Raw genomic sequence first — 117,099 nt, 5'->3', positions numbered from 1 at the left:
TTATTGGTAAAAACAATTAAAAACTAAGATATGTTTCATTTGTCATAAATATTTATAGCAATACTTACCAAGTTTCATGGAAATTAAAAAGGAACATGGTATTTCTACTATAAATTTTAATTATTTATCGCATTATGTGAACAAATAAGAGTAGTGGGACATTTTTATCACATTGATATTTTTTAATTTCAAAAAGTTAGATTCCAACTTCCCATATGAGAACAATTTTGAAAAAAACTTGATTTTCTCAAAAAGGTTATTTTAAAATATAAACAAAGCATTAGAAATTTCAACTTTAGATTCCTCGAAAACTAAAATGTTTTTGTGTACCAGGCATCCATAAATATGAAAGGAACATATATATAGAGAGAGAAAGAGACTTAAACTAATAATAATTATCCGATTAAAATTAAAAACGATAAATTGTTAAGGTAAAAATACTTACACTTATTAAATAATTTGCGCCATCTATGATGAACACTATTTTATAATATGATAAATTAGAAATCGTGGAAAACAGTTAATAATAATAAAAAGTTACAAAGCACACAGTGCTAGCTATAGGAAAATGCTAGCTATAGGAAAAACCAGTACAATTGGTAGCATTCAAAATTTGAAAATTAAGAAGAATCCAATTGTTACTTCTAGGTGATGAATGTATGAATTGTGGTTATGATGTCAAAATGGTAAGATACGTTTCACCTTGTATTATTCCCTCGAGTATGGCACAATATTTTGCAAGTGCCGAATTGTTTTACATAAATAATTAATATTTGATTGTCTTCAAGAAGAGTTTCGACATGTACGAGACTGTCAAAAACTGATGCCGATACCCTTTAGAGTAATGTTAACTCGTATTTGCTCTCGTTGCAAAGCAATTCAAGCAAATCCAGTCCCTAAATTTTGAGTACATTAACCAATACTTTGATTTTTACTAGTAAATATCACGGTCTTAATGGTCATTTTATGATTATATGAAACTAATGTATTCATTTTAGGGATCTCATTTCGAAACTAATAAAACAAAAAATAAAACTTCAAAAATATTTTTTAAAAATGTCCAGCGAGAACAATAGGCAGCAGAGCCGTGTTGAGAGAGCCTTGGACATGAGAAGCCAAAAAGCTAAAGGGTAAGAATAAAAGATTATTATATCCAATCCATGGCCATATATATAAAAATAATTACAACTTTTTCCCAAAATACAGCACTACTATTATGTACATTGTCATTGGGAATGCTTCCTTCCACCTCTAATACTATTTTCTATTTTCGGTCTTATTGACGTTTACTCGTTATTATCAATAAAAGAAATCACACCAGGCCCTTGGACTTTAATAGGTGAAGGAAACTATAAAGAAGAAAATGAAGTATCAATATTTGAATCAAGTGCTACTTCACCAAGCGTGTGCACAAGCAGCAACTTCGGAAATAGGATATGCTAAAACTGTCTATAATAAGTCAATGAGGGATTTAAATTTTAGTCATTGTTGTATAAATTTTCCCACGAGGATTATATTTGAATTTCAAATGCATACTTTTTGCCATTCAATGCCTTTCACCAGAAAAACTTGCAACGAAAACCAATGCCCCTTTCCACACCAATATTGGCAACCTGAGGAGGGCAGAAGCATGAACAGAAGGCACTTCTTTATCACCTTGATTTCTACTGGGGTATTTTAGGCATAAACCTACAAGTTGAATACTTGATTGCATCTTTTCGGTTGATGGTTGATAATCGAGGTCTACCCATAGTGCAAGGAATAAATACAGACAAAGCATGTCACTAAATAACTATTCTACTCACAAACTCACTTCAAAACTCAGTTCTCTCTACGCAACAATGATAATGGCAGTCCTGGTTACGAAAATAAAAAAGACAGTAGTAATTTATCAGCATGTGAGCTTCAAATTTGCGTTCAATTAGTGATCATTTTAAACTGGAATCTGGATAGCTGCTGAGGAATGGTGGATATAACTGGACCGTATCTCTGCAAACAAATGATACACAAAATTCATAAGACACGGAAAAAAGTTTAACATATTTTGACTGACAAGCATACCTATGTGGATAAGTTTAAAAATTAATACCATGATCAGTCTGTAGATGAAAACTTCGAACATATGCCCAAAAAAATAAAACATTTGAGATGGGTCCTATAATCTCCCAAATCAATTGAAAGCATCCCCTTACTTGAAATAGTTTCAGTTATTACACGTTGTTTTCCATTGGACAACCAATGATAATGAAGAATTCTTCAAATTATAAACAGTTCATTCAACAATCCAGTAACGGAAAAGAACTATAACACCATACCTGAACATTGTCATAGAGTTCAAACAATGGCACAGCTAGTAGTTTTAAATTTTTGGGCACTGCAAAGTATTCCCTTTCAGATAAGTGAACAAGGAAAAGTTTTTTGCACTCCTGCATACAAGATATTCAGTGGTATTATTGTAAGCACAGACCAACTAACCAACTAACCAAGGGAACCAGGAATCCAATGTATTAATGTCATTCTTTCCCAAAATTACCTTGGGTTTTGTGATATGAGGAGGGCATTATGGATACATTATGGTTTCAAAATTACCTTGGGTTTTGTGATATGAGGAGGGCAGTATGGATACATTATGGTTTCAAAATTTGGCCTCCACCAGATTGCAACACACTCACCTATCTGAAGTTTTCAAGAAATAAATGCAAATGAGCAACAAAAAACATGTGGATTGTCACAGAATGGCAAATTTAACATGGCTCTCCAAAGTACATGAGTAAAGAGTAAGTAATAATACCTGCCAGTCAGGCACAAGAGCTGGTGAATTAGCACCAAGCTTGCTAGTCAACTTTCTCTTCAAGCCCTCAATTTCTGTAAACAGCATTAAATAACCCCAAAAACAAGTAAATAAGCATAATCACAAGCTTCTATTTTCAAACTATCCAGTTCGCAATACAGAAGATAGCTTACCATTCTCTCCTGGTTTGAGACGACCACCCGGGAGTTTGCAAAATGTGTTTCCAATTTGCAGAAGAAGTATATGTGGATGATTATGTTCTTGAACCTGCAACATTGAAGGCATAAAGATGAGATAGGACACACGATCTTAAAGGAAATTAGATGAAACTCTTTTCTTATGAAAGTAATGCCATAGATGAGAGAATTAACAAGAACCCAGTGGGAAACCGTATTATAGGAATAAGTAATTGAAAAAGTAAAAATCTAAGTGTAGATGATGAATTCAACGCAGAACTAATCAGCTGTAAGTAAAGGATCCCACCAAAAGAGGATCAATTTTTTCTCCACCTAGATGGATATTTATGGTCTTAGTGAGCCAAAGTTCCAAAGGGGGGTGGTATGTACATGAAACTCTCATAATGTGGGGTTGGGGAAGGTCAAATATGTACACAACTTCATCCCCGTGACCAGAGAGGATGTCTCCATGATTAGACCTAATAACTACGAGGTCAACTAGAGAAACACTTAAATGCAATTTTATAGATCTACTGATATAGTCAATTAGCTTCAAATGTTCAACAATATTAAAGTTGCACAGGGGGAGTAGATTATATAACAGTGGAACGTCTCTTCAGTTTAGATAATTACGCATCCAATTATTGACATACTAATCTTACTAATCTCATAATTTCACCTGAGTTATTGAATTCAATTAACACACTTCACAAGTATAATCAAATCCCAACCAACATTAGCTCCAACAATAGAACACTGTAAAAAGATCTAAACATCTATATTGTCCTGTACCTACTGCACAATCTCTCCCCCATCCAAAAAAATCTTAAATCAAAACCCCTAAAACCAGGTAGAAGATGACACCATATGTCATACACTGTTTTTCAATTTAATACAAATAATTTTGTGACCAACCATAGATTTATCCAACAAGTATTCAACACTGGCTCCTAGTCTAGTAGCCAACTTGAAAAGATGAGTACCATGCATATGCTATGGTCACTTTCAATTTAAACAATTGCCTTCAACTTGGCCCCTATACTAAAAGTAAATCTCATGGTGTCATAATAACAACAGATTTATTAGAAGAAAGCAGGCAAACATTGTACAAACACAAAATAACCAGATAAAAAATTAGTGTCGCCACCACCTACGCTGATAAAAAAAAATAGAAAAAGAGAAAGAGAAAAAAAAGGTTAACATACATACCAGTAAAATCCCTTCCACACTGGTCCTCATTCCCTCCTTCATATAGCTGAAACAAAGGAAATGATGATATTTGAGAAGCCTTAGGGTATGTAACTAATTTGAGCAACACATAGGACAAAGAACAGGTTAAATTATAACAGGAGAAGGTTATAATCTCTTTTCTACTCTTCCGTTTTGAAGCAGGAGGGAAGAGTAGTCAAGATTTCATATCATGTCTAGAAGAAAACTAAAGTAAAAGGGGCTGTTTAATCTAGGGTTTGGAAAAGAAGAAGAAAAGCAAGAAGATACGCACTTGACTTTCATGCGAGCGAGACGATCGGCGACGGAGGTGTCCTTCTCCATCTTGGGCTCCTTTGTGCCAAACGTGTAGCTCGACAACGGGTATGTATTCACAACTTGCGACGACACCATTTTTTCTTCTCTTTTCTTTTCGATTAGAATCGAATTGAACTGAATGGTGAGAAGACACAGATTGAAGAAAAGAAAAAGAGACAGAACACTTCGCTCGATTGCGCTTTTGAATTAGGTCTGTAATATTTTTGAGATTAGGATTTGGATGTTCATTTTACTCTTGTCAACTCTCATACTGTTAAATCTCAACACCGGGTCATGGGCCCTATCCCCTCCCTCTCACGTTGCCAAACTCGCATTAATTAATTAATTGGATTACACTCTCATATGAGTTTCATCATGTTTTTAAAGAAAATAAATTCTACTTATGCATTATAAAGATATTATTATTTAAAAAATATAGATATATGAACCTCTTGTCATCATGAATATAATACAAGTTTTATATTTAGTTCACATAAATTACTTTTCTATTTTATTTTTAATTCTCTTTGAAAATTATATTTCTATTATATATTAGTGCACCTATATGTTTACTTTGTTTTTAAAATAAGAAAAAACAATAATATTTTCATTATAAGTATAAAAAAATATAAATATTTTTTATAATTTTATTATAGGAAATTTTATTTATTTTATAGATTATTTTTTATTATAGACAATTATTTTAATTTAAAAAATTAATAAATTTTAAAAAGTTAATAAATTTTAAAAAATTTCAAAAGAAAAAAATTAAGTATAAAAAAATAAACATTGAAATTGATAATGTAATTATTTTAGTTTAATGTTATATGAATTATTTTTCTATTTTAATTTTAATAGTGTCTTAAATTACAACTTTATTCCAGTGACAATCATGTGTTGTATGTTTATTTTTTTTAGGGTTAAATGTGTTTTTAGTCCCTAAACTATTCGCCGTTTCTGGTTTTCGTCCCTCTTTCAAAGAGTAAGGTACAATTTGGTCCTCATTCTTTTCGAAATGTTCGTTTTAGTCCTCGAAAACTAAACACTGTTTAAAAATTTGGTCCTCGTTTAGCAACCAATGAGGACTAAAACTAAAGTTTCGAGGACTAAGACGAACGTTTCTCAGGACCAAATTATACCTTACTTTGAAAGAGGGACGAAAACCAGAAACGGCCAATAGTTTAGGAACTAAAAATATATTTAACCCTTTTTTTTAAGATTGGAAAAATAATTTAAATGATTATTATGTATAGATATAATGGAAATCGCAAAATATTTATTATTTATAGATTATACTCGTTTATAAATAAATTGGGTGCTAGTATTATATTATTTGACATGTGAATATTTGTTATCAACAAAAAATAAAAATAATAATTTAATTTAAAATAAAGTTAATTGATATTTTATTAGATTAAATTTAATTAAAATTAAATTTTAATTTATATTTTATTTTATTTATATTAATTTTCATATATTTTTTAATAATTTTATTTAAATTTGATTTTTAAAATGTATAAATTATATATTTTTAATATTTTCCTGTGAGTATTTTCAGATTTTAAAATATTAGTAACTTTTTCAAAATAGGTACACGTAGATTTTAAAATATTAGTAACTTTTTTCAAAATGGATACCCGTACATGGAGGATGAGTTGACGGTAAAGCTTTCTGTTTACGAATCCAATTACAAATAGACACTATGACTCGTTATCATCCATAGTATATAGGATATGATATTTATACATTTATTTTGAAGATAATATATATATATATATATATATATATATATATATATATATATATATATATATATATTGATTGAAAGTTATACAATAGTTTTAAAAATATGATAAATATTTGAATCCAAATTAAAATTATATATATTAAAATTGTTAACATCACAATTTATAAATCATAAAATACTACTATAATTAGATACTTTAATAAATATTGATAAAGTATTATAAAATATTAAGTACAAACATTCATTAAATACGGATAAATGATTTAAATTAAAATATCAATTTATCATAATTAGATATTATTATGAAAAATTTAAGAATTATTCAAATTAACCGTGTATTGAACAAAGAACAATTCTCCTTCGTAAAGTTGTAAAACTGAACCTTCTCTAATCCAGGGTGGGAAATACTTTTCTACAAATATTGTTTTGAAGTTATAAATTCAAGGAAGTCTCCAACATAGTCATAGGCACCTTAAAAATCTTCTTTTTTAAAATGTGACTTAGTTGTAGGCTGTAGCCTTTGGTTAAATTCAATGAAAGATTCTCCTCAAATACGAAAAATCCAAAATTAGGTTTCATTCTTCATCCAACAAGTGGCAGTGGAACTTTAAGTGATTTTTATGGCACTCATTGTTGAAGTGTTTGTTGCAACTTATTAGAGTTGAAGTGTTCATCTCTTTCACATAGTCTATAATACTTTGTGAATGTGTTATTAAAAAGAAAGATGAAAATGTGAGAATATTGAGACAAGGAAGCTAAGAGGAGCCGTTTCACAGGGTTCATAATTGCAAATTTAGAAACAGACGGGTATTTAATATAATAAAATTATATAATTATAAAATTTTAAAATAATAAAAAAACAAAATAACATGTTGTGATAGATCAAGATAATAGTAATATAAGTCATTTAACTCATTCAATTAAAAAAATTTAACAACATTGAATGAAAAATATAAATTTATTAAATATTTAATAGATTATAAAAATTTATTAAAAACTTAATTGAAAGTTTCAAAATTTATTAAAAACTTAAAACTTAATTAAATATTTTTTTTATAAATTTATTAATATAATTATTTACTATTTTTAATTATATATTTGATATTTTAAATAATAAAATGTTATTAATAGTATTTAAATAGTTTGGATGTATAATTTATTTGTTTATCAAAAAATTAGAGCTGTCAAAACAAGCCACCCCGTCCACCACGGGTTGATCAGTTAGTGAGTCAACCCAATCCGACTCATTTATTAGCGAGCCATAAAAATTCAAACTCAGCCCGACCCACCACGGGTTGGTGGGTAAACGGGTTGGCTCACTGACTCACTTAATTATAATTTTTTAAATAAAAAAAATTACAAACTTTCTATAATTCAAATCTAAACAAATTTCACTCTCATGGATGTTTAATAAATTTTGAAAATAAGGAACTTAAATAATTTTTTCAAGGAAAAAAACATAATAAATATTTTTTTATAAAATTAAAATTAAATTTTTAATAAAATAAGATTAGGTAAGTGGGTTGGTGGATTAACCCGGTCCACCACGGGTTCAACCCGCATGAACCGAGTTTAAATGAGATGGGTTTAAATGAACTGGGTTAAAATCTGACCCGTATAAAAAAAATATAATTTTTTCAAACCCAACCTGGCCCGAACCCGTGGTGGGCCAGGTTGACTCGCGAATTGTGACCAATTTTGACAGCTTTACAAAAAATACTATAATTTTTAATTGATATTTTTATAATAGTTTTAGTAAAATAAATAAATATTGTAATTGTATTGTTAAAATAAAAAACTAATCGTGTCAATTCACTTTAATTATATTATAATAAATATATAAAATAAATTAAAAAAGTAAAACATTATTAAATGAATTAACCACCAATCTATTAATCCAGTGTTAGATCAAATCAAATTATAAAATTGATGATTATAAAAAAATGAGTTAAATTAAGCTGATATATTTTAACTGACGTGTGAAGTTTACCATAGATAGAAATTATTTGTATTTCGTATGAATCAAATTCTGAAAACGTTTATGTAAGAGTTGGATACTCTTTTACTCAAGATTACCAGCAACACAAGCTATAACAAATATACCAAATTAATTAAATTTATTCAACCACAACAAATGAAAAAAAAAAATCATAATTACATATCCCGTGTAGCAGCAAAGGTCATCTATATAATCCTAAAACGATCACTTTCGTGAGTTTATTCAGTCACATACAAATAATAGATTATATTTTTTGAACCATTAATGAAAAGTAATTAATTGAATATTGTCCTTCATCAGAAGTGGATGCCCCCTACGATTCATTCACGCATAGCTACACAAACCAAAAACGCAGGAATCCCCTTTGGTGCACTTGTTGCCGCATTTTCCACAATGGTGCTTGTCAACCATAGGATTCACACATTTACCTTTGCAACACACTTGCGAGTACTTGCACTTTTTTCCGCACATGCCACAGTTATTTCTGTCCGTTGACACATTCACACATTTCTTCTTGCAACAGTCAGGTCCTTCGCTGCCCTTAGTGCGACAAACTCTAGGGTATTTATCACAAGTCATGGCCCCATGCACAGTTTTATGGCCATTGAGGCTTTTGGCTCCACGGAGAGACGCTAATTCTTCACTTTCAGAAGATGGGGTAACAGTAGAGTTCTGGCTTTTGATGGTGGTCAGGAATGCTGATTCTTTTTTGTGTACTGTTTCTGAATCAGCAATGACCAAAGCCATTAGCATAGCCACAAGGAAGAGTATCTGAAGAAGGAACTTCATATCTGAATCGAAAGGTTTTGTTGCAGTGGAATGAAGGGTTCTTGGGTGGCTATATATACAGATGGAATGGAGTCAATTCAACGAGCTTCAAACAGTGTGCAAGTGGAGCGGTCTAATTCAACAGCTAGCTAACTAATCTGTGCTGAATTAACGAAATTAGATAGATTTGTTTTTTTTACGTATGAAATGTGAATGTGTAGCATATGTTGTTGTGTTTTGTTATTCAGATCGCGAGATTAACATGTGCCGAACATTTAAGTACAAAAGTATTAAGGAAAACGCAGTCTTTCCTGAAATAAACCAGAAAAACCGGTACTGAGGCACTGATATATGCTCTTTCTTCCTTCTGACCTTCTCATATAAGAAATAGAAATAAGTATATTACACACACATAGTCAACAACTACCTTAACGTGTTTCATTTCATATACCTTTTACTGGTTTAAAGTATTTTCAAGATTACAAATTGTACTTTTGCTTTATTTTCATTTTGTTTGATTGTCTCATGTCTATTTCAAATTACTTTATTCTATAATTTAATAAAAATATTGTATGATTTGTCATAAGGTTAATAATAAATATACAATATGAAAAATATATTATAATTGAAAGTAAAGTAATTTATCTATAAATAAAATATTATAAGATTTAGGAAAAATAATTAAAAATTAAATCATAAATACTTCCGAACTATATTTCATCAGTCAAAATGAAAATTCATACAAGAATGTCGTATAAATACACGCAATTTCACTGAATATTTTAATAGATGAACTTAACAGTTGCCAATGTTACCAATTTTAATTGGTTCTCCTTTTAATTAAATTTTGTTCATGTCAACACAAGTCATAAGTTAGTTCAGAAATATTTTTTTATTTAAGTACATATATCATTAAATTGAATTTACCTTTATCATTTGCTAATTGAGGAGATTCTGTCACAAAGAAAGTCGATGTTTACAAAACAAACTTTTCCATGTGTAAAAAAAAAAAAACAAACAAACGTGTTATCCTTTTACATGAATGATAAAATATAAACCGTAGTCAACATTTTCCAAAGACTGTTCTCTGCATGAATGACAAAGTCTTATTATGTCTCCTATTTGCATGAAAAAAAATATATTAACCTTACTTTTTGAGGCAGGTATATTCCAACTAAATTATTAAGTCAATACTTTTTAAAAATTAGTCTTTAATTCAGAAAAAAGTCTCAAAATCATTAAATTTTTTTCCAAACTTAATCATTTTTTAAATGAATAAAATAGCACTGTTATTAGTATTTTATCAATTTTTGTTATAATATTTTGATGTTAGATTTATTAATTTATTTAAAAGTGTAAATATGTTGGTCTACTACAAATGTTTTCCAAAGTTTGCTTAAATTACTAGTTGTGTTTTGCTGTAAAGTGCCTTCGTGGAAAAAAAGGTGTTTATATATTATTATTCTTGGAAAAATAAACTTGGACTTTTCTTTATTCTAAATTTATCTTTTGACTATTGGTGTTAAACACCTTGGATTATATATTTTTGAGTATTTTGATTAAATTCAATTTATAGGCCAAACTGTTTATTAGATTGAGTTTTCGATGTTTAGCTTATAAAAATAACTCGTTCATGATATATTATATGTTTAATTTTAATTTATTACATGTATGTTTTGTAAAAAAATAAAAATTGAGAAAAATTGGTACATTAAACATAATTTTCTTTCTTTCTTTTTATTTAAAAACGCTGTATAAATTTTACTTCTATTATAAATTCAACTTGTTTATTTTTTTTTATCTTTATAAAAAAAACTATTTCTTTTACTTGTAAGGAATACAGATATATACCGTCGAATTCAAATCGTAATATATATAAACTGAATTTTGGACATTTTCTCTAAAAGAAAGCTCTAACTTTTGACTTTTGCATTACTTTTTAAGTTTGAATTTTGATTTAATAATTTTAAATGCATTTCTTAATCACAATATATACAATATAAATATTTAAAAGGCTATATTAAACTAATTTGGTAAAAATTCATAAAATAAAATTACTTTAATGTCAACTCATTTTTAATTGGTTCATTCGCTTTTGATTTAATAGAAAAATGATTTATATCAGTCCACTCAAATTATTTTAATTGAGTTGGTTAAGATAAAATTCTATTTAGCATTCCTTATTAATTTTGTGTTTAAGATAGTTATTATATTTATTATACCTAAATATTATCTAGTTTGTAATTAGGTAATAGCATCACAATTTATCTTGACAAAAATGGTGTTTACTGATTGAGAGAAAAAATATATTAGATGTTCCGCTTACACTTGTTAATTTGATTTTTTCATATGACGTGGTCATGAATTACATAGATTGATACTAGAAAAATTCATAGAACCAAAAAAACCTCCCTATTAAAAAAAGTTCACTATTCACAAAAAATCTTATGAGTTAAGATCAGCATATGAGCTTTTTTTAAAAAAATATTATTTTAAATAAAAAAATACAATTAACTCAATTTATTGTAAATCTAAGTGTTTTTAATATATACAAACGTTGTAATTAGTATAACATAAACTTGTGAGAGATTTCAACAAATTTGTTTTCTTTTATATAAGAAAATTACGCGATAAAACATTGAAATTTTTTAACTGGCTAAACATATTACATAAGATAATCATTTATTTTTTTTTACTAAAAAATAATTTAAATCTGAATTTATAAGTCATCTCAATTTGAATGTTTAAAACAATAAATTTATAAATAATAAGTTTATAAATTTTTTTATTATATGTTGTTTATTTTTTTTGTAATGTATGAATTAACTTAAATTCTACCAATTATTTATTTTTCTTTATAATCAATATATATATATATATATATATATATATATATATATATATATATATAATACATATATATTTAATGATTACAAAATCCACAAAAATATTTTAAACAACATTAATCAAATTATCTTTATAAATATCCCGATTGTTTAGACATAAGAGAATATGAAGAGAAGATATTTCAACCTTCACAGTGAGTTAACTTGATACTTCTTAAATTAAGAAGGAGAAAATAATTAAAATAGCTTATAGACGTATCTTGTGAGTACACCTCAATTCCATACGAACAATTTTTAACAGGTTTCTTACAAAAATGTTGCGTAAATTTTGTTAAATTCTATAATATATTTATAGAAAATGTGTAGTCAAATGAAAAAAATCCTGTAAAGTAAGTAGGCATTCAAATATCAATATCATTGATTAAATTGAATGAATTTATATAAGTTAATCACATGTTTTTATAAGATTCTTAATTTTTTTTTTAATTTTTTATTCCTTTTTACGAAAACTTAGTTTGTTTTGCTCAACTATTTATGTTTTGTGGTTCTACATTTTTATTTTTAAATTAACAACATTTTCGTTAATGTCCCTCTTGTAGGAGATTATATCATTCTGTACCCGTTGATTATAATTTATAAACATTGGACATGTTATAGTTGTTATTAGTATTATTATTCGTATTTTATTTTTTGATAATATCTATTCAATAAAAGCTCAATCCAATTCATTGTTTTCTTTTTCAATAAATAAACTACCCAATCCATTCATGAAACAACATTTTAAAAAAAACTCAAGAAAATTATAAAATGAATTTGAAAAAACTAAATAAAAAACAAATTTACGAATTATTTAATGCTGAAAAAATTAATTACATTAAATTAATTAATTTGGTTTCGATAGCATAATCCACTGAAATTTGGATAAACAAAAGATGAATCATTATTTTGATAGGTAAATGTGATCCGTGTTTATATTTTCATTTCTTTATATATGCAAACTAATGAATAATGACAACTGTCATGTGAAGAGCATCACTGATTACATACAACTAATATTTGAATTGAAAATCTTATCATATTTGATGAGAGAATTACATAATAAACATTTCAATAAAAAATAAAGAACATACATAATAGTTTCACCAATTACAAACTATTTTGAAAACAATAATAAGGATATTCAAGAAACATATATAATTGGTAAAAACCAAGCAGATAACCATTGCAAAGAATAATAATGATGTTTGAGTGTTGTAAACTCTATGCATAGTTGCACATCCCCAAAACACAAGAACCTTTGGTGTTGCACTTGTTGCCACATTTGCCGCAATGCTTCTTGTTAGTGTTAGGGTTGACGCACTTCCCTTCGCAACATATCTTTCCGAAACTGCATTTCTTTCCACACCTCCCACAGTTGAGTCGATCTGTCGAAAATTTCACACACTTGTTGTTGCAGCAATTAGGCCCTGCACTACCTTTAACAACACATATCTTCGGATTCTTTTCACATGTCAATGCCACCCTTCCATTCTCGGAAAGGAACCGCCTTCTTCCCCGAAGAGACTTTACCTCTTCATTCCAATCTAAGGATGTTCCTGACAGAGTAGTAATGGCCAAAGCCATTATCAAGACCACACAAAAGAGGGTCTTCAACAACTTCATTGTTGTTTTTTACGTTTCTGTTAATGTATAGAAAATTTAAGTATGGGTGAAGGTGAATGTTTTTGGATCAGAATGCTTCAGGTATTTATAGAAGAGGAGGTTGATGAGTTTTGCTTTTGCATAGATTACGTGCATGAGCGAATAGCCTACGTGTGTGTTATTAGTGGACTGGTCTAAATCAATGGCCAAATTAATGGGATAAAGTTAGGCTTAATTTTTGGCAGGAACTTCTTCAACATAACTAATAAGTTGAAAATGGAAAGATTATTCAAGAACAACTAAATTCTAACAGCTGCTCTTTTAATTATGTGCAGTCTAAGGAAACTAAAAATTCGTTACAGAACCACCATGCTATGCACACATTATCCGATCGCCTAGTTTGACCTTTGTTTTCTATAGCTATATATTTTGACTTCGCATTTTGTAAATAACATACTAATTAGGTGACAAAATTCTCATATGATTCATTTTTTTTATTTTTTTTTCACTTGATTGAGTTAATATTTTTAAATAAAGTCAATTTTAATCTTTCTTTAACTTGACATAGTTTGAAAAGAGACACGTGTTAAACCAAAAGATACTAAAATAAGTAATTCAGATTTTAATACGTGATATTTATAATGACGTTAACTTAATGAAAACAATTAAATTAATTTATTTAAAAGATATTAAGATTAAATTTAGTTAATAAAATATAAAAACTAAAATAAATGACAAATCCAATTATAAAATAGTCAAATTAAATAAGCTTATATAAAAATATGAATTCGTATTTGAACTTTATTTTCCCATTGTATATAGCTCATGTCATATTCACACGATACTATTATTAGAAGGATGGCACACAAAAATATTAACAAGTATTGAAAGTGGTTTATGTTAAAAACCTTCTATTTTATAAAATTGTTTCAATTTATTAATAATTTTTTATCATTATCCATATTATATATATATATATTATTGTCTAAAGAATTTGATTAAAATAAATTGATATTATCTTAATAAATACAACTTAACTCTAATTTAGCTTTATAAATCTATCTTGGAAGATAATTTCAGTCCATTAAAAAAAATCAATATAAAATAAAATTACCCATTAACCAAAATTTTGAGTGTATGCAAAAATAACATACACATTTATGAAAAAAATAATTTATTACTTAATTGTCATGGTGCATACAATGCAATGTAACATTATTTCATTCATCCAGCCCAAGTTACCTCATTTCTCCATCTATCAAGAGCAAGAAAATGAAGTCTAAATCTTAGAAAACATGTATAGCATATTACTGATTGAGACTAACAGAGTTAGTAATTCAACATTAACCTATATGCTTTGTTTGACTTTGGTAGAGAGTGAAAGAGAAATAAAAGAAGGTATAAATGTTTTTTTTGAATTTGGAGGAAAAGAATGAAAAACAAAGAATAATATGATAGAATAAAAATTAAATTAATTAAGTAACATATTAAACTAATAAAAATTCAATAAATATAATGACGAATTAAACTTTGGTTAAAATAATAAAAATAATGACGAATTATAATTAAAAAATTATAAAATAATTATCTTAAAAAGTTGGAAAAAATATAAAAAAGTTTACTTAAAAATTAATTTTCAATCTTTTTAAATAATTAATTATAAATAACTATTTGTTTTCTACATATCAATTTAAAAAAATTAAAATTTAAAATTTAAAAAAATTGATTTATAATTTAATTAATTGAATTTAAATTTTATTTGTAAAATTAAGACCTGAAAATTAAAATAATTTATTTTAAAAAAATAATTTAAATAATTTTATTTATTATAATATAAATTTTTAACTATTTGTTATAATAATAAAAGCTTAAATGTTTTTATATTTAAAAATATTAAATATGATTTTATTCTTCAAACTAACATTTGAAATTAGAATAGATTCATATTTCAAATTTTAATAAATTTCCGCTACAAAAATCATATTAATTTATTCTTAAAATTCGAAAACCAAATAAATGAAAGTTAAAAAAAAACTAATTACTATTTTGAATTTAAGACTTCAAACATATTTAATTTTATTTGAAAAATTATCATTTATATATTTATATAAGTAAACCTAAAGGTTAAAATATAATTTAAATTTTATGTTTGGTTAATTGAGTTTTAATTATACCACAAATTTATATTTTTTAATTTAATTTTTATTAAAAAAATTCATTTGTTTAAAAAAATAAATTCTATCCTAGTACCCACTTATTTAATTATTATTATTAACAAGATGATGACGTAATGGTTACTTGTATTTATTTATATTTTGAAGGATTTCTTTTTAATAAAAATTCAATTAAAAAATATCAAAATTTATAATATAATATAAACTTGATTGAAGTTTAACTATCTTTTTTTCTTGGAGGTTTTCATGGCCTTGTACAAACACGTGGATTAAACAATATAAAACCAGGTAGTATTAAAAAAACAAATAGCTGGGCCCACGTCCAATATTCCAAATCACCATGTCCTTTTACTACGCCAAAGAACGGTGGTGAGCGAGAAGGGCCAAGGCAATGGCATCAGCAGCAGCGCCGTCGCTGAAAGCGGTACTGGACCGCGTCCAAGGGGCTACTGAGCGCTCTGGCCGGAATTTACAAGAGATCCGTGTTGTGGCGGCTAGCAAGACGAAGTCAGTTTCTGCTCTCCGTCAGGTATACGACGCGGGCCATAGATTCTTCGGCGAGAACTACGTTCAGGAAATCCTTCAAAAAGCTCCTCAGGTTAGTTAGCTCTTTCCCTTTCATGCTTTTTGGATTCAGTTCTCAGTACTTACATTTCCTTTCCCAATCACAGCTTCCCGATGACATCCAGTGGCATCTCATTGGCAATTTGCAGAGTAACAAAGTCAAGCCTCTTATCGGTATCTATTATTCACTATCCCAGCTTCCATTTCTGCAACGAAAACGACGTTGTTTCATTATTATTGTCTCAATTTCGATTAATTTAGAGTTTAAGACGTGTTATTTCATTCTCAAACTTGATTTAAAAAAAATATGGGCACTTGTAAAATAACTTTGCCTAATTGTTGATTAAGAAACATGAGGACAACTTTGCTAAATGGTGGATTTTGGAAATTTTGTTTTGTGGAGTTCATATTTACCACATTAATAAATGGGTTCAATGTTGAGGTGATGATTGGGGATTCTTATGCTTTTCTCTTTTGTTTCACAGCTGGTGTTCCCAACCTTGCTTGTGTAGAAACTGTGGATGACGAGAAGGTAATTTTTTTTTCTTCACAATTTTTTTTGGTTGTCGAGGTAGCATGTTTTCACGTGTATGAGTACACAGATAAGGAGCTAAATCCTGAGTAAATTTTAAATTCTTTGAGGGGGGACGGAATATGGAAAATTCTTCATAGAACCTGGAAATTAGGTATAATATGATAACGAGTTTCAGGCAAGATTTTTGGGTTTCAATTGCAGTCTTTAGGATTGGAGCATCTAAACTAAATGGTAATTTTGCAGATGGGCCTCACATTCTAGAATTAATTTGTGGCGCCACCTCTTAGTCAATGGGTTCTCTGGATTTGTGCAAATAAATTTATATTAAATGTTAGGCTTGTTTGGATGAACTTCTCTGTCTAAAAGAGTAAAATAAGAAGAAAACTTGAAATTAGCTTCTTCATAAACTATTATCAGCTTATGTATAAGTTAATATATAGAAATACTGTCACAGAGTTTGTCTATTTTTCTTTAATTTTTGGATAAGCTAATTTTAATTTGTAAATGTCAAAATCATTTTTTCTTCTTATTTTCTTTCTTAGAAGGGCTTATTGAGAAACTCATCCAAGGAGAACTTTAATGTCCGATATCAATTCTTTACAATTCTGTTCTGTAAAGTAAAAATTAATTTCAATTTTGAAATGATACAGAAAATAGTTTACGTCTAAAATGTGCTGTCAAACAAGATATTTTTTATTTAGTGCATGCGATCTTAGTATTCTATTGCAAATGGTGTACCAATTATTGGTATTCCATTGTCTGACAGATAGCAAATCTTCTCGATCGTGCTGTAGCGACTGTTGGCAGGAAACCGTTAAAGGTTTTTGTTCAAGTGAATACGAGCGGAGAAATCTGTAAGTTGCACTTGACAGATTAGCCAACCAATTCACTAGTTACTATATGCAGTACGGTATCTTAATAATGTTGACTTGGTTGTGTTAGATTATTAACCCAATTTTTTTTAACACGGCTTGTCTATAATAGATTTAATGTGAAAATATCATCAAAATCACAAGAAAATGTTGCTTCTAATTCTTTTATGGAAGATATGTTTGGAAAATCATTGATTATAACTGATAGATCACTATACCTAAATATGTAAATGAAACGAATATTTATTAGAAGGATTACTTGACTTTTCATTTGTTCCATTTTAAAACATAGCTGCTGTTTTCAGTTTATTATTGGTATCAAGAATGATATGTGACTGCTATTTCTTGCCAGCCAAATTTGGTGTTGAACCAGCTCTGTGTGTGGATCTTGTAAAGCACATCACAAACTGCCCAAACCTTGAGTTTTCTGGTCTAATGACAATTGGCATGCTGGATTATTCATCCACCCCTGAAAATTTTAAGGTGGAGACTGTACATTTTGGACATAGTTTATTGGTCTTTTTGGGTCTTCCTATCTGTTTACTTTTGTAGATAATTCTCCAAACTGAATATTCTTCTGCACTATCAAGATGTTGTCCAATTGCAGAAGTGAAGTTTGTAAAGCACTTGGAATACCAGAAACGCAATGTGAGCTATCGATGGGCATGACTGGAGACTTTGAGCAAGCTGTAAGGAATCATATTTTCCCCTTAATAGAGATGGCTTAAACAGGAAGAGATACGTATGTGATTTGTGATTATATTTTTTTAACCAGCTAACTCTAATTTTGCAGATCGAGATGGGAAGTACAAATGTTAGGATTGGGACTGCCATATTTGGAGCCAGAGAATATCCAACGAAAGACGAGAAGTAGCTATCCTAATTTTGCAGTCTCTTTGTGGGTTGGTATATTGGTGCTGACATTCACATATCAAACTCAGAACAGCACGAGCAAATTATTCAAGCTATAACTTAGTATATCCGTGAACATGAATTTGTATTCGGAATAATCTTCTAGATTGAAGGCTGTATACATTTTCTGTCAAACATAAGAACCAACCTATTCAGCTGAAGCTGAACCAAGATAATTTGAAAGAATAATGATGTGCAGCACCGAAAATAATTATATGAAAAATAGCACATCTGGCGAGTTACATATGTATTAGAAGTAACTTTGTTCTCTTATCTAAATGGTCATACTTGTTTTTTACTAATGAATTTGAATTCCCGAACTTTCGCGCCTATCGCTTCTGCGTCAAACATGATGCGCGTCCCAATCTTCCCAGGTAATAAAATTTCTCAATCAATTCCTAAACGAGTAGCGCTGTACTTGTAAAGAAAATAATTTTGCTGCAGATAATCAAATATGCATAACATACTTCAAGTACTCATATGGTTTGGTTTGGTATGGGATGGAGCCATAAAAACTCACAAAGACTAAAAAGCTTTCATTGTAAAAATTTTCATGATCAAAATCTTTACAAAATCTTTAAAAAAATATTTATTTTGAATATAAGAAAAATATAATTAAATCTTAATTTGTAATAAATTTAAATACTTTTAATTTGTTAAAGAATTATATACAAATATTTTAATCAGATTAATATAGATTTGTAAAATGTTTCAATAAATTTACTTGTTTGAAATCTTTATTTGACTAAACATATTTAATTTTCCCTAAACAAAGTTTTAAGATATATAAGATAATCATTCAATTTTGTTGTAAAAAAAATTTATTAAAACCAATAAGACATTTTAATTTAAAAGTTTAAAATAATAATTTTATGGATTTTTTATTACATGTTTTTATTATTTTTTTATATGACTTAAATTTATAATTAAATTCTATCAATTATTTATTTTTCTTTAATAATAATAAAATATATATATATATATATATATATATATATATATATATATATTTATAATAAATATATATTTAGTAATTATAAAAACTTTAGTGTGAGTTTTATCATAACTAATTCAATATTTTCATATTTTGACTTAGAGTCTAGGTTTTTTTATGTCTTTATCACAATATATTATATGCATCTTTATTAAACATTATAATATTTTTTCTAAAAAATTAATAAATAAATTATAGCCAACAATTATATTAAATTAAATATTATATTTTTATTTAATAATATAATAATAGGTATGATATAAAAATATTAATTTAAATCTAATAAAATTACAACATTTTAAACTATCTAATAAAATATATAATTTGATATATATATATATATATATATATATATATATATATATATATATAATAAATGATATTATTTTTTAAAATTAATTAAAATATTGTAGGAAGACAAAATTTTCCTTTACCCTTATTCTAATATGCTTGAAGATAGACTTTGATAATTGAACCGTTTTTTTTACCCCATTTAATAACACTTCCTAAAATAACTTTTTCAAACATAAACTAACACTAACCCATAAGCATTGAGTTTCCAACTCTAGATTTTACCTCCGCAAAACTTATTCAAACCTATAATAAATATAGATTAACATTAGTCGAGTATTTATTCAACTTTTTCTTATTGACTTTTATACATATTTTTCAATTTTTCTAAGCTTTTACTCACACGAGTTTAAGACCTCCTTAGTCTTCTTTTACTTATGTTATTCCCTTTATCCCTTGATTTTGATTAACAACTCGGTCTTTTTAAAGTGTTTATTAAAAATCTAAGTATAAGTCTAAATTTTACATTAAATAAAAATGAAAAAATAAAATATTATATAAAAATAAAAAATTTATTAATTAATTATTTCAAGATTTTAAGTAGAAAGTAATATGAATCCTTTATATAATTAGCTTCAAATAAGATTGATGTTTGTGTCTATAGGCAAACTTTCTTTACTAGATCCAACCATACGAACTCCAAAGAAATTTCACTTTTTTATCCGGGAGAACCGTATTTTTTTTCCGGTAGTAATAATTAGTTTTCTTTACAAAGTTATAAAATTATAATCCATTTAATATTGAAATAGAAGTCTTTTCCAAGCCGCAACTTTCTGCAGCAATGCATGAGGAGTCACTGAACCCTTTAATTTAATCCATGTACACAAAGTGGTTTATCAAGGTGAGATATTTAGTGAATTGGTTCAAGCTTGGCGGGGCAGCATGAAATAAGAATGGATGATGTTTTCTTACAACCCAAAGCCGCAATTACTGCCGAGTTTTAGTGTCGTAAAACGTTGTGTGGTGTCACTACCACACCCAACTTCATCTTCAGCCACCACAAACTCCCTCAATGCCATAATCAACCACCATTCATCCCAAGGTGCTCACCGGCAAGTTCTTGTTACCTATGCCTCTATGCTCAAAACCCATGTCCCTTCTGACGCCTACACCTTCCCCAGCCTTCTCAAAGCTTGCTCTTCTCTCAACCTCTTTTCCCTCGGTCTCTCCCTCCATCAACGGCTCCTTGTTAAAGGCTTGTCTCTTGATCCCTACATTGCCTCTTCTTTGATCAATTTCTACGCCAAATTTGGGTGCGTCGATGTTGCTCGCAAAGTTTTCGACTTTATGCCCGTGAGGAACGTTGTACCTTGGACCACCATTATTGGCTGCTACTCGCGCATGGGCCATGTTTCTGAAGCCTTTTTTCTGTTTGATGGAATGCGTCACCAGGGAATTCCACCCAGTGGCGTTACCGTGTTGAGCTTGCTGCTTGGAGTTTCTGAACTTGCTACCGTGCAGTGTTTGCATGGTTGTGCAATTTTGTGTGGGTTTGTGTCTGATATAAACTTATCAAATTCTTTTCTGAATGTGTATGGGAAGTGTGGAAACATTGATGATTCTAGGAAGTTGTTTGATCACATGGATGAAAGGGACTTGGTTTCGTGGAATTCTTTGATCTCAGCCTATTCTCAGATTGGGAATCTATGTGAAGTTTTGCTACTTCTCAAGACGATGAGGGTACAAGGATTTTTGCTTGATCTGCAGACTTTTGGGTCTGTCTTGTCTGTGGCTGCATCAAGGGGTGAGTTGAAATTGGGAAGGTGCTTGCATGGGCAGATTTTAAGAGCTGGTTTTGACTTGGATGCACATGTTGAAACATCGTTAATTGTAACGTACCTAAAGTGTGGGAACATTGACATTGCATTTAGAATGTTTGAACGGAGTTCAGATAAAGATGTAGTTTTGTGGACAGCAATGATCTCAGGCCTTGCGCAGAGTGGGTCTGCAGACAAAGCACTAGCTGTTTTCCGACGGATGTTAAAATTTAGAGTGAAGCCATCTACTGCTACTATAACTAATGTAATCACAGCTTGTGCACGACTTGGGTCTTGTAATCTGGGGACATCGATTCATGGCTATATACTAAGGCAGGAATTACAGATGGATATTGGTGTTCAGAACTCTCTTGTTACCATGTATGCTAATTGTGGTCGCTTGGACCATAGTTCCATAGTATTTAATATGATGGACAAAAGGGATTTGGTTTCCTGGAATGCTATGGTTGCTGGATATGTTCAAAATGGTTATATTTGTAAGGCCATGTTCCTTTTTAATCAAATGAGAGCTGGTCATCAAACACCTGATTCAATAACCATTGTTTCCCTCCTACAAGGGTGTGCGTCCACTGGACAACTTCACTTGGGAAAATGGATCCACGGTTTTGTGATAAAAAATGGCCTTAGGCAATGTATCTTGGTTGACACTTCTTTGGTCGACATGTACTGCAAATGTGGCGATTTGGATACTGCCCAGAGATGTTTCAACCAGATGCCAAGTCATGATTTAGTCTCATGGAGTGCCATAATTGCAGGATATGGCTATCATGGCAAAGGGGAGATTGCATTGAGGTCATACTCAAAGTTCCTGGAAAGTGGGATGAAACCCAACCATGTGATATTCCTCTCAGTCCTATCTTCATGTAGTCATAATGGACTTGTAGAGCAGGGCTTGAACATATACGAATCAATGACCAAAGATTTTGGGATTGCACCAAATCTTGAACACCATGCTTGTGTAGTGGATCTCCTCTGTCGAGCTGGGAGGGTAGAGGAGGCACTCAACGTGTACAAGAAAAAGTTCTCAGATCCCGTTCTCGATGTTTTGGGCATAATCCTTGATGCTTGTCGAGCAAATGGGAATTGTAAACTTGGTGATACAATAGCTAATGATATTCTCCTGCTGAGGCCTACGCATGCTGGAAATTTTGTACAGTTAGCGCATTGTTATGCTTCAACAAACAAGTGGGAAGAAGTGGGTGAGGCATGGACTCATATGAGATCTCTTGGCTTGAAAAAAGTTCCTGGTTGGAGCTTTATTGACATACATGGGACCATCACTACTTTTTTCACTGATCACAACTCACATCCTCTGTTTCAAGAAATAGTTGATACACTAAAATTTTTGAGAAAGGACATGATCAAAATGCAGGAAGTGGACATTAACCTTGAAAGCAGCCACATGATATCACAATAGCGTGCTGAAATGTTATATCTAATTGGAATTTTGTCCACTTATGAAATGTCCTGTGAGCCTCAATGTTTTTGAATTTCCGTAGAAGATTGTGACCCATTCACTTTCTTTTCTTTTACAGTTTTGGGTTGACATGGCATCAGGTATCTAGGCAGATGACTTACCATAAATACATTCAAAAGAGCTTTTAGCAACATCCCAACATTTTTAGCATGGAAAAGGGGTTGCACAAGACAAGGATGCAGAAAGAGGAAAACAGATAGATTTGTAGATTATATAATATGATAAAAAGAATAGAAAATAAAATATAAATATAGCTAAGATGAAGGTACATGTGTATCATTGTTCAAGAATAAATACATGTAACTTACTCCTACTCTGGAAGAGACAGCTTTTGGGATTCGAACCTGCAACCTCCAAATTCCAAACCAACCTTATTGTTTTATCAAGGCTCCCTCTTATTTTCATTGAATAATTCTTTATAAATTATCTTCTGTTCTTTCAATGAATCATTAGATAATATTATTATCCTCATATTGCTTTCAGAATGTTTTTAATTATTAAAAATTAATAAAGTGTATATTTGAGGAAAATGTTTTTGGAAAAAACTAGAATTTATTTTAGGAAAAAATTATTTGACACCAAAAACAAATAACCTATTGGAAGGCTTAAATATCATAAAATAGAGAGCAAACTTTTAATGTTAAAATATCATTGTCCATTTTTTTGAGATATGTCTACACAAAATAAATAAAAAAATGTTATAAAAATCATATACTATTTAAATTAATAATATGAGATAAAATAAGTAAACTACCGGAAAAAAACAGTCTTCCAAAGCATACCTTTTTACAATTACTTAAAATTTATTAAAAATTATAAAATTATAAACTACACTCATCAAATAAAATAAAAATCTAAAATTACAAGATTCAATCAATAAAGAATAGAGAAATTATATATGTAAAATAATTTATATGTATGCTATCTTTTTGTTTGTATCTTTCTTTCAATAATATATATATATATATATATATATATATATATATATATATATATATATATATATATATATATATAGTTGTAAAAGTATCTTAAATTTAAATATATATTTTTCTTAAACAATGTATTTTAAAGAATATAATATATAAGTGTCATGACCTCACATAGAGAAGATTGGGATGTTAAATGAGGCAAGAAAGCAAGGTTAAACTTTTTAATTATGAATAAAATGACAGAAAATAAGGAGAGTATGTGTGTGTGTGTGTATGGGACGTAAGAGAGAAACACGTAAACATGAGGGTGCAGTTTGGAGTATGCGAATCTTGAAACGAAACCAAGCTTTAAGAAATAAATTATTATTCGCAGTGAAGATCCTCTTCTTCTGCAGCTTAGCACACCACATCGTTGCAATTTGCAAAGATGAATAGGAGGCAGCAAAAAGCCTTCAGATTTGTGATATGGATTCTGGGACTCTTTCTCATCGCTTACATTGCAGGACGACCCTTGTATTGGCATCTCTATGAATCCATTAATTCCACTTCTTCTCCTTGTCCTCCTTGCCAATGTGATTGCTCTCTTCAACCCCTTATTTCTCTTCCAGAAGGTATTCATTTTTCTTTCTTAGTTATCATCATCTTTCATTCAAAACATATACGAAAACTCTTCCATCTCTCGCTCATATTAGGTTATTAGGATACTTAGGTTACGACCCATCCCATTCTAGTATACACACTCTCTTAAACACATTTTTTAAGATTAACAAAACATTTTTAGGCTTAATGCTTATTTAATTATGACTCTCATGATTATTAACCACATTTTTTAAGATTAACAAAACACTTAACCATGTCTTGTTACACTTGCTTGTAGATTTCATCTGCAAATAGGAAGGGTTATTTTTCTTTCTTTTACCTTTACAAAGTGAAAAATGAAACACCGTATGATCAAATTTTGAGTGTTTGGTCCTTCATTCTGATTATGGTGAATGGGTTGTTTGTTGTACATATATTTCGAGGAACATGGTTTGTAAGCCAAGGAGTATTCATTAAGGGATTGGCCAATCAAATTGTGTGATCAAATATTGAACTTAATTAAACAGACTCTTTGGCCGTGCAATAGAAAACAAGACAGCTGATAGGGTCTTCATATATAGATATGTTTTTTATGGTCTGACAACTGCTAATTACTAACATGGTATCTCTGGTTGATTCTGCAGGATTGACCAACAATTCCATTTTAGGTTAGTTCCTCCACCCTTTTGTACAATAGAGAAAAGCAACATGTAGAAGGTCATGATTATACATACGCCTCCGTTTAAGTATCCCATGTTGGATCATGCTGCAATTTTGGGGTTTGGAGACTTGGTAAAAGATAGGGAAATTACTAACTTGCACTTTCCTCTAAAAGAAACGATGTTGGATCGCTTTTTTATCCCAGCCTTTTGCATCTACTCACATCCTAAAACGGTGTAACACTTGATTTACGTCATGTAATTTATTGAGATAACTTTGACACAGTGGTGAGGTAGTCACAAAATGTGAGATATCTAATTCTCTCCCACTTTTTAACGATAACATTGGTGGTGGAAGCAGAAGCATAGACATAATTGAATATTTGGAGAGTCTTAGAATCATGTGTCCTTCCAATTAAAAAGTGACATGTGCTTGCAAAATAACACATTCTTAGTTGTTAGTCAATTTAGCTGAAATGGAGGAGAACAAGAGATTTAACTGTGACCATATATAATGTGTTATAATTAACTATGTTCATGCAGTTAAAAGAGTAAGATGATGTTAACATTTTAGTCTGATATGGTGGATGCCAGCATATCTTTTTCGAGGATAATACTATGAATATCCAAATTATGGTACTTTTGATCATATACAATTTCAGAATTTACACATTAGCATATATATGTCGTAGATTGCATGAGGCATGACCAAGAGGTGAGTGAAGAAATGGGGAAGAATTTTTCAGACCTTTTAGCAGAAGAAGTAAAGGAAAAAGAAGCTGAAGCTGAGGAAAAACAAAGAAAGGCAGATTCAATGCTTTTAGAGGCTAAGAAAATAGCATCTCAGTACCAAAAGGAAGCTGACAAATGCAATTCAGGGATGGAGAGTTGTGAGCAGGCAAGGGAAAGAGCTGAGACAACACTTGAAAATCAGATGAAAGAAACTGCTCTGTGGGAGCTCAGAGCTCGCCAAAGAGGCTGGAACAAAGATGCTTCGAAGAAAGCTCGAGCACGTTCTTGATTAGGTTATCACACTAGTTCTACACTCTTCTATTCTTCTTTTATTATTCTCGTTACTTCATATGTTATTTAGTAAAAATAAATGTACAAGGATACTTCTGCTTTTAAATTTGCCTTAGATTGAGCCATGTATTTCTCAACTTAGCACTCAACCATTCAGTTTGCTCATGAATCGTTAATTTTGGTTTGTTGTCTAGTGTTCGAAAAAAGTTGCATCATTTGTTTCACTGCGAGTTATGTATGTATATGCATGTTTGCATTTTACTCACATTTTCATGTCAAATGTGAAAGGTGCAGAGGTTTTCCTCTTTCTGGAAACACTTCGCGATTGAAACTTTCAAACACTTCGCGATTGAAACTTGAGACCATGATTTTCTGGAAATAGTTATGGAATGAAAATAAAGAGAGATAAAAGAAAAAATAGGGACTAATTAAATAGTACATAGAAATAAAGTATATTATTATATTACATTTCTAAGTTGAGATCGTTTAAATTTATTGCAAAATTTATAAAAACACATATAATCCTATCAAAGTTTATATATGTTATAGGAAAAACAACGTCTAATTCTCCTCAAATTATACTAAATAAAAGTTATACCCTTTTTAATTTGAAAATAAATATCTATTTTCCAAATATTTTTAATAAAATTACAGTTATATCTTCTTTAATTTTTTTCTCTGATAGTTTTTCAATAAAACAACATTCAACTTTTATATTTCTCTTAAACAAAGCTATTAGCTCGTATATTATCTAAAACTAATATATTGATTAAAATTTAAGTAGAAAATATTGAAAACTTAAAATTTAAAATTATAAAAAAATGAATCAATTAGAAAATTAAGAATTTTTTTATTTGAGATATTCGTTAATTTTTTAATTAAAAATGAATTTCAAAAAGTCAAACGAAAAGTTCAGTCAACCTTTTATTATGAAAATTCTTAATTTTTTTTTAATTTCAAATTTTATTTAAATTAAAAGTAAATAAATTTCAACTTCGTTATTTTAAAATGAATAAATTGTATTTTAAATATTCATTCTGTTTTAGCTATACCTTTCCACAGACAAAACATTTAATGAGTTGACTTCACTATGTCATGCTTTTTATATTCAAAAGGCTATAGAATAAAAACCAAAAATTAAGAAAAAAATCAAACTGAAACTTGAACAGCTTTAAACCAAAAGATAGCAGACAAAAGTGCAGATAAAGAAGGTTAACTACAGCAAATTTAGACTTCTTCAAATCAAATCTTTTGAATCTTAAATGGCAAAAATAATAGAGGTTTTCGGAATTATGGATATAATATAGGAAGAAAAACAAAGAAAACTAACAGGGTGAGATTATGAACAAAATTTCAGAGAATGTTCAGCAAATGAAACTGAATAAGCTGTGTTGGTATTGAAGATTCTGTGATGAGAATAAATGACAGTGTAGTATGTTGCTAGCATATACAGATGAAGAATCTAGAAATATAAGTATGCCATAGGCCATCGTACCAAAAGGAGGCTGACAAGTGCAATTCAGGGATGGAGAGTTGTGAGCTAGCAAGGGAAAGAGCTGAGGGCGATGCTTCAAACAAAGCTTCAGCACGATCTTCATTAGTTTCTATTTTTTATTTATTTTTTAATTATTGTGATTACTTGATATGTTTCTCAAGTTAGTACTCAAACCATTTCCATCTGCTCATGAACGACGGTTTTTTTTTTAATTATTTATGCAGTAGACTTGTGCTATGAAAAGTATTGTATCACTGTGTAAATAGTGTGGCTAACCTTAATTAACTTAAAAAAGGAGTTATATCCTCTTTAAAGGTGAAACAACTTGAAAAAAACAATACTCCCGTTACTACTTTGTCTTTATAAATTTTAATTTTAAGAAAGGTTAAGGTGAATTAAAATAAAACGTGTAAGTTATGTGATTTTTTTTATGTGGAGAATTAATCTTAAAATTGAGTCTTTTAGATATTAGACATATGAAACATCAATAAATAATTAAAAAAATTATACTTCAATACCTACAAAAAAAAAACACTCAAGATTACTCATCTTATCAATATAATAATATATATTAACAATTAAAATATTAATATATTGGATTACTAAATTGTTTTTCTTATTTCTTTTCAATCATCCATTCTCTTACTACATACTTATAAAACAATAAAGTAACAAAAGTTTCGTCAACAATATTATTAATTATAAAAAGTTTCACATATCTTAATACATAAAAAAATATGACAAAATAAATTGAGTCGAGTTATTTAATTAATATTTTTCTTATTATACTGTAGATGGTGATAAAGGAAAAGATGTTTCAAAAGAAAAAAATATTATAAATTTATCTATTTAAGATTCTAATATTATAAATGGACAAAAAATACATAATTATTTTAAAAACTTATTTGTTCGCCTTTTATACATGTTTTTGAAGTTTAACATCATTTTAATGTAAAATTTATTAGATTTGAATTAAAAAATTATAATTTTTTTATTTAAAAAAAATTTATAATTAAATTAACCAGTAAGCCAACTAATTAAACTCACCAACCTGTGGTGGATCAAACCGAGTTCAAATTTTTCAACTTGCTATAATAAGTGAGTCAAGTTGGATAGACTCACTAAGTGACCAACTCCTGGTAGACTAAACTGAATCGAGCCAAGTTACCATTTTAACAACTCTACCACTATCTTTTATATCTTGCATCTTATGTGATTATTATATATATATATATATATATATATATATATATATATATATATATATATATATATATATATATAATTTCCTTGTCAAAACTATGATACAAATTATATAATATAAACAGCCCAATTAAATCGTGTGCTAACTATACATTAAATAAATAAAACTAGAAAAAAAGAATATTAATTTAGAAATAGGGTACTGACTAAAAGCTAATTTGAGTAAAAGCTTACAAGTTGAGACCCATACAACATGAGAATGGAATTGTCTGCCAGAATTATTCCATTAAGTTTTACAAAAATCGTTTTTCAATTAAAATTCCTTCTAAAAGTTACCCATGACAGGGGATGAGAAAGTGAAATTTCTCAAGAAGAAAAAAGAGGTTTTTTTATAATTATGTTTGAAAATTCTTCAAAACATTTTAAAACATCAAATATATTTGACATTTTTTCAGAAATATGATTTCCAAGAAAGATAACAGAAATCGAGGATGAAAAAAGATTTAATCTGGTTTGGCAAACACGTCACCAGCAAGGCCTTTCCTATTTGAGGATAAGCAGAGGTTAGGCAGAGAGCCTTATTCTCAATCTGCCATGGAACTCCAACTATCCAAAATAAATTTTCCAGATGTCACTGAAAAATTATTCTTTTTATATTACAATAACATATTACTTCGTATGATTATCATTTTATAATTGTGGTATAATGTATATAAGACCTCTCACTAACATGATAAAATGGTCCCATCAGAGCTCATAATCCGCAGCTACTTTACCTTCTCCATTAATTAACCGTAGCGACATTTGTCTTCAAAATCTGTCTGTGTGGTGTATGCTGTATAGAAATCTCATCAAAATTTCTTTACATGGAGTATCTATCTTCGTAAGTCAGTCAATAATCAGTTTAGGCTAAGTCATGGAGGAGTGGCTAACAGTGCAGAAACTTCAAAGTGGTTAACAACTTCCTGGCTCAGCAAGCGCATAGCAGCTCCCTGAGAGAATTTCCTTGCAAACAAAAAACATGGAACGGACGTGGAATTGCTACGACACCATTCTATCCTGTACTCAGTCTCATAATAAACATGATTGATACCCTGTTTAAAGAAAGGATATCAGGCGAAGAAAATAGTGGCATAAAAAACATGCACTAATTTGTAACTAAAGAAACATGTAATAATCACCTAAGCAAAAACAAACGACAAAATTTATCTTCGAGCACAAAACAAAATAGAGGAGTTGTGATTAGTAGCCAAAAAGTAGCAAAATAGACGAAGATAGTTTTCATTTGAACTTTATTCAAGCCTTCCAATAGAGGGTGAGCCATGACACAACGGTAAAGTTGTGCCTTGGTGATTAGTTCATTATGGGTTTGAATCCATAAATAACTCCTTGCACATGGGCCCATACCATCGCGAAACAAATAGCCTCTAACACCTGGGTACGTTGATTAGGTTATTCAGGTCCTTAAACAAAATCATTATTGGTTTTCAACCTAAGAAATCAGGCACTTCAGTCTTGTCATGAAAGGTGGCAGTTTGTCTATTGACTTAATATGAATTGCACCATAATTAACCATTACCAAGACTAATTTCAAGAGAGTCCTGCTTTCGACCATCTAAGTTCCCATCCACAGTTAGTGCCAGGACAACAGAAGACATTAAGATTTCACTAACTGAATCCTCCTCCTTTGTATCAATAGCCCCTAAAAGATTGAACCTTCTCATTTTCCTACCCCATAAATGGCCTAAATCTATGCTTAAGTCGAGTATGAAGCATCAGAAGAAAACCTTTATTTCCATTATCCTTTGAGGGCCGGCATTTGAATAGCCGAAAGTAACAGGATGCCAGCCTTTATTCTCCATTTTTGTAGTAGACTGATTCCATAGGGTATAGGTTATCGTTCTACGTTCAAGTTCGCTTTCGAGGCCATGCATCTATAAAGAGAAGAGAAATGCATATTAAGATTAGAAATAATATCCATGCAGATTGATCCTTGAAAAGTTACTGGACACCAATTACAACATTTAATCAAAGTACTTTGTGAATGAAGCAGAAGCAAGAATAAATTCAGTCAAGGAACACATTCCCGAAACCAACATAGATATCTAAGTATCTTACTGCAAGCAATGTCTGCACATAGTGTTCATCTGGAATACAATTGTGCAGCTTCTGAAGTTTCTGCACTTGCACCAAAATCATAAGTATCGTATTGTAAGCAATTATCAGTATTGAAATAAAAGAAAAATATATTATGAAATGAGTAGTGAGTAGCATCACAAATTATCACTGTAAACAACATTATGTCTCTCAGCAGCATACCCCGTAAAATTATACCATTGAACAGTAACCACCAGAACACACTATGCAAATTAGACATAAATAAAAGAAAAAATAATAGATGGGGCCAAAGGGAAAAATTTAAATAGAAATATCCAACATTGCTTAAATAATCACTGATCAAATTTTAAATCTCACACCCAGAACTTTAAACAACTGCTGCTTTAAAAAGTCACAAACTATTGGAAAAGGGTAAAGAGGAACCTACAACCTCCCGGTTTCGAGAAATAAGACTTTACAAAAGAATTTCACTAACTACCAAATCCATATCAAGATTTTGAACACTATACCAAAGGGAAATTTCCCCAATTAACTACTCTCAAATCCAGCTTTCAGTATTGCAGTTCTTAGTTAATCTGAAAGCGTGACCTAACAAGCTAGTTCAACATTTCAGACCGTCAGTTCAGTTTCCAAATGCAGTGTCCCAAATATAACCGATTTTGAGCACTAAATTCAAAGCCTTTGTATAATGTTGCATCAGTATTAAGCCTGCTGTTGCTTTACCATGATCACCTATATTCTACTAGTGAGTTACAATTATTAGAAACTAGAAGCACAATCAACATAACTTCAAAGTACCCAGTCTGTCTTGACTTGATTTCCACTCAAAAGAGAAGGGCGTGACTATTATGCATAACATGTTAGGATAACACGATACCCTTCCAATAACACACTAAAATAGAAAACTAAAATTAGAAAACTTACCAGATTCAGCTTTCCCTTGCTTGTATCAATTGGTGGACGTCTCTGTCAAGTTAGAACAAAATTAGGTAGGTGTTTATTAATTATGAACACGGTACAGACTTACAATTAGTATTTAGAGCAGTATTGTATGCTAAAGCATACAATTTTGAATTCCATGACAACTTTCATTATACAATTGCCAATAAAATTTAATAAACCAATACAGTAGTATCATAAACTTAATAGAATTATAGTTAAACAAAATTGAGATCGATTACACACCTTACAATATTTCTTAAAGACAGAAAAGATTACATCATCATCTACAATCGCTTCTGCATGCTTACGAATTACAGTGATCCACTGGAAATTCAAAAATAAATTCAAATCAAGACATACTTTCCAGAAACAAATGTTAAAAATTTTATGCTGCAACCTTAATGAAATAATATCAATTTGATATTCACAAAAGCAACTCGGCTAAACACCCAATAGGAAATTTCTCCCTTTAACATGGAAAGTGGAGCTTCTTGACTTTACTAGAAAGCGCTTAGTATTGTCAAACCAGTGAGCAGCAATGGTTTTCAACACAACAACCAGAAACCAAGTTTTTTAAACTGATCTTGCCTTTATATTTTGAATCATTAATAAACTCCACTAGTTGAATTAGTCAATATTACCACCTACAGGAAACACAGCTTAAAACTACCTCTACCACAAGAGAAGAATGAAGGTTGAACCTTGAGTGCGGTTTTGCAACCCTCACTGGTTTAGAAATTTTTAAAAATATCATTCTATAAATTCAGGCTAATTTGCAACTAGTTTGAATGTATTCTTATTCCAGTTAAAATCTGTAACCAGTTCAAAAATTTGTAATCATAACAGAATTTAAATACAGAGAAAGATAGAAAGAAGCTTATAGTTCAAATATTAAGACAAATTAAACAGACAATGTTAAAAAAAAAAAAGGGAAAAATAAATAAAAACTAACTTAAATAAGACCAACTTCACACATTGGTTTTTCCTTAACTACATTTAACCTAAGTTGGATTAAATAAACACTAGTTTAAGTTTTTGGTACTTTCAAAGATTAACAATTAAAAAATTGTTCCACTATATATAGTTTATCTAGCTTTTAGAGTTTAGATAGCCATGGCTAGCCAAATTGATTCTTCTCCTTCAGCAAGTATAAGATAAAACTATGTGTTCACAAAAAAAAGGCCTGTCTCTAACCAGTAGGTTCTGACAGATTGCAGAAGATATTCTACTAAGAACCACTTGATCGAGAGATTCAAAACATGTATGATTGGAAAGAACAATATTAAGGTATGACAAAGAAAAGAAAAATAACCTGGGACCCTTTACGCCATTTTTCTCTTGGTATTTTAGGTGACATTTTTGGGTTGTAGCGGCCCTCTTTTACATCAAGAAAACTGCAATATAAACAGGCTCGTTTATTCCACCTTTAAAGCATATCCCTTTCACAAAAATGAAACAGATGCAAGTTTAAATGATTAAAATTGAACATTCGAAAAAGAATTAGTGCCAAGCACCTCAAGACCCAAAGCCTTCTTCTACCTGTCCACGAAACTCTTCGGAGAAACCATGACATAATTGTACACGTACGAAAAGTTGTACAGAGGAACACAGCTGCACAGGGAAAATAGAAACTCAGATTGTTACCCAGATAAGTGACTTTGCACAAACGTACAAACCTGCCTCTTCCTTCGAATAGGAGTGAAAATAAGAAAAAAGAAACAGAAACAGAGAAAGAACCAGAATTTCTGAAGGAAACTTGTACTGATGTAAGAAGAGTAGAGTGTAATACCAACCTGTCCGAGAGAAGAACAAATCTTTGATTTGAAGGGTCCTCTAGGGCTGCTTCCAGTAACAACCTCTCAGCCTGAATCATACTTGATTCTCCCCATAAAACCTAAAATATGCAACACTGAATTTATATAAAGAATAAAACAACATATTAATAGCACTACAGTATTACAATTTTACGCTTTATCATATCTGCATGTACTATCACGCTGAAGGCATAAATCCTTGTTAAAACAATGTGTATAATGTTTGGACAAGTACACTCTTTCTATAACTAAAAACAACCACAAGTTAAAATAAGGTTTTTAGAAAAGTTAAATGACTTTAACTTCTCCAAAAGGCTTATTGAACTTGTGCATTTAACTTCATTTACTTACTTTCAAAGGCACAAATCCTTTCCAAAGAGAAAAGGTGCCAAAAATTATCAGATTATTACAGAGTAATACCATCACTCCATTGGCATTCGGTGCTACAAGTTGGTATTCTGGTGATTAAGCCAATATACAAATAAAAACATAAATGCAAAAAAGACCATGTTGTCAATTTCTCCATCCTGTAAGCTATATACCACTAAACCAAGTAGAAAGAATTCGCCATCGACGGAGAAGACAAAATAAAAACGCATCCACTTTCCCTATTTTTTAGGAAGCAAAACTTATCATAGAAGCAACATTTCAATGTTTCACAATTTCGAAACGGAAGGCAAGTTCGTGAATAAGTTAGTGGTATCGCTATCTCAACAACCGATTCGAGAGAGAAAAGAAAAACCTGAATGCTATTACTGATTTGTCGACCGTAGAAGAACTGCGACCTGGTGGTTGACTCATCCAGCACAAAGCCAGGCGTGGAGTGAACATAAATCGAGAATCTCGAAACGTCACCGTTCTAAAAAAGTACAAAAAGTTCAGACGTTCCCCAAATTTCAGATTATAAGGAAATCAAAGGAGAAAGATGCGAAACCTGGAAAAAAGCGTCCCAGAGGAAATCAAGAGGAAGGTTGCGGCGAACGAGGAACAAGAAAGCGATCTTGGGAGGGCCGTCGAAGACGCGAGAAACGGAAATTGAGGGTTTGGGAGAGTGGAATCTGAAGAGAGAAAGGAGGAGTAAAACGACGACGCATGAGAGGGAAGCGGAGAAGAAGATCAGCATTTTTCTACTTATCGCGTGGCGTCTCTTGGCGCCTCTAGCCGCCGATGCCATTCCTCCCACCCTGATTCAGCTTCAGGTTGGTTAACTGTAGCACTAGTAATAACCGTCGCTAATCTGTTTAGATATATGCATAGCATAGCGTGAAGAAGAGGTTGAAATCGAAGCTTATGCACATGCAGATGCTGGGAGAAACACTGACTCTTTGTTTTCAGTAATTATTAATAATAATTTGGTTCTCTTTCTCTCCGCTTTCATGGAGACAGGTGTTGAGACTCTTCTGAAGCCTCACACGCAACTTCGACTACATCAATACGTCGTCGTCGTCACCAGCACTTTTGACCTGTACAGCTCGGTGGGTCCCACAGCTGCATCCTTTGCACGTCAGCGCGTGGTAGCACTGAACGCGGCACCGCCACCGCCGCTCCTCAGTGCACACATTCCTCAGTGCACACATTGTTATCTACCAAACACTCAGTGCCGTTTTCCTTTTTAACAAAACAAAAAGGAAAATACTATTGCTTCGAACTGGTGAGAATTAATTACATGTTATGCTATGTTACTTACCACCTTCAATTTTATCCAATATCCATATTTAAGAAGAAAATTTTAAACTGTAGATGTCTTCTTTTCTTTTATTGTGTTTTTTAACTGCAGATCGAAACACTAGATGTTGTTTTTATGTCTTAGTAGAGGATTACTTTTTTTATGGTTGATGATAAAACTATTAAAATAGTAAAAGAATAATATACTTTAGCATATATAAACTTTTTACACTTATTTGAGATTATATTTTTTCTTTTTTTTATTTTCTTTTTTTAAATATAAAATTTTATTTTTTATCATTATTTTATTATTACGTTGTATGTCAAATAAATATAAACATATCATATCTTATAGTAATAGTTAAATTTTGTGTTTAACTTTTTCACCTTTTTATTTTGTTTTCAATGATTAATTACTTATATAAACTCATTACAAAAAATAGTTGACTTTTTGTAGTTTTAGTTAAAATAAATTTAATTAATTCAAACAAAATAATTAATTTTGTATCGTTTTTTCTTGACACATATAACATCAAATTTATTTAAATAGTTAAATAATACACACACACACACACACATATATATATATATATATATATATATATATAATGATAATATTTTTATGAGTTTTTCTTTAACTAGAATTTTTTTTTTCGATTTTTAAAAAAGTTCAGTGCTTTATAAAAATTTCTTAGTCTTTTTTTTTTCATTTCATTTACCTTTTTTATTTTTTAAATCTAATTTTAATATTTTCTACAAAGTTTATTAGTCAAATATAATCTTTATCTCAATATAATTTTTTATCATGCATAAATCAAAAATATAATTCATATGTTAAAAAATAAATATTTTTTACAATTTATATTTATAATATATTTATACATAAACTTATTTATTTATTTCTCATCATGACGTCCATGAGTTAATGATTCCAAAGTCAATGTAAGGCCTACTTTTCATTTCCGGAAAATATGAGACCAGGCCCACTAACCTTGTTGCTACAAATGAAAATTTAAAGCCGAAACCCATAAATGAAACTGAAAAAAGGAAAACACAACCGAAAAAAAATAGGTTTAATTGAGTTTCAATTTTTTTTATAAATTTAGATATTTTAATCAAGTTTGAATTATTATTTTTATTTATTAAGTAATAAAAAAATTATATTTTTTTACTGAGTTATTGTAATTTAATTTTTTTTTGTTAATTATAGGATATAATTGTTATCTTTTCTTATCTATCATCACTTATAATACTTAAAAAAGTATAATCTTAATTAGCAATGTAGGTGACGACAATTAGTCTTTTATTGTCCAACATATTTTTAATTAAAGAAACAGAGGTGATTTGTCATTTATATTAACTTTTATTAACCACACAATTTCTCTCTCTCTATATATATATTTTTTAATATGTAATGATAAATAAACGGAGAAAAAACAAACTAAAGAAACAAAATAATAATCGTGTTACCAAATTAATAAAAAAAATAAATTACCGTAAGATTCTAATTCAAAAATATATAAAAAAAATTAAATACAGTAATAAAATAAGAAAATCTAATAAAAACTTGATTAAAATATTAATATAAAATTGAGTAATGCAATAAAATAAAAATATCTAATGGAGATTAATATATTATAATCTACTAGGAACTTAAAATTTAATTATAATTTTTTAAAAACATAATATAAATTATTATATATATTGTAGGACGAATAATATAACATTTATATAAATATACTGCGTTACTATTAATAATATTAAATTTATGTAGTGATTTCGTCTTCTTTTTGTTCACCTTTTAAAATAACTCATGATTTCCTTATCTTCAAAGATAATTTATGCTTCAAATGATATTAATTTATAAGTTATTTTAATGAAATTATCTTATTCAAAAGTAAACATCGTTGTCATTTTTTTAATATTTAATTTAAAGAGAGGGAATAATAATGTAAAAAAGAAAAAGGCACGAGTATATGACATGAAATAAAGTTGGAAACCCACGTTAGATTTAAGTTAACTTCTAAAAGTTCAACAACATTAATAATTCACCAGCTCTCAAATAAACAACACTTCTAAAAGGTAGTTGCTGCTTAGTGGTGGAACTAATAAACAACTCACTTTTATATTATTTATTATTAAAATAATAGTTTATTTCAATAAAAATGTAAATCTAATTGTCAAAATTTCATCACCTTCAAATATAACAACGTGGAAAACTGCATATCGGAATTAATTGACATTTTCAAACATATAAAATCCAGTTTTAATCTTGAATCCCAAAAACAAAAAAAAACAAAAAATAGTGCTTATAAAAATAAAATATTTTTTCCTGAGACGATTAAAATAAAAGAATTGCTGAATTTTATTCTTACCTGTTTTCAGTTTTTCTAATGAAAAAAAAATTGACAGATTTTTTAATAGTATTTTAATACAGCCATTTTTTTTATTGATTTATTATTTATTTGTTATTACAGTGACTTATTCTAAACCTTTAAAAAAATATGTTAACGTACTAGTACTCTTTCCGTTGTAGTAGGTTGTTGACTTTTAATGCAGTGATTAAAATTAGTACTTAGAGTACGTACTTAGTCATATTCTAAGCTCAACTTGACACTTGCGTTCTGACTGAAATTTAACCAAGAATGGGTAAAGAACAAGTGTTCATACCATTTGTTTATCTTTGCAAGTAACCAAGTAAGGAACCGTAACTCATGTGTGGGATTTTAAGCAACCAATGAAGAAGATATTGCAAGGGAAAGGGTCAGCAAAAGGCCAAGTCCTCAACATTTCACGACCACTTCCTTTCTCTCCAGTTTTGGTTTTGTGTATAAAACTCAGATCACCATTTCGTATGTAATCCAAAACTCTAATTCCATGGCCTCCTTACAAATCTCATCTATGTATCTTTCTTCTTTTTCCTTCAAGACAAAACATGTTGCTGTGTCCAAATTCAGACCAATGCCTTTGTTACTTCCAAAGATGTCATTTCAGGAAACGAACTGTGAAGAGAACGTCAAACCAAAAACATTGTACGATGAAAGTATACGTAATCTTGATACTCCCAACAACAACAATAAGATCACCACCACCACTAAATTCCTTGCAATTTTAGAGTTGGTAACCGACAGGATAGAAATGCACCACAACGTTGGGGAGCAACGTGACAATTGGAACATCCTTCTTTTGAACTCCATCAACATGATTACTCTCTCAGCCGCAACCATGTCTGGTCTTGCAGCCACGTGTCCAGGTTCAGGTGCACCGTTGCTGGCTCTTAAACTATCTTCCACGCTCTTGTTTTGTGCTGCCACAGGGTTAGTACTCGTGATGAACAAGATCCAACCCTCACAGCTCGCCGAGGAACAACGAAACGCGACGAGACTGTTTAAGTGCCTGCAGAGAAAAATGGAAGGCACCGTTGCTCTTGGAAGTCCTTCGGAGGAAGATGTGAACGATGTGATAGAGAAGGTTTTGGCTCTTGATAGAGCTTACCCACTTCCCCTTTTGGGAGCTATGCTTGAGAAATTCCCTGAAAAGTTTGAGCCTGTTGTCTGGTGGCCTAGGCCTGATAAGATTTTACAATCCCACAAAGGTAAGGCAAAGAGAGAGAAGATGGAAGAAGAGTTAATGAATGGATGGAGTGAAGAACTAGAAATGGAACTGAGGGAGGTTGTTGAAGTGGCAAAGAGAAAAGATTTTGAGGACTATGAAAGGTTAGGAAACATGGTGTTGAAGATCAGCAAGAGTTTGGCCATGTTAGGGCCTTTGCTCATGGGCATTGCAACAATTGGGTCAGTGTTTGTGGACAATATAGGGTGGTGGTCTTGGACATATTTGGTGACCCTTTTGGCGGGGTCTCTGGCTGCTGTAGTTAACTCATTTGAGCATGGATGTCAAGTGGGAATGGTGTTTGAAATGTACAGATTCTGTGGAGGGTTTTTTCGTTTGTTGGAAGAAACTGTTGAGACAACACTGGAAGAGAAAGATATGGAGAAAAGGGAAAATGGTGAAGTGTTTGAGAACATGGTGGCTATGCAATTGGGAAGAAGCGGGTTTCAGCTGAGAGAGCTTGCCTCCAAATCTGCTTCATGTCGTAGGGAAGGAATTGCCATAGATGAATTTGCTAGCAAGCTCTTCTAGTAAACGTACATGTTATGTTTATTATTCATAGTTTTTATTAATAGATATTTATATATAGAAATAGTTAGTCCACCATTCCATATTGTTATTGATAAGAAAATGTAGAACTATTCACGACAATGAATGAATTTACTAACTCGTGGTTAAGTCAGGTATGATCCCTAATTAGACAGAGAAAAACAGTGCTTATACCCACGCATTCATCGCACATCACTAAACCTTCGTAGCATTCTTGTATAGTGAAAAAACAAATAGCTACTAGTTTTATCCTACTTAAACTTTTTATTTATAGAAATTGTAATGGATTTTTATTTTTCACTATGACTTAATTATGATCAACCATATCTTAATACAATTATCTAGCTTATTTGTATTAAACTATTTTTGAAATTATTAATCACATCGAACATCAATCAATTTAACCAACGTGAATCAGAGAGATACCACGAACAACGAACCAAAACGCAAGCATCATAATTAAATAATGTCACATCATAAATTAAACATTCAATTCCACATCATAATTTAAATCCCATTTCTACATAATAATAAAATCATCATCATGTGTACTGTGCACCATATCAGCATATATCGAGGCTTTTTTTTTTCACTAACGGAAATGACACATTTTCAAAATTGAGAATCCAATTGAATTTAAAACAAGAGGTCTGAATTGACATTTCAATCCAAATACACATAATAATAAAATCAGGATCATGTCTATTGTGCACCATATCAGCATAGAAATGACACATTTTCAAAATTGAGAATCCAATTGAACTTAAAACAAGAGGTCTGAATTGATATTTCTATCCAAATACAAAGACGATACGAGAGTTTTAATGAATAAATAAATATGTTAATTTTAATTAGGTATTTTTTAAACTCTTAAGATAAATTAATTACTTATAATTTAAATTGTAATAAATTAATTTAGGTTCATCTACTTAAAATAAAAGTAAGATTTGAATCATTTAATGAATTAATAATGTGATTGAAATTTATAAAAAAAATACTTTTAAGTAATTTATATAAAAAAAAAAATTTAAATTCAACCAGTTACATTTCATATTTTAGTTTCAATTGGTTACCATATTTCAACTTGAAATTTAAATTATTATCTTCTATCTTTATAATCCTAAAATTGGTGGGTAATTGTTATTATTGAATTTTTTTTCTCTCCTTTCTCTTCTTTTTTTCATCTCTCCTTTACTTCCTCTTTTTCACCTTCTCACCTGCATTGTTATGGTTGTCTTCTACTTCATTCCATCCTCCTTTTTTCTTTTCCTCTTTTTTCTTTTCCTACTCATTTACCATTTATTCTACAAATTTTCAGACATGAAAATCTGTTAGTGAGAAAAATTATAGATTATTAACAAAATTGACTGTAAAAATATACAAAATTTGACAAAAGTATCTATCATAAATTTTAATTTATCAACCATTTAGTTTTGATAAAATTGATAATTTAAATTTTAAAATTTATTAATAAAATTTATTAGTAAAAAATTTCGACAAAATTTAGATTTTTTAATAAATTTATTTTTACCGATAATTTTTTTTAATATTTATGAAAATTTTAAAGCAAGTCAGAATTATGTTTGTTAGTGCTCATATACACAAGTATTCATGACTGAATAAGGAAAAAATCATTTAATTATGAGTAAAGTTAACTCTCAAAATAAAACTAATTGTTTGGTCACTAAATTCTAACACATTTCAAAAAATCATCTATTAGGCCAAAATGAGCATACTTACATCAGATTCAATCAAGAACGTAAAGCTTCTAATTCTTTGACAGCACTGTCAACTGCATAGACTATCATTTTCTGCATCTGTTTCATCAAAAAATGAAAACATTAAAAAACAAACATATTATAAGGTTGGCCAACATTTACCTTCTCTTCAATTTGATCTCACCTCAAGTTTATCTTCTCTGGCCTTGTGATTCTTGGGAAGACAACGGAACTCTTCAGTTAAATGCAGGCACATATGAACATTTTCTGGGGACACAAAATCTACAGCAACTTTTGTGCATGACTGCAAGGTTTATGATGTAGATCTTGGTGTTATAAATACAATCATAAATGCTGACAAAATGACTTAATTCAATGAGTCAAGACAAGTTTCACCTTAAGATTCCTGACTTGGTGCGCACATCCAGCAGGAATAAATACTGCCTCCCCAAGTTGTTGCTCAAAAGTCCAAGGTTCTACACCTGGGAAATTGAGATTCATGTTAGTAACTAATTGCCTTCTTTGAGTAATCAATTTGCAAATATTAATACTAACCAAACTCCTTCTTCAGATTCTTCTTGTGTTCCAAAGTCAGGTAAAAGCATTGGTCATGAATTGGATGGACAACCTAACCAACATAGAAATAAATGAGCCAAAGCCAAAAATAAGGATAAGAAGAAATTTAGACTGACTAAATATAACATTACCTCTTCAACTCCAGAGCAATAAGTATGCCTAAATTCTTTAGAGTGCTTTCTTAGATATGCTTCTAACTTTTCAGTATCCTCTCTCCGAAAGATGTCCCAAAGAGCACCACCTGATTCTTTAGAAACAGCACTCTTATATTCTTCTCTGTTGTCTTTGCAAAGTCCTTCATTCAACCGTTCATCGACCCTTTCTCGAGCACGTCCCTCTTTCTCATCTTGGGCAATGTGTGCTTTTTTCAGTTTTGGAATAACAGAATTTTGTTCATCACTCAATGTTACCTCAGTCGTGTGGATCAAAATATTCACCTTTGGAAATTATTGAACAATAATTAGAAAAATAAAGCAAATGTGCAGTAAATTTCTACACGAGGAAGTATATTTTGATCCCATGTGCCATAGTCTATAAGTTCAAATTAAATTAATAAGAAACACGTAGCAATCATTGTCCCATCTTTACACATTAGGAAACTAAACTTTAAGTTACTACCATATGAAAATAACCTTCAAACTAGGTTAAGTAATACGGATAGTAAAGTTAACCATAGGAAGGCTCATAATCCAGTGATACAACATGCGCAATAGGAAATCTGGGGTTTGGTTTTAATGTTCAAACAAAATGCAAGTTGTAAGTTCTCAAAACAACAAGGCAAGGATAGAGATTAAGGTTGTATGTTGCTTACAGCATCAGACATATCACAGTGAAGTTTTGTTACTGAATCTCCCCTGCCAAGTTCCTCTTTAATCCCATAAGCAATATATGTTTTTGGACCAAGGTCTGGCTTTAGAACATGAGATGGCAACTTTACAGCAAGGTTGAGTATCCCAACTCGAGGATCACAATACTCTTGAAATGGCAAGCAGCGGATAAACTCGTCACAATGGCGAGGCAAAAGATCATCAAACTTGTCAGAGGGAGGCCAGTCTTTTAACTTCAGCATCTCGGGCCAGAGATTTTCATATGCTCTTCCTTGGGTATAACCCTTGAAGAATGTACGAGCATTGATTTCTACCTGTAAAAGTTTGGAATAGAATGGTGAATGCTGGTCCAAATTCTTGTAATATTAATATACAAGCATCAAAAACATTGTAAAATGTTACAGTTTGATGTAAAAAAGAAATTGCCAATTGAAGTCGTCAAACGTGCATTCCAAAGCATGAGATAAAAAACTAAAAACATTATCACTTTTGTTATTTGAAACTTTAGAAGCATATTTTGGTATTAAAAACCAAAAAGAGACAATAGAAGCAAACCTCACAACAAGAAAGACAATCAATGGCCTTCAATTCAGTAGTATTTGAGCTGATTCCTGGAACCGCGTTTTCACATAGGGCTCGCAATGTGACCATTGGCTCCCAACTAAGACCTGTACCCTGCTTAAGAACATCACGAACTATGATTGGTTCCCCTTGAGTCCAATGTTGTTGGAAGAGAAGCAGTCCTTCATTTATGAGGTCACTTGACAATGGACAGTATAAGTTATTATCACTTGTGCCATCTCTAAAAGCTGCTCTTATCTTAGAATTGCAACCTGATATTCCTTCTTTCTGAAGAACTGTTTTATCAGTTTTGGAAAAGCCTTTCAGCATGTTACGAGCTTTGGCTTCCAATTCTGATATCCACCCATTTGAAAAAATACGCTTCAGCTCCATCACAGGGCCACCACAGCCCCCCATTTCTTTTGGTGCACATCTAATACTTCCATCACTGTTGGCTTCCCATTTGCTAAATATCTTAGAATGACCTCTTAAAATCCCAAAATTACTACACATTGGTAATGGATCACCACCATGCATATAATCACACCCCCTATTCACATACTGAAACTTCATATTACACCGGGGTGATATACTTCCATTGCGTATTTCTCTGCAACAGTTAAGGCAGATTTCAAAGGAACACTCGGGGCAGCTTCGATAAAGATCAGTAAATGAAACAGCACAATGGTCACTGCTCCAAGAAAAAAAAAAACTTATAAAAATGTGAAAGGAATCAAACCAGTATAATTGGCACGTGGAATAATACCATACCAATAAATACGTTCATTCTCACAAGATGTTTGTGGTATCTCAATCTCAGCAGCACTTGATTTTTCTGGCAAGACATATTATTGTTAGTTATGTATTCAAAGTTAAATTACCCCCACCGATGCTGAAACTTATAATACCTTGTATTTTAGCTTCAATCTCGAGCTCTTGACTTTGTTCTTCACAAATGTGTTGTATAAATGGAATGAGTAAGTTAATCATGTATTGGAGATGCTGAACCCTTTCCACGTCTGTGATGCTGCTGTTAGATGTCTGAACACATGAAATCAGATGGGAAAAGTAGAGTTAAAAAGTACTGAAAATTCTTCTGGGTAATGTTTTCAATTTATGAAAGGAATTGATTTAAGGGTATCTACCAGACAGCACAGAAAACTAACCTTAATGGTTCCTCTTGAGCGTAAGCAAACACTGCAATTGCAATTGTTTCGGCAAAAGGGACACTCGTGTGAAATGTCTGATACTGTAAGATTGGGATACCTGTGTGTAAAATGAGAAATGGTTATATTTTGCAAGTATCTCATAAATTGGAACAAATACACAGCCTTTCAATGATTATTTAAATGTGAACTACTTTACCATCTCTTGATGCACCACAAACAATACATTTTCGGACATTTAGTACAAGGTACGAATGCTGTTCTTTCCTTTTTCCTACACTGATGACACTTTTTAAAAGTTGTCTCTGCATCCTGTTAACACAAATACATGGTTCAAAGCCAGAAAAAAATATTACGATAAAGTACTTCAGGTTTTGATTTTATAGTATAGTAACCTTTCCCGTACTTGAACTTCCAAAACCTCTTGAGCATCTTGGGATTTCTCCTGATTTTGGAAACTTAGATAAGTATTGCTCATTTGATCTCTTCCGAATCCCAGAGGATTTTGTAGGATTTGAGAACTTGGTCTTATACTCAGTATGATCCTTTGACTTCTTTTGTCTCATTCTCACTGCAGAAAGAACACTAATTAGTATCAAGACATTGCAAAGGCTCCATTACTGATTAACCATGAATGCATCACTCATTAACTATGAATGTCAAGAGATTAATTAATTTTGTTAATTCTGTTAGAGATAGTGGTTAACCGTATTATAAACACAATTACATAATTCAGAATAAAATGTAATCCTCTTCTTCTTCTCTCATAATTTCATATATATTTCTCTTATTTTGTGCACCTGTGTTTCAAAACATGCCAACTTTTTTTTATAGTTTCTTGATTTCATCCAAAATTTACTCTCAATATAGAATCCTTTATATACTGATACTGATACCACAATCATAGATTAATGAACATGAAAAGTAACATAATAACCTACCCTTAACATAAAAAATAATGAAGCAATTTCTGATAAACCAAAATGCAATTCATAGATCTAATGTATTACTGTTAATTGTGTGTGCGATTGTAATAAAAAAAAAAAATACCTACTATATATCTTTAGAGTAAATTTTAAACTTTTGTTACTTTAGTGTGATATGCAGCCTTCTTCTGTGAAAATAAAGATATGATGAGAATATATAAACATGGGTTAAATGTATTTTGATCTATAAGATATTGCAATTATCTTAAATAACATAATTAATAATATTCTATCCTATTTTTTTATAATTTATTTTGCTTAATTTTAAAATGTGTTAATTAATTTTAATTTTCCAAATGATTTTGAAATAGTATTATATATATAGATTTTAATTTTAAATTTTCATCTTTAGAAAAGAAAATGTTTTCTAAATATAAAAAAAAAGAATTTGATTTTTTTTAAAAGAAATAAAGTTCATTTTAAATATTCATTCTATTTTAATTATACTTTTTCAAATTCTGCTAAAAATAAAACATTTAATGACCTTTTAAATCCAAAAGCCTAAAATAGAAAAGAAAAGTTTAAAAAATAGTGAAACTGAAATTTCAATCCCCTAACTAAAAGATATCAGAAAAAGGTGGAGACAGATAAGGTTAACTACAAGAAATTCATATTTCTTCAAATCTTTTGAATTTTAATTGACAAACTTTATATAAAATGTAATAATGAGATTTTCTAATAATGGATATAGTAAAGGGATAAAAGAAACAAACCTGATAATTATGTAAAAAAAATTCGGAGAAAGTTTAACTCAATATTCTTTGCTGGTATGAAGATTCTGTGATGAGAATAAATGGCCCTGTACCACTTTGATAGCAGATAAAAAAGTAAGAATGTAGAAATATAAGAATTTCGTAAGTACATGATGAATGGCACAATAAAAAAGAGAGATTTTATGATAGAAAAAGTGTAATATAAGGAAAGAAGGTAACTCATTCAAACCGTGCATAACAGAAAACAATTCATTCATCCTGCTGTCTGTTTGGATCCATTCAAAGATATGGTATCTGATATAATCATACATATTGAACCAAAAGGAATGCGAAAATGAATTTACTAAAAAAAAATGTAAAAAGCAAAAAAATATATATAAAAAAATAAAAATAATATATATATATATATATATATATATATATATATATATATATAAAATTTAACATCCTTGAATAATTGAGAATATATTTAGGAAAAGGTATACACATAATAATTTCAAATAAGAATTATACTACTATTAATTACGACATAATAATTTCACTTTAATGTATATAAATATTTTATCTTTATTGAAGTTCACAGTATTCTATTATTTAAATAATTATATTATTAATATTAATATGTATAGAATTTGAAATCATAAATGTTAATTTACTAGTTATTAATAAATATTTCTATATTATACAAATACATAATTAAAAAACAATAAAATACTATTATATATATATATATATATATATATATATATATATATATATATATATAGATAGATAGAAAGATAAATGGATCTTTGATAATGTATCAAATCTTGATGTAGTATGTAAGACCCTAGAAAAACGAGCGCCATTAATCTCTGTCTCATCCTCATTAATTGCCCTAAAAACCCTTCTGCCGTGCATTAAAAACGCACTTCCAGACTCACTGCCTTCCTGCCAGGTGTCGTGATGGAATGTTCCTAAATCAGTAGTGGAAGACAAGTGGCAGCAAGAGAACGGACGTTGGTTTTTAAACAAAAATGAATTTTCTGAAGTCCGCATCACTCTTTGCATGCACTCTTCTTCTTCCTCAGATTCTAACTTTTCATATTCTTCACCTTCTCTCTAGAAACCTCTACCTTCTCTCTACTGAAACTTCTTCTTTCTCTTCTCCGTTCACGTTTCAGAAACCGTAGAACCATTCCTGGTGTCGTGAGCTTCGTTTTGAACCGATCACCTCAACGTTCTGATACTGGTAAGTCTCTCTTCTTCGTCGAACGTTTTCTGTCTCATGCAAAGCCAAATCCTGGTTGCATGAAGGTTTGTGTTCTTAGTATTTTTGGTTTTTATGGTTAGATCGGGTTGGAAGAATTAAGTGATCCTGTGTGAGTAGAGAACTGTTAGCGGACGAACCAAACACCTGAGTTAGGACGTTCACTTCTGATCCAGGTAAGGGAAGCTTATTAAATTTAATTCGTATGTTTGTCTTGTACTGTATGAACATTATGTGTGTCGCATGAAGTATGAACGGTGTTATTTGATTGTTGGTATATGATCATAAGTATGAGGTGTATATTGGTTGAGTATGCATGATCGAACGTTGCTGTACTGAATGAATATGATATATGTTGGTTGAAATGTATGATATGGGTGATACGTGTGAATATGAAATATACATGTTTAGAAGCAGTGAACGTAAGTGAAACTTGAATATCAACTTCCCTATGATAACGTATTTCCGATATTAAACGGTTCTCGACCGTTTGGTGTTCCAGTAAACTTCTTTGAATTGGAATACTTTCATTTGGGAAGGATTCTGGTCGAGCATGAGCTATGTAGGTCTTTTACTTAGAGCTCATAATGAGCAGTGTCGATCTTACACATAGTAATCGTATTGGGTAGTGTTCGGTCTTACACCAAGCGCTCTTACTCTTTTCTGGAAAAATCCTTGATAATACAGATCCTTCATCTGTGTCGACCAACAGTGTCGAGCGTCCTTGATAATGCAGATCCTTCATCTGTGCCGACCAACAATGTCGAGCGCCCTTGATAATACAGATCCTTCATCTGTGTCGACCAACAGTGTCGAGCGTCCTTGATAATGCAGATCCTTCATCTGTGTCGATCAACAATGTCGAGCGTCCTTGATAATGCAGATCCTTCATCTGTGTCGACCAACAATGTCGAGCGTCCTTGAGAATACAGATCATCCATCTGTGTCGACCGACAGTGTCGAGTACCATTGTAATACTGATCATTCATCTGTGTTGATCAACAGTGTCGAGCACCCTTGATAATACAGATCATTCATCTGTGTCGACCGATAGTGTCGAGCAACCTTCTTAATACAGGTCGTCCATTTGGGTCGACCGACAGTGTCGAGCACCCGTGTTAATACAGATCGTCCATCTATCTGGTAGTCGGTCCTATTCTGTTTTGGAACGAGGTAAATTCTCCGGTCTCGTTCCTCATGGTTGTCCTCGTTATAAAGAGGGCTGGACGTTGTGATTTTATGTATTTGGACTGAAAGACAAAAAAATGAAAATAAAAGTGAAAGATTATGAATGATGAACATTATATGAGATGAAATAAACGGTTGTGGATTTTGGACGAGCGTTCCAGGGAGGAACGACTCATGGTTGAATATGGAATTTTGTAAAGTATGACTGTGGGCATGCTAATGCTGGCTTGGTCCATCCTGATATTCTGTGATACTCATCTTCACGTAGAGGAGAGTAATTCATGTGTGGGAATGGCAGGAGGTCCTTAGTCCATAAGTTAACATGGGCGACGTAAGAAACGGACTAACCTCGAGTGGCAGCTGTTGAGTGTAATACAGTTACTACACCACTCGGGTGCAAGGACGCCTGTAGCTACACAGATTCATACAGTCCGGACGGTCAGTCTAGTATCAGGAATTGATTTGAGTTAAGGATTGATTTAATTATATGTTGTGAAATATTTGATATGTTGATGTACTATGAAATGAATGATTTTACTTGAATTAAATTCAATAAGCTTACCCTGTGTTCTCTTCCTTGCGTTGTCGATCGTCTCTGTACATCCGTCCTGTTTATGCAATGATCATCCGTGTGGATGTGAGCAGATGGTGAGGCGTTGCTCGAGGAAACACTGGAAGAAGAAAATTTGGAGGAAGCAATCCTTGTAGATGTTGAAGTGAAGGTCGAACAGTAGACGTTCGGTTAGCTGTTTGGACTAGATGTTTCATTGTACTAATTTTTGGATCGACCTTTATATTATTTGGTCGATCGATTTATATCTGTGCTTTGTAACCATTGGTTGGGTACGTTTATGTCGAGCGTGTTTTTCTTATTTGACTTCTTGTAAGGCCGATCAGCCTAAACCCTTGCTTTCGTTAATTTAAGACTGATTTGTTTATCATTAAATGTAATTAATTCTACTATATGGTGTTACTGTATTTTGGGATGTTACATAGTATTAGTCAATCTTGAGTAGATAAGCTAGTCTTTTTTTTATAATAGTTCTATTAGATCTCAAAAAGATATTAATAAATTTCCTTACTTTTAATAAATTGCAAAAATTGTTTTATTTATTAATAAAAAGTTTAAACTAAACTATTTTTTCACACAAAATTTAACCATATAATTTTGTTTACATAGAAATAATGTTATATATACAACTTAGCAGTTAAGTTTAAAGAACAAACTAAATATGCATCTGTCCAATTTTTACTATTTTTGTTATTTCATTAAAGTTAATTATATACTGTTGTGTGTAAGTGAGATAGGTTAGGCCAAGTGACACTTAATTTAAGCATATTAACTGGTAAAAGAAAATAAATACATTTTTTTAATAAAATAAAAATATAAAATTATATAGCTTTTGTTAAATATAGTTTCACATTCATCATTTTTCAATAATTAGTTTTCTTAAATACTTCAAATTTAATTAATAAATTTGGACTACAAAATTACGTTTTATCTTATTGGTTAGTTTTTATTAAATAGAAATTAGCTACATTTAGGTAATAGTATTTAAACATTAAAATATGTATGAATTATTAGGAGGAGTTCCTAAGAAAGGGAAGGACAATAATGGATTTTGAATATAGACTCACTCACATTTCATAGAATTTTGGTTAAGTTGGACAGAATTTTGCTTCAATATAAATTACAACGTCTCTACTGATAATATATTACTTGGTTAATTTCATAAATTATTGCAATATATTAATTATATGTTGTATTACGAGTAATATAAATCTTAAATAGTTATTTTTTAATTTTGTTATTGCCAATTAAATGAAAATTAGTTACATTATTGTATTTTTAAAGATTGAAAAACTTGATTTAACCTTTTATTTAAATCATAGAAGTAATTGTTTAATGTTTTCTACATAAAATATTGAAATACTGTTATTATTTCATTATTTTTAATATTTTTTATTTCATAATATTATTATTTTTACGTTTAATCAATTATTTAATATTAATAATTTAATAATTATATTTGTCAGTCTGTATACTTAAAATTCATTTATTTTAATCCATACACATTATTTTTATCTTAACCTTTACGCACACCATTTTAATGTCTATCATCTAAACTTATAGTGACTAAAAAAGTTTAAAATAATATATAAATATTAAGTTATATTATTTTTAATATAGTAAAGTTTATTAAGTTATAACTACCAATGAATAATTAAATCTTATTAATTAAAATCTATAAGATGTAACCAAACTAGATTAACAGTTATTCCATATTGATTTAAGAATTAAAAATTATATATCAAACTTTTAATTAGTGAAATCACTATATACCTAATTAAAAATTTAAATTTTGAGTCACGTACGTCGATAAATATTTTAGTTTCCTATTAGCACTTTTATGTTTTATTTATTTATTCTACACTCTTTTCTCTCTCATTGTTTTAAACATATTTTCAATTTTAAATAAAAAATAATATTTTGACACGGCTAATTTTTTTCATATTCATTTCACAGTCCCTTTTCTTATTTTTTACTTTCTTCTTTTCTAAAATTACAAAAATTCACTTTTTTTACAACTATTTTATCTTTTGTTAAGTGTGTCAAATTAATGTAAATATCTCTCATGCCATTATTATTTTAAATAGTCAAAATAGATATAATATATAAATCTTAAGAAAAGAAAAGTATATGAGGTTTGGCATAAAATTATGTTAAGGTTACAATTTTTGTCCCGAAGCAATCATATTATCCTTTATTTACAATAAATTATTTTCTGATTATTAATTACTGTTCAGGTTAATAATACAACTTTTCAAATATAATTAATAAGAATTTTTGTAAAATGTGTCGTATACATATATCCTTATTTCGTTCCTTCTTAAAAATATAATGTAATGATGAACATGAACTCTAATGTGAGTTGGAGAAGTAAATATCTGCGTATTTGGTTTTGAAGAAGAAATTGGTAAGATATGTAACATTTATTTACAATTTAAATATTCAGAAAAATGAACATGAGCTACCTTCCAGACATAAGGTGCACTAAAGCTTGGTTTTCATAGAAGGAACCAACATCCCAATCCTCAGTTGCAGATGAAAGTGTCATTAAGGCAACAACAATTGATCTCATGCTTGGCCTAAGTTGCGGGTTTTCATGTGTACATGCTTTCGCAAGCTGAGACACCTGCAAGACACCAAAATAATCACTCTTTCTCATACATTTTATGCATCAAAAATCATATCTAATACAATATATTCATGATAATTATTCTTGAGATCTACATGTTTACCTTACTTTAAGATTGTTGATGCATTTTTATTAAATTGATTACCTACCTTAAATACAGAGTCAAGAGGGTAGTTATCACCAAGTCTAGGGTCAACAAGTTGACGAAGATCTTCTTTTGGATCTGAGAGACCAAGAACTTCTTCAAACTGCATTTTGTAAAACAAGTCCAAAATTTAGCAATGAAATATACAAGTGATGAGTTACAACTATTGTTGAGTTAAGAGCAGCATGAAAAAACAACCAAGGCGACCAGTCCTTTTGATTCACCCTCAGGATCGTTTGTCTTGACAATAGCTTCCTTGCCTGAGATGAGTTCATATAGAACAACTCCGAAAGCATATACGTCTACTTTCGAGGAAACATCGCCATATTGTGCATATCTACATCAAAACCCCCACATTTGGTCAAAATGGTCATGCTGTTATTGAACATCAAGCGAATAAAACTTCAAACACTTCCAGTACTACATAAAATAACTCAATCATGCATCTACTGTACAGTTGTATGCTATAGATTGAAGTTTCCCGTGTATGAAGTGAGAAAAACAGAACATTGTTATCGGCGATGCTACAAAAATAGGTTCAAACTTTGTAGAAATGAAAGTTAAGGATAAGTAGTTCCTTACTCTGGAGGCATATAACCAAAGGTACCCACAAGACGCGTGTGTAATGAAGAACTACCATACTCAGTCAATTTTGTGAGACCGAAATCTGCAACCTGTGGGAAGAAGATTGGACTCGGTATTCAAATTTTATTTATGAAACATCTAGAAATCTATTTACAAACCTTTGCACGAAAGTTTTTGTCTATCAAGATGTTTGCTGATTTAATATCTCTGTGGATGTAGACAGGAACTGTATGCTCATGGATGTATTCCAATCCTCTTGCTGCATCAAGAGCAATTTGCACTCTAGCTCCCCATGTTAACGGATCCCTCCCTGCAACCAACTACATTCAGACCCTTGAAATCAAAATGATTTCATCATTTTACGATCAAGTATATTTATGAGTAAGACAAAAGAAACCTGAGCCTCGCAAATGTTGGCTTAAATTGCCGTTCTCAATATACTCATAAACCAGAAATAAGGAGCCCTCAACACAATATCCAATTAGCCGCACCTGTATAGAATATGTTTGCAAGAAATCATGTATTGTGGAAATCCACAACATTGAATGTAACAACTGTATAGAAAACATGATAACAACTACTCCACCCAGGAGTTTTTTTTTTTCTTTTTCTTTTGTGGGGTTATGACTGTACATTTATTAAGGTAAAAGATTTTAGTATCAGCACAGCGATAATGTCATACCAGGTTCAAGTGATGGACATGCGTTAGAACCTTGAGTTCTGCAAGGAATTCATTTGATGCTTGCATATCCATCTTTTTAATTGCAGCTTTCTGCAAAAAGGAATAAATGAAGCGTTGGTAATAACTTGAATTTTCCATTTCTTACAAAATATCAGTCTTAGACCTGCATGATCAGACTTTGAAGAAATAGGATTCAATACAAGAGATAAGTATATGTTAAGCTTAAAGAAAACGCTAGTCTTATTAATCCTAATTTTAAAAGTGAGTTTAAAACATCATGACAAACCTCATTCCGAAGCTCAGCATAGTAAACAGATCCAAAGCCACCTTGACCAATTATATTAGCCACACTAAAGCCATCAGTGGCCTTGTCTAGCTCCCCATATGAGAACTCCACTGACTTGTCCACTGTAATCCCTGTCATCCTTGGAGAAGCAACAACAGAAGATTCCGATGCCTTGTCCAAGCTGCTTCCCAAACCTAAATCCATTTATCAGATAAGACCTACAGTTTCACATTTCATTTAAACTGAAAAAACCCTGAAATCTAGAATCAGTATTCCAAGTAATAAACAAGAGTTTAATTCTAACACTCCATATAAATATTTTTACATTATTAACTAATTAGAAATCACCCTTCATGCAATTTTTTAAGTAATAACAATAATCTTACAACATGTGGTAATCAATGATTGTTGACAAGATAAGGCAAAGAGATATGTTACTAAATCATGCATCATTGAACAGTGTGCAGGTAAATATTTATGGAGGATAATTGATAAAATAAGAAAGGGGTGTTTTAGAAGTAGCATTGAAACAAAAGACATACCAATACCATGATAGAGTGGACTACAGTGATCTTCAGAGGCTCCTGGGAGTGTGAGAAGGGATACCTCAGCCACTTTTCTTCTTCTGTGTAGTCCAACATATAGAACAAGTGCCAACATTAAGACCCCAGCAGCTCCTCCAACCGATATGCCAGCAATGGCTCCACCAGATATTCCTACTTAAATTTGCATAACAATGTCAGCATGTCATAGGAATTTAACCCACCATGATTTATGAAGCAGCAGTTTGCAGTGTCCACGTCACCTGATCTGCAAAAGGTTGGAACAAACATAGGATATTATTTCAGAGAGTAAATGTCAAAAATCTAATTAAATTGGCCGACATAGGATTGGGATGTAAACTTAGTATAAAATTCAAATTACCTCAGCTTCATAGGTGGAAAGTTTCCATTTTCATCTGCAAAATAGGATTTAAAATATAGAGCATCAGAAGATAATGTATCAAATAGCAATTCTAAACAAAAATAAGAGATAGCGAACCCATTGATGCAGTGTCTTCTTGCAAATGAATTTGTATCAAATTTGGACTGTCAAAAAACCAGTTGGCACACATGCATTTTGTATTAACTCTTTAAAAGAGAACATTAGATGATGATTCTCGTACTGTATATATGCTTTATTACAGTAATTTATTCATTATTTTTCTGTGGGAAATATCAGTCTTACATGGTGACCGTTTGTGCTTCAACCATTTAAGCATAGAAAATGAAAATGGAATACGTAATTCTAGTTCTAAACCAGCATTTGTTTCTCAGATGTTACCTTTCCTTCTTTTATACTTTTCTCATACAAACAATTATTTAAATCAGTATGTAGGTGTGTTTGTTGTGAGGTTTAGTTCGATCTTGAACTAAAAAGCGTTCGAACCAATAAAAAAGAAACATGAAGTGTTCTAGTTCGAGTTTTAGAATATTCCAAAACGATTTTACTATGCATAGTATATAACTACATTTTTGTTCTTCTCAAACATAATATTATAACAATCACAGTGAAATAATTATGCCAAAAAGCCAATTAATTTTGCACTATACTAATTAAAGTACAAAAAATTTTAAAAAAGCCAATGACATTGTAAAATTATTTTTTTAAACAGAAATAACACAAAGAATAGTTCTAATTAATAAACACAAAAGCTACATCTATATAAATTAGAATGTAATCAAATTAAATAAATAGTTCAACTAAATGAAATTTAGTTATATTTAATATATATATATATATATATATATATATACCATAACTATAAACACAGTAAAACTAATGAATTCACTTGATTTTTTAATTGTTTTTAAAATATACATATCAATAAAACTAATTAATTACTTCGTTTTTTTATTTTTAAAAATGTTTTACCAATTAAGCTACTTTTTTTCTTTTTATAGATACTCAGCTATACCTATTAGTGGATAACCCAAATTGATACAAATTAATTATGGCATCCTTCTATCTTGGTGTTTATTTTACCTTATAACTGACCCCTTTACTTATATCCGAATAAAACTATAAATATAAAAATTCTTCAAAAATCTTATTAAAATTCTGATTTATTTCACATTATATTATTTATGATGGATAATTTCAAATGTATAACTGACCCCATTCCGTACTGTTTCTAACTTTTTACTTGCCATTCAATAGGTAGAAAAATATAACTTTAAAAATTAAAGTACAAAATAATAATAATGTTGTTTTATCATTGCATAAAATGAATGCATTTGCTTACAATTATGTGTTACATACATAATTTTAATTAGATAATTAAATCGTTAAACAAATAAACAGTTTATTTAATAAAAGAATTATTTATACAAATTTTCTATTCAAACACATAACATATTCGCTTTAAACTAACTACTGTGTATCGTTTGTAAACTATTTTTACAAAATTATATATTTTCTTGAAACTATATTACTTTAATAAAATAGAAAGAAGATAATAATAATAATGTTACTTTTATGCACTTAACTCGTTTTCTTTTGTTTAATCGCATACAAGAGTGCATTAGGGTGTATCACATACACAATTAATAACGAAGTTGCCAACAAAAGGTTTTGTCAACTAATTTGGAATTTGATCTCGATCCTTCTAAAGAATCAGAAAGTGAGATAGAACCAGTATAATTGTGTACATTATCATTGCAAAGTGACAAACTTTATTGCATGGATGACCTATGTCTGTTTGTTTTCTATCAAAATTATCTTCAAAATAAATAATTCTAAAATTTTACTATATCTGTCTAATAATGGTTATGGGTCATGCATGGATCAACAAAATAATCATAAGAGAGTGATAACATATGAACAAAACGTGATCTGGATTCTTTTGTTTTATAGCCAGAGGACTAATCATCCTTAATAAAATATAACTTTTGTGTATTTTTTTAATTTCTGTGGTTAATTGATGTTTCCAAATATGGAGAGAATATACCAAATCTATGTAGCAAATACTTCAATATTCCTCGGACAAAAAAAAAATCACTGTTCAACACATGTATATGAAAAAGAGTCATAAACAAGGTTGTTAATTACCTTTAGCCGGCACGAACACGAGTCCACTCCCAGAACTGAAATTTGAGGTGGGGTTGTAGCGTGCCAGCAGCTCCGCCGGCACACCGGATTCCGCCCCAACCCCTTGCAAGTCATCACCCAACCGAAGCGGGTACGTCAAAAACAGCCCATAATGCTTGGACACGTGTCGGTTTCCGCAGGAGCAGTTGATGGTGACGTTGATGTTGACGTTGCCGGGAATATGACTGGGCGGGTAACTGTTGACCCTTCTCACCCAATCCTCGGTTGTGAGGTTGGAGAAAGTGGTATCCGCAACAAGCGTGTAGGTGTCCCCGTGTTGGATCCGGTAGGAGAAAGTGTGCCCCAAAAACTGCCCGTTTAAGCAGTCGCAGGAGAACGGGACGTTGATCCGCGTTTGGCTGTGAATGACGTTGGAGTCTTTGACGCTTGGGTTGTACTTGAGAATCTCCGATGTGGGCTTTCCAAAAAGATTGCTGATGAATGTGAGGTTGGTGTCCTCCGGTATGTAGTAGGAAGCTAGAGCAAGGTTGCAACCAGAATCACAGTCAGCTTTGACTCTTGTGGAAATTAAGAACTGAATTAAGAGAAGGAAAAGATGGTGTGGCTTTGGTTTTGTGGTCATTTTGTGTGTTAGGGATCAGAAGAGTTAGAAGCTTGAGAAGTTGTTATTACACTAGTGCTTATTTTATGTGCAGCTTCATTGATTTGTTATATTATTGCAGATGGCACCGATTGATGATGTTATTGACGTCAATGTTGTGTGTTGAATGAGTCTTCTCATTGTTTTTGTTAATATATTGTGGTGTTTTTCTAATACTTTTGGGACGATGATGCTTATTTTTTAAATTTGTAGATTACGTGAAGAATGTGACTTCCAATTACGCTTCGGATGAAAAGGTATGGAGAGCAACTCCAAATGGCCGTGTGTTGGATTTTTAAAGATTAAACTATGAATCAAAGTTTAAGGAATTATACGTCACTTTTCAATTTTCATAATCAAATAATGGTACTAGCTTTTATTTTATATGAAACTTTAGATCTGTGCATACGTTTAGGCTGTGTATGTTTTTTTTATCTTAGTAAATATATATTATATTAAAAGATATTTAAATAAATATTATATTAAAAATATTTAGAAGTTGAAAATAATAATAATAATATTTTTTAATTAATAATTAAATTTTGAATAACAAATATGATGGTTTGTTAGTTTCTTTTTGTTTTTACTTGGGCCAGGTATTAAAATTTTGGTTAGAAGAGACCTTTTTTTTTACATTAATTATAATCATATTCAATTGATGGTAAGAAATTAAAGTTAAGCAAGAATGATAAATTCAAAAAATGAGGCCAGATGTAACCTTTTGGACTGCAGTGAGATTTTTGAGATGATAGTTGAAGAATAATCTTTTCAGAAAGAAGGCATACAAAGGATGTTTTCAAGAAATAAATAGAACTTTGTTAGATATATAGGAATAGCAACAAATGTGTCTCTTGTATGGGAGAAAGGTTGCAGAAAAAAATTCAGAGCGAAAGAGGTATGTCCTTGGAAGAACTGAAAAAGAAGAAGTTTCAAGTGGGTTCCACCATGGATGTAAAGGTTCTTGCTTAATTTTCCACGTAAGCTCAAAGATATTTCTCTACGTGGATAGAAGCATGTAGATATTTTTGGTTTTGCAGTGATTACAACCTCACCATGGTGGTCACATGCTTAAATTGGCATCATAAAAATTAAGGCCTTTTTCCAATATACATAACACAAATTTTTAACACTGCTTAGCCATGGAATCCTCTGCAACTCTACCTCTTTCTCAGCTTCCTTTTGTGTACCCTGCAACACCCAGGAGTAACAAAGCTTACCCCTTTTGGCCTTGCAAGCGAAGAAGCTCGCTGCCAACACGCTTACGCTGCAACAAGATGTATGTACCAGGTAATTGGTTCGGTTACTTTTCTACTCTGTTCCTCTTCTCCATTATGATTAAAGGAACTAACATTAACCACAAAAATACTGGCAATGAAAAAGAATTTGTCACTGATACATTGATTTGTGACCAAATTAGCATTAGTTATATGTGATAGGGGTTGTGTTATATCGATTGAGATGCAGGATTTGGAGAAGCATCACCAGAAGCAAAGGCGGCTAAACACCTCCACAATTTCTTCACCTACGTAGCTGTGAAGATTGTTGCTGCTCAACTTGAGGTTCCTTCTCCTTATTGGCTTTGACAACCCCTTTATTGTTGGATGAATTTTTTGTGAATTTATATAGAGAGAGATTTAGACTTCCAACGTTGTCAATCTGATCCAAGGCTAAATAATAATAACAATGATTTGTCAGTGGATTTACTTTGATCCACGTTGTTCAACTTAATTCAGTTTTTTTCTTTTCTTTAATTTAATATCTATTTCTAGTGATTAATACTTTTTTGTATCTAATAATGTCATCTGTCAAATAATATTTCGCGGAGCAGAGCTACAATCCTGAGGCATATGAGGAGCTGATTGAATTTCTTGGTAGACACTCGTTGAATGATGGTGACAAGTTTTGTGCCGCCATGTTCAGAGAATCATCAAGACATAAGAACTTAGGTAACGGCTATTATCAAGCCACTCAATCCTCAATTGGTATCTAATTATTAATATCTGACAAACAACTTTGTTGTGTATTGCCATTGTATGAACGAAATCTCCGAACTAATCTGGCACGTACATGAATAGCCCTACGCATAATGGAGGTAAGCAGATTTTTATATTATCCATCACCTGTTAAGGAGTTATGATTAAATACAAAGACGTATGATTATAGGTGAGATCAGCATACTGCAAAAATGATTTTGAATGGGACAACTTGAAGCGCCTAGCCCTCAAGGTTTGTAGCACAATAACGTTTATGTTCAGGAATCCTGCAGAAATTTATTCAACATTCTGTATGATTGAATAATGTTTATATTTCTGCCCTTATCTTCTTGTAGATGGTCACAGAATCTAACACGAGGCTCATGACGGAATATGTCTTAGAAACCAGTCATGTTGAAAGTGAGAAGTGAATAGTCTTCAACCAAAGCATTAGCCGCTTTATTCCTTCCGATCGAAGAGGAGCTAGGGCAATGTACCTATTTATATGTACAGAAAGAACTGACACGTTTATCAATCAATTTTATACTCCAGCATTAGCAAGGTTATGATTAAAAAAACAGTTAGATCATAGAATGGTTAGACAAATTTGATATACAAATTGATAATCAACAGATATATTGTTTGGTTGTGTTTAAAAGCTTCAAAATTTTAAATACACATTTGACGCATGGAATGTGTGAAATCCCTTTCGATTTAAGTCAAACCGTTTATAGAAACACACTTTTACTTGGGAGTAAAAGAATTGTCTGGTCCAAATATGTAAACATTCAAGCAGACATAAAGTATCATATTTCAAGACAAATATCGGTGCTTTCTTCAAGGCTTGATTCTGAAAACATATAATGCATAATTAATTATCCTTTACATCTGAAATGAAACACTGTCTAAGGATGAAACAAACAAGCAACAAGCATTACCTTCAATTCTCAATGTTCAAGGAAATAGTTTCTCTTTGATAGTTTACAGTTTACACTTTATGATTTCCAACCAACACAACTAAAATCACCTTCTTCACTAAGATATAGGGTTTTCTTGTCAGAATACCAACTACAAATATCACATGAGATGTATAGCTTGAGGTTTACCAAGCATAGTCTATTCAATATAACTTGTCTACTTCGCACCTCTCGTGCTATGCCATATAAAGTAGTGCAGTTTAGCAAATGTCTCCTACCCAATTTTGCCAAAGAATTGGATTGGTGACACAGTGTACTCCGGCAGAACTAATCAATGATTAAAGATACAAGCATCCTCGGTTTTAGAGTTCAATGCATTTGTCCTATAGTTTTAATGAAACCTTCCTTTATGCTCCGATCAAGCAGACTTCACAATTATTTGCCACTGTGGCTGCAAATGACAGCAAAGAGGTTGAGACAAAGAAAGGTAAAGGTTAGTGTTAATAAGGTTGTCCGCTGCCGACGACATTTGTTTCTAAAGCACATGCGCATATGATATTGTTGAAAATACGTTGAAGTTTATCTTCTATCAAATTTGAATTGATGCTAAGCAGTATCCGCTTCATCAACATAGTGATGTAGATCACTTGAGGCGTGAATTTCACCATTGCTGAAGTATGAATGGGCATATTCTTCTATGTGATCCGACCTGCAAAATTACGTGTCATTAGCAGCATACACTTCAAATTTGACCAAGTGAAGTGCAATTTCAAATTTGATCAAATCAATATATATATTGAAAATACTGTTAACCCTCAAAACAATGAAATGACAAGTACAGCCATTGCTCCTTTCATGTTGGTAAGATTTCCTAGCTTCACTAACAGAACCAAAACGGAGTGAGAGGAATTTTCATCTTAGCAAACAAGATTTCTTTGTACGACCAAAAAAGCCTTCACAAAGTAAATTGACTCTATAAGTGTAACTATGGTACGAACAACACAACACCCAGAGGACAATTACCTATACACGTAGTTCACCATGATCCCTCCACTTTGAGAAAGACCTTTTTCTGATCGATCAGCCATCCAATTTATTCTTTCAACCATCTGTCCACATCGAGAAGCAAAATTTTATTCACGCCAATTTAATCAAATTACAACTGAAGGATAGTTGCAGATAGGACACAGATTTGCTACATGAAAAGAACCATTTTACCATATTGATTATAGAGAAAGAAATACCAAGAAAACAACCCATACAATGACTTCCGCGAAAAAGCCATCCAAAGAGTATAACGTATTATATGGAAACTACTGCTTTCAGAATGAAAATAGCATTAACAATAACAATGAAATTAATTGGCTCTACATTATGGTTGTAAAACATACCGCTCCATTTTGCAAGTGAAAATTTGCTACAGAGTCCAAAGCTTTTCCTCTTTTCTTCTCTTTTAGAAGGTACCTGTGATACCAAAAGAACCCCATATGCTTCCAGATTACTTTGACTTATAAATTATGAGTATTAGCAAGCGACCTAGCTCAATACGATGTTTCAAAGAAGTCATTTCTAACATGGCTTTGTTTTATTTCCCATAATTTGTTTCCAGCATTCCAATACCTGGCACACAAACGCATCAAAGGAGCTTTTAATGCTGAACGAAGTTCTGGAGAATGTATCCACTTAGAGGATGTAGAAGTAAGCAAGTTGAACATCAAATCCATTCCATTTTTTCCCGAGGCAATATCCCTGCATCTCATATTGACATTAGTCACTTGATAGTAACCCAGATACAAAGTAGGGGGGAAATCAGAAAGCAAAAAAGAAGAGAAAAAAAACTTAACCGCTGAATGTTGCAGTTAGTATTAATGATAGGGAATAATAACGGTTCCCGCAAGCATGACACGTTTCAAGGTCATATTTTGATTCATCAGACTACATGAATTGTGAACTTGCCAAATCACACCATATCTAATCATGCAATCTGAAGCTTGAATAATGCACTTTTAATAACTGCACAAATTTTCTACATTTTTGTTCAACACATAAGGAGCCAATTGGGCTCACAATAAAGGAGAAACAAAAGAAGACAAAAAAAATGTAATGCAGCTAATAGGATAGTTTACTTGATGATATATGAATATGCGATAGTGGTGTTGCCAAAAAATATCCAGAAATATCATAACATAAAATATGAAGATAGAACAGTATATATCTTACTTAGATAAACTCATAAGTGCTTCTTCTTCCTCTGGTTTAAATATATTTTCATAGAAAGTGGAACTAGATCCATCGGCTTGGGATTGAGACAAATTGCTTCCTTCAGCAAGTAGTGTCTGAGATACTGCTAACTTGGATAAAAGCCATGACATGAATCCGGGGATGGGACTTAGAGTTGCAAAGGTCTACAGCCAAAAAATGATCAGCAGTCTTGGATGTGGTAGGGCGTAAGTAAGATATTGCAGTATCCTAAGAAATATGACATTAATCAAGAAAAATCCATAACACATGGGCCCAATTACTAGTGGGATTAAGCATATTACTTTTAGATTGCACTACAAAGAAGGGAAAATATCAATCTGAAAGAATGGTCTTTTCGGCAAAGTGCCACGTGTCTATAGTTCTATAGTGCTTTTGCAAACAATGACTCCAGAAATCTGCATCTTTCAGAGGAAGGAAAGATTTAAAAAACCCAGGGTTTAAAGAATGAAACCATAAGGTTGTACTGATATACTTGGAAAACCTCCCATCAAATGAGAAGATTTAAAGGGAAGACAACACATTTTGTTTAGCCATTTCCATTTATAGCAAAAGCATGAAAATAAAAGGTCAGAAGCTGAGATTAAAAAAAGAAAAAAAAACGTAGGATAGAATTATGTTCATTAATTGTTGTGCATTCACAAAACCCATGAATCTCCGTATAATTGATAAAATACTTACAGAAATGTGCGGCATCTCTCTTTTCACCTGTGTTACAACTCGTTTGATAAGAAATTTTCCTAAGTTGATCCCTGCTAAGCCAGGCTGCAAATTATACCATATCAGATATAAAACTATCTCCATCGTTATTCTTCTTCAGGGAATCAGGAGGGGGAGAAACTGACAATGATATAAACAGAAAGCAAGCAGATCAAAGGTGCGAGCATGAATAAAAACAGAACATAAAAGAGAACGGGAAAATTTAAGCAAATTGTAGCAATAATTCCAGTCGGAGAAAAAGCCAAAGAATAAACAGTTCACTTTGCACTAAGAATGGTTGTACTGAACTTCACCGAGATATTTAGTTAAATCTCCACTAGTCATAACTTTCATTACTTTTATGATACATAGCATACCTGAGTTGATGATATAGAGTAGAACAAGGCACATGTTGCCTCACTTTCAGGTATAGGAGGACTATCCCACAAAACTTCCTGTGGAATAAATAAATACTGTTAAGTTACTGAAAAAGGGTTTGATCCAGTTGAATTTTAATAACATTAACCTGTATAGTCTGAGCAACATCCTTCAGCAGTGCAACTTCAATGAAAATTAGGGGTTCACCTGAGGAAAATATAGAAGACCACATAATGTACTTTAACACACTTGAAGCTTTAAGAATAGACCTCTTCAAATGAGACAGAAGTTAAGTGAACTGTTGGGTAGGAGCACTCAGTAACCTTGATGTTTATAACAATAAATTATTTTTGCATTTACAAGAATAATAATAATTATCATAATAATAAAGAACTAAACTATTTCCTTTGACCATCTTACCAATGTTACATTAACTCCTACAATTCTCAGTGGCATATTAATCACAATCACAATTTTCAAACAGCGGATTTGAGAACAGGTATATAACGACATATTTTAAACCAATGATATGCACTGGATCACAAAGGGGAAAATAGCGTAGAATATAGAAAGTATTAGCACCAAATTTAATTTTTCAAGCTCAGGAGAATAATGAAATTCCACTGTACTGCCTACTTAATACGATCACTAGAAAGCATTTTGACGTTACTAACTTCCTGAGCCGCTGATACAAACTCAAAATATTAAATAGAGGTGAAAACAATTACTGCTAGGATGTTGGTTAGTGCACCAGTACAAATTATAAAACTGTGAGAGGTAGAGAACAATCTTTCAGTAACAAAGGATTAGAGGAACTGCTGACCAGGGATAGCTGGATGTAAATACCCAAAACAACGACGGCCAACTCCCAGCCTTCTCTTAAGATCTAGAAGGTTGCTAATTGGGTGAACAGCCTACATAAGATATGAAAGATTATGCATACAGTGGAAGACCAGAGCTACATTGAATGACAGTTCAAGAAAAAAAGAGAAAAGTACTTCATAAGCAACAATTTTCTCCAGCAAAGAAGCAGGATCATCCCATGTAATCTGGTGAAGCTCTAAGGCAGCAGGACTAAGCCATGTAACAAATTTTTCCTTTAAATAAGAATCCAATGCTCTCAGAGATGCAATATTTTCCTCTCTGTGTAGTGGAAGAATTGAATCATTATACTCAAAATTTCAGGAAATCAGTTTGAACTCTTGTTCTTCTCTTATCTTTCTTTCATCATTTCCTCCAGAAACGTTATGAACTACAGGTATCTAAAATTCGTACTTGTATACATTTATTTCATTTTAAGGTTCTCCTAGCAAAAATTCCTTGTGCAGACAAAGGTAACTAAATTTCAAAAAGCAAAACGATGAACTAAGATTTCTTTTATTTGCTCCTTCCGTCATTGCCAGATAAGAAAATTAAAGGAAACAGATATAGCAGAAAAATTGTTCAAAATAAAATCGCGTAGCACCAGTCATAAACTTACGCTAGAATGGTTAGGATATCTTCTCGAAGAATGGATAAGATCCTCAACCCTCCTGGATGAGTGTTGAGACGCTCAAAAAGAACTTCATAAACTGGCTGAAGGGCATGTCTCAAATTCCTCTCAATGCGATAGAAAGGAGAAAACAAGCTTTCATCTTCGTAATCACACACTTGAGTTTTGTCTGCCAATCCAATAATTTTTCTTTCACACAACAGTTTTGAAAGCAATAATTGAAAGAGTTACACAAGCGCGCATGCCCACGCCCACGCCCACGCCCACGACATATAATAACTCACCAGCAGGTGGTTCAAGTCCAAGGTACTGCTTTATCAGGTCACGCACTTGTGATCGATTGAGATCATACTCTCTGGCAAGGACAAGAAGCAACTTGCGACGGTTTTCATGAGAAAGACTAAAATAACCCTACATCATCACACCGGCATATGGAAATGAAATAAGCAATGACAAAAAAAAAATAGAATTAAGAAAGTTTCACCACATTAATTAAAATATAAAATCAGACTACCTCCGAGAAGTTGTTAAGAACATCATCCAGAACTTCTGTTTTGTTCATTGATATGGCAGAGTGCATTGAGGAACGGACACGCTTAAACTCTCTGTGAATAAGTTAAAAAAACAACACATAAATAACAGAAGAAAAAAATGAGCCAAAAAACGTAAGCAAAATCCAATTCCAGGTATGTGAAACAAAAATTAAGAAAATAACTAAAAAATAGGAACCTCTCGGAGTTGCCGGAGTCATTAGGCACCGCATTTCCTTCACCTGGAGATCCGTTTTGGCGAGAATTCTGCTGCTGCGTTTGATTCGTCACGTTCTGTTGTGTATTCATCGCAATCGAAAGAACCGTAAGTCGGCAAGAATCAAAGTCTAAGCTAATTCATGCACATAAAATATTATGGACTTGATTGAATAATCGAATCAAAACAAAATGTTTGTATGAGAAAAATCTGCACAGAAAAATCAGGGGAACTAAAAGGAACGAATGGAAGGTAAAAGCAAGATTATTTTACTCACGGCTAGAGGAATGGGAGAGAGAGAAAGGTTTGTACGATCGTTGGGCTTCATTCTGGCGCGCATCAAAATGGACAAAGCTTTTTTGCTCATTTTCTTTTATTATTATTGTTCTCCTATTTATTTGGTGAAACATATGTGCGTTCCACAATCGAAATCAACAACTGGTATAGTGAATGAAGTTTGCTTTCTGCTTTTGGATCGCGTGTTACATCGCTGTTTGGCAACAACCCCTACTGTTTTTGTTTTTAAGTTCTTATTCCGAGGTAGAAGCGCGTTGCTTGCAAGCCACACATTTTTCTCATTCCTTTCTAGGGTCAACGTCTGACGCTGACTATCCACATCACTGTAGATTTTCAGGTTTTGGGCTGCATGACCCAAAATGCTAACAAATTGGACTCTTTACTTTTGGGTCAGCTGTATTGGACTTCTATCTAATTGGAAAAAATGTCAAGTTTGAGGGGAAATAACGTACAATTCAAACATGTAGTGTAGCATGGACTCATTATTCCTTATTAGTGACTTGTATCATTACCATATGCTTAATTTTATACTTAACCAAGTTTAATGAACGATTCGTTGCAATGATGCCTTCCGTCTTAATAAATGATAAAAGCAAAATCCTTCAACGGATTAAATTCGTTGAAGTTTTTAAAAAATGTGGGGTAGAAGGAGAAATGAATGGAGGTACAGGGAGAAACAGTCTAATTAAAATAAATTAGAGTGCCTAAACCCTATATCAAAAACATGTACTATGAATGAGCCAATGAAGATACTTTGGCCATCTAACTCACCCATGCAAAAAATATAAAAGAAGAGAATAAAGAGAAAAGGATTTTTATTCTGAATGCTATATGCTAGTTGCTAAAATGTGGTCACTGTAAATATGCATATATCTTACTTACAATCCAAGAAAATGAGAAATGAATGCGGATAGGTCACAACTAGCTTCTCGGGAGCACATTCTTTCCTTTGATGTTCATCCATTCTTACAGTATATTCAAAATGTTGTTCTGCTCTCATTCAACAATACTCTTCCCTTCTTTTACATTACCTTTTTCCATACAAATTGGAATTGTTGAAATGGTTACATTACACTACACTTAAATGATTTCAATAGAATTAAATTAAATTATCAGAATTTAATAATTGCTAAAGATCAACGAAAACATTACTTCATAACTTAAATGATGCAAGAAACATGAAAGCAAAAGTTCCTACGACAATTACAGCACACAAATATCTTTATAAGAAATTTAGATTGGATAAAAGTATTATGGTTGCGTGATCTGATGTTGTCTTGGTGTTTGGGTCTGTGAAATTTTAGGTTGTTGGCATTCATACAGAAAACTGATACACGACTCGTTGACCCTGATCTCCTCTGGCGTGAATGTTGCTTGTTCCGTAATCCGTGATTGAATCTCTACTTTGATCTTTGATCCCCAGGGAGAGGAGTTTTCATTCACCACATTAATTGCAACGTCCATCTCACTGCAAGGGCAACCAACCACCGACGTCGTTTTATAGAATAACATCATTACACTTTGTAAATAAACATACCATAACTAAAACATGTTTATAATAAATGTAATAATCAAATTCAAAATCAGTGAAAAAATATTTCTTGTAAATGTTTTTATTCAACACGACATTACAGATCTTAGTTGTCTTTGCTCATGCTTCTGAAAAAAGGTCGATTTATTTGTTTTTTTTTAATTTTTTTTTATGAAAATGAATTTAAGGATAAAGTTATTAGTCAATCCACATCTCACAATGTCTTTAAACAAAAATATCTTCTAAAACAAACAAAGCATAAGTTTTTTGTCAAATATACAAAATGAATGGAGTGTCAAAAAGATAGTTAACGTTTGAATTTATTAGTAGTGACAATTTAGCAGAGTTATTTATTATGGTGAGTACTTTCGATAATATAATTATTGAATGAGAAACATCATTATTCGAGATTCTAATTGTTGGCTCAGTGATTATGACAAACCATGTTAACAAGGCATTACTACATCACTTGGATAGCTGTTAATCTAGTCATCCCAACCAGCATCACGCTAATTTTAATATCTCAATGCATGTTTATTCTTCGTTAATTAGACATGTTCGTTTATTTAAAATTTAAGTGTAAGTGGAATTGATTTTGAATTGTTATTGGAAACTGTGTACAAATTTTCAAATTATTAATTTTTTATCAATTTAAAATTTATTGATAATCACAAAAAAAATGTCTCATTTTATATTATCGAATTTCAGTCGTAATTTTATAAATTTGATTGAATTTAAACTATTATAAAGTGTATTACTTGTTATTGGTATTGAGTAAAGTGCATGACACGTGGGCAATATATGGAATTGTGCGTTCGTATTGTATGGAAGGAATCTATGATAAGTCACGGGCAATTAGGCATCACTCATTCCATACAAAAATCATTAAAAAATCAAATTAAAAGTAAACTATTGTTAACAACCCTTGGCCCCATGGAACACTTTTCACGAGATATTCAATTCTCTCTTCTTACTTTCATACTCTTTACATGATTACTTTCCACACCTCATTTCTTTATGCCAAAATTCCCGTTTTAAAAAAGTGTTGCTTCCTTTACTACTATTCTATTGATTTTTAATTATGTAAAAGCTAACCAATTAATTCACTAATGCAAAATACGCTCTGTGTACGAAATTTATTATTCTCAATATTAAAGGAATTAGTTAACAATATTAAATTTATTATATATATCTATAATCAAAATTATTTTTATAATTGTTGAGGAATATTATTTTTCATTTATATATTTGAGTTGATTATGTTTCCGTCTCGCGTTGTAAGTTGTTATGTTGTAGTTATTCTTAAAAAAAAAAGATCTTAAGTCACAAAAAATAGTGTTTAAGTCTATTGTTAAATTAAATCATAAACGTTAAGAAATAATTAGTGTTCTAAATTTTCTTTATAATTAGAGGGTGAGGATTATTAAATATCTATGTCATTTATAGTTAAATGATTTTAGTTCAACGCGTATTTATATTTTAATATACCGAATGCCAAATTAAATCTATTTGATAGAGTATAAATCAATTTCGAAATTTTACAAAATTACCAACTTTACCCACTAATAGAACGTTGAATATCAATTATTATATTAGAATTTAATTTATACAGAAAACGTTGAGTGCTGATAAAAAAAATGTTGAATAGAATTCAATGAAAGTTCCTAGTGGAGTAATTTTTTTATACTCGTATTCACCATACACACAACTTCCTTGTTTACTCAGGCCAATTTAATTTCGATTATTTCGTATAAGTTGTTCTAACGTTGATATACTGTTAATGTGCATTTTTTACATCGCCAAATAGTAAAAACAATGTTCTAAATGCAACTTTTAAGATAATGATTACATTACTAACACTTTTCGATTATGTAACAATTCATATCTGGATTAACTGTAAAGCGAACAGACGTCAAACTTTGAAAATTATTGTGGTTTCCCTAAAAGTGATAATGAGATACCCGTAGCTTCTTCCTACGTGCTAAATTACCATTATTGAAATTATTATTTTATTTTTTTATCAACATATCCATAATGACGAGAATGTAAGAGAAAGAGAAGAATGATGGAAAGTGATCCGAATATCAATTTCAAGCTTATTGAGTACATGGTTTTGTTTTTGTCTTTTTGTGACTAGAGACGTAAGAAAATGTGCTTCATCCAATGGCTAGTTTCGTAAAATTTATAAAATACGAGGAAGACTATGTGAACTTAGATGGATTGAGGTATTTTTGTGTGGTTCATTCGTGTAGCCTCTAAAACGGGTTTAGATTTGGTGGAGTTTAACCCACGATATTTGGTTGAATTAAGTCTAAGATATCCAAGTTGAAATTAGATTGAGGTGAATTAGGTAGAATTAAGTTCGGGTTAAATTGGTTAAGGAAATTTAAGTTAATTGAGCTTTATTTGATTTAGGTCAAACTTAATATATATTTGGTTTAGTTAATTTTATGGTCTCAATATATTAAATCAAATTAATTTAAGTTGAGTTTAGTTGATTAAGTTAGACTAAGTTGGATTAATTGACTTCAAATTAAAATGAAACAAATTAATGGAGCATATTTATCAAGTGATATTAAGTATGTATTTAGTTAGGTCTAATTATATTGAATTACTATAAGTTAAGCTTAAAAAGATTGAATCATCACATTAGATTGAGTTTAGTTAGGTTACTAAACAAAGTCAATTAAATTTTAAAATTTAATATAATTTAAAATTTTGGATAAACTAAGTTTAACCTAATTTAAAGTAGATTGAAAGAAAAATTAATTCAATTCAATCAAATTAAAATTAGCTTAGATTTTGGATTTAATATATTTTATTAAATCTAAATTAAATTATGAAAATTTAATTCACAATCATTATAACAGTCTACAAAAATATAATTTTTTTATTTTCTTTAATTATTACAAGTTAATTATTGAGCAACCTATGTAGGTAAAAGAAATGTACATAACTATGCGACATATAATATTTATAATCTTGTTACAAAATTTTAAATCTTTCGAAATACATGAGTTAATCAAAATATGAACCAATACTTTTAAACTACAACATATAAGACATTATGTACATTCTTTAAAAAAAATTAAACTTCAACTCACAACTTACTGAATAGCACCATCATTACTTAATCTCATCTGCTCACATTACATAAGTGATCATTACAAAAGAAGCATGACAACCAACAAACAAATGAGGGTAATTTAATGATGACTTAATCATACATATACAATTCTTACACAATAATATATTTTTCAATAGTGATAAATCAACCTTATCCAAAACAACATTATCATATCACAGGATAATTGTCAATTGTTAACATACATATAACCTAGACTCAATTATTCATATTTATGCATCTCAGAACTCTAAAAGTTTTTTTGTCTTGTAAAATGAAATTTTTAGTGTTACAATTCTAGCAACTGTACGTGGTTTCTCTCTCTCGTGACAACGTGGTTCGCTTATAACTTAATAGAAATTAACTCAATACTAGCTATAGGAACCTTATTCTCTTTTCACCACTTTGACTTTTCTTTTATGAGTTCAAGAGTCCAGGAAAGTATACAAATAACTTCTAAAAGTGTCCTTAGTAAATGCATAACACTAGACTTACAATTCATGTCACCTTACGAACTATACGACCATACAATTCAAACACAATATTCAATCCACATATAATAATCCTTATACTTGATAACATTTTATCAAACTATTCAAACTGACCACATACATAATCTTAAGTCACATATCTAATATTTAATAAGATGAAAATTAAATAAAAAACGAAGAAAAAGAATGGAGAAAAATCGTTAATATAATTAAAACTTAAACAAATTTAATTTTATAAAAAATAAATTTTGTATTAAAAACCTACACATAATTTAAACATTTTATTATTATATATTATAATGATATTTTTTATAAGTTTCATCATTACATTTAAGTTATTTTCTATATTTTTACAATCACATATAAAAACAATATGAAAAATAAATTTCAGTTATTAAAAACCTTCACATGATTTTATAAAAAATAAATTTCAGTTATTAAAAACCTTCACATAATTTAAACATTTTCTTATTATATATTATAATGATACTTTTATAAAATTCATCATTACTTTTAAGTTATTTTCTATATTTTCACAATCGTGGATAAAAAGAATATGAAAAATATAAAAAATAAAACACGTGAAAGAAAATAAAAAGAAAAAAATCACTAATAAACATGTAACATATGTTTTTCATGTAACAGTTTTCTTCATATAAGTAGATGATAAAAATATATTTTTCATATTTTAATTATTATTATATTTTAAATTTGTGCATAAATATTATTCATAGAAAAAAAAAGAGAAAAGTTATTGTTAACCAAGCTCAAATTCTCTTTTAGAATACAAATTATATTACAAAAAATAATAATAATAATAAGCCAATCTTATCCTACGGAGTAACATATTATGTAGTTATTATATCCTATTCATCTACTAAACGAATAATAAATTTAGAATACATAAATTATATTATGTAGTTATTATATCCTATCCATCTACTAAATGAGTAATAAATTTAGAATACATAAATTATAGTATGTAGTTATTATATCCTATCCATCTACTAAATGAATAATAAATTTAGAATACATAAATTATTATTATTTATCATTTAATGTCCTCAATGACACGAGAACTAAAATCTAAATATTCAAGATATCCAAATGGAATTTAAATGTAAATTAATTGTAATTACATAGCTACAACTCAGTTTTTATGTAATGAGAGAAAAATAAAGGAGCAATTCTTGATAAAACGAGTGTTTAATTTTTAAACTGAATTATACTCAGTTAGCGGTGGAATTTACAATGACGGTTAATGAGTATAAAGTAGCACTGATAAACTAAAATAAACAAGGACAAATACTAATTAGATTCATTAACTTAATATTTGAAAAAAAAAAGAAGTAAACACTAAATAAAACTAAATGAAATAACGTAAATCGAGGAAAAAATATTTTCTCTTATATTCAATGGTCAAATCTGACATTTAAAATATCTTCCCACGGCTGACGTACTAGTTAAAATCTCACCTAATAATTTGTAGATAACTAAATTCAAAAAATAATATATATATATATATGTATATAAAAATAAGTAGAGAATATTATATATATATAAATATATTCTTTTACATGTTTTAAATTACACTGTGCATGTATTTAGTACACTCCTTTTCTAAATTTAGTGTGGTAGTTCATAATATTAACTATAGAGAAAGAAAAATATACCACTGTTATAATTTAAATAAAAATGATTAAAATAAATAATTTCTTGAATAACGTAAATAGTAAACATTGAAAATATATTTAAAAGACAGAAGTCAAATGAAAAAGAAAGCGTCTCGTATTCAAGAGTCAAACCTCTGATGATTAGTTTGTCCAAATATTAATGAATTTAATTTCTCCTATAGTTGACCTGTTAATAAAAATCTCACCTAATGTCTCTTTATATATATATATATAACCATTACTAAAGACTAACTATATGTTTAATTACTTTAATCATTATTGCAGTTCAAATAAAAGCAACCAAAATTAAATTTGTTTTTATAAGGTTGGAACTTTTTTATTATTCTACCAAAAATGGAATATGTCATTAATAATTATTTATGCTGATAAATTTTTAATTAATTTTAATGAATCTTTGTTTTGTTCGAAATATGTTTTCGTGATATTAACCATATTTATTTATGCCAATAATAATGATAATGGGATTCTTTTTATTGACTATTCAATCAATATCGACTGATTTTTTTTTTCGGTTGACATCAATAAAAAATAATCTTAATTAATATTCAATGAAAGTTTTTCATTGTTAAAATTAAAAACAAATTTTAACAAATTATTATCAAAAAACAATATACGTTGGTAAAAAATAGTTATTGTATTCATCAGTATAAAAATTATAATGTCACTGAAAACATTTAGTTCACGTGTTAATGTTATTAAAATGCAATCTTTAACATTCATCAATAAAACTTGCTAATATTGAGTAAATATAAAAGTGTTCTACAATGATTAGGATTCTAACCAATTAAATAAATATAATTTCTATAAAGATTAATAAAAAAATATCTAATCATAACTAAAATTGACATGAAAAAATACAAATATTTAATTAAGATAAAATTTAACATTGTCTAATTTTAAACAATTTAATTATTTTAATAAAATTGTATATTTTTTAATTTCATATAAAAAGTTGTTTCGTTCTATACATATCAAATTCTCTATTAAAAACAATTTAAGAATTTGTAAAAATATTGATTTATTTATTCGCGTATCTTATAAAAGAACACTGAAGCAATTCACCTTTTCATTTTTCTATTATAATTGTAAGTTTCGTAATTAACCTTACTTATTTATTTTGATTAAGAGTATTAATAAGCGGTACTAAGTTTTTAATTATTTATGATTTAATTATCTATTTATATCGTGCATACAAAATTGATAGTTTTATTTTCCAGCTGGTCCAAGTAGAAGGAGGGAGAGATACTAGTAAAAGATACTTAATTTAGTATACTGTTGTTTGTTGGTCTAAAACGAATTTGATTAGATGTTAAAAACAAACTTACATTTTTTCTTTATATTTACTTGTATTTGTTTGGTTGAAGAATCCATTATTAGTCATAGATTAATCTTGACTCAAGTATGATATAATCATATTTATTATTAAGTTTTATTTAATGGTTTTATAATCATTTTTTAAGTTGTTTCTTAATTTAATGTCCAACAGATACTAGTTGATCGAGAATCGCTTACTAACTTATAACATTGTCTGATTGATTTACTGATATCAAACTCGAGCAAGTGCAACGAGTCTTGTCGTGATTACTGAGGTTAATTATGACATGAAGGTCGAAGTGTTGGTATAATAAAAGAAATTTCCAATTTCTATGTATGCGTTGTCTTTTTTATTCAACCATATTTCTCGTTCTCGCCGTGCTATCTAATAATGTTTTGATGCTTAAGTAAATATTTTTATTGTTATTAGACAAATAGGATTGGATATTAAACAAAATGTATCTTTTTTTCTTTACATATACTTGTATATATAGGATTGATTTATCATTGTTTATTACAAACTAATCCTAATCCAAGCAAGGTGTAATCACATTTATTACTATGTTTCCTTTAATGGTTTCACAAATCATCTTTTAAGTTGTTTATAAATTTAAGGCTTAATACTTATGACGATTCCTATTTTCGTTAGGTGTGTTCGATTTGGTTCCAGTTTTTTTTCTGTTCAATGTTGTCCTAAAGAATGTAATTTTTGTTCAATTTAGTTCCTTTTGCAAACGGCGTTTAAATCGTTAATGACAGACAGTCCAGGTGTGCACAAGACTAATGAGATGACATTTAACTACTGCTATGTTATCATCTTCTTCATCCTTATGCCCAAACAAATACTGAAACCCTACCCTAGCGCCGCCACCAAACCCTAACGCCACCGCCACCACAAACCTCGTCTAAAGTCATCATGCCGCCATGAAGCCGCACTTGCAGAGAACCATGACAACCATCACACGCAACCTCCATGGCCACCACCATCAAAGTTGCGATCTTCCCCAAATCACGAAACTCTCCTCAGGCCATTGCGCTACCCAGATCACCTCCTCGCCTCCGCCATCACAGGATTTTCTCAAGCCGCCACTGCCAGCATCTCGTACCTGCAAATCAAACACAAGCACCCAAAAACAGAGAAAGCTGAATCGCACCACCCAAACCCTAAGTCTTCACCATCAATAATGTCACAAGCCACCCTAATCTCAAACTCCATTCGAATCTTCATTCTCGCACATCATCCATGAATCATCCAAATCGCGAGCTTCATCGTTAGCGTGACAATCCTTGTTGTCGTCGCGCAAAGCTCCAGGGCCATCATCTTCTCCAACCTGCAGAGAACCACAACGAAATCCAGAAAAATCCCAAATCAAAGAAACCCGCTGCTTGCCTCCACCGACCACCATGAGTGCTTTCTTACACAACTAGGTTCGTCTTCTTCATGCTACCATGAGCTGCACAATTCGCGAAATCATCCTCCATTGAAGCAAAACCGTGAGCAGCGTTTTCATTCTTCTCGCGGCGCACGCGCGAGAAGGTTTCCCCCAAATGCATAACCTTAATTTTGGGATGAAGGTTGAAGAAGATGGTGACGTGGCAGAAGTTAAATGTCATCTTATTAGTCTTGTGCACACCTGGACTGTCTGTCGTTAACGATTTAAACGCCGTTTGCAAAAATAACTAAATTGAACAAAAATTACATTTTTTAGGATAACATTTAACAGAAAAAAAAATTGAAACCAAATCGAAAACACCTAACGAAAATAAGAACTATAAGGGATATTAAGCTAAATTTAATGTCTGATTGGACGTCAAGAACCGCCTACTAACTTGTAACATTGTTTGATCGATTCATTAACTCTGGACTCGAGAGAGTGCGTAGTTACTAAGGTTTCATTCTAACACAAAGATCCATGTGTTGGTATAATAAAAGAAAATTTCATTTCTTACGTGAACTTTCATGTCCTTTCAATGTAATTATATTTCTTGTTTTCACCACGTGGTCTAATAATATTATTGTATCATCTTACTATGAATGCCAAAATATTTTTACAACATCGAGATAATCCTATTAAACCATATACTTGGACAAAATATATTTAAATAAGAATCTGAAAGATACTTACAAATGATATTCTAATACTTAAATAAGTATTTTATTGTTTCACAGTCTCAAACAAATATTATTAGATATTAAAAAAAGTACCTTTTATCTTTATTTGTAGTTGTATTTATAAGATTAGTTCATCATTACTATTTAGAGACTAATTCTGTTCCAAACACTATGTACTCACATTTATTACTAAGCCTCGTGTACTACTTTCGCTAATCTCTTTTTAAGTTGTATTTGAATTTAATGTCCGACCATACATATGCCGGCGGCTGCCGAGAACGGCTTAATTGCCGGTAATAGTGTCCAGCCGGTTCACTTATGAATGAGTTATAATTACAGCACATTTTTTAATACTATATCAAGCTTAATTAAAGAAATTATTTTCATAACCAATTCAAATTCAAAGTTTAAATTTTACACAGTATAAACTGCTTCAACCTAATATGCAAGACTGGGCACCTCAACAACATAAAGCTGGACGAGTACCTAATGCGTCAAATCTGATAGTAATTTTGAAGACAATCAATATTTATCATTCCCTAAAATTCCAAATTACGTGCTGACAGGGATTATTTGCATTTTGATCTCAAATTAATGCATTTCCAAATCTCTTCTATCTTCTTGTCCTAGTAAGTTACTGATTTATGGTTGATTTCATGTTTGAACACACGCGATTGCGAGTTTTAATGAAGACTAATCTGATAGTGATTTTGAATTAAATTTGCCCCGTGTAGCAGGTGTGAGGATGTGACCGGAGAGAGAAAACAAGACTACAAAAGTGGTATGAAATGAAGAGAAGCTGGGAAAGCTGAAATGACAGAGTTTGAAGGGTAAAAGCCCGAAAGGTGTAGAATGAGAATGTGCAAACGAAAGCCACAAAATCCAAAACCTCAGAAGGGAAAAAAGGTGTGGGACCCCATAAAATAATATAAACATCCACCCAGTTCACATTATTATTTTTCGCTTTTTTCTATATTATTAGTATTAGCTCTACAGCATTATTATGTTAGCAGTACATTGTAGTATTAATTTTTTCGAGTTTCTTATTTTCGCCGACACACACAAACTCACACACTCAAAGCGACACAGCACAACACAACAGTCTTGTGTGCTTTTGGTTATTCTCTCTCTTCATTACACCAAGCTTCGAATCTCTAATATCTGTCCCTTTCTTTCTTTAATGGCCCTGCCTTGTACAACCAGTCGCGATCTGAAACTCAACTACTACGGTACTACTTCTACTACTGCTACCCCTGTTTTCCTCTTCTCCTTTGACATCTCTTTCGCCTCCATGGTACTCTGCATGTGCGTCTCCACACCTGAACCACGATTCTGACCGCAATGCCTGCCCATCCTTCCTCCCTTTCTCCCTCCCTCGCTTTCATCTTCCTTTCTCTTCTTCCTCTTTCCCTCGCCAACACTGATCCTACTGATGGTAATATATTACTGCTACTTCCTTTTCTCTCTTTTTGTGTTTTTAGGAGTGATCATGCGGCGGTTGATTGATGGGATCGGTTTTAATGTAGTCATGTGATGGGAACTGGGGAGTGATTGTTCTTGGGGGAAAAAAATTTGATTTTGCGTCGAGGGCATTTGGTTTTGATTTTGTTTTTTGGACTCTGGGTGCAGAGGACATACGTGGTAATGCAAGTAATGAAGTTGTGGGTGTGGGTGCTTGTTCATACCAAAATGGTCTTTTTTATTGATGTTTTGTTTCTGTTGCAGTTCAAGCTCTCGAGGTTATGTACAATGCGTTGAATAGTTCAACTCAGTTAACGGGTTGGAGAATCGGTGGTGGTGATCCATGTGGAGAGTCATGGAAAGGGGTCATTTGTGAAGGTTCAGCCGTTGTTTCCATGTATGAGATTCATGTCATATTGCAAACTTTTAATTTTTTTATTTTTTACCTTTTTAAGTGTGTTTATTATTGTCAAGGTTTTATCAGCTATGATTTTGTCGCAATCCTTGACATTGCTGGAAATTGCGGACAAATGTTCTGGAAACCTTGCTGTTGTGACCGAAATCGCGGTTGCTGTACAATTTTTTTCAGGCTTGTTTGTGGTCGAGAAAACTAATTCATCTTTTTGTGATGCTGGCTAGTGAGCTCTCAGGATTAGGACTCGATGGGACTCTGGGGTACCTGCTTTCGGACCTTATGTCACTCAGAAAGCTGTGAGATCATTTTACTCTGTAATTTCGTGACACACTACATATAATCTTTATTGTTTTAACAAATGCTGTTAAATGGTTATTGGTTTTTCAATTTTATTTTTGTATTTTTCCAGTGACTTGAGTGACAACAAGATCCATGATACAATTCCCTACCAGTTGCCGCCAAATCTTACAAGCCTGTAATATTTACTCCATTTACTCATTTCATCTTTTTATCGTTGTAAGTTTGCTTCTTTACTAGGAATGTTATTTCCTTTTCTGAATCGTGTCATATCTTTTCAATTGGGACAATCAGGAATCTTGCAAGAAACAATTTATCTGGAAATCTTCCTTATTCCTTTTCTGCTATGGGTTCTCTCAATTATTTGTAAGTTTCTTTTCGGTGTATATAGTTTTATTTCATAATATCAATTTGATCATACATTGGAGCCGCTTACTGTGTTTTCTTGTTGTTTTTAGGAATTTAAGCAATAATGCACTGTCCATGGCAGTTGGCGATGTTTTTGCTAATCTTTCAGATCTAGATATCCTGTAAGTCTTGTAAGATATAGTACGTTATGTCTTAAGTCCGACTTCCCTTTCTTTCATTTTCTTCTTATTCTGATTAAGAAATTAATGTTTATAATGCTGATTTATGGCAATGGTTAATCATTTTCTGATGGATTTTACCCCTCAAAATATATGAATAAGCATTTTCCTTGGCTGAATAGATGAACTTTTACATTTTAGGATTGGGCTATTATTGTTTTCGGACCAAATTTTCTGAGTTTTGGATTTGGCCTTAAAGCGTGCTCATAAATTGACTTTATACTTGACTCATACTTTTAGTATCATATATCAGAATCCAAATCAATTTACCGCACTAATATAGAGTCTATGCTCTAGCGGAAATCTGATAGAACAGTAGATAAAGAGGAACAGTTTCATACAGAAACCTTAAATTGTCAATTGGTTGATTGGATATTATGGACTTACTAATAATAGTTTTATGATGGAATATTATCTGATGATTGTTTGCATTCCTTTTCAATGATGCAGGGATCTATCATTCAATAACTTCTCGGGGGATCTTCCTCCTTCATTTGGTTCACTGGCCAATCTTTCTTCCCTGTATGTTGGTTGATATTTTAATTGATGGACTGATAGTGATTTGCAGTAAATGTTAAGTTAAGGCTTATCAAAATTCTTTTGTAGTTTCTTGCAGAAAAACCAGTTGACTGGTTCTCTTAGTGTTCTCGTCGGTTTGCCTTTGGATACTTTGTAAGTTCTTCTCCCATTTGGCCTTTATTATCTGCATATCAGTTTCTAATGTTGCTATATAATTTTCCAGAAATGTTGCGAACAATAATTTCAGTGGATGGCTACCTCGTGAAATTACTTCCATACGTCTTTTCATGTAAGTATTATGGATTTTTGTTTGAAATGCCTTTGTGTTTTCTAATTAATAGCTTTAACATTGTGGTTATTTTGACTCTTTAAATATGGACTAGATATGATGGAAATTCATTTGAGAACACTCCTGCTCCTCTTCCACCAGCAGTAACTTCTCCTCCTCCCAGTGGATCCCGTAATCATCATCATTCTGGATCTGGCTCACATAATAAAACACAAGCCTCTGATAATGAAAATTCTGATGGTCACACGGGTTTGAAAGTGGGGGCTGTTGTCGGCATTGTGTTAGGTTCCATAGTGGTGGCTGCCATTGTGCTGCTTGCTTTTATTTTCTGCATCCAAAAGCAAAAGGGGAAGAAAAAGGGTGCAAGGAATTTTAGTGGGAGCCTTCCTCGTGGAGTTATTAATGGTGAATTCCTTTCCTTTTTTCTTTTTTGTTTCCACACACACAGATTATGATTCTGTAATTTGGGTTCTTTGTCAAATGTGGTTCAATATGGTATGTGCATTAATTTGCCCCAATATTTGGAGGTACTAAAGGGAGCAGATACAGATACAGATAAAGTGTTTAGAAGGATATTTTTAGGGAAAATTAGGATTTGGAGCTTTTTATTTGGTGTAAATTCCATGTATAAAGCATTATAGTTTTATAGCATGTTTGGTTTAATGTTAATTAAGTTAGATCCATGTCAATACCAACATATTATCTTGTAGCTGCTGTGTAAACTTGAGTTTTGATGTGAATATACCAACAAATGCACATGTCAAATGTGCAAGCAAACACCCACTCAAATAAAAAACTGTTATCACAAATGTTATGGTGACATTTTTCTTTATTCTTTTACAAATTCGTTTGCATTAATCTTTTAAGCTGTTTATACAACTAATTTTGTTTTGAAATTTATACTATTTATGATTGGTTTGTTTGGCATCTATGCATCCTGACTAGTTTAGCTTTTTTATGGGTTGTGATCAGTTACTCCTCAGATGCAAGAGCAGAGGGTAAAGAGTTCTAATGTTGTTACAGACCTGAAGCCTCGCCCAGCAGAAAATGTATCAGTTGAGAGATTACCTACTAAAAGTGGATCAGTACGGCATATGAAGTCCCCTATAACTTCAACATCGTACACCATTGCTTCTCTCCAAAGTGCTACAAATAGCTTTAGTCAAGAATTTATAATCGGTGAAGGTTCTCTTGGCCGTGTTTACAAGGCTGATTTCCCAAATGGGAAGGTAACACCTTTTAGTGTTGCATTTGTTATCTCCCTTTCCACTGCATTTTTGGAATTTATTGTTTTTATCTGTGGATGAAAAATTTCTTTCAAACTAAGATGGGAAATATTTGAACCAGTGCTGGATGAATGTCCCGAGAGTTTATAGACATTCTTTCTACGTCAGTAATTCCCTTTTTGCTGAATGTTAAGCGATGATTCTTTTTTCTTCTTCAGATGTTTTTAGTCTTTCATTTGGTTTGAATTTCTTTGTTTACTTATTTTTTCTACAGTCGCAAGTCAGAAATCATCTGGTTCACGGTGTCTACTTATTCATTCACCAAGGCTGATTGTCATTTAACACAGTTTTTGTACAATGATCCATCTATCTTTGCCTGTTTCTTCATTTTCTTTTTCTATGATGGATGTTTATTTTCTTATGAATTTGAACTTGGAAAAATCGTTTTTATTTTCTTATAACATTCTAATGGTTCTGATATTGGCATTTGTTTAGGAAATGGCTATCAAGAAGATCGACAACTCTGCACTGTCATTACAGGAGGAAGACAATTTTCTTGAAGCTGTTTCAAATATGTCGCGCCTGCGGCACCCGAACATTGTGACATTGACTGGATATTGTGCTGAACATGGCCAACGACTTCTAGTTTATGAGTATATAGGAAATGGAAATCTGCATGACATGCTCCATTTTGCTGAAGAAAACAGTGGCAAGGCTTTGTCTTGGAATTCTCGTGTTCGCATAGCACTTGGCACAGCCCGGGCATTAGAGTATGTTTCATGAGTATATCTAACATATTAAGTCTCTCCTGGGCATGGCCTTGAGAGGCTACCCCACCCTGTTGTTTTTACCCTCTAGTTTATTTGCTTTAGCCTGTAGGGTGAGTTAGTATATGGCATAAAGGCTGATTTCTTGAGTTATGCTTTGTCTATCAGGTACTTGCATGAAGTGTGTTTGCCCTCTGTTGTGCATAGAAATTTCAAATCAGCAAATATATTACTTGATGAGGAGCTAAATCCTCACCTGTCTGACTGTGGTTTAGCTGCTTTGACACCAAACACAGAGCGGCAGGTTGGTGAAATATTATTTCCTTAAACAGCTGCGCATGGTTTTTTTATTGTATCTTTTCTTTGATATTTGCTTACTACATTGATTAAAATCATTGAGTTTTAACAGGTATCGACTCAGATGGTCGGTTCATTTGGTTACAGTGCTCCTGAGTTTGCATTATCAGGAGTATACACTGTAAAAAGTGATGTTTACAGCTTTGGGGTGGTTATGCTGGAATTGTTGACAGGTCGGAAGCCGCTAGACAGGTGAGTCTAGCATACACTTTGAAAATTAAAAATGCTCATCACTTTAATGTTTGCTCATGATTATTATTTTTTTGTTCTTTTCTGTATGGCTTCTTACGTTCATTTGAAATCTTTGCAAGTTTAGTTCACGAATTCGATCAGAGCAGTCACTTGTGAGGTGGGCTACACCCCAACTCCATGATATAGATGCCTTGGCAAAAATGGTGGATCCTACTTTGAATGGCATGTATCCTGCAAAGTCACTGTCACGCTTTGCTGATATCATTGCCCTCTGTGTTCAGGTAGAACATGAACGACTGATCGCTAGCAACTTGTTTTAGTACTTATTTTCATTTACTGCACTAGTGCATTTATTTCTGGTTCTAGTTTAGTCGTTATAATAGAGAAAATGCTATTTGGTACCAAAGGGCATCTGTCAAAAGAAGCGAAAGAAATCTTTATTGAATGAAAAGGCTAAGTGCCTCTAGTGTTGTTATACATGACAAAAGATGCCCCTCAAGTTTAATGTTGGGAAGTAAAAAGCCAACAAAACGATAAAATTCACATAGTAAATACAAGAATGTTCCATTGGATGAGTATACATACAAAACAGTTAGAGAAATGAATGTATTAAAAGAGAGAGTTGAGGTATCATCTTACGTGGAAAAGTCCAACGAGGCTCCTCTAAGAGGACTATGACAAGATAGTGGATAGTCCTATTACTAGAGTTAAAGGGAAATGTGGACATATCAGACAAGATTAAGAATGAATAAACTAGAGAGAATCTTTAGGTAGGGTTTATTATTAAAAGAACAAACATAAGAATCTTGCCTAAGATTGTGTAGACATGTGTAGTAGACCTGACAGAGGTTCCATAAGAAGACTAAATCTGAATCAGATAGAGAACAGTCCTGTATAGGTAAAGGACAACCGAGAAAAACTACAGGAAAAACTATTAAGAATATGATGGTGATTGAATTGTTTATATACACTGTTCACAACAAAGCATTTCAGTTTGATTTTTTTTTGTTGCTCATTCCAACTTGTGGGAAAAAAGTTTGATTGCAAAGTATTACTATAGAAAAATAGTAGTACTAGTCATTGGATGCATTGAATAGGGTGTATTTAATGCACCTTAAAGAGACAATTGTAGTAATTTGTATTGTTGACCAATATGTGTACCTAGAGTTATTTGGTGTTATTGCTAACACCATAATTCTTCAGAAGATGTTAATGAGTTTGATTTTGTACACAGCCGGAACCTGAATTTCGACCTCCAATGTCTGAGGTGGTGCAAGCGTTAGTCCGACTAGTGCAAAGAGCAAGTGTGGTTAAAAGACGACCCAGTGACGAATCTGGCATTGGTCACAAGACCCCAGAACATGAGGCCATAGACATGTCATTTTAAGTGTTGGTGTCTTTTTTACTCTTTTGCAATTTTGTGCAGTTGTCCCGTTTAAAAATTTACTACTATAAAACACAGGAAGCAAGGAAGGAGTAGAAAGTTTGTGAAAATGTATCAAGCAATTTTAAGATACTAATACTTGTTGGATTTTCTCACACAACATTTAGAAATTACTCTGGAAAATAAAGTGTATATTTAGTTACCTCATCATGGTGTAATATATATAATTTTAAAGTCCTTGATGCAAAATAGTCTTATAAAAAGAGAATTGTAGGAATCAACTTTATGAGTTTTAGGCTTTGTTGGCAAGCACAGATGAAATTTCAACTACCGACATAAAGGCCTTGGAAAAGAGTGTGGATGCTATTAATTTGTAATGAGTTGGATTATTATTGTGACGGTACACGGTCCCACTGTTCTCTAATTCCTTTCAATTTCTCTAACAGACGCATTTGGCCTTTTTCTCTTGCATTTTTTAGCACTTTATTGTCTTCTTGTGCATGGCCCTGCAACTAGTTTGAATTTACAGTAAACTCCTTTTCCTTTTTAGTCAGAGCATGTTTGGAGTGCCTTGATACATTTTCATAGTATGAAATGGAGAATTTAGAAATTGTCAAGGATCTGGAAAGTGGACTTCTTTGGTTTAAACAGCTAATCAAACAATCCTGGGGTCGGTCGGAGCATGTTTGTATTAAAAGTAGGTTCATACATATTTTTACTTTGCCAGTAATACTTTTCTTCTCATATATAAGAAAGGAACTTTCATTTCTATATTGGGGTTTGTAGAAGTATTCCCGTAACTAAAAAATTTGGTGAGATTCTGTTAATCTTATTTGAAATAAGTTGGTGTAAAAGTTTATATTTAGGTAAAGATAGGTTAAAAAGTGTTTCTATAACTACATGTAAACAGATTTTTTTCCTTATAGTGTCTATTTTTTTTAAACCTTTTTCAAGTTTTATTTAAATTCAATTGATTTTTAAGTTTAATAGTTTTTTTTTATTTTTACTATTATTTTAAATTAAATAAATAAATAATATTTACTAAGTAAATAAAATCTACCTACAAAATAAATAAAAATATTTAAAATTAAATTGTAAAAATTATTTATATTTATTTTTATAATTAATTTTATTATTTTTTTAACATGTATGTGTTTTCATTAATTATAGATAATAAGTTTTGTTCAATATTTTTAAAATATTTATTTTGAGGAGTTTAAATTAATAATTATGTAAACACTTACTAACAATCTTTGAAATTTTACTAATGAACTTCTAGTGGAGGATTTGGTTTATTTATTTTGTATTTTTAACGATAAAGAATGATATTTTTTTTACCTTAAATTTATCTAATAATATCTTTAAAATCAATTACTATATATTGTTTAGACTTCAACTTTTAAAAAACATGAGATATTAAGTGTGATAAAAACATGTCCAATTATATTAAGTGTGATAAAAACATGAGATCTAAAGAGTATGCTTGGTCATCTCCAATTACTTAAGAACCGATGGTTTGAAATAGTCAATATATTTTTTTTAAGTTTATCAAGTAACATCATTAAAATTAATCATTAAAATTAATCATTAAAATTAATCATTATGTTATCCTATATTAAATATCTCTTTCATCATTAAAATAATTAACTTTTGTAATTGTAAGAAAAAAAAGTTAAAAGATTAAATATTATATGTAAATTGTACGTAAAAAAATATGTTGAATGTGAAAATAATAGTACCTAATCTTACCAACCACTGAAAGTAAAAGGCATTATATTAGATAAATTCATGATCGAAGGACAGGGATGACATATGCCGGTTTATCAAATCTTATGCATGTGAAAAGATTGAAAAATATACGAGATTTAGTCATGGGAAAACATGATAAACCTAACCCCTTGAACATTCAAATTAGACCAACAATTTCCTAAGTTCACCTTCAACATGAGCAAAATGGCATAAGTTGCCTCACTTATGTAATTTTTAACAGAAATCTCGTACCACTCATTGGATCTCTTTATGTTACAGAAATGGGGACATGGGATACAATTCCTATTTTTGAGTAAAAGAAGTAAAGCACAAAAAAATAGTTTTAGCCTCAACGATTAATTGGAGTACGCATCCGCTCAACAATTTTGTTCACCGCAGCTCGGGACATCACCAATGTGTCATGCAGCAAAATGCTGTAGACATTCAAGCCCTACAAAAAAGATGTTAAACATAACTATATAAAAAACATAACTAATATAATATATAAAAAAAATGTTTTAGGAAAAACTTTGGAACTAGCAAAATCTACAAGATTCAATGAGGCATGAATTACCAATGTTTCGGAGGTGAAATTTTGGAATAATTTGCATCATACCACAAGTGGTACAGATTATTTGATCAAATGGAGATCGTCTTTAACTATTTTCTCCCCGATGGCTACTCAAACACGTTTAGGACCATCTTCCGTTCGATCTTAGATGTTCTAATGAATAAAGCAGCTGGGACAAACCATTAAAAAAGAATTTGGTATAAATAGTTTTACTAAAAATTTGTTGTTTGATGGAGCCAATGGTATCTAGGTTGAGCCTAATTCAATTCCAAGAGCGAACTCGTGAAGTGAGGACTGCCAAAGCCCTTGTAAACTCTGTTTTAGTCACATATATAATCTACGTGAGATTTTAACCCACTCCCTAATGCTAAGGATTGTATCTAATGTAAGATTGAGGGAAAGCTGCCGAACCAGGTTCTTTTTTTTTAACAGTTGAGGCCCCATATCAAATATTATAGGCTTTGACATTATCTTCAATTTCGGTCTCAACCCCAATGACTAGCTCATGAAATGAAAATTGCCCAAACCATATAAGCTCTATTGCCGTATATGATCAATTGGGGATCTCAATTGTGTCAATAGATTATTAATCCATGTACTGTTGTCACTGTTGGAAATGCTTCGACTCTAAGAAACATTATAAATTTCAAATGGATAAAAACTGAAACTTACAATGGAGGGAAGTATGTTAACATAGTGTAGATTTTGTGTAGATAATTTTAACTTTTCATCTATAGGCCCGCCATCCACAAGCAGAAGTTTCTTGGTGTTCTCCATTTGATCGTAATACTTCACAATGTTTTTGGTTTTATGTGTGAGAACCTCCAGATCCTCAAACACAAGAAGCTGTAAACAAAGTTCCCCAGAATATTAGCACGAAGAAACTCTTATGTGAGATATAATGCAGTAATAAAAAACAAAATAAGGACAAACAAGATAATTATTGGATGAAAGCAAAAACGCTATATACTAAACAACTAAAAGAAATACGATCTATCATATCAGAGCATACGATTATAAGGATCAGGATAGGAATACATGCCAAAAATAACCATTATACCTTGACAAAAGCAGTAAGGAAAGGAGAGCTATTGTACGAGCATTGTCTTTTCATAATTTGATTTTCTTTTTCCTAGTTTCCCGTTACGCTCCTTTATGAGGCTTTATTGTATTTATGTAGTCACATTTCTAGCTGATAACAACCAGACTCTAGAGTGTCAAGTTTAGTCGGGGGCAAGCATTCTGAGCAGGGCTTATTACACTTAACATATTATAAATGATCTTAAGATCTTTGCACTCAGATTCCTCGTCATAAATCTAGATGCATGATTCCTTTGTTCCTACTTCAATTTTCCCTACACCCCAACCACAATTCTGTGAAGATATACACATGAAGGTGTCCATTTGAAAGAAGTTCCCACATTGGTTACTTCCATAAGTATATGAAATCGTCAAATATATTTACGTTAAATGATATAATTAAAAAGTCAAAGAGGTAATAAAAACATTATGATTGATTGTCAACCAGGTAGGCTGAGGTGTGGCTGACAACACAATCACTTCACTGAACTAAGAATATCTTATACCTTATATGTTATACCTTTAATTTCGATATCAACAACAAAAGGAACCCTTACAAAAAATAAAAAAATCGTGTATCTTTTCAGTTAGGCTACTAAACCATTAAACAATTTACTTGTAAATTATAGAAACCAAATCTTCCAGAAGTGAAAACTGAAAAATCACACTATATTGAGTATAAGCAAGAATGAACACTCATGTAGGAGATAGAATAATGTAGAGATGCCATATTTTTATTTTTGACGGTGAATAAGGTCATGGGTGGGGGAAACTCACCTTTCCTTCTGCTGCACGAGCGGACAAGGCAATCTTTAGCCCTAGACGCCGAACCTTCTTATTGACTTTGAAAGCATGGCTTCGAGGCTTGGGGCCATGCATAGTGGCACCACCCCTGAACTGTTACCATTCAAAAAATTTATTATTTTCAAACTGCTGAAAAAAACAAGAACAGAAGAAATGTGAAGGAATAAAGATGATCAAGTAATGAGCAGAATGCTCCACTACCTGAGGCCCACGCAATGAACCATGCCTTGCTCTACCAGTTCCCTTTTGATTCCAAGGCTTTCTTCCAGTCCCACTGACCTCACTGATAGTTTTTGTTGAATGAGTCCCCTGTTGACCAAATCAATTAGCAAAATATATAATATTTTCATAGAGACTCCATAGCTAAATTTAGATCCATGTTCCTAGATAATATGTGTGTGCATATATTCAACTATTACGCCTTCGATAACAGTGAAAACATTTTATCATTAAAACATTTGAATAGACATTCTAAATTATAGTTTGGTCCCAAACCAAAATGCTTGCCTCAACCCCAAAATTACTAAAAGGCAATATAGAAAAATATCACCATCTTGACTAAAAAATAAATAAATATAGCATTTCCTCTGTATTGTACATATGCAATGACAATGAGAAACAATCTTCAGATTCCAAAACATTAAGCAGTCATTACCTGTTGTCGTTTTGCAAGCTGCCACCTAACGACACGATGAATAATGTCCTTCCGAATAGGCAAATCAAAAACATCTCCAGGTAACACCATAAAGCCCTTGTCTTCATTATGAAAGTTGGTAACTGGAATTAAAAGATCCTGGCAAAGCCCTAAAATATATTGAACTTTATCAAGACACTCTAGAATCTTATTGAGACAAAAATCAGCACATGCTGTGATCAAGATGTCACCAAAGAAGGTAGGTAGTGAAGAAAACAGTGAAACAATCAAAAGAAGCACTCCAAATTTTGATTTATAATAATGAGAATCCTAACCAGTGCCTAGGTAAAGGCTTTTTGGAAGAGTGTTACATAAGCACCTTCACTGTGATTCCCATGCAACCCCACAAGGATTTTCCAATAATAACAAGGTTGTGGCCTTCATGCAATTAAAAACTAGGGAAAACTAATGGTAACTTAGGATAATAAATACATGATTTTTGTGGAGGACACAAAAAGTTAAACTCTGGGCCCAAGTTCCTTTAATTTCAGAGCAGAATAAGATCATCAAGTATGAATAAAATATTAGCATCTCACTTACAGGATCAATTTTAGAACAAACTATATGCAAGTTCTGACATGTAAATATGTAGAAATGCATTTCAGTAAATCCCACATGTTTTTATTTGGTGTAAATTTTGTATCTTCAGAAGTAGTACAAATCAAGAAGAAACATAGACACGGAAGATATTAGTCTAGATCATACAAAATAGACTACAAAAAATATCTCATAATCTAAACCACACTGGAATTCATGCCTAGCAGTCGATTGACTCTCCTTTCAGAAATAAATATCAGAGTCAGCAAAAACAGAAGCACAGTTATATTCTGGGGTACAAGATGCTTCAAATTATCCTTCATACCTATAGTACGCTCAGATGTTGCTAGAGCCTTCTTGGACAATAAATCGGACGGAAATGCGCTCTCATCAGGCCCAGGAGTTAAAATAGAAGTAGAAAATTGTTGGATCATTGATCTGACCTACATTTAAACACACTATACCACATTATTAAAGAAGAGTCAGTTAAAGTCAGAACAAGAGAGAGCTACATTGATTAAGCTTTCATCCTGCAAGTAGTAACAAATATAGAAATATATTCAAATGCTATGGTAATGTACCAAACAAGATTCTGCAGAAAGGAGTCTTTCCCCAGATAATCTGCTGTATACATCTGTGCACAAAAAATAATCGCAAATATAAAGATTTATAAAAGATGGAAAAAAGAACAAAAATCAAATTGACGGGAAATGGCAACTGTCCACGGTTAAGGATATAAAAGGTCTTACAACGTGATTGATAAAAAGGGGCAGACGCAGCATTAGGTGAATTAAAGTAGCATCGTCCCAGTGAAGGCAAGGACCCAGAAGAACAACGTAGTAGCCTTTTGGAAATTAACGCCGCCATAACTGACGAAACAATCTACTATAGATTGCACCTTCCCATTTGAAATTCAGAGCAGAAGCAACGGTAAGAATGCAACTAAAAGGGCTCAAACTAAAGCAGAGAAGGAAGCGAGACGTTTAATCAAATGCATTGCACGCCGCAACTTAAATTCGCAAATTCAACCACTACACCATTTATACCACAGTATTTTCATTAGGGAAGGGCCCCTCATCAATTTACAAAACGGTGTGAAAAATGAAACAAGTATCGAACTACACTACAACCTAGAGCAAATAAAGATGTTAGGAAAAGAAAGAAAGAAAAGTTACCAGAGACAGTACAGAGAGGTAAGGTAATTCTGATAGAGGATTTAGCTCGCTGCTGCCCCAAATTTCGCTTAAAATAAGAATCTGTACTTTCTCCGGTTCATGATCATGTCTCCGTCTATGCCTCCATGGAAGATCCTCTCGAGCTCGTTACAGTTTACAAAGGGTGGCTCGGCTAATGGGCCTTCTGGGCTTAGGTTAAAAACGGACAAGAATTTATAAGTTTTAGCCCAACAACATTTTTTCGCTTGGAAGCTTCTTCCTACACCTCCATATATTACTCCTGCACCTCATATAAAGAAAATTCCTATTTTTGCCCTTTTAAAATTGTAAAATCCAGTGACTTTCAAGTCCGTAAACAATTTTTTTTTTTGAAAAGGAAACTTTCAAATTTTATAATTCAAAAAGGTTAAAAAAGATAATAAAATATGAAAGAGCAAGAAGAAGCTACCGCCTAAAGTTCATCTCATTTTAACTGAATTGGAATACCGGAATCTGGTCTGGACCTGCATTTCCTTTAAAGTTTGGGCCGGCCGTTCATTTAGTTAAAGGCTTTTGCTACATTTTATCGTCTATTAACCATTATTTAAGAGATTATAAATGTTTTTTTTTTATTTTTTAATGATGAAACTCAAAAATATGTATAGATGATTCGGATGAAAAATTGTAAGTGTTTCTTCTTACACCTCCACACATTTCTCTTCTCTATGCAACCTCATATCTTTTTAAAATTTCAAAACTATCTTTCGCAATTAAAAAGAACTTACATTCTTTTTTGTATTTTAACGAATTTTGAAATTTGTCTAACAAAAAATCCTTTAACAAAATCCAAAATTTATTAAAGAAAAATGAAATTTTAAGACTATTTTTGAAATGTGAAGACACAGAAAAAAAATGTCTGGAAGTACCGGAAGAAACACCAATGTTTGTTTCATAATTGCCTCATAACTTTGTTTTACACACATGTTTAATTAGCTACACGTAAGGTTTTATTTTTGGGTACTATTTGACACCCTACACATTTTCACACACTTTCCACCAATTGTTTTATCTTTCAACCTTTTTCCTTTTTATAAATACAGAAATGAACTGTTTTAATGACTAAAATATACCTAAAGTCTTTATTTTTATTTAACTAATAATATTCAATAGCAGTCCAAAGTCTTGCAGCTGTTACAGCCATTAGAAGTGTACTCTCACCATAAATGTTTTCTTTTGTTGAATTTATAATCACACACAAATGCAACAACTGTGGTTCATACTTTTGCTACATGAATTGCTCTCCTTCCTCGTTGATAATATTCCCAATGCGTATCAGCATAATCTTTCACTTTCTTAAACAGCTTCGGTTGTTCTTCATTCACCAAACCTTGTTCTGGTCCAATTTCTTTGTTTGGCTCTGGAGTATAGAACATTGCAACAGATATTCTTTCCCTCTTGGAGTTCACCAATACCCGATGCATAGGACTCTTGAAAATTCCATTAGTCATTATCTGCAATGTCAAAAAGATCACTATTATCACCTATATTGCTCCTGATATCCACTGCCATGCCATGTTTCGGAATTAAGTAAAAAGTAACAATTTTTAAATTGGATGGGCACACCACAATCTGAAATACAAAAAGAAAAAAAAGAACTTGATTCATAGTTGTTAAGTTGTAACATCAATTGAATAATGAAAATGTTCACACTACTTAGATTTTGAGGTAATTTAGTAAAATGTCATGTTCGAAACTCGTTTGTTTGCTGGAGAAAATGTTATGAAACACAATTAACAACACATATATACCTCCATTTGATCACCCATGAGTATAAATAGGGCATGAGAAATTGTGGAAACTGTGAACCACTTATCCTTACGGTGGACTTGGAGGCCCTCAACGTCATCTTGCAGTATAATGGTGTACCCTGAACCATCTGCATGGGGTTTAAGCCCGAGCACAATGTCAGGTTGAGCACAGCAGGAATAGTAGTTGAACCTCACTTGCAGTAGTGCGTGTTCACCAAATTGATTCAAGAAGCAATTTTCTTCTAAATCCAACGACTTAGCAATAGCTCTAGAAATAAGATTTGTTGCCTCTCTCAGATTTGCTGTGTATTCTTCCACAATTTTCCTGCAAAAAAGAGTGTTACTAATCTTAGCCAACACAAACATGTCACCTGCCAACCGTTTGAACATTTGTCTGCATAATTAGAATTAAGATTTAAGAAGTCCTCACTCATCAGTGAAGTAGTAGTTTCAGTTTACCTAAAAGAAGAAGGATTTTCTGGCCACAAACTTGACTTCCTTCTATTTTCAGGGTGTACATCAAGGCACAAACGATCTGACCAATCTAAAAACTGACCTTCTTCGGGAACTGGATCCGCACCATACCCTTCAAATTCTTTCACCCCTTTGGAAATTTTCTTCTTTTGTTCCATTGGCTGCGTAAAAAATTCCCTTGCAACTTCACGAACCTTGTCCAAAAGTGTGCTTGATGTGCCATGGTTTATTGCCTTCCAAAAAAGATCATATGGTATGCTTGTGCAAGTGGTATCTACAAATCTACAATTTTACAAATTGAAATAAAATTGTCAAGTACATACCTGGAAGCATCCCCAAGAGGAGAGAGCTGATCTTAGCTTTTGCAGCTCTTCTTTTTGTTTGGTTAATGGTGTTGATGAAGATATGAGCCCAAAATCAATGATGGGTGGTGAACATAACGTTGAAGGCACGATTTGTGTATAGTTAACATCTCTACGAACATAAGGTGGAGGTGGTTCCTCACCATTCCTCACCATTTCTTGTACACGCTTGGATAACAGTGCTTCCATGGTAAGTAAGTAACACTGCAACTTTTTGTTTTCACATTTTTTAAAATATGCGTACTCATTTTAAAGAAAACAATTTCTAACAAAACGGTGGATACTGTCAAATCATTTACAACATGATTGATAGTTACTTCACTGGTCTGTGTTGGAAGTCTTTCAATCCATTAAATTATCTGTAAATGTTCAGAATTTTTTCTCGCAGTTATAAATTATTATCTATTTTGAAACCTTATGGAAAAATTTTATCCGTATTGTGATCATTTCAGAAAAACTAGTGTTTCCGACAAAGAAGACAGTGATTACATTCATCACCAATATTAATTATATTACCCAATCAGTTAATAATATTTATTTAGGTATTATTATTACTATTAGAAATATGTTTTTAAGTCATTAAACTTTGGTAGAAAATTGAATTTGCATATAATTTGATTTTCAAACTTTGAAAATAAACAAATATAATTATTTTGACGTAAATGAATTAAATCTTTTTTATGTATTAATAAACATTTTAGGATCACATTCAAGATTTTTAGACTATTTGATATGTTAAAGCTCAAATACTAACTTATGAAATAGTTTAATATGTAACAAAAAAAATTAATACATTAACTTGAAATAATTATATTAATTTGAGTTTGAAAATAAAAACCATTCTCGCTTGGGTAGACGTTAGTTTCTGATAAAAATACCCAACCAAACAAAACGACGGATTTATTTAGACGAGTGTAAAAGTTTTCATATTATTTATTTATTAATTAAAAGTAATTATTGATATAATTTAAAAATGTGATAAACTTATACATATAACAAAGTTGTGATTGGATGGAAATTCAATTTTTTAATAAAATTATTATATATAGCAAGTTGTGATTAGATGACAATTTAAAAAGCTTACATAAGCATTTGCTAAATTAGGTCCTTGTAAGTTATAAATATATCTAGCAAATAAGCACCACTAATTCTAAAAGAAAAAAAAAAGAAAAAAGAACAAGAGTATTTCAAAACATTTTCATAGAAGTGATTTTTGTTCATAAAAATATGTTTGCTACTTAAGTATATTTGTTGTATTTATTAAACTAGTCGCCTTATCTTCAAAAGTTCGCATAAGTAATAGATTTTTGAGATTTTTTTTGAAAAAAATCTAAAATATACTAAAAGTAACAACTCACTAGTATGTTTGAAAGAACATAATCTCACCAACTGAAAAGTGCTACAGCTTAAAGTTATTTTTGAAGAAAAAAAATGTTAGATCTTAATAAAATATTTACAACATTTTCTATTTTATCCTTTTCATTTATATGAAATTCAAGTACTGTTTGTCTTAAATAGCAATAAGACAAAAAAATGAATGAATTCGGTGAAATGAAGAATTAAATTTCTAAAAATTAGAAATGTCAAAATGTACTACAACCAGTATGCTAAAATTAATGGGTCAGATTGAAGTTTTTTATCTGTCAATTTGCTCTCATCCGTCCTCCATAATTTGTTAAATTGGCGGATCAAAGTTATATTATCGGACCAAAGAGAGGATGAACTCATCCATCTTTTAAAAAGTACTAAAAATTAAAACAAAAAATAAAAAATAATTTTTTATATTATATTATCTTAAGATGTAAATCTTTATCTGTGTAGAAATTTAAACAATTAACACTTCTAAATTAAATTACAATTATTAATTATAATCAAATAATTTAACACGTAAATATACTAATTATTTTAATTTATTTTATTAGAGATATTAATTGAACAATAACTGTAAGACCCTAGAACCTCAAGAATTTACCAAGTTGTAAAAAGTTCAAGTTATAATGTAAAATGGAATGCTGTCAGGTTTGACATGGTTTACTATTTTAATCATAACTTTTTGTAGAAAATATCAATTGAGTTGATTCTTGTTTTATTGAAAACTAGACTCAAATATCTTTAATTGGACATATAAATATAAATTTTTGGACTACCGGGCTAGCTGCAGTAAAATTATTAAAACTCGGAAACGTTAATCACGCTCAGGTATGTTCAGTTTTGACCTATGATGACTGTTTTGCTTATTACTTTCTCTACCGAACTCCAATTGAGTTGATTCTTGTTTCATTGGAAACTAGACTCAAAGAGCTTCAATTTGACTACTCATACGCATATTTTGGACTTCGGGAAGGTGTCTAACTGAGCTGGGGAAAACGTGACAGTGTTGCTGTCCAGGGGCTAGCGTCCAACCTTAATTTTAGGTACATTTTTACAAGTTGCGATTTTTTTGGAGTGGGTAGGTTGTGTTCTGAACTAGGAGAACATTTTGGAACCTTTGGAGACTTTCCTACCATGTTTTAGGGCTGAAAAAAAAATGGTTTAGGATGGTTCATTGGTTGTTTATTATTGCTAAGTACCAAGTGCATAGGTCCTTTGTTGTCTAAGGCATCTTCTTTAATTCCAAATCAGATTTGGAGTTTTGGGGGAGAGTAGAGAGGTCCTTGGTGGGAGGTGAACGAAAATCCTAAGTGTTCTAAGTGTGGAGACTGACTTGGTCTAGCAAGGAGGAGAAGAATTGCTCTCTTGGAAGAAGAGAGATTTAAGTTAGAATTTTCCTTGAAATTGAAAGTGAAAACAAGCAAAGGTGGTGGTCTAGAGGTATCAAGAGTGAAGAATTTCTTGCAAGGAGAAGAGGTAGGGGAGCTAATCCTTTCTTGATTATGATCATGAATATGAGTATGAATGTGTTAAAATTTGGTAATGGTAGTTATCTATTGACTTGTGAAAAATTTGGGTTTCATGATTATAATTTCTTATTTTCGAGTTACTGTGGTGAAAAATTTCTATTAATTGTTTTCACCGTTGGATTTAGCTAAAATATTAGTATGTGAATCCCAAGACCTATTACTAAACTTTGACCGTTCGGATTTGAAAATAAAAGTCTGTACTTGGAGAAATAAATACTGCAATTTTGAGTAAATTAGTTACCCTGTAGTTCTGTTACTAAGTTGTCTCGGTAAAAATATAGATTTTGACCTATTTAACCGTTAGATCAACCTCAAAATTTGATATATGATTCTTAGGACATATTAATACAATTTGACCGATCGGATTTGTAATTCAAGGTCTATGTTTAGAGAAAGAAATTTCGAAAGTGTGAAACAATCGGATGAACACTGTATTGCTGTTCTTAAGCTATCATGGTACCAATTTTGTATATATTTCATCTACCGTTAGATTGAGCCCAAACTTTAGTATGTAGTTCATAAGACATATTAAGTGATCTTGACCGTTCAGATTTGGAATTAGATGTCTGTGCTTAGAGGAATTCATTCCGCATTTTGAGTTTAACCGAGAACCACTTAAGTTTCTGTCTCTGAGTTACCTCGGTAAAACCTCCATATCTACTTAGTTAACCGTTGGATTACCCTGAAATTTTAATATGTTGTTTCTAAACGATAGTGTCATACTTGGACCGTTCCGATTTTAAATCGGAGATACAGATTTATAGATATTAATTTCGTATCTTCTCAGGGATCTTAATATTGCTTAATTTATGTTTTTGGATCATTTATACATAAATTATGATTTCCGCCTCATTAACCGTTGGATTGGACTGAAAATTTTACCATATGAGTTAAACATGTTGTTTATTAGTTTGATTGGTTCAGATCTGTAATTAATGATATGAGTGAAGAGTAATATTTTCACGAAATAGTAAATTTATTTGTATTGGGTAAAAACTTGGATAATTATATTCTTAAATTGTATGTGTAGTTGTATTTTGGAGATTGGAGGATGAGTAATATAATATATTCTATATTAGAAAATTAAATTATATTGAATATTCTAAGTTGTAATAATTATTTGAGTTAAATCATGAATTGTAAATAAGTTGATGGTAAATTTGGATGGGTGGTATAGGCATTATTGCCATAATTGTAAATCTGAAATTTTATTTATTTTCCTACGACTTTGGTAAGTCGGGAGAGGAGAGGTTTGAAGTCGGACACTACTTTGGTAAGTAGGTGGGAAAATGAGAGGTGAATTTGACATAAACCGCACTGCTTTGGTAAGTAGGCGGAGTGTTCCACGCTATGCTACTTTGGTAAGTAGATAATATTACATTATTGTGCTACTTTGGTAAGTAGACAATATCACCTTGTTATACTACTTTGGTAAGTAGATCACCTCGTTAGATTACTTTGGTAAGTAGTCAGTATCACATGGTTATACTACTTTGGTAAGTAGATCACCTTGTTAGATTACTTTGGTAAGTAATCAGTATATCATGGTTATACTACTTTGGTAAGTAGACAGAAGGATTGTTGACTGCTGTGCTTTGGTAAGTAGGCAGATTAATAATATGTTGTATTGACTCTAGTGAATCGACTGATGATTTTGACTGGAGAAATATTATAAAGTATCAGTGTAATAGTTGGTTTTTGAGTATGTTTGAGATGCATGTATTTGACTGATTGCCACACTTGTGATGTTAGTAAGATTGTGGATGATGTATATTTCTTGAATTGGTTAGCTCACCCTATTGTTTGTGTATGTGAATGCAATGATCGTATAATGTGTGATATTATACGGGAGCAGAAACTATTTCAGATGAATTAGCAGATGGTTCTGAAAATGCTTAGAAGATGAGAGATCTGCGGGGAAAAGGAGACATGGGGAATTTCTAAAATAGATCTATGTTTGAATTTCCGAATTGTGTGAAATTTTAAATTTCAGAAGTTTATGAACTGTGTGGACTTTTATTTTTAGAAGACTTGTGCTGTAATAAAGAACTTAATATTTTATGGGTGCTGAAATTTGTTAAAAAAAAAAATTACATATGTATTTTGTGGAAAATAAATTGTAACGCCTAAATCGGGGTGTTACAATAACAACTTAAAAAATATTTAAATAATTAAATATATATTAAATATTTTTAAGCTTTTAGTAGATAATACCGTTTTCTTTCACAAAAGTTGTCAAATAAAAATAATTAGCAAAATATAACTGCTGTTCGGGAGCAAGGAGATGAGAAGAGAATCTAAGGAACGCAAAAAAAAAAAAAAACAACTTAAATTGAAATTTAAAAACAAGATTTGTTGGTGAACTGGAAGGATAGATATCAAAGCATTAAATCGAGACGTGCCCTGAAACATTATGGTAGTTTGATGTTTTTTCAAGGTCATTCACTATCATTCAGTGATAATTTGCAATTGTTTCAACAAAACAAATGTCCTCCATTATCATCAGCTAATGATCATTTTGTTAAAAAATTCAGCATGCTCAGGAAAATACTCCATCAATTCATCCTTTGTCACCCAGGCAAAATCCTCACACTTCGCAATGTTGAACTTGTTTTTAGCGATTACTTGAGACTTGAAGAAGAATCTCTGGCAGAAGATTTCAATAAAGAGAAAGTATAAGCAAATAAATCAACTTTTACATTGAGATAAAAGAAGCACTGGAAAGGCTAGTTTTGGAATCATGTGACAACCAAACAAGTTAAAGTCCTAAGCACTTCAATAAATAAAGTGCCAACATATATTGATATAAATAAGAATATTATAAAAAACTGAAGCTTCAATAAGTAAACCAGAAGTATAACAAATTTCCTATATATTAACCTTATAAGATGTGGATCCAGACTGATCTTCTGTAGGCTGAACAACCATATGGCCCATTGGAGCGTTTCCAACAAAATATGTATTAGAAAGATCTCCTATGATTGATTCCAATGCAGACTCTGCACACTGCAAAATAAAAAAAAAAAAAAAAAAAGTTGATAGGGAAAAATTACAGAAAAATAAAAGAAAAGCAATATATGCCAAGGTTCACCTTGCGCATGGTATCCTCAGAGTCATAAACTTTCTCAGGAAAATGCCACTCAGGCTTTCCACTAGGAGTCCCATGTGCATTACCATAGACGAGAAGGTAGAGTCTTCTATCAAGAGCTCGTTGTAATGACCTAATTAGACAAGTAGTAACAAGTAAAAGAATGAGCAGTCATTAAAAAATGATGTCTGAAAGCAAATTCATTTGTTTAAAATAATGAAAAATAAAAGGGATAAATATAGATAAATGTAGGTAGTGTCTCTCTGTCTTCTCAGCATTGAAATTATATTTAGTTTTGACTATGTTACCTAAGACACAGAATGAGGATTGGTCCTTGCCCTAGCATAAGTGTATTTAGTTTGAACAAATAAGACCTGGTATACAAATCTATGATAACTTTCATATTCATAAAGACGAAAGACGAGTATGAGAATATACAAATGGCAAGTTTGCTCTACATTATAAAAACAACAATTTATCAAAGCAAAATTCATTCCCTCGCCACTAAAGCAGGCAAGGGAATAAAAATGGAATTTAAATTCTGAATAACCCTTGCTAACTATTATCCGTAACTAAACAACATGCTACAGAAAATAGACATTGGTCCACTCCCAAGGAAGATGAGATTAAGAAAAAACCAATACTCCATTGGAGAATCACACGTACTGAGATGATGGCTTTTCTTTTATAGCATTCGTCTTCCTTCATATATTAGTGAAATTTAAATAAAGCATTTTCTTATGGTAAAAGTGTATTCATATTGGTATGTACCTTTTGTCATTGTTTTTGTCAGCTTCGGTGAATCTTGGTGCTGGCACATAGTCAATCTGATAATCACCTTTTCCCCTGGAAGTAACATAGTTTTCATGAGAACAAATGAAAAGAAGAAACTATCTGTATTGCCAGCTATGATAAATCTTAAGCATATCAACACATTGAGAAGGAGGCAAAAAGAATATGAAACATTTGTCATTGCATCATACTCTAAGCCACTAAGTTAAATTTGGCGAACCAAGTAAAATAATCTAAAAGGCGGCATTAACTTTATAGGTTTGGCAAAAGATCAAATCAAACTATATAACCAAATGAAGTCATTATAAGGCTTACGTAAATACCAGAATATTCAAACTATAGACATAGCATTGAGTACTTATACCTTGCATCAGATTTGTCTAGAAATTCATCAGGATATCTGCGTTGATATTGTTGTCGCCACCGAAACCTAACAGTTTAAACCCCATAAAAAAATACATTTAGTACAATAGTCACTGCCAAAACAGGTTCTTCATGTAGATTAATCAAACGACAACTAAAAATTCACCAGAATACAAGGTTTTCATTTTCCATATGTTCTCTTTTGAAAATTCGAGGAGGTGGAAAATAGGATATTCATCACTAAAATTTATCTAAATATCACCGTGCACCTAGTTTCCAAATCACCAAATTCATAAAAGGAGCGTTCAACAATCCATGTTCACATGACATCCCTTCCTATTCTACAGTCCTCCAGCAGAATCACATCTTTTTCCTTGAAAAATGAACTAATACCTTCTATGACTACAAATCCAAGACTCAATGAAGCTAAAATTACCCAATTCATTTTATCTTTCCTAGATATACTTTTTATTCAAGCAGAGAGAAACTCACGAGAATTCTTGAAATGCGTAAACTACAGGGTCAATTTTGGGGATGACCACTGGCAGTCTCTCAAAGAGCACAGAAGCAACAAGGTTCTCAGAGCTTGTGCTGAATCCTCGCCTTGTCAAGAGAGGTCGAACCAATGACATCTTCATCCTGGATGTATGCAGAACCATCAGATGCAGAAAAAGAAGCAAGAGAAATAAATATATAATCTGTGCGGGAGAGGATTACACTCTCTTCAGCAGAAATACAAATGCTCAGTTTATTAGAAAAAATATTTTCTATATTCAATTTAATTATTATTGCTGTCATGATTTCTTCCCCAATTTTGTACGCAAAAATTTTTGAAGATCAATTTTATACAAGTGCACAATAATGCTATTTTTCTAAGATTTGACAGAATACATCATTTAAGCAAAGGCTTGATGTGTAATAACACTAAAGAGTCAATACACCTACAATAGTCATAATTAAATCAATAAAATCCAATTGCCCAAGGTTCTAATCTTCATCTTAACGTACACCTGAATTAGTTTAAGTGTCAGATATTCTATAGATGTTCCTGCCCCTTTTTGGGTGGTTAGAGGTAAGGTCCTATAGAAGGATTTATAGTTTAATCATCAATGCAGTCAAGTGCTTCTGTTCTAGAAAAAAATAAGTGACATACAGTTCATGATTTTGAAAAAATCACATCACCAGGCACCAACAGCTTCTAATATCTAATATCAGTGCTGAAGTTTCAAAGCAAAGTTTCACCAAAGACTACTACTGACAAGTAACACCACGAGCTTGAAATTCTCTTCACATACGCAGATAAAAACATATAAGAAACAAGTAATCTAAGTAGGCAGCTGATAACTTAAGTGCCCCAAACTCACACAAATTCAAAATTAATGTTTTCATGAATTTGATGCAACGCCGTATCACTTTTCTGATGGCATTGGGGGTTTCCTTTGGATCAGAATCTATAATCTATAGAAAGGGAACAGAAAGCAGAGAATACAGAAAGAAATGGCAATGCCCAATCAATCAATGAGGTCCCCCAAAAGAACAAGAAAAGAGTTTTCTTACGTTAACGAAAGAACGGAAGCGTACAGCCCGCAATATCATTCCATTCGGTACAATATACGAGATAGCTGTTGCAGCAAAGGGTATTAGTGAAGGGAAGAAAAGAAGGGTTTTGAATGTGGGGGAAGCGTGAGAGACCCAAGGCATAAACACCAAGGTCAAAACGATGCCGTTTGAAACTACTTTATATTCTATATATTATACACTCCTTCTGCAAAGCACACAAACATACACAGGTATTCTCCTATATAGAAATTCACTCTCTTCTTTTCTTTCTTCACTACCAATTTTTAAATAATGCATTCTTACAAATTTTAGTCATATATATATATATAAGTTAAATATTTCATTGTATTATATTTTTTTCAATTAGAGCATAATTAATAATTTAACATATATTTTATTCAAAATTGTGTACATAAATTAAAATTATAAAAATAATGTGAACTTAATAGCTTTCTCTATCCAGAAAATGACAATGAAATGAAAATAAATACTATAATTTTAGAACCATTTCTTTTAAATTCAAATCCGAACTTGTTTTTCCTTTCACGGAGACTCTGCTAGGATTTTGTTATGCTTAATTTTGTTCCATATTTCATTCATCAAAGCATAAGTTGTTTAAAATAAATTAACGAAACTATAAAAGTTTAATAGATAAAAAGAACATTTAAAATTTAATTAAATCCATTAACATGAATTGTAATTAACAAAATAGGCAGCTCATAAATTGTATTAAAATACTCTATAGATAGATACATATAAAACCACCTAAATTACAGAAACTAGTTTCCATATATAAACTTTTAAAAAAGAACACCCGAGGGTGCTAAGAGAAAACCGGGACTGTGAATAGTATGGGTCAATCCATTCACTGTACTATACTTTCGGGTTTTACGGGCAGAACAACTTTTGTTGTTCTTCCTAATTATCTCTATTGATTCACTTTGGGAACACTCAAAATTAATTTACAATTATTCATGATAAAATAATTTGTATGAGTTAAGGACAGATCCTGAATAATCAACATATATATATATATATATATATATATATATATACATTATTAAATCCTTTTATTGTTTGCATCTAAAATTTGACTATTAGTATTTTTAAAAATAAATCTTTTTTTATTATTTTTTTTCTTACTTGCTCATCATAGGTATGGTACGTTATAAGCTATCAATAATAAGAATTTTTTTTATCATTTTAATATATTTTTATGCATCTCATTTGTTCATTTTATATACAACGTAAGATTTCTTTATTAATTTATCCTTTATATTTAGTACCATAATGATGTCAAGATTATAGTTTTTAAAATCATCACAACCCAAAACATTTCTTTTTGTTGGTCAATTTATCCATTTTCTAAACAAATTATGCGCGTGTAAAATTGACCCAACATTGAATAAAAAAGTTTAAAGTAAATTCAGTAATGACATAAAATAAGTTTATTAAGACTGGAAAACACATTATTAAAAGATTTCTGTGAACATATACACAATTACGTGATATTATATTATATCAGAGATATAGGATTATAATCTTGAATCTTGCATCGTGCCTTTAGGATAGTGTAAATATATCATAAGGGAAAAGTTGAACCAAAATTATTAAAACACTTTGAGCGAAGGGGAATTACTCTACACCAAAGGTTAAAAGTATCGAAAACAAATTTTCAATTCTTTTTTAATATAATTTGAAATAGATTCTAACTTACTAATAGGTTTATTAAGAAAAGAAATTTACTTAAGAAAACACAACATCTATTAAACTTGAACTCAATCATATAAAAAATTAACATTCTCTCAACTTAAAATCTTAAATCTTAATACAAATTTATAAATCTTTCTTTCTTATATAATGTTTTATTTTTTATTTCTATTCAATATAAAACTTAAAGTATCCTTGAATAGTTTTTCTAAATGTTTGAACTATTCGTCCATCGTTTAATTACAAATTTTAATATATAGATTATTATTAAGTTTCATAAATATTTATTACATACTAAACTAACAAAGCTAAAAACAATATTCAATGTTCCAATTTGCATTTGACACTGAACAGAAGAAAAAGGGAAGTAACAAGAGTTTGAAATTTAGGGAATTTGATTTATTTATATAAGATGGTGAATATTGTTTGAGTAGATGGTCCACACGAGGGTACAATAGTATAGCAATCTAGGATTTCTTAGAATGCTTACATGAGCTTCGAGCATATTAATATTAATAATATAAATATAATAATGGTAAGGTTTTAGTGAGAACAGCAGTCTATGAAAATGTGTAGCTAGAGCATGGGATGGGAGAGATCCATGGGAAATGGATTGGCCATAACAGTGTCGACGTAGTAGTGTGGATGGCTTGGATCCATCACCACAAACTGCATGTCCTCCGAAGGCTTCCAGTGTCGTTTCCTTTGATTAATAAACCAGTTGTTGATTTGCTTCTGATCCAGACCTGTCGACTCTGCAAGAGCCAGCTTCTGTGACTCCTGTCAATGAATAAACCTTATATCAAAACATACTATATATAATATTATTATGTTGAATACATTAGAAAGGTTGTAACAACAACATACGGATGGATAAGGCCATTTGTAATGTCTGCTCCACCATTCAAGCAATTGTTGCCTTGCTTCTTTAGGTAGCTTTCCCTTTTTCCTCTTTTTCATGAACTCCTGCTTCAGACTGCCCAAGTATCCACTGTACTTCCGCAGAAGCTGACCCTTTAATTCCCTGTCCTCTGCCTGCGGATCTATCATGCTCTGTAGATCAACATCTTCTTCAGATGATCCATTCCTATCACCACCCTCATTACAACCTGCACATAACAATCACCAAAAATTCAACAATGCCAACCTCTGTATTGGCCACCAATTTTCAAACTATATAGACATACTACTATACCATGTTACTGCATTATTTTCTAAAGGCAAGTATCTCAATGATTAAAGTCAATATTATAACTTCAATATATTTAACAATCTCAATACCTTAGCAAGGAAAAATAAACATGGGTTTCTCTTTATTGAATCACAAAGTAAATATATTATGACAACATTTAATGAGAATGTAAAGAAAAGAACAACCACAACTGCAGCTTGCAATCATGAGGAAATAATTGATCCACACCACTGAAAGTTTGCACTTCAAATGGTGCATAGGATAAAGAGCCGGGTGGCAAGTTGAAACATTATTCTATCCATTTAAACTCAGAAAATGGACGCTCCATTTTCTTTATGCCCGACAAAGTTATGGACCAAAAAGTGTACTCGTGTATATATACTGTTCCAACGTAACTTATGAATGGCCACTTTATCGACTCGCAAACCTTCCATTGTAGTTTTAAGCTACAATACAGTGACTCATTAAACTTAATCATGACTCGTGATTATAAACAGCAAACATGAAAAAGCTTTTACACATTTCATTTTTAGTCATCAGCATAATTGCAGTAAAGTTTGACTAATATTGATGATTGTTAAATTCAAATGTAGATTTCATTGAACAATCGGCATTATTATATGTAGATATGACAGTATGTATATCCATTTCCAGTTTAAGCTATGTAAAATAATCATTACCACAACTCTATGGTTAACAAATATGACAAATGCATCTGAAGGTTTAGTACCTATATATGGAAGCAAACGCAATCACAGGAAAGGCAATATGCATATAGACTAACTTTTGAAATTGCACACAACAGTTTGAGGAAACAAATAGGGCGAGACAAAACAATATTTTGATTTTCAACTGCTTTTTTTTTGCACCCAACAGTTCTAAAACGAGTTGCACATCATCAAGAAACAAACTTTCATGACATTTAGAAAACTCGACTATTTACCATCTATGTTGAACGTTGGCTTATCATTATTGTTAAGCACCAACCATCCAAAACATTGAAATCTTTAAGACTAACCAAACCCTTTTAAGAAAGAGCTTAGAGTTGATACGAACTATGAACAAAGGCACCTCGACATGTTCAATTTCACTTATTCAGGATTGGAAACAGGGAAGACCAAAGTTCAGCTTACTACCAATCAATCAGAAAGAGAGTAACTATTATCCTGATAAATAATAATGGAAGTTATTATAAAGTGGTATCTCGTCAATGATGTTAACCCCTCTCCCAAAACACCCTTTAATGCTGTGAAGTGAAAGATGGGATTGCAATATCATATGGAGGAATTTGGATAGAGAGAAAACAAAAAAATGTAAAAGATCTTTTATTGCTTGGATAGAAGAAAAACAAGGGAGTGGAAAGCAAAACGAAAATGAATCAAGCAAAATTGCATTCAAACCCTTTCAATATAACAAAATATAAAGTAAATAGCCACTTCAATGCTTTACTTCCCAATAACTTTAGATTAGGTCTTCTATAAAAAACCTTAATAGCCCTCTTAAGTCCATATATAAACTACCAAAAGGTCACTAAGTTAGCCTTAGTTTAGTACTTAAAAATATACATCAACGCCTAAGTTTAAATGGCAGCTATCCCAAAATTTAGTTAGGTTTGTCATTTAATTAATTTTCTCTTTCACCCGGTCCAGTTTTTCTCCTGACCACAGTTGAAATCTTTTCCATCGGTTGCAATTTCAATTTTTAGGTATATGTGTTCTCACCATTCTCAACGGTCAGAAAACATCTCACCGACAGAGCTCTTTGAAGTTATCATTCTATCTAATTCCTCTTATTTCCAGTCGATGCTAATTTGAATCCACTGAAATAAATGATTTTGCAGATTCATTTATTGATCCATATATACCCCAAAATCATAACGACGAGAAGAACTCAGATCACACCTACTGTTCATTTTTTTTTCTTTGGTTACGATAAAATACAAATATAAGAAATACAATTACTATAATTATTCATGTATAAACTGTTCGGCTAACCCTCATGGTTAAAGGAAAAGTAAAAAGAAAAAAAGTTGAAAATATACTCCACTATCTTTTTTTAAAAAAAAATGCAGAAATAAAGGTAATAAATTATATTGTCTTAATGAAATAGTTTGGATTCTCTTTCTCATTTTTACATCATTACACACACCATATATAGACACACACATGTATCGATTATAAAGTAGGACTATAACAAACAAAAGTAATTAATAGTATCTTTAATTATTATAAAACAGAAGAACAAAGCCAATAATGAAAAATACTTTTAAAAAACTGGACAACTAAAAAAATAAATATCATGGCATTTAATATTCCAAATGTATCTACCCCATAGTTTCACTAAAAGCCTGTGATATATTGATATAGTGGTAAATAAGAATAGAAGCTTTCCTCTATTTTTTAGTTGTGGATAAAATTTCAAGAAATATAGCAGTAATACTATTTACGGCTTAAATTCACTCTTCCAATTTAAAAATTCTGTACTTATCCCCAAAGAACTTTGGTCTTTTCTGCCACTTTTTGGTCTGCTTATTACATTTCCTAGGAGAACAAATAGCCAACTTCCTCCTACCCAGAAATTACCACTCCAGGGCAAGAAGAAACCCTAATCCCTAGGTTATACCAGACCTAATTTTACCAGCAAGCTTCCCTCGGCCATTTCATCATTCTATTCATTTCAAGTAGAATCTTTAACGCATAAAGGAAACAAAACCAGCCAAATCTGAGAATCCCGGTAAAAATCAAATGGGGAAATAGATGACAAGAATGTAACTAAAGTCTTATATTTCCAAAAAAGACAGCTGTGTACATGTCAATATCAAGCACACACGAGATGACGAATTAGCAAGATACCAAAACAGTTTAATCAATGCACTAACACCAAGAAGACGATACAGATATGTACCACAGCACCATCTACACTTTGACAGACAAAGCCACGCTTTGAACAAGGGCACCGATGCCAGTATTCGAAACCCTCGCAAATACACAGACTAGGTAGCAAAATACAATAGTTCAAAGAGAGCGAATAAGGAAAAAGTGGTGCTTCTTCAACTTTAGGCACCTTTCAATCCTCACAACACACATCCTTAAACCACAGGCATGCATTGGTAGTAAATTACTCAAACATCAAATATTACGCAATTAACGTTAGAAACAACCGGACAACGTAGATATATACTCCAGGAGTTGTTATTTAAGAACAGTTTCCAATGTTTTTTAAAAAAAATTCAATTAGAATAAGAGCTTTATCTCGATAATTTATGTAAATCGTTGGATAAGTCCCAATTCTGACAGGAGAACAATACTTACTCACGGAAGGAGCTATATCCAAGTTTTTCACTTAAACGTTTATAGATCATCGTATTAAATATGAACAATAATTTCAGAAGACAGCATAGATAGAGAGAGAAAGAGGGTCATCACCGAAGTCGGAGGAAGAAACTGTTAGGTTTTTGAGCTGACACTCAACCCTTTGAAGGAAGAGCATGGCTTCTTTTAAGGGTTTGGAGAGTTCTTGCTCATACTTGGTCAGCATCTCGCAGTAAGCTTCCATGAACTGATCCAGAGCTGGATCCTCACCTATGCAGCTCGATCCAGGTGCATCTCCGGCCATTGTCACCGTAGAAGCACAGGCTTCCTCTAACCTTGCCACCACTTCAGGCGGGGCTCCAACCTGCAAAGAACGTGTGAAAACCATGTATGGTATAATATGTGAAGGTGCCACAAAACACATGATATAACTTCCATGAAGTAAACTGTCTTTATCACTTCTGCTTTAAAGGGTTTTTTGACTTCTTTGCCAATTCTCTTTCTTACGATGGAACATAACTTATCAACATAGTGTTTTTAATAGAAAGAAACAAAAATACAAGTCCACAATTCGCAGTACACATGCCACACAACTCAGATCCGAAATTGTGTGCAGAAAGTAATTAATTAAGCATCGATCGTTTTCAACCACAAAATCTGTCTACCTTTTTTACACAAGGAGGGGGTGTTTGAGGTGAACACATACATCACACAAGACTCAACAAGTTAAAAGCAAGCTTTTTCTTCTTTTCTCACCTTCTGACAATTGACGTAAGCTGCCAAGAGACGGTGATAGTGAGGATGGGCCATGATCTTAGCCTTGACAGCAGAAGAGGAGGAGGAGGAGGAGCTTCCATTGTTGTTGCTGCGGTGGTTGGGATGGCCACTCTCCATGAAATAGTACCCTACCCCAGTGTTGTTATCATCGTTGTTGTTGTGGTTATTGTCGAGCATGATAGAAGGAGTTCCACTGTTACTGCAGTTGGGAATGAAGAGACAGTTTGTGTTTGCATTATTATTGGTATTATTACTAGGATTAGGATTTATTGGATGATGACCAGCATGATGGGAAGTCACCAAAGGCATCATCGTCATTGGGCATAGCCCACCACTGTTTTCTCCAAAAGCCAACAAATAAGAAGTGCCATTAGAACTACTACTACCCTCCATGGCTTGCTTGCACATTCACTCACTTGTCAACAACACACACATTCATTCACTCACTCACTGTCTCATCCTTTTTGCCAACCAACTTCTGTGGTTCACTACAGTTGTTCACTCACTACTTGCTAGCTAACCTTACGACATATAACTAAAACAAACGCACTCTCTTCTCTCGTTCTCTCTCTATTTTATGAAGTCCGAAGATGTTTGTCTTTCAGAGCTCTCCCGGGTTTTATGGTAAAAGTATCAGGCTTTTTACAGAAAATCCTAAATAGTGGTAGTGGTGGCTAAAGTCAGTTACATGAAGTAAGTAGTATAGAGGTTTTCCCACTTGACTTTTCTGGCAAAGCCTGCACAGAGTTTTCCTTTGGAAAATGGGTGTTAAATGTTAATCTTTCTTTCCAGCATTAATGAATGAAATCATTTTCTCACACGCACTCTCTCTGATTCTAGTGGTTACACGGTTACACTTGTGAGTGAGAAGACACAGCAGAGCGCACGCGGGGCACACTGAGAGAACGATGAGTTAGCGAAGAAGAGAAGGGGAGAGGGTTCGTATAAGGCACTGCTACAAACAAAGGTTTTTACCTTCCCAATGAAAGCTCTCCCTCTCTTTTCCTGCACTGCCACTGATACGCTGCCATTCCTGGCATAAAACAAAACAGAAGAGAGAGATAGAGAGCCCAACCAAGTTTTTAGTTTGTTTAGGAGAGAAAGGAACGATCAAATCGAGGAAGAGAAAACAAGTTACCTACTACTGACCATGAATGGAGAAGAGATGGATAGATGGATAGGTTTATGTTTATGGGGCACGGAATCAACCCTTCCCCCCTTCTCTCTCTCTCTCTCTCTTCATAGTTTGATGGCAATCCCTCCACTCATTTAATATTCTCACTCCCTTTGTCCTCTTCTCACCACAGTGATTAAAAAATTCTCTAGTCCCACAAGTACTAAACCATATTTATCACAACATTAGAGATTTAACATCTTTGCTTGATTTGGTTCATTCTGTTTTAGCTCCAAAATAGAAGTTTTATGTCTCTAAAGATCAGCGTTAATCAAGAATACTTTTATCATAAATTCTTGCATGTGCGGAGCTAAACATGAATGAATACACTGTGGTTGGTGTGGTAGCATATATGATCTACAAATACGATAGAAACTAATAATAATTTAGCACAGAAAAAGCGCGTCTGTGACTAGGTAAATAAAGCTGGCAAAGTTTGTGGGACAGTCCGAATGTCTCTTCCTTTCAATCTCTTTTTCTCCATTTCCAGCACAATAGGTTTTCTCTATATCCCATCCCATCCTTCGGTCCATAATAAAGGCCTAGAGTAGCATCACTTCCCGTAAAATACCGTAGTGAAAGCACCTCCATCAGGTTACGTACACATTGTCGCTTCCCATTGTCTCCCTCTCCCGGTTTTACTCTTCGTTTTTCTTCGCTTTAGCACACCTCATTTATTGTTAACAAGTACATATATGACACTTCATTTCCTTTGTTTGAAATAAATAAAGACTGAACATGTAACCTTAGCAACAAATAACTCTTTTGTTTCAAATATAATAACTTATATCAGGTGGTGTATAATACGCGTATGTAACTGTTGGTACATTTGTGAAGGTAGTCGTAGTTCTTGGAAGTTCTTCTGATACTACTATTCTGCATTCTGCATAATGATATCAGAAATTGAAATGCAATTTGCAGGGAGATAGTGTACTGTAGAGGGTGTGGTAGGTCGAGGAATCTCCACAGTCGATCGCGCCATGAATGAATGACCACTTCAGGCTGCTCCGCTGAACTTTTATCTGTCTCTCTACCTATTTTTGCATCTTTATTCTTATTGTAGCCACTCGCCACACTTAGAAATAATTGTATCTTTTCTAGGTTTAAATTACTTTTTTTTTAATCAGCATGTAATGTGTTCTGCAATTATTATTTATTTCATTTTAAAATGTATTAATCCATATCATTTATTTTTTCACATATTTCTTTTTTAGCCTCTGATAAAAAAAAACACATAAAAAGTGAAAGTTATTAGGACAGAAAAAAAATCCATGAAATGTATATAATCTATATATTGACTGTTTCTTACCAAAAATTAGCAATAGAGTATTCTAATTTTTACCTAAACTTAAATTTGCATATTTTTCTAATGTTATATTAGTTTCTAAATAGCCATCTTAGCCTATTTCGCCATTGATAAATAATATTCTTCTATTTGTAATGCCTAGTGAAATTATTGTATATAAAGTTTTATATGAAACGGTTTCGTTATCTGGTTTAAGTTTGTTCTGATAAATAACTTTTGTAATAAGTAAAGATATGTACAAATTTAAATAAAAATTAATATGTTTACATTTTTTATTATTTTCGTGTTTGGCTATTTTTTGTTTGTATTTACTTTTATTTCAAGTCACTAAAGCAATCTTAATTTATTAGATAATATAAACAAATGTTATATTAATTTTTCTTTAGTCATTTATTTTTTAATTTATTTTAAAGGTAAAATTTACTTAATTATTATTTTATATTTTTATTTTATATTAATATAATTATTATTTATTTTTAAATATTTAATATTGGAAAAAATAAATTATTTATCTTTTTGACATTAAATATACTATAACATTGTGTTTTCTTTGTCTTTATTGATAAAAAAAATATTTTTTTTTGACAAAAAATAGTTAATTAATATTTCATTCAGAAATATGTATGATCATACACAAGTTAAAAATAATAATGAGAATAAAAAATCAAATATATATATATATATATATATATATATATATATTATAATTTTGTTTAGTATTTAGGTTTGAAAATAAAAAACTTCTTTCCATAAATAACTTTGCTTTTTATATTTTCTATTAAAGTCGTGTAATTTAATTTAGGTTTAATGTCTCAATAGGTCCCTATTTTTGTTCATAATTTGAAATAGGTTCCTTTATTTTTTTAGCGTCTCAATTGGGTCCTTATTTCTGTTAATTTGATGCAAATAAATCCTTTCCGTCAATTTCATCAAACGGCATTAATGAATGTGTGACGTGGCCTTACACGTGTCAATACTGTCCTCAGGCCACGTCACACATTCATTAACGTCGTTTGATGAAATTGACGGAAAGGATTTATTTGCATCAAATTAACAAAAATAAGGACCCAATTGAGACGCCAAAAAATAAAGGGACCTATTTCAAATTCTGAACAAAAACAGGGACCTATTGAGACATTAAACCTTTAATTTATACCGAAAAGTTCTCCTTACAATTTAACTTCTACGTTCCTTTTCAAAATGATAATATAAATTGAGTTTAACTGAAACATTAAAAAATTAAAGGAAAAGTACACCGCCAACTTGAAAAAAAAAAAATTGAAGATGGGAAAGATATTATTGAATATGTATAAATAAAATGTTAAAAGAAATTAAAGTTAGAGAACAATTTAAACATTAATTATTTGATAACAAAAACTTTAATAGTTAAAAGTCAATTTAAAATCTAATTCATAAATTAATTATAATTGTATATTTATAATAAAGACTTATATTAATAATTTTTAATTTATAAATTAATATTTAAACTAATCCTTATTTTTTTTTTCTGAAATTTGTTTTTAAGAATTGTCTCGTGGTGATATTATCTAGCCACATTGAGATGTTTTTCCTTAATTTATTATTACTTGAAGCTGACTAAAAGGTGTTTTTTACATTTTTAATTTCAATAAATAAAATCAGTTCTATATAATACTCAGCCTTAATAAAAAAATTAACACTGTCAAATAAAAAAATACAATCATGTTTTTAAACACCATTTTGGTGTAAATTAAACTTTATTAAAATTGTGCTTACAAATATTACTTCAGCCTATATTTCTAAAAATAACTTAAACTCCTACTTCCATATCAATTTCAAAAGAAAATTAAAGTCAAATTAACTAGAAAAAAAAAACACAAATATGTGCTAAAAAATAGACCGGTTTACTATTTCAGCACTTGGTTTGTTGAATAGTCTAAAAGATTAGAGTATAAACCATATATACAGAATAATAAATCAGAGTGAAAGTTACAAAATATATATTTCAGTACTTCATTCATATGAATGTTTTATATAAAAAGCTAAAAGAATAAATAAATAAATGTTTGATGAGTTTTGGTCATTGAAACGCAGTACATATCACCATGGATTTATAAAGTAAAGAGGTGTAAAATATATAAAAATAGTTCACTTATTCTGACGATTTTTCTTAAAAATTGATTTAAGACATTGGATTTCAATGACATCAGCACATATTAAATGAAGCATGTTTTAGACCGAGATGCATTTCTGCAACTTGCAAGCTTAGTCAAATTCTGATGCTTTGAAACCAACTTTCTTCCAGTAAGAAGTTTATGTAAATAGTAATGCCTAGCAGCGTAATAGAGCATCACAATTGTGGTCAGATTCATCAACGGTACAAAGTTCTCATAAAATCTAAATGTTCCAATTCTCTGTTAATCGTAGCCGCCTCCATTCTTACATTTTTCTACTTCATTTTCTTTTGAAGAGTTTTTATATACGAAGACAGTATATATAATTTTAAATTAGATGGTAAAAGTTATCAAGTTAAGGCATATAATAAATCTAAATATTCTTAAGATTTTTTCTTTTATATATACCTTTCTGTTCAAATTTTAATAGATTCTATTTGTTCCTGCACCAAGCATGGACAATTTTTTTATCATTTGTTTTATTTCTCTCTTTTCTTTATTTACTTTCTCTTATACGCCTTCTATTTTATGGTCGTTGAGCTACTTTGGTTCTTTGCATAGTCAAATCATTGCCTTTCGAATTTTTTGACTTCTTACATTGCATGTTAATGTTGAACGTTACCTTCATTAAATTCATGTAACTTTCATTCTTTTCATTACTTTTGTGCTAGTAGGGACCGTGTAATGTGTAGGTATCGGTTCCTTCTGAGTTTTTTTTTCTTTTTTTACAAAGTCAATATTTTAGAATATTTAAATTTTTTTGACAAATCTAGTTGTTTATTTTTTATATTATAGGAAATATGAAACATATTAAACTATTTTTATCAAAATAATTTAATTTTGCTTTAATTTAACTTGTGTTGATTTGGTCTAATATGATATGAGTTGGGTATATTTTCTCTTATATACGAGCTTAAATTATTTGGTTTCATTTAAATCTAAACTAATTTAATCTAACATGGATTTAAGTTTTCATAATTTAACATATATTTGACTCAATATCATATTATTATAATTAAACTTACACGGACACATGTTGACTCAACTCAATTTGAACTAATTTAGCTCAATTTAACTTGGGTGTCACTTTACTTTCTTTAACTTTGACTCATATCGTTTGATTTGATTTGAATTTTACCTAACTCAACCTAATATATATTTTGAGCAACCTAGACATACACCTATCTCATTCTTACATGGATTCATCATGACTTAACCAGATATAAATTCATGTTAACTCAGTCTAACACATATTTACGTTGAATTAACCAACGTAAGTCTTGCCTAACTTAATTGACCTAAATTTAACCCATCTCTCAATTTGAATATATATATAAATAAGTTAATATTTACATTTATCAATTTTACTCAATTTTGTTCCTATCCATATATAGTTATGAATTCTATGATAATATTTACATCCATTAGGATACATTTATTTTAACCCGTATGTTACACAGGATAAAAAGTTGTTCAATACAACTGTGAATACAATTAATGATAAATAACGTTAATTCCATAAATTAATACATAATTAAAGTTCTTAAATAAATAAATTTAATTATAATATAGAATTATTATAAATTAAAATAAGTGTGCGGTAAAGGAAATTAAATATGATAATTTTTAATCAAATTTTAGATAAGCACCTGGAAAAGAATGAAAAAAATAAAAGAAAAATAGTTTTTGAACTAATAATAATTTACGTAAGATGTATTAAGTTAAAATATATTTAAAGAAGCTATATAAACAGCGAATTTGTATAAATTAATTAACTGATAGATTAATTTAGTTTTACAGAAAAAATCGTATAAATTAATATTAGTTTTACAAAAAAATTCTTATAAATTAATTTAGCTTTATAAGTTGTTATTATTAATCCCGTACACATAAAAAATAAAAGAATGGTAGATTTAGATTATTAAAAAATAATTTTTATCTATTTTTGAAACTGTGTGAAATGCAACTTCAAACAAGAAAAGCGACACTATTAAGAATTTCTAAAATTTGTGTTAAGAATAGTTGTCATGGCTAATATCTAGGATTAACAATAGAACTCTTAAGCGAACTATTTACCGTTGAACGTTTTCTAAGTCTATACATATTATATTAATATAATTTTCTGATACCGAGAAAAAAAGTTAAGAATTTTCAAAATTAAATGTAAATGTAAATATAAGAAAGGCATACCATTGAAAAAATAAGTTAAATGTGTTTGTTTTTTTTAAGTGAAAATTAAAATTAATTATTCTAAAAAATTTGGTCCAATTTAATTTTTTAATTTTTAAAACGTGTGAATTTAGTATTTTAATGAAATTTTGTTAAATTTTTTTTTTTTCAAATTCATTTAAATAAAAACATGCTGAATAATATAAATAATTTAAATATTATAATGAAATATCTTTAAATTTTTAATTAAATTTAATAAAAAAATAAATCCATTGCTAAGTTAAATAACTAATTTGATCAAAATTTAAAAAGTATAATTACAATCTTTACTTAAAATTATTTCGAAAAGATATATTCGAGAAAAACATGGATAAATAACGTTAGTTAGTGTACGTGGAGAAGTGAAATTAATGAATAATTTAATAATTACGCGCGTGAGGTGATGATTTTGACGTTGTTCTGGTACGTTGAAAAGGAAATTAATGATAAGTAAAGGGATTGACGGAAACGAAGGGAGAGGGATGCGAAGGAGAAGTAACCCTAAAGCCTACATGAATCTCCCTCTTTCTTCATTAATTCAGATTTAATAAATCTTAAAATAAATATGAGATTAAGGAGTAGGGTTTAGGGTTGGGAGGAAGACATAGATAGAAAATAGGGAAATGGGTAATTAGAAAAAGCGAAAGAAAGATGAGAGACGTCACTGGAGCGAGGTGTGATAGTGGGTGGGGCATAGCCTTATAGCTGGGACACCAACCCTACAATAGCTTTCCTTTTTTATTTTTTTTCTCCATTCTCATACTTTAAGTCACCTCCATTCACAGTTCCATGATTAGACATAAAACAGATCATTTCTTTTATTTCATTTCCACTGTATGATATATTTAAATACTATCTCGTTTATCAAATATAATAACATTGATGTGCAAAATGCATTAAATGGATGGATTTTATAGTTTATTGTATTTTTTTTTTCTATAAATTCATTAAATGGATGGATTCTAGCCTGTGATAATGTTTACTTTTATTATTAATTTAAAACAAATAGAATAAATATTAGTTAAAAAACTATATAAAAATATATCACTTGTTGGTAAATCAAGTTATTGAGCCCGAAAGATGGAGAACTCAATTTAAGGGATAAATTTTAAATATTTTAGTATATTTTTTAAATGGTATACGGTGCATCAATCTTTATAACTTCAAATTAATTTATGTATTTCTGCATTTGCATTTGAATTCGCATTTATCTTTTATTCCTTCCTCATCACTGTAGAATTTGTGTCATGCATGGAGTTCATCATGCAACCGCACCACTTTTACTCCCATACAAAATGTTATTTTTAATCAATACTCTTAATAATAGTGGTAATAAATACGCATATTTTGATTACCTATTTTTTTTCTAATGAAATAGGTATTGTCTATCATGATATTGTCATATTCTTCACACACTAATATTAAAATAACATAATGTATTATATATTAATTTCTAA

The 117,099-nt window shown here is 31.1% G+C and overlaps 15 protein-coding genes, 1 long non-coding RNA gene and 1 pseudogene across 23 annotated transcripts; 7 read left to right on the top strand and 10 right to left on the bottom strand.

Annotated features, from left to right (window-relative positions):
• Positions 1–1,354: 1,354 nt before the first annotated feature.
• LOC124838553 (Cleavage/polyadenylation specificity factor, 25kDa subunit) lies at positions 1,355–4,768 on the bottom strand. The gene is made up of 7 exons (XM_047314182.2): positions 4,469–4,768; positions 4,177–4,222; positions 2,965–3,058; positions 2,792–2,865; positions 2,590–2,676; positions 2,316–2,426; positions 1,355–1,989 (listed from the first exon to the last, which is right to left on the bottom strand). The coding sequence occupies exons 1-7, from the start codon at positions 4,585–4,587 to the stop codon at positions 1,918–1,920; spliced, it is 603 nt and encodes a 200-aa protein (XP_047170138.1). The 5' UTR covers positions 4,588–4,768; the 3' UTR covers positions 1,355–1,917.
• Positions 4,769–8,450: 3,682 nt separating this feature from the next.
• Positions 8,451–9,026, bottom strand: LOC124838458 (stigma-specific STIG1-like protein 1). Its single transcript, XM_047314060.2, has one exon. It carries the CDS (start codon positions 9,024–9,026, stop codon positions 8,562–8,564), a length of 465 nt encoding a protein of 154 aa, XP_047170016.1. The 3' UTR covers positions 8,451–8,561.
• Positions 9,027–15,992: 6,966 nt separating this feature from the next.
• Positions 15,993–18,879, top strand: LOC124838561 (uncharacterized). Its single transcript, XM_047314193.2, has 7 exons — positions 15,993–16,264; positions 16,338–16,404; positions 16,716–16,762; positions 17,532–17,619; positions 17,990–18,120; positions 18,228–18,326; positions 18,431–18,879. The coding sequence occupies exons 1-7, from the start codon at positions 16,058–16,060 to the stop codon at positions 18,509–18,511; spliced, it is 720 nt and encodes a 239-aa protein (XP_047170149.1). The 5' UTR covers positions 15,993–16,057; the 3' UTR covers positions 18,512–18,879.
• Positions 18,880–20,664: 1,785 nt separating this feature from the next.
• On the top strand, positions 20,665–23,531 carry LOC124838569 (Tetratricopeptide repeat (TPR)-like superfamily protein). The gene has a single exon (XM_047314205.2). It carries the CDS (start codon positions 20,792–20,794, stop codon positions 23,087–23,089), a length of 2,298 nt encoding a protein of 765 aa, XP_047170161.1. The 5' UTR covers positions 20,665–20,791; the 3' UTR covers positions 23,090–23,531.
• An 886-nt stretch (positions 23,532–24,417) lies between these two features.
• LOC124838475 (transmembrane protein, putative (DUF1068)) lies at positions 24,418–26,527 on the top strand. The gene is made up of 3 exons (XM_047314084.2): positions 24,418–24,692; positions 25,305–25,328; positions 26,012–26,527. Exons 1-3 carry the CDS (start codon positions 24,509–24,511, stop codon positions 26,338–26,340), a joined length of 537 nt encoding a protein of 178 aa, XP_047170040.2. The 5' UTR covers positions 24,418–24,508; the 3' UTR covers positions 26,341–26,527.
• Positions 26,528–29,542: 3,015 nt separating this feature from the next.
• Positions 29,543–35,531, bottom strand: LOC124838579 (glycosyltransferase BC10-like). Its single transcript, XM_047314218.2, has 10 exons — positions 34,849–35,531; positions 34,657–34,773; positions 33,894–33,994; positions 33,640–33,711; positions 33,413–33,494; positions 32,344–32,424; positions 32,083–32,124; positions 31,159–31,218; positions 30,828–30,974; positions 29,543–30,134 (listed from the first exon to the last, which is right to left on the bottom strand). The coding sequence occupies exons 1-10, from the start codon at positions 35,086–35,088 to the stop codon at positions 29,955–29,957; spliced, it is 1,122 nt and encodes a 373-aa protein (XP_047170174.1). The 5' UTR covers positions 35,089–35,531; the 3' UTR covers positions 29,543–29,954.
• Positions 35,532–38,421: 2,890 nt separating this feature from the next.
• LOC124838398 (putative F-box protein At4g22030 pseudogene) lies at positions 38,422–39,905 on the top strand (annotated as a pseudogene).
• A 1,415-nt stretch (positions 39,906–41,320) lies between these two features.
• Positions 41,321–45,154, bottom strand: LOC124838409 (lysine-specific demethylase JMJ26-like). Its single transcript, XM_088115924.1, is given in 13 exon segments — positions 41,321–41,557; positions 41,643–41,762; positions 41,855–41,940; positions 42,014–42,086; positions 42,166–42,471; positions 42,846–43,175; positions 43,417–44,113; positions 44,194–44,257; positions 44,331–44,463; positions 44,589–44,688; positions 44,788–44,900; positions 44,955–44,980; positions 44,983–45,154. Coding segments are annotated over 13 exon segments (2,286 nt in total). The 3' UTR covers positions 41,321–41,491.
• A 6,491-nt stretch (positions 45,155–51,645) lies between these two features.
• LOC124838490 (chitin elicitor receptor kinase 1-like) lies at positions 51,646–57,349 on the bottom strand. The gene is made up of 12 exons (XM_088116646.1): positions 56,713–57,349; positions 54,547–54,580; positions 54,428–54,432; positions 54,165–54,338; positions 53,623–53,816; positions 53,337–53,426; positions 53,052–53,145; positions 52,813–52,964; positions 52,652–52,743; positions 52,268–52,406; positions 52,074–52,172; positions 51,646–51,921 (listed from the first exon to the last, which is right to left on the bottom strand). Exons 1-12 carry the CDS (start codon positions 57,332–57,334, stop codon positions 51,757–51,759), a joined length of 1,860 nt encoding a protein of 619 aa, XP_087972772.1. The 5' UTR covers positions 57,335–57,349; the 3' UTR covers positions 51,646–51,756.
• Positions 57,350–58,448: 1,099 nt separating this feature from the next.
• RBCX1 (Chaperonin-like RbcX protein) lies at positions 58,449–60,014 on the top strand. The gene is made up of 6 exons (XM_047314239.2): positions 58,449–58,639; positions 58,817–58,911; positions 59,181–59,298; positions 59,428–59,444; positions 59,516–59,578; positions 59,682–60,014. The coding sequence occupies exons 1-6, from the start codon at positions 58,492–58,494 to the stop codon at positions 59,754–59,756; spliced, it is 516 nt and encodes a 171-aa protein (XP_047170195.1). The 5' UTR covers positions 58,449–58,491; the 3' UTR covers positions 59,757–60,014.
• A 223-nt stretch (positions 60,015–60,237) lies between these two features.
• Positions 60,238–66,327, bottom strand: LOC124838598 (malonyl-CoA decarboxylase family protein). 2 transcript variants are annotated; one of them, XM_088115953.1, is made up of 16 exons: positions 66,095–66,327; positions 65,800–65,894; positions 65,585–65,675; positions 65,355–65,481; positions 65,059–65,239; positions 64,577–64,721; positions 64,402–64,492; positions 63,727–63,785; positions 63,578–63,655; positions 63,183–63,266; positions 62,463–62,647; positions 61,863–61,991; positions 61,634–61,706; positions 61,266–61,351; positions 60,814–60,951; positions 60,238–60,693 (listed from the first exon to the last, which is right to left on the bottom strand). In XM_088115953.1, the coding sequence occupies exons 1-15, from the start codon at positions 66,182–66,184 to the stop codon at positions 60,849–60,851; spliced, it is 1,617 nt and encodes a 538-aa protein (XP_087972079.1). In that variant the 5' UTR covers positions 66,185–66,327; the 3' UTR covers positions 60,238–60,693; positions 60,814–60,848. The 2 variants fall into 2 exon arrangements, with proteins under 2 accessions (XP_087972079.1, XP_087972078.1); XM_088115952.1 differs by having other exon boundaries at positions 60,238–60,951; positions 66,095–66,326.
• Positions 66,328–77,450: 11,123 nt separating this feature from the next.
• Positions 77,451–84,082, top strand: SRF8 (STRUBBELIG-receptor family 8). The gene is made up of 16 exons (XM_047290980.2): positions 77,451–77,816; positions 78,107–78,239; positions 78,482–78,553; positions 78,667–78,732; positions 78,849–78,920; positions 79,013–79,084; positions 79,592–79,663; positions 79,748–79,813; positions 79,884–79,949; positions 80,044–80,354; positions 80,922–81,178; positions 81,671–81,945; positions 82,111–82,246; positions 82,352–82,491; positions 82,616–82,772; positions 83,726–84,082. The coding sequence occupies exons 1-16, from the start codon at positions 77,723–77,725 to the stop codon at positions 83,876–83,878; spliced, it is 2,142 nt and encodes a 713-aa protein (XP_047146936.1). The 5' UTR covers positions 77,451–77,722; the 3' UTR covers positions 83,879–84,082.
• A 1,665-nt stretch (positions 84,083–85,747) lies between these two features.
• LOC124819459 (Ribosomal protein L4/L1 family) lies at positions 85,748–90,645 on the bottom strand. The gene is made up of 9 exons (XM_047290982.2): positions 90,486–90,645; positions 90,060–90,208; positions 89,892–89,944; positions 89,636–89,753; positions 88,735–88,883; positions 88,281–88,388; positions 88,053–88,172; positions 86,868–87,041; positions 85,748–86,075 (listed from the first exon to the last, which is right to left on the bottom strand). The coding sequence occupies exons 2-9, from the start codon at positions 90,175–90,177 to the stop codon at positions 85,974–85,976; spliced, it is 942 nt and encodes a 313-aa protein (XP_047146938.1). The 5' UTR covers positions 90,178–90,208; positions 90,486–90,645; the 3' UTR covers positions 85,748–85,973.
• A 946-nt stretch (positions 90,646–91,591) lies between these two features.
• LOC124819458 (protein SRG1-like) lies at positions 91,592–93,345 on the bottom strand. 2 transcript variants are annotated; one of them, XM_047290981.2, is made up of 4 exons: positions 93,070–93,344; positions 92,732–92,979; positions 92,273–92,597; positions 91,592–91,975 (listed from the first exon to the last, which is right to left on the bottom strand). In XM_047290981.2, the coding sequence occupies exons 1-4, from the start codon at positions 93,295–93,297 to the stop codon at positions 91,739–91,741; spliced, it is 1,038 nt and encodes a 345-aa protein (XP_047146937.1). In that variant the 5' UTR covers positions 93,298–93,344; the 3' UTR covers positions 91,592–91,738. The 2 variants fall into 2 exon arrangements, with proteins under 2 accessions (XP_047146937.1, XP_087972628.1); XM_088116502.1 differs by having other exon boundaries at positions 91,829–92,093; positions 93,070–93,345.
• A 1,714-nt stretch (positions 93,346–95,059) lies between these two features.
• LOC148198814 (uncharacterized) lies at positions 95,060–98,075 on the top strand. The gene is made up of 2 exons (XR_015779795.1): positions 95,060–95,955; positions 97,864–98,075. It is a non-coding gene; the product is annotated as an uncharacterized LOC148198814 (long non-coding RNA).
• Positions 98,076–98,382: 307 nt separating this feature from the next.
• On the bottom strand, positions 98,383–101,970 carry DECOY (decoy). The gene is made up of 7 exons (XM_088115366.1): positions 101,809–101,970; positions 100,744–100,890; positions 100,253–100,318; positions 99,868–99,942; positions 99,100–99,229; positions 98,889–99,014; positions 98,383–98,654 (listed from the first exon to the last, which is right to left on the bottom strand). The coding sequence occupies exons 2-7, from the start codon at positions 100,887–100,889 to the stop codon at positions 98,511–98,513; spliced, it is 687 nt and encodes a 228-aa protein (XP_087971492.1). The 5' UTR covers position 100,890; positions 101,809–101,970; the 3' UTR covers positions 98,383–98,510.
• Positions 101,971–103,904: 1,934 nt separating this feature from the next.
• LOC124827627 (homeobox protein SBH1) lies at positions 103,905–110,108 on the bottom strand. 6 transcript variants are annotated; one of them, XM_047300725.2, is made up of 6 exons: positions 109,940–110,101; positions 109,777–109,834; positions 108,781–109,000; positions 108,139–108,388; positions 104,389–104,630; positions 103,905–104,301 (listed from the first exon to the last, which is right to left on the bottom strand). In XM_047300725.2, the coding sequence occupies exons 2-6, from the start codon at positions 109,830–109,832 to the stop codon at positions 104,098–104,100; spliced, it is 972 nt and encodes a 323-aa protein (XP_047156681.1). In that variant the 5' UTR covers positions 109,833–109,834; positions 109,940–110,101; the 3' UTR covers positions 103,905–104,097. The 6 variants fall into 6 exon arrangements, with proteins under 6 accessions (XP_047156681.1, XP_047156682.1, XP_047156678.1 ...); XM_047300726.2 differs by having other exon boundaries at positions 109,951–110,060; XM_047300722.2 differs by having other exon boundaries at positions 108,781–109,834; positions 109,940–110,107.
• Between the last annotated feature and the right edge of the window lie 6,991 nt (positions 110,109–117,099).

This window comes from Vigna umbellata, chromosome 5 (assembly GCF_029865625.1).
Source record: "Vigna umbellata cultivar VRB3 chromosome 5, Vumbellata_1.0, whole genome shotgun sequence".
NCBI classification, from domain to species: domain Eukaryota; kingdom Viridiplantae; phylum Streptophyta; class Magnoliopsida; order Fabales; family Fabaceae; genus Vigna; species Vigna umbellata.
This window is presented reverse-complemented; position numbering and strand designations above follow the sequence as displayed.

Bases quoted from the DNA above. Each gene is read 5' to 3' on its own strand.
- LOC124838553 (XM_047314182.2), bottom strand. From the start codon at position 4,587: ATGGTGTCGTCGCAAGTTGTGAATACATACCCGTTGTCGAGCTACACG. The intron at 4,223-4,468 runs GTGCGTATCTTC...CCTTTGTTTCAG, and splicing joins CTCGCTCGCATGAAAGTCAA to CTATATGAAGGAGGGAATGA. The intron at 1,990-2,315 runs GTATGGTGTTAT...ATTTGTTTGCAG, and splicing joins AACTCTATGACAATGTTCAG to AGATACGGTCCAGTTATATC.
- LOC124838458 (XM_047314060.2), bottom strand. From the start codon at position 9,026: ATGAAGTTCCTTCTTCAGATACTCTTCCTTGTGGCTATGCTAATGGCT.
- LOC124838561 (XM_047314193.2), top strand. From the start codon at position 16,058: ATGGCATCAGCAGCAGCGCCGTCGCTGAAAGCGGTACTGGACCGCGTC. The intron at 16,265-16,337 runs GTTAGTTAGCTC...TCCCAATCACAG, and splicing joins TCCTTCAAAAAGCTCCTCAG to CTTCCCGATGACATCCAGTG. The intron at 16,405-16,715 runs GTATCTATTATT...TTTGTTTCACAG, and splicing joins CAAAGTCAAGCCTCTTATCG to CTGGTGTTCCCAACCTTGCT.
- LOC124838569 (XM_047314205.2), top strand. From the start codon at position 20,792: ATGATGTTTTCTTACAACCCAAAGCCGCAATTACTGCCGAGTTTTAGT.
- LOC124838475 (XM_047314084.2), top strand. From the start codon at position 24,509: ATGAATAGGAGGCAGCAAAAAGCCTTCAGATTTGTGATATGGATTCTG. The intron at 24,693-25,304 runs GTATTCATTTTT...TTGATTCTGCAG, and splicing joins CCTTATTTCTCTTCCAGAAG to GATTGACCAACAATTCCATT. The intron at 25,329-26,011 runs GTTAGTTCCTCC...TATATGTCGTAG, and splicing joins GACCAACAATTCCATTTTAG to ATTGCATGAGGCATGACCAA.
- LOC124838579 (XM_047314218.2), bottom strand. From the start codon at position 35,088: ATGGCATCGGCGGCTAGAGGCGCCAAGAGACGCCACGCGATAAGTAGA. The intron at 33,995-34,656 runs GTTTTTCTTTTC...TGCATATTTTAG, and splicing joins AAATCAGTAATAGCATTCAG to GTTTTATGGGGAGAATCAAG. The intron at 32,125-32,343 runs GTGTGTAATCGA...CTAACTTGACAG, and splicing joins TCTTTAAGAAATATTGTAAG to AGACGTCCACCAATTGATAC.
- LOC124838490 (XM_088116646.1), bottom strand. From the start codon at position 57,334: ATGACCACAAAACCAAAGCCACACCATCTTTTCCTTCTCTTAATTCAG. The intron at 53,427-53,622 runs GTTTGTCATGAT...TCCTTTTTGCAG, and splicing joins ATGCTGAGCTTCGGAATGAG to AAAGCTGCAATTAAAAAGAT. The intron at 51,922-52,073 runs GTAGGTAATCAA...GGTGTCTTGCAG, and splicing joins CTCTTGACTCTGTATTTAAG to GTGTCTCAGCTTGCGAAAGC.
- RBCX1 (XM_047314239.2), top strand. From the start codon at position 58,492: ATGGAATCCTCTGCAACTCTACCTCTTTCTCAGCTTCCTTTTGTGTAC. The intron at 58,640-58,816 runs GTAATTGGTTCG...ATTGAGATGCAG, and splicing joins CAACAAGATGTATGTACCAG to GATTTGGAGAAGCATCACCA. The intron at 58,912-59,180 runs GTTCCTTCTCCT...TTCGCGGAGCAG, and splicing joins TTGTTGCTGCTCAACTTGAG to AGCTACAATCCTGAGGCATA.
- LOC124838598 (XM_088115953.1), bottom strand. From the start codon at position 66,184: ATGAGCAAAAAAGCTTTGTCCATTTTGATGCGCGCCAGAATGAAGCCC. The intron at 63,786-64,401 runs GTCAGCAGTTCC...TATTTTCCTCAG, and splicing joins TTTACATCCAGCTATCCCTG to GTGAACCCCTAATTTTCATT. The intron at 62,648-63,182 runs GTAAGTATTTTA...TTTTGGCTGTAG, and splicing joins GAGAGATGCCGCACATTTCT to ACCTTTGCAACTCTAAGTCC.
- SRF8 (XM_047290980.2), top strand. From the start codon at position 77,723: ATGCCTGCCCATCCTTCCTCCCTTTCTCCCTCCCTCGCTTTCATCTTC. The intron at 78,554-78,666 runs GTGAGATCATTT...GTATTTTTCCAG, and splicing joins CTTATGTCACTCAGAAAGCT to TGACTTGAGTGACAACAAGA. The intron at 79,814-79,883 runs GTAAGTTCTTCT...ATAATTTTCCAG, and splicing joins GGTTTGCCTTTGGATACTTT to AAATGTTGCGAACAATAATT.
- LOC124819459 (XM_047290982.2), bottom strand. From the start codon at position 90,177: ATGGCGGCGTTAATTTCCAAAAGGCTACTACGTTGTTCTTCTGGGTCC. The intron at 89,945-90,059 runs GTAAGACCTTTT...TTTTGTGCACAG, and splicing joins CCCTTTTTATCAATCACGTT to ATGTATACAGCAGATTATCT. The intron at 88,389-88,734 runs GTAATGACTGCT...TTTGGTCAACAG, and splicing joins AGCTTGCAAAACGACAACAG to GGGACTCATTCAACAAAAAC.
- LOC124819458 (XM_047290981.2), bottom strand. From the start codon at position 93,297: ATGGAAGCACTGTTATCCAAGCGTGTACAAGAAATGGTGAGGAATGGT. The intron at 92,598-92,731 runs GTAAACTGAAAC...TCTTTTTTGCAG, and splicing joins GAAAATCCTTCTTCTTTTAG to GAAAATTGTGGAAGAATACA. The intron at 91,976-92,272 runs GTATATATGTGT...TTGACATTGCAG, and splicing joins TCATGGGTGATCAAATGGAG to ATAATGACTAATGGAATTTT.
- DECOY (XM_088115366.1), bottom strand. From the start codon at position 100,889: ATGAAGATGTCATTGGTTCGACCTCTCTTGACAAGGCGAGGATTCAGC. The intron at 99,230-99,867 runs GTACATACCAAT...TTGTCTAATTAG, and splicing joins GACAAAAACAATGACAAAAG to GTCATTACAACGAGCTCTTG. The intron at 98,655-98,888 runs GTTAATATATAG...ATCTTCTGCCAG, and splicing joins CTGGATCCACATCTTATAAG to AGATTCTTCTTCAAGTCTCA.
- LOC124827627 (XM_047300721.2), bottom strand. From the start codon at position 109,209: ATGTGCAAGCAAGCCATGGAGGGTAGTAGTAGTTCTAATGGCACTTCT. The intron at 108,389-108,780 runs GTGAGAAAAGAA...CGTTCTTTGCAG, and splicing joins CTTACGTCAATTGTCAGAAG to GTTGGAGCCCCGCCTGAAGT. The intron at 104,302-104,388 runs GTATGTTGTTGT...ATTCATTGACAG, and splicing joins ACAAATGGCCTTATCCATCC to GAGTCACAGAAGCTGGCTCT.